Source organism: Loxodonta africana, chromosome 16 (assembly GCF_030014295.1).
Source record: "Loxodonta africana isolate mLoxAfr1 chromosome 16, mLoxAfr1.hap2, whole genome shotgun sequence".
Classification (NCBI taxonomy): Eukaryota; Metazoa; Chordata; class Mammalia; order Proboscidea; family Elephantidae; genus Loxodonta; species Loxodonta africana.
In genome coordinates, this window is record NC_087357.1 from 32,941,113 (window position 1) to 33,063,008 (window position 121,896).

A 121,896-nucleotide genomic window follows, 5' to 3' on the forward strand; every position below is an offset into this window, starting at 1 on the left:
ATCCGCAGAGAGTAACTCCAGTCACCTCAAGCACCTTAGCTCCCTGCCGTAGGTGTTTACAGACCCACTCAGCCATCTCACCCTCTTTGATGAAAGAAAGATCGAGGGATTGTCTGTCTTAGTTATCTAGCGCTGCTATAACAGAATTACTACAAATGGACGGCTTTAACAAATAGAAATTTATTTTCTCACAGTATAGGAGGCTAGAAGTTTGAATTCAGGGTACTAGCTCTAGGGCAAGACTCTCTGTTTCTCTTCACTCTTGGGGAAGGTCCTTGTATCTTCTCAGCTTCTGTTCCTAGGTTCCTTGGCAATCATGTGGCTTGTATCTTCCCACATGATCTTGCTTGCTTGCTTAATCTGCTCTTGTAAATCTCAAAAGAGATTGACTTAAAACACACCCCACACTAATACTGCCTCATTACCATAACGAAGAAAACCCATTCCCAAATAGGATTATAACTGCAGGTATACCAACCCAGTGCTTGAATCAATTCCAACTCATAGTGACCCTATAGGACAGAGTAGAATGGCTCCGTATGGTTTCTAAGACTATAAGTCCTTTTTTTTTTTTTAATTGTGCTTTAGGTGAAAGTTTACAGAGCAAATTAGTTTCTTGTTAAACAATATACAAAGTGCTTTGTGATATTGATTGCCAATCCAGCGATGTGTCAGCGCTCTCCCCTTCTCAACTTCGGCTTCCCCATTTCCATTTTTCCAGTTTTCCTGTCCATTCCTGCCTTCTCATCTTTGCTTTTGAGCAGACGTGCCCATTTAGTCTCATATACACAGTTGAACTATGTGTGTTATTGCTTGTTTTATGGGCCTGTCTTATCTTTGGCTGAAGGGTAAGCTTCAGGAGTGACTTCAGTACTGAGTTAAAAGGGTGTCCAGGGGCCATACTCTAGGGGTTTGTCCAATCTCTGTCAGATCAGTAAGTCTAGTCTTTTTTTGTGAGTTTGAATTTTGTTCTATAGTTTTCCTCTGCTCTGTCTGGGACCCTCTATTGTGATCACTGTCAGAGAGGTCAGTGGTGGTAGCCGGGCACCATCTAGTTGTTCTGGACTCCGTCTGGTGGAGGCTGTTGTAGTTGTGGTCCATTAGTCCTTTGGACTAATCTTTCCCTTGTGTCTTTTGTCTTCTTCATTCTCCTTTGTTCCAAATGGGGTGGGACCTATAAATGTATCTTAGATGGCCGCTTGCAAGCTTTTAAGACCCCAGACACTACTTGGCAAAATAGGATGTAGGGCATTTTCTTTATGGACTATGTTATGCCAGTTGAGCTACATGTACCCTGAGACCATGGTCTCCATCCCTCAGCCCAGTAACTTGATCCCTCAGAGAGTTTGAATGTGTCTATGAAGCTTCTATGACTTTGCCAAGGCTGTAAATCTTTACAGAAGCAGGCTGCCACATCTTTCTCCCTCAGAGCAGCTGGTGGGTTCAAATGGCTGACCTTTCAGTTAGTAGCTGAGTGCTTTAACCACTGCACCACCAGGGCTCCTAACCACACGTATAGGGGTTAGGATTTACAACACACATTTTTGGGAGATACAATTCAACAGTGTCCCTCTTTTTAAGGAGATAAAAAATGCCAACAAGTATACATAGATACATAAAATAAAACATATTTATTGAACACTCACTAAGTGCTGGGGACTGTTCTAAGAATTTTACATAACTTTGCTCATATAAATCTTTACAACAATCCTATGCAATATGTACATCATTGTCCCCATTCTAAAGATAAGAAGACTGAGGAACAGGGAGATTAAGAGACTCGACCAAGATCATATCTCTAGTAAATACTAGGTTGAGGATTCAAACCTAGGCAATGTGGCTACCACCTGCCGACTTTTGCAGAATTACCCTTAAGGATATATACACCTACTCATACTTAGGATAAGTCGTCTCACATACATAATTATGCATAGAAGTATATCATTACCTAGATGTTAATCATAACTAACATTTACACAGCAATTTATTCACAAATCACTTTCACACCTAAACACAATAGCCACTGAAGGAAGGATTGTTATACACTTAATAGGTAATAATTAAGGCTAACATTAAGGAGCCCTGGTGGCACAAAAGTTAGGTTAAGTGCTTGGCTGAAAACTGAAAGATTGGTAGTTTGAACCTACCCAGCTGTTCCACAGGAGAAAGACCTGGCAATCTGCTGCCATAAAGATTACAGCCTAGAAAATCCTATGGGGCAGTTCTATTCTGTCACATGGGGTCACTGTGAGTGAAAATTGACTCAACAACAAGGCTACTGTTTATTGACTCAAATGAGGGTCAGATATTTGGCTAGGTGTGCTTCATCTTTTTTCTCCTTTATTCCTTTCTTTAAATAAAAGCATATTTGCTTAGTAGCAAAATTAAAATAGTACTCAATGGTATAAAGTGAAATATAAAAGTCTTCCCCCCTCCTCCCGTGACTCCCAATTCCAGAGGTAACCATTTGTTATGGATTGAATTGTGTCCCTCAAAAACATGTGTCAACTTGGCTAGGCCATGATTTCCAGTGTTGTGTGGTTGTCCTCCATTTTGTGATCGGATGTAATTTTCCTTTGTGTTGTAATCCTAACCTCCATGATAATGAGGCAGGATTAGAGACAGCTATGTTAATGAGGCAGGGCATAATCTACAGGATTAGGTTGTATCTTGAGTAAACCTCTTTTGACATATAAAAGAAAGAAGCGAGCAGAGAGGAGAGGGACCTCATTACCAACAAGAAAGAATAGCCAGGAGTGGAGTGCACCCTTATGGACCCAGGGTCCCTGTGCTGAGAAGCCCCTAGAGCAGGGGGAAGACTGATGACAAGGACTTTCCCTAGACCTGACAGAGAGAGAAAGCTTTCCCCTAGAGCTGGTGCCCTGAATTCAGACCTCTAGCTTCCTAAACTGTGAGACAATAAATTTCTGTTTGTTAAAGTCATCCACTCGTGGTATTTCTAACAGTGCTAGATAACTAAGACAGCATTGTTAATGGTTTCTTTGTATATAACCTTATGTAAATTGCCTATGCACACAAAAACAAATCATATTAGCAATTATATGTAGCTTCTAACCCTTGAGACAAACTCTTGTGAAGAAACTCCTGTTCTCTTCATTTTACAGGTGAGCCAACCGAAAAACCAAACCCACTGCCATCGAATGAATTCTGACTCATAACAACCCTATAGGACAGAGTAGCACTGCCCCATAAGGTTTCCAAGGAGCACCTGGTAGATTCAAACTGCTGACCTTTTGTTTAGCAGCCATAGCTCTTAACCACTATGCTACCAGGGTTTCTTTACAGGTGAAGAAACTCCTAAAATGGGGTCACTGTCCAAGGTTAGTCAGGTATTACGTGGGAAGTTAAGATTCCAGCCCAAGTCTTCTTGATCTGACCTAGAGTCCCTGCTGTGTCCTCTACTCCCCCTGCCTAGCGGGGCTATCACTTCCTTGATCCCATGCCCACACCCAGCGAAAGTGAGAGCCTCCATCAGCACCAGCACCAGGGCTCTGCCATTCCATGTCTCTGAGAGCAGGGTGAGGAGCTGTGCTGGAAGTAGACACCACTTTGGAAATTCATTCCAGGGAAGGACTTGCTGAGCTGAGCTGAGCTGAGCTCCACTGAGGGGAAAGTCCAGCAAGTAGCCTGGGAGCTTGGCTAAGGCTACTGCAGGGTCCACATGGGCTCCCAGGATGCCCCTCCCAAATCACATCAGGTTTCGCTGAGGACTTAAGGATGATAGAGACCTGTGGGCAGGCAGGCCTGAGTCCTTGCAAGACCTTTAGATAACTCCAGCTCCATCCCCACCCCTTCCTGGACCCATCCTGGGTCAACTTTCAGAAGAGTCCTCCTAACCCATCCTCAAACCCTCTTTCACACAGAACCTGTGGACAAGGCTCAGTCCCAGATGGGCCAGGGCCTTAGAAGGTGGAATTGCTGGGTCTCAGCCATAACCCAGCTGCTGTGGCCTTCCAGACTTTCCTGACTGGCTGGGGCAGTGGTGCTGGGGCACTCTGGCCCAATTGGCCTGGCTGTCCCTCCTTAGTCCTGCCTGCTTCAGGCCTGTGGCCCAGTCCTCATACCTCCTGTCTTCATGTGGAATCTGGAGAGTAGGCCAGGAGCAGGGCCATGCTGGGACCTAGCCTCCCCTAGTCCTTAGGTGACACTTTTTGAAACAGGATCCTCAGCGAGATGCCCCCTTTCTGTGTGGCCCAGAGGGAGCTTCCATCAGGGTCAGTACTCAGTGGAGGGTGAGAAAGCTAAGGTGAGGCTTGGGAGGGCAAGAGGAGAGATGGAGGTTGAACCTCATCTTGCCACAATTTCCGGGCCAAGCTGATTCCGTAGGACCAAGAAGTCGGGTCTCCCTGAGAGCTCAACCCTCTCCCTCTTTTGGACACACAGAGCCTCCCTCAGGTCCCCATCTGCTCCAGGATCATGTCTACACACTTCATTTCTGTCTGCTGACTGCAGTAGCACTGCACTGGAAGTTGGAGGATATGGGGACTGCTCACAGCTTGGCTTCTAACTGACTGAAGGTTCTTGGACAATTCACTTTCCCTCAGTTTGCCCATCTGCAAAATGTGAGAGTTGAACTTCATTTGGAGTGATGGGAAGCTGGAAATGAGCTGGGTACATGGGATTGGCATGGGGTACGTGGGGGGGTGGGTGGGTGGTGTTGGCAGTGGGTGTCCTGCTTGTTGAACTGAGCAGGATATCTCTCCAAGGGCTAGACGCTGGAAAAGTAGGGACCCCAAAAAGGATATTATTTGTCAAGAGGGAAGGCTGCATGTGTGTCTATTTGTTATGAGCATATTTATGAGTGTGTATGTGATGTGTACTTGTACATGTACATTCATGGAGACATGAATACATGAGAGAGAGAGAGTGTGTTTGTGTATACAGCAGCAGCTAATTGATCCCTCCCTCCCAGTTGGAGTGGGGGAAGGGGCCCGAGAAGGCAGTCACTCATTAGGAGGCAGCTAATGGGGCCAAATGGGCCCTGTCAGCAAAGGCTGAGCTCAGATGAGCTTCCTCCCGAAGGGAAAGGGGAGAGATGTGGACTAGGAAAAGGAGGGGAGAAGAGAAAAAGGAAAGGAGGAGGAGGGGAAAAGAATGAGGCTTTCCCAGGAGAAACTCTAAAGATTACAATGTCCTGACTTTGTCCACATTAACAAATACTTCCACCTGCAAGGAGAAAAGGCGTCATGACCAGGGCAACTGGTGTGTGAGAAAGCTGGTAGAAGAGAGAAGGAAAGCACAGGTGTGTTGCTGCCCACAGACACAGGTAGACTAGCTTGCACTTGCATGCCCAGGCAGTGGGAGATATGAGCACACTCACTTGTGTGTACGTGTACCCTTAACATGCGTCTGTGAATGTGGGGAAGGGCATGTGCTCACCCAGAGGCACATCCCTCACACACGTGAATGTGAGCACACAGAAGTGTAGGCACAACAGAGTGTATCTATGAATTCATGCAAGAAATGCCAGCTCTGTGTTAGGTGCCGGGGAGACAAAAAATGAAGAAAACAGTCCCTGCTCCCAAGGGCTGACATCCTAGTTGGAGGAGAGGAGCTAAGAAAACAAAATGGGCCATTCAGTGTGGTATTACAGGTGCTGTACTGGATGCCTCCTTGTACACCAGACGGACACATATATGCCTCTCAGGGCCCATCCTCTGGGGATCACCTGCTGTTCTCTTTGCCTGGAGCCATTTTCATATTAAGACTGGGAAATGGAGAGCCAAGGCCAGCATCCTATACTCACCTTTGCTCTGCTGAGCCCTGGGTGGGGGCCCTCTCACAACATCCCTACTCTTACCTACCTTCTCCACACCAGACTCCTGCTATTGCTTACAAGTTCCGTCCATTCTAAAATGCAAACACTAACCATATGCCTTGATATTAGCAAATCAGATTCATAGTCCAGATACTTGATGGTAGTGGTGGGGGTCTCCAAACTTTGCTTTACAAAAGGATTGTTTCTATCTCGTACTACTCACAAAGTAGACCCCAGAGGAAATGAAAAGCTGATTATAAAACTGCTAGAAGAAAATACAAGTTAATATTAAATTATTTCAGATTAGAGAAGACCATTTAAAGTAAGACACAAAAAACAAAACAAAGAAAAATATTGGCAAATATGCTACATCTAAATTTAAAACTGCCACTTGTCTGTCAGTTTGTCATATTATGGTGGCTTGCATGTTGCTATGATGCTGGATACTATCCCACTGGTAGTTCGAATACCAGCAGGGTCACCTATGGTGGATAGATTTCAGCAGAGGTTCCGGGCTAAGACAGACTAGGAAGAAGGACCCGGCAGTCTACTTCTGAAAAAAATTGGCCAGTGAAAACCTTATGAATAGCAGCAGAATATTGTCTGATATAGTGCTGGAAGACGAGCCCCTAAGATTAGAAGGCATTCAAAACATGACTGGGGAAGAGCTGCCTCCTCAAAGTAGAGTTGACCTTAATGACATGGATGGAGGAAAGCTTTCCAGACCTTCATTTGCTGATGCAGTTGCAACAGTACTTCAACAGGGAACTGCCAGAAATTCAAGACAGATTCAGAAATGGATGTGGAATGAAGGATGTCGTTGCTGATATCTGACGGGTCTTGGCTGAAAGCACAGAAATACCAAAAAGATGTTTAACTGTGTTTTATTGACTATGCAAAGGCATTCAACTGTGTGGATCATAACTAATTATGGATAACATTGAGAAAAATGGGAATTCCAGAACACTTAATTGTGCTTATAAGGAACCTGTACATAGACCAAGAGCCAGTCGTTCAAACAGAACAAGGGGATACTGCCTGGTTTAAAATCAGAAAAGGTATGTATCAGGGTTGTATCCTTTCACTATACTTCTTCAATCTGTATGCTGAGCAAATAATCTGAGAAGCTGGACTATATGAAGAAGAATGTGGCATCAGGATTGGAGGAAGACTGATTAACAACCCGTGGCAATATGCAGATGACACAACCTTGCTTGCTGAAAGCAAAGGAGCCTTATAGCACTTACAGATGAAGATCAAAGACTACACCCTTCAGTATGGATAACACCTCAACATAAAGAAAACAAAAATTCTCACAACTGGACCCATAAACAACATCATGATAAACAGAGTAAATATTGAAGTTGTCAAGGATTTCATTTTACTTGGATCCACAATCAATACTCATGAAAGCAGTGGTCAAGAAATCAAATGACTCACTGGTCCCATGCCGTCTGGGGCAAGGGAGAATGAAGAGAACAAAGACGCAAGGGAAAGATTAGTCCAAAGGACTAATGGACCACAATGACCACAGCCTCCACCAAGCTGAGTCCAGTACAACTAGATGGTGCCCGGCTACCACCACCATCTGCTCTGACAGGGATCACAATAGAGGGTCCCGAACAGAGATGGAGAAAAATGGAGAACAAAATTCTAACTCACAAAAAAAAGACTAGACTTACTGGTCTGGCAGAGACTGGAGAAACCCTGAAAGTATGGCCCCCGGACAGAAGTCACTCCTGAGGTTCACCCTGTCAAAGATTAGACAGGCCCATAAAACAAAATGAGACTAAATAAGCACACCAGCCCAGGGGCAAGTACTAGAAGGCAAGTACAGGAAAGCTGGTAACAGGGAACCCAAGGTTGAGAAGGGGAGAGGGTTGACACGTCATGGGGTTGGCAACCAATGTCACAAAACAATATGGATATTTATCATTTAAAGAGAAACTAATTTGCTCCGTAAACCTTCATCTAAAGCACGATTAAAAAAAAAAAGAACTACAATGAGATATCACTTGACACCCGCTAGGATGGCTAGTATCAGAAAAATGGAAAACAAGTATTGACAACGGTGTGGAGGAATTATCACTAAATTGTACAATTGTAAATGATTGAGATGACAAATGTTTTGTTACATGTATTTTACCACAATTAAAAAAAAAATCAAATCAGGTGTTGCATTGGGCAAATCTGCTACAAAAGACCTCTTTTAAGTGTTAAAAAGCAAAGACTTCACTTTGAGGACTAGGGTGTGCCTGACCTAAGCCACGGTATTTTCAATGGCCTCATATGCATGGGAAAGCTGGAGAATGAATAAAGAAGGCTGTAGAAGTATTGATACCTTTGAAATGTGGTGTTGGCAAAGAATATTGAATATACCATGGATTGTCAGAAGAACGAACAAATCTGTCTTAAAAGTACATCCAGAATGCTCCCTAGAAGCAAGTTTCATCTCACATAGTTTGTACATGTTATCAGGAGGGATCAATTCCTGGAGGACATTACGCTTGATAAAGTAGAGGGTCATTGAAAAAGAGGAAAACCCCCAACAAGATGGATTGACGTAGTGGCTGCAACAATGGGTTCAAACACAGCAACGATTATGAGGATGATGCAGGACTGGGCAGTGTTTCGTTTTGTTGTTCACAATAAGTTGGAACCAACTGGGCGGCACCTAACAACAACAAATTTAAAACTGCTGTACAGAGAAAAGATCATAAATAACATTGAAAGACAAGAGCTAAAGTATAACAAACATTAATATCCAGAATAAAAAATTCCAACACACCAATAAGAAAAAGATTTGTAAAAACCCCATAGAAAAATGGTCGAAGTATATGAATAGGCATTTTGTAGAAAAAGAAATACAAAATTTCCAATAAACTTAGGAAAATATGCTCAACATTAGAGAAATGCCATCATAACTAGAGAAATGCCAATCAAAGCAAACTTAAGATTTGTTTCTGCTTGATTTCTTAGATTAGCAAAAATTCAACAGACTGATAGTATCCAATGTTGGAGGGAGTACATATAAGTGGTTCATCTCATCCACTCTTGGTGACACCATAGATTGACTCAGTCTTTTTGGAGGGTGCTTTGGCAGTTTCTATTATAATTTACTATGCTCATCGATACCCATTATTCTAGCAAAATATTTGTGTCTGCCCACAGAACCACATAGCAGGCAGTTCACTGAGCATTGTTTACAATAATGAAAAATTAGAGACAACCTAATAGTCCACTGGCAGGGAAATAGTAAATAAACAATGGCATCCACATGGTATGGAATATTTAATATGTAATTAGTTTATCTGTATGTATTGACAGGAAAAACCACCAAAACGTATTTTTTCAGGCCATATTTTTCATTAGAAAAGTGAACTTCAGAAGAATATGAATACTTGTATAAAAGAAAAAACAAAAAATACTATGTGCTTGTTTATGTACAATATATATGTGCGTGGAAGTGCATAGGAAACCATCTGGAAGAATATCCAATAAACTGACCACAGTAGTGAACTCTGGGAAGAATTCTGGGATTGGAGTGGGTAATTCATCTCTATTTCTTACAATAAGAATGCATTCATGTCTATGTGCTGGGTTGAATAGTTTCTCCCCAAAATTCACATCTACCTGGAACTTGTCAGTGTGACTTTATTTGGAAATACAGTCTGATATGACTGATGTCCTTACAAGAAGAGGGAAATTTGGACACAGAGACACAGGCACACGAAGGGGAAGGCCACGTGAAGACAGAAGAAGAGAGATTGGAATGATGCATCTACAAGTCAAGGAATGCCAAGGATTGACAGCAAACACCAGAAGCTAGAAGAGGCAAGGAAGGATCCGTCCCTAGAGGCTTCAGGGGAAGCATGGCCCTGATGACACCTTGATTTCAAGCTTTTAACTTCCAGAACTGTGGGAGAATAAAATTCTGCTGTTTTAAGCCACCCAATTTTTTTTTTTTTTTTAATTTGTGGTACTTTCTTATGGTGGCCCTAGTAAACTAACACGGTTTACTTCTGACATTTAAAATAAATCTTAATAAAGGTGTGTTGAAGAAGTTAATGAAGGGATAAGTAATGAGACTTGATATACACAATCACAGGCACCAAGATTATATCCATTGAGGAAAAGAGAGGCCCTTCTTTGGCAGCAATTGTGGTTTGGAAAATGTCACAAGGATTTGCCTTCCAGTAGACCACCCCTGGAATGTTAAAATTACAGGGCTGTCTAGACTGTCTGGGCTAGAGTCCCTCATTTTACAGATGTAAGGAAAGATGGCCAGGGTCTAAGCCACAGCTGCAGAAGGAACACAAAAGGTTAATGGAAGGCTGAGAGTGGTGAGTTGACTGTGTTTTTGCTTGACTGCAATTTGTCATCTTGGGAATAAGCCCAGGCCTAGGGGTTCCTGGCTACTCCTGGCTATACCTAAAAAAATAAAAATAAATTTTTTTCCCCTACATCCCTTGAATTCAATTCCATTAATTCAATTGGCAAACTTTGATTAGTTGTGCTAACAGTCACTTACATGGGGCAGCCCTTTGCTGATGTTAAAATCCTGCCTTGCACATTTCCTCATTTGTTCCTCATAACAATTCTGAGAGGTAGCTTCTGCTTCTATCCCCATGTCACAGATGAGGAAACTGAGGCTCAGAAGTTAAAGACTTGGCCAGCTTTGCTTAGATAACAAGTGGTAGAGAAAGACTCAACCTCAATCTTTTTGAACCCTGATCCCCAACTCTTTCTACTGCCACGAAACCCCTTCTGGGGTTACTTTCTGCCCCCTGCCTCAGTTTCTCTGGGCATGAGCCTTATCCTTGGCTTGACATTTGCTCTGGGAAGAATCCAGTCCTGATCCTAATCCCAGGCAGAGGGCTTAAATGAGGCTTTGGGATAGTGATGAAACTCATGAGAGGCAGTATAGTACAGTGGTTAAGGGCATATACTCCAAAGTCAGATACACCAGGGTTCCAGTCCCAGTTCCTAGTCTAGTGACCTTGGGCAATCTATTATCATTTTTGCCTGTTTCTTTATCTGAAAATGGGAATAATAAGATAACCTATTTCCTGGGGATGTGTCGGACATAGCCTGAGATAATACGGGTAAAGTCCTTAGCTTGGTGCCCAGCACATAACTAGCTTTCACTAGATGCTGAAGATGATGATGGCAAATACTTAGAACAGCCCTCTCACCCTGGTGAGCATGACTTGAATCTCAGTTTTAATGCACTCTTGTACCATAGTAGGAGCTATATGAAAGAAAGATGTAACAGAGCAGCCTAGGAACTGCAGAGGAACATCTGGGTGTAGGAAACGCTGAGCCAGCATCCAGCTGCAAATAGAGAGAAATGAGGTCCCCAAACAGCTGAGTGTCCTCCAAGTGGATGGTCTGAGGTAGTCAGAGCTCAATGGGGGTAGGTGGGTGTTATGGTAAAGGGCAGGATGGGGCCGGTGGGCCAAGCAGAAATGTCAGGAGGAATGACCTGGGGGAGGCCCCTGGAAGCACTTAAGGTCCACCATGACAGTCATCCAGGAGGGGATTGAGAGCAAGGGTGCTTCTTGGACCCAGATTTCCCTTCATTTGGGCTTCTGAGTCTGGGAGGGAGAGAGAGAGAGAAAAAATGGAGTGCCAAGGTGCTCATAAGCCCAAATACCCAAAGCAGTTTCCAAGCCTTGGCAATTGCTTATAGGGAGCCTCTAGGGTTACCTCAAGAAGAGGGGCTTTCTATCATCAGTTCTAGAACATATTCCAGCTTGCTTCCTATTGCTCTCCCCCATCCTAGTCCCACAGGAACTAAGGCCAAACAATGGCCAGATCACAGGTTAGTAGGTGTGGAAGGGAGCTTTACAACCTAGTGAGGTGTGGGTACTCTTCCTCTCCAGTTGTCAAAGTCAGTGGCCAACTCAGGTGTCACTCTTAAGCTTCCCTCACCCTCACCCCATATCCAATTGATCACTAAGTTCTCCCACGGCTACTAACCTCTCTCTCTGCTCTCCACCTTCTTAGCCTAGGCCACCATCTTCTGCCTGCACCCTGGCAACAACCTCCTGGCTGGTGTCTACTCCTCCAATCCATCCCTCACATGGTTATAAGAATAAATCTTTTAAGAATACATATCTGAACAAGCCACCCCCTGTTTAAAATCCTTAGCATCTCCTCATTGGCCTTGGAATCAAGTTCAAGCTCTTTGTCACGGTTTACAATGTCTCTGCTTTCCTTTCTGGTCTCATCTCTTGTCATGCACCATCTCTTAATTTATGCTCCAGTGGGACAGAACTTCTAGTTCCTCAGCCTCTTGCCCCAGGCCTACTGAATCAGGATCTGCATTTTAACAAGATTCCCAGGTGATTCCAGGCTAGTGTCTCCAAAATTCCCTGATGAGAAAAATCATCTGGGGTGATTATTAAAAATGTAGATTCCTGAGCCCCATCTCAGAGCCACAGAATCAGAATTTCCAGAGAAGGGAGCCTGGGAAGCTGTATATTTAACAAGCATCCCAGGTAATTATCATCATCAAGGAATTTGGGAAACATTATAGTGGTTCTCTATCTCAGTTGCACATTGGAATCACCTAGGGGAGCATTAAAATTATTTTAATGCCTGGGTCCCAGCCCCAGAGATTCTGGCCTGGGCATAAGGATTGAAAACAAACCTTCCCCAGGTGACTCCTGGCTATGTGCAGCTTCACTGCACGAAGTCCAACCAGTGAACAGCTGCACTAAGCAGATGGTTTCCAAATGCAGGTCCATAGACTAGAGGCACCAGAATCACCTGAGAAGCCTTTTTTCCTCTTCCACAAACTGTCAGGTCCCAAGCCCTAAGATTCTGATTTAATAGGTCTAGAGTGGGACCTGGAAATCATATGTTAAAAAAGGTTCACTACTGTTTCTTCGAAGGAGCCCTGGTGGTGCAATAGTTAAGTGCTCAACTGCTAACAGAAACGTTGGCAGTTCGAACCCACAAGCCGTTCCGTGGGAGAAAGATGTAGCAGTCTGCTTCCATAAAGATTACAGCCTTACCTCGGAATATATCCTAGAGATATAAGAGCCTTCACACAAATAGATATATGCACACCCATGTTCATTGCAGCACTGTTTACAATAGCAAAAAGATGGAAACAACCAAGGTGCCCATCAACAGATGAATCGATAAATTATGGTGTATTCACACAACGGAATACTACAAAACAATAAAGAACAACGATGAATCCGTGAAACATCTCATAACCATGGATGAATCTGGAAGGCATTATGCTGACTGAAATTAGTCAGTTGCAAAATGACAAATATTGTATGAGACCACTATTATAAGAACCCAAGAAAAGGTTTAAACACAAACGAAAACATTCTTTGGTGGTTACTAACTAGATAGTAGACAAGAATTATTTTAGGTGAAGGGAAGGACAACACACAATACAGGGGAAGTCAGCACAACTGGACTAATCCAAAGGCTAAGAAGTTTCCTGAATACAACCAAATGCTTCGAGGGACAGTGTAGCAGGGGCGGGGGTCTGGGAACCATGGTTTCAGGGGACATCTAGGTCAATTGGCATAATAAAGTGCATTAAGAAAATGGTCTGTATCCCTCTTTAATGAGTGACACCTGGGGTCTTAAAATCTAGCAAGTGGCCATCTAAGATGTATCAATTGGTCTCAACCTACCTGCAGCAAAGGAGCATGAAGAACACCAAAGACACAAGCAAAATATGAGCCCAGGGGAAAGAAAGAGCCACATAAACCAGAGACTCCATTGACCTGAGACCAGAAGAAGTAGATGGTGCCTGGCTACTACCCATGACTGCCCTGATGGGGAACACAACAGAGAATCCCTGATGGAGCAGAAGAGTGGGATGCAGACCTCAAATTCTAGTAAAAAGACTGGGCTTAATGGTCTTACTGAGACTAGAGAGACTCCAGAGGTCATGGCCCCTGGACTCTCTGTTAGCCCAAAACTAAAACCATTCTTGAAGCCAACTCTTCGGACAAAGATTAGACTGGACTATAAGACATAAAATGATACTGGTGAGGAGTGGGCTTCTTAGCTCAAGTGGACACATAATACTATGTGGGCAGCTCCTGTCTGGAGGCAAGAGAAGAAGGCAGAGTGAGACAGGAGCTGGTTGAATGGACACAGAAAATACAGGGTGGAAAGAAGGAGTGTGTTGTCAGATTGTAGGGAGAGCAACTGGGGTCACATAACAATGTGTGTATAAGTTTTTGTGTGAGAAACTGACTTGAATTGTAAACTTTCACTTAAATGACAATTAAAAAAAAAAAACAGACTAGAGCCTTGGACATCTGGACTCTTAAAAGCTTGTGAGTGGTCCCAATCCACTTGGAGCAAAGGAGAATGAAGAACACCAAAGACACAAGGAAAATACTAGCCCAAGGGACAAAAGGCCCACATAAACCAGAAACTCCACCAGCCTGAGACCAGAAGAACTAGATGGTACTCAGCTACCACCAATGACCACCCTGACAGGGAACACAACAGACAGTCTCTGATGGAGCAGGAGAAAAGTGTGGAGCAGAACTCAAATTCATGTAGAACGGCCAGACTTAATGGTCTGACTAAGACTGGAGGAACTCCCGAAGCCACGGCCCCCAAACGCTCTGTTAACCCAGAACTAAAACCATTCCCAAAGCCTACTCTTCAGGCAAAGCTCAGAGTAGACTATAAAAAATAAAGTAATACTCGTTAAGCAGATACACGAGACCAAATGGGCGTCTCCTGTCCTGAGGAAGGATGAGAAGGCGTGAAGAGACAGGAGCTGGTTGGATGGCCAAAGGAAATCTGAGGTAGAAAGGGGGAGTGTGCTACCACGTTATGGGAATTGCAACTAGTGTCACGTAACAGTATGGGTATAAATTTTTGTATGAGAAATTTAAAAAAAAAAAAAGATTAGAACCTTGGAAACCCTATTGGGCAGTTCTACTCTGCCCTGTAGGGCCTCTAAGAGTTGGAATTGACTCCACAGCAACAGGTTTCCTTTTGGTTTGGTATTGTTTCTTCAGGAGCCGTGGCAGCACAATGGTTAAGCACTTGGCAGCTAACCAAAAGGCCAGTGGTTTGAACCCACCCGCCACTCTGTGGGAGAAAAGACCTGGCAATCTACTCTCACAAAGATTATACCCTAGGAAACCCTATGGGGCAGTTCTGCTCTGTCCTATGGGGTTGCTATGAGTCAGAATTGACTCGACGGCATACAACAACCACTGTTTCTTCTGCTTAGACAGATGGGCTCCCACTGGAGGCCACAGCTCTGCTCAGTGGAGGCTTGTAGTGGGAGTGCCACAAGGCATAGAGAGGTAGATAAAGAGATAGCTGCTGTGAGTCAACTCGACTCATGGTGACTTTATGTGTAAGAGAATGAAACATTGACTGGTTCTGTGGTCATCCTCATGATTGCCAGCATGTTCAAGTCCATCACTGTGGCTATTGTGCCAATCCATCTCACTTAGAGTCTCTTGCCCTCACTGGGCCTCTACTTCACCAAACATGATGTCCTCCCCCAGCGAATGATCCCTCTTGATGATATGTCAAAAACAAGCAAGTCAGACAATATTCTGTTCTGATCCATGGGGTTTTCTTTAGCTAATTTAATTAGATTGCCAGGCCTTTCTTCCTAGTCAGTCTTAGTCTGGAAGCTCCACTTAAACCTGTTCTCCATAGGTGACCCTGCGTGTATTTGAAATACTGGTGGCATAGCTTCCAGCATTATAGCAACAAGCAAGCCACCACCATACAACAAACAGACAGATGAGTGGTGGACTACAGGGCATAAAAAAAAACAACCCCAGAATTTTGGTCTGGAAAAGTTTTGAGAAGGTCAGAAGTGGAACCTGGAGAGAGAGCCTCCTGCCTGTGGCCTTTACCTCCACAGAAGCAGGAGCAGCAATGTCCTGAGTGTGGGGGGCTGGAATGAAATGGAGGAGGGAATTGGAGCCAAACAGTGGGGTGAGGATGGGCTGGTACTGGTAGGGTGGGGTGGCCTTGGGTCAAACATGGGATCTGAAGGACAGATGTGGCAGCCTCACCCACTTCCGCTCTGCATCCCCAACCAGTAATGAGCCTGGAACCCAGGGTTTTCCCAGCTTAGAACCTGTTTGGGGTGGGAACATGTTGTGGGAGTGGCGGAGGAAGGCAGAGGTTGGAGAGAGGTCATGGATCTTCCCAAGAACTTACACTGGACAGAGTACAAAGTGTCTCTACTGCATACCTGAGCTTGTCTTCAAGATGGCCCGTGAGAGGTTTTTCTCCATGTTCAGGCATGAGACTCAGAGAAGTTACTTGTCCAAAGTCACGTAGCCGTCAACAGCAGAGCAGGTTGAACTCTGGGTCTTCTGGGATTTTTCCTCTAAGATACACAGACAGCAACTGCCTTCCCCACTCGTTTGTGCTGTCACACCCAAGTACCATCATCTGTACTCATAGGCACCACACCCCCTGTGTTGACACTAGTGCACTTGCTTAGTCACTCTCACTTTCACAGAAGTGTGCTCAAAGGCTCCCACTGACACTCAGCCTTACATCTCCCAGGTGAACACCTGTACACAGTCACAGGCACACACACAGACACACACACACGCAGACTCCAGCGTACATTCTTACACAGGCCTGGACACACTCATGCACACTCACCTGGTGGTTCGCCCTTCTTCTCAGAAGCCAGAGCCTAGCTTGGCGGCTTGGCCCCTGTCTTAGCATATCTAGCACTGCTACAGCAGAAATACCACAAGTGGATGGCTTTAACAAAGAGAAATTTATTTCTTCACAGTAAAGTAGGCTAAAAGTCCAAATTCAGGGTGTCAGTTCCAGAAGAAGGTTTCTCTCTCTATCAACCTTCTTATCAGTCTTCCCCCAGACTAGGAGCTTCTCCTCGCAGGGACCCCGGGTCCAAAGTACACATTCTGCTCCCGGCACTGCTTTCTTGATGGTAGGAGGTCCCCCAATCTCTGCTTACTTCCCTTTTCTTTTATTTCTTATAAAAGGTGGTGCAGGCCACACCCCAGGGAAACTCCCTTTACATTGGATCAGGGATGTGATCTGAGAAGGATGTTACATCCCTCCCCTCCAATCCTCTTTAACCACAGGCAGAGATTATGATTTATAACACATAGGAAAATCACAAAATGGAAGACAATCACACAATACTGGGTAACATGGCCTAACCAAGTTGACAGATATTTTGGGAGGAAACAGTTCAGTCCACGACAGCCTGTAAGGAAGACACCCGAGACAGGTCACCAATCATTTTTCCTCCATAAAGGATCTTAAGGGGCGTGATGATTTTATTATTAAAATGAGGTCCCCTCCCATCCCCCCACCTTGCTCTCTGTTGGAGGAAAACTGCCCTAGCCCTCCCCCTCCTCACTGTGAGTCTGTGTATTTAGAGGGGGTGAGTCTGCGTCTCTGAGGAGGAGCTGGGAGAAGACGTCTGGCTCCCGCAGCCCACCTTCTACCCTCCACCTGCCACACTGTGGCTCCAGCCCCGTGGCACAGGCTGCCTATGTTTGGGCAATAGCCAGGGTTGAATGAACAAGAGAGGGCAGAGCAGAGATCAGAATAGAAACCCCACCTTCCTCTAGACCCTCCTCAAGAAAGCCAGGGAATCAGTGCCCCACCCCCCAACCCCGCAGCAGAGCTGAGCTCTGGGAAGTTTGCACCTAGATGTGTGGAGCTGAAGCTGAGTCTCCTTGTCCAGGTCCAGTCAGTACTGAGTCAGCTCCCTCAGGTTTCCAGTGGGATTCTTGGGCTCTTGAGCCCTGAGTGGCCAAAAGGTCTCCCCACCCCTAAGCATGAGCACTGAAGACAGGGAGGCCCCCACAGAAGCCATGACCCTGAACTTCCAAGGGACTGGTGCAACAAACATAGATCAAACCCCACTCTCTACAGGCCATCCAGAGACTGGGGCCAAAGCCTTGGGCTCACAAGTCAGACCAATTTGGTTGGAATCCAGTTCTACCACTTCCAAGCTGTGTGGCTTTGGACAATTAACTGACCCTCTCTGAGTCTTAGCATCCTCATCTATAAGGTAGGGAAACTATACCTGACTCCCTTTCAGAACAGATATGAAGATCAATTTGCAAACGCTCCTGGCACAAAACATGGAAAATGTTCAATGAATGGGGACTATTTGGTGTCATCCTCCCTATTATCATTAGTATTAAAGGCATCCCCAGGTGTGGCACATTGCAGAGATCAGCCCATGGGTGGATGGGCACAGGTGGCCTTTCCAGAGCAGAGCAGAAGTGCGAAGGTGGGGATAAAAACAAGCACTGGGGTGAGAAACCAGAGAGTGGAGCAGGCACTGCTAGAGGGGGTGCTGTGCATGGCATTTGCTGGGTTCCCCTGTTCAGAAGGCAGTTCCTGCCACAGAGGGCAGACAGGAGGGGCCCTTCCCTATGGTCTTGGATGCCTGGTACCCCATCCCTCTGAAGCTCTAGACAGAAACTAGGGCCTGCCAACCAGCAGACTCCCTGCCATGGTCCCCTTCCCCCATCTGTCACCAGCAACCCTAGTAGCCACCATGTCTTGTTTGCCATTGCTTCTCGAGAAACTTCCTTGCAATCTCCAGGCACCCAGGGAGGCTGGGAGGGTGGGGATTCTTCTCCTTCGTGTACAGCCAGACAGGAAAGCATTTTCTGCTAATTGACCTAGAGACAGGAAACTGAGGTACAGAATAGGCAAAGACCACAATCCAAGTCACAAGGATAGTCTAAGAGAGCCGGGGCTAGAATCCTTTTCCTTTATTTCCTTCCCCAAATACTGACCCAGGTCTAAGAGGGGCTTAAAATGTCTCCATGGGTTGAGGAGTCAAGATCTGCATCCTGTGGGGGTGAGATCAGACTTAGCCAGAGCTGGGGAGGGGAGCCTTCTCCAAGGCACCACCCAGGTCCCTGTTAGATGAGAACAGTAGAGAAGCTGGGGGTGGGGAGCGGGGACTGAGACTAAGACACCAGCCCCTCTGAGGAAGCCAATTACCCATGAGCTCCCTGTTCCCCAGGGCCCCATCACTAGGAGCAGCTCTCATCACCTCCAACCCAAGCAGATCCCCCTTTATCAGCCCCCCGGCACCAGGCTGTCTGAGCCTCCCTCCACCTCTGACGCCCAGGACGTTTGTTTTGGTATCTGTGGTGGCTGTGGTCAGAGCATAATTGGGGTTGAAACACCCACTTGGACCCTCTGAAGGATAAACAAGCTAGGCTGAGGCAGCCCTGGAACTGATGTGAAGACAGACATGAAGACAGTGGGTCCGGGGAAGCCAGGCAAGCTGGGTGTGGAAGGGTTGGCTGGAGGGCTGTCAGTGAAGGGTGGGCCATTAGGTGCAAGGACGGTGAGGGAGCCAAAGGTTTGCCCATGTTGAGGGCAGCTGCTGCCAAGAAGTCAGTCCTCTGAGGCTTCCTCATTCCCCATCCTGGTCTGTGGCTGCCCTCAGGAAGCTGCAGATCCAATGAGGACTTCATATTGGTTCTAAGGAAGTCTCTTGAGCAGTGGTTCTCAGACTTTAGGATGCTTGGAAAAGATTCAGATCCCTGGACCCATCTCCAGTCCCCAGCTTAGTAGGTCTGCCACAGGCCCAGGAGTCACATTGACGGAGAAAACTCAACCCTTCCTTCAGGGAACCTGAGAGCTGGAGGTAGGGCCTTGCCTGGGCTGGAAGTTCCCATCAGAACACAAAGACCCTGTTGGGGGACAGGAGGGACTCTCTAAGACCCCGGATAATATCTGCAGAGAGCTCGGATAAGGGCTCATACAGCAAGGCCACCTAAACAAGAACTGCCAAGAAGACACAATGTTCCAGATATTTCCCTGGACTCCAATTGAGGCAGCTGGGCCTATGTGAGACCTAGATATCCTTTCAGAGCCTGGTCCTGCCAGCTTCACCCCTGGGGCTGAGGGTATCTGAAGGGCCAGAGCCCACCCTAGGAGGAGGCTTTCTGGCAGCAATGCAATGCTATGCCATGCCCAGCACACCTCAGTCTGTAGTGCCCTGCCCAGCCTCAGTAGAGGGTATAAGGCTGTCCCCTCAGTGTGTATGTGGAAGGCAGAGGGGCTCAGAGAAGTATCAGATTGGGGATCTCTGGAAGGCCCAGTGTTGCATCCATAGATCTCCTAAATATTAGGACCCACTGTGTCTCTGAATAGCTCACTGCTCTGTGTAGGGGTGGGAGGAAAGAGTGGGGCTGTGGGGGCCAGGGGTTCTGGAGTGGACTGGGTCCAAGCAACTCACAGTCCTGCATGTTTGCAGTGAGAAATGAGGGCTCCTTGTCCCCAGGGCTGGCCTTTGCTGGACCCCACTGACCACATGGCACCAGTAGCTCCTGTCTTGGCTGCCTCCAAGGGTCTTCTGCCAGGAGAGAGGAATGGGGAAGGGATGGATTTGAGCCTGGGAAGCAGAGTCTGGACAGGCTGGCTGCAGTTCAGGGGAGCTCGGCCAGGGCCAGTGAAGTTGGGGCTGGCTGCATCCTCCCCCTTCCAGCCTAGCTGACCATATATGCATCCTGAGCTCCCAATTCTGAGATGATCCCATTTAAGGATGGCTCCCTGTGGGGTCTGATGTGTGAGATGAGTCCTGTCTTCTGGTTTACCAAGGCTATGGGGCACCCCCCTCAGCTGGACCTTCTCATCTCCACCCACTCCCCATCACCCTCCCCTGGCCAGCCCGGCCTTTCCAGCCTCATTTCCTCACCCAAGTGCGCTTTCTGCCTCCCAGAGCTGCCGTCTTGGGCTTTAAGTCTGCCACCTGGTGGATATTGCTGTAACTACTGCCACCACCTTCGGAGGCCGTGGCCCTGTCGGAGGTGTGGCCAGAGGGAGCAGCAGAACCCAGGGTAGGAAGCGGTGCAGGGGAGGCAGTTTCCAAACCCCGCGAACACGCCCACATCCTGCTTCCTGGGATGGGAAACTCCCAAGGGCCGGGCTTGATTGGCGGGAGAGGCTCTCAGGTGGTGAGCAGAAACCTTCAGGTAAAGGCTCCCTCTGCTCTAGCCCCCAAAGTTCTAGGAAGCCCAGGGACCACCCTACACCCCCTCATTCTGCCCCATCTTTCCGGTCTAGAGCTGGAGCAGTCCCCGAGACCACAGCCCTGTGTCTTGGAGCTGAAGACCTGGATGTGCTCCTGGATGGGGCAGGTACTGTTGAACGTGAAGCCCTCTCCCCTACCGCCGCCTACATACCCTTGCACGTGGCTCCATGCCTCGGTCAGATCCGCTAGATCGGTGCGCACTCACAGAAGTCTGAGGCTCTACCTTGGAGATGGGAGGATGGAAGCCTCATTACAGGATTCTTCCTCGCTGCCCCGGCAATAGTGAATAATTTATGTACAAGGCGGAGAAGACAATAAATCAGCGGCAGTGATTAACATGAGCTATTCTACGTGTGAGAAAGATCTACGGCAGGAGGCTGCCAGGTTGCTGGTGATTAATGCTGCTGTTTGCACTGGCTTCTGGGCCTTTATATTCAATTATGGGCCTGGAGTATGTGGGGGGTCCTGGGGATGGCATGGGGGAGAGAACAGTTGATGCCTAGCACCGAGGTTGAGGTGACAACAACAGGTGGCAGCCTGGCCCTGTGGGCACATTTACTGAGAGATTAAGTTGGTGGTTGGAGTAGTGGCTATTTCTGCAATGGGAGTCACTTTGTCCCTAGGGTCACCGCTAAATACTAGCCGAGGGGCTGCCCTGGGAAGGGGGTGCAGATGGAAGGAGGTGTCCTTGGAAAAGCTGACTCCTCTAGATTCAAATGTTGGGTTTCTGAATCACCCCCCGCCCCCACCCTGTGTTGCTCTCACCGCCACCCTAGGAATGGAATAATGTCATCAGCCAGCTCAGGGGTGAGGATTGTGGCTAATGCTGGGAAAAGTTCCCTGTCAGCAACAGGGACACAGAGCCAGGTCCTGTCTCCATACCCTGTGAAGGACTGGTGGCAGGGGCAGGCTAGGGAAGAAGGGTCTCCTTCCTCCCAACTGACCCAGGAAAGCTTGGAGGCCCCCTCCCTGGATTCCCACACTTGGGCCTCTCTCCCTCAGCTGGTTCCAGCTGGCCCCCATCAGTGCAAAGGGGTTCCAAAGACCAGTGGCGGCTTTGGGGTTAAGTGATTTCCCCCTGCCTAGCCCCTCCCACTCAGCCCTGTCTCCTGTCAGCTCCTTCCTCCTCCTTCTCTTTAGTGACCTCTGTGCAGTGTGGCCAGGAGTTGTTGTGAAGGCACAGAGTGGGTGTGGGGTTCTTCTGGGAGCCGGCCTGACAGGGACCCTCAGGGCCGGGCTGTGCTGGGTGCAACAACTGCCCACCCTCACCGAGCCTGCCTAGGAGCTGCTCTGTCTCACCACAGGCCAATGCTGCAGAACTCTACTCCTGGGGCGGGAAGAGTGCTGACAGAAGAGAGGGGACATCATCGCCCTGGTGGGGGTGGGATGGGACAGAAGAGGCTGGCAGGGGTAGGCTAGAGTTTTACCTGGAGAGAGAAATTCTGAGGTTCCTGCCCCCAGCCCTCGCACTCCCATGGCTTTGTGGGAAGCAGTTCTAATCATAAGGGTGTGTGTCTATGGATGTGAGTCTGAAATTCTGAGTGTTGGTTTCCACGAGTCTTCGGGTAAGTGTCTGGGCCCACAGCTGTGGTTGTGCTTCTGTCTGTGCATCTGAGCAATATTGGGTCTCTGGATGGGTGCCTGTGAGGGTAAGCATGAGCACACACACTTGAAGCCCACCTCGGGCCCTACTCTCAGCTCTGTCTAAGCCAGCCTTCCCCCAGAACAGCTTCGCTTAGCCCCTAATCCCCTGTTGGCCAGGCTCATCCCCTGGACTCCTTGGAACCCCATTAATGAGCCCTGGCAGCCCCAGGACAAGCCCCAAATTAACCTCACTGCTGACCCTGACATGGACACCTGTAATTAGGCCAGGAGTGGCTGAGGCCAAGAAGCCCCTGGGGCTCAGTGGGGTGAGGGCCGGGACAGGGAGCCTAATGCCCAGGAATGCTGTAAAAGCTGCGCCTGGCTCCAGGGCCGCCACCCTGCTCACTTCTAATACTCACAAAGCCTCCAGACAGGGCTCCAGGGGGATTACCCAGTGCAGGGCCCCCAAGGTGGGCAGTGCTGCTAGGCAGGCCCACCCTGCCAGCTCTGGGCTGGGGCATCCTTAGGGGAGAGGAACGCTGTCCCCTGGCCTAAGACTCCAGTAGCCAGGCCACAAGGTCCCCAGTAGCCCAGGCCTGCATCCACGATGGCAGCTGCCCAGGGAAAAGCCAAGTCCAGGCTGGCTGGTACATCCCCTCCCTGCAGAGGGCCCAGCCCCTCCCCCGGCCCAACTTGTTCTGTTTGCTCTGTGCAGCATGTCCCCGGTAGCCCCATCCGCATTAACCCCTGACCCCAGACTGTAACTCTTCCTCTTCTGTGACAACTATGTTTACCCAGTGGCTTTCTCAGGCATAGATGGGAGGGCTTGCTCCTTTTCCCTCCTGCCCAGCACTCTCCCAAGGGAAGCTGCCCTCCTGTGTGATCTCCCTGGAACTACCCCATGCCAGGAACTTCTAGAAGAAAGGTTGCCCATGAGTGTGCCTGAGGGCAGTTGATGGACTGCAACTAAGGGCCTGGAGACAGCACCTACATCTGTTTGGGAGTGGGCGTAGATTGGTACGACCATCTTTACATGCAATCTGGTAAAAATCTATCAAAAATTGTTGAATGAATATATCATTATCATTTAACCAGCAATTCTACTTTTAGGAATTTATCTATATATGTCTTGCCTTTGTGCTCAAAGAACTATATCAAGGATATTTATTGCAGCATTATAAGAGCTAAAGACTAGAAACAATCCATGTGTCCACCTAGGAGACTAGCTAAATAATTAAGACATAGCCATACAGTGGGACACTATGCAGCCAATACAAAGAACAATCTACATGCTCTGATCCAGAATGATCTTCAAGATATAATAACAGGTGAAAAAGTGAGGTGCAGAACACAGCATAGAATATGCCATCATTTGTGAGGAAAATATGCAAACAAGTACTCTTATATCTTTGAAAAATCTTTGAAAAAATCTTTCAGAAAGTCATAGAAGAGCCGCAGGTCAAGAGTGGGAGGGAGACAATTTTTTTTGATGTTATACTCCTTTGTACTTTTTGGGTTTTTTTTTTTTTTTTGCTTTGTACATATTTTACCTTCAAAAACAAACAAATCTGTTGTACATACAAAAATAAATCAAAGGCATACACCATTCGACCCAACTATTCAATTTCCAGGAATCTGGCTTGCAGAAACACACAAGCATACACAGATAATACAAGGATGGTCTATTGTTTAGATGCTAAAATACTGGAAACAAATAAATGCTCATCAATAGGCATTGTTTAAATAAATTATGGTACATCCACACAATAGAATTCTGAGCAGTCCTACAAAGAATTAAGTAGGTCTAATACACTGATCAGTGTATTAAAAATACTTAATTCTTTGTAAGTAGGTCTAATACACTCTGTCCTATAGGGTTGCTATGAGTCGGAATTGACTCGACAGCAGTGGGTTTTTTGGTAATACACTGATATGAATGACTGCAAAGACAAAGATAAGAGAAGAAAATACACTGCAAAACAATGCAAAAGCATGACTCTATTTATGTAAAAAAGGAGCCCTGAGGAGCGGTGGTTAAGTGCTAGGCTGCTAACCAAAAGGTTGGTGGTTTGAACCCACCAGTCGCTCTGTGAAAGAAAGATGTGGCAGTCTTTCTGTAAAGATTACAGCCTTGGAAATCCTATGGGGCCGTTCTACGCTGTCCTATAGGGTTGCTACGAGTTGGAGTCAACTCCACAGCAATGGGTATTTATGCAAAAAAAGGACGGAAGGAAGGAAATTATGTGTTTTTCTATATACGTGTATATTACAGAAATGTATCTAAAAAGCTCTAGAAAAATAAACATCAAGCTGATGACAGAGGGAAAATGAGATGGGGAGGCTAACCCTGTACGCCTCTGTACAGACGACAAGAGTTCATCATGCATTCCCTGTATGATTTCAAAAGAAGAGCACCACAGTCACTTCTCTAGGCTCCTCCCAGCACAGCAGCTTCTGAAACCCTCAGGACCACGCTGTTATTACCCTCATGTTACAGAAAGGGAAACCAAGGCAGACAGAGGTTATGCAACTTTTTCATGGTCACACAGCAAACACTAGCCAGAGTCAGGCCCCAAAGCTTATAGTTTGTCCATTCCATCTCTCCTTGGAGGAGACATTTCTTCTGTGTTCTGAGCCTCTTCCAGGGTGTGGACACCTGGGCTAGCATTAGTCTTTTTCCCCTGGATTCCTTCTCTACCTGTCTACCTCACCCCCTGCATTCCCCAGAAAACCTACAGGGGAGCCCAGCCAGGGTGGGCTCTAGAAGCTGGTGCAGCTCCCAGCCTTGGCATGGCTGCCAGCTTCCCCATCACCTGCTCCTGTTCTGGCTCCTTCCTACCAGCAAGAGCCCAGTACCCGTTCCCCGCCAACACCACAAGAGCACCCCCTTAATTACACTTAATGGCAAAGACCATAAGAGCTTTATTAACTTTATTACGGACCCAATTAGCAGCTAATGCCCCATGACTACTGTCCCCCCCAATAATCCCATTAAATATAATGAAGAAGCCTTCCCCCCTCCCCTGCTGGGTAGGGCCAAGGGGACAGGGAAATCCATCTTCATGGGCCTGATTCTGCCCCCTCAGGCCCGTTGGACACCAACTCAGACCCCAGAGCTTCCTAGGGACAAGGGCTGGGTGTGCAGAAGACAAAGATTAATCAGCAAATATTTGGTGCCAGCCATTGAACCTACATCCACACACATCCACACACACACACGCACGCGCACACACACACACACACATATTCACATATACACACAGCCTGGCTGATATCCAAGTAGCTCCTTTCTTGAAACAGGGACATGGAAACACACACATCCCACAAACCCAACCCCGTCCAGCACACAGACATCCTCCTCCCAGCCTTGTCCAAGAGATCATCAGAGCTGGGGATGCCCAGGTTGAGAGCAGGGCCTCTGTCTGGGCTTGTCTCAGAATGAGGTATTGAGGAGCTTGGAGATGGACTGAGAGCAGGGAAGGAGAGACTCGCCCCTGAGCCCCACACCCTCACCACACCCCAGGCTGTTTACCTGCTTTGGCTGATGTTTTAAAATCTTTATTGAACACCCTCAATGTGCCAAACTCAGTGCTGGGCCCTCTCTGCCATCTCACCTGAACCCACGGCAACCCAAGGAAGTAGGTGTTCTTTCTCCTACTTTACAGATGAAAAAACTGAGGTTCAGAGAGACGACCAGTTTTTGAAACAGGTGTTCTATCTGACTTGCCTTAAAAGATGCCTCTTCCTTCCCAGGAACCCCACCTTTCCCCATTCCTAAGGCAGAAGAAATAGATCATGGAAATAATTATCTCCATTACCTACAGGTGGAGAACTAGACATGGAGAAAGTTTGAGGGACAGTCACGGTGATCATGATAAGACAGTCCTTGGGGGACTAGAAACCATGAATATTACCGTTCCTACTGCCACAAGAGGCCTCTGAATTATAAATCCCCAGACCCCCAGATCCAGGATCCCATATGAATGAGAAGGTGGTTGGTGGGAGGGTGGTTGGGAGTGCACAAAGAGTCACCATAACTCCCCCAGCCACCTGTGTGATCAAAACATTAAGAGTTGGAGATTCTGGCCCCTGAGGGTCTGAGCTAAGGGTCTCCATTACTTTCTTCCCAAGCCCAAGAACTGCCTCAGGGTGGGGTGAAGTGGCCCACACAATATCTCCAGGGACTCAGGCCCCTCCACCCGGCCTTGGTCGAGGATAAGGAGTAAACTGGAAGACTGACAGGGTGGAATTAGTAGCTGCCCTGAGCAAGGGGGTGGGGACTCCGGAAGGGAGACCCTTGAACTTTTGCTTGGAAACAGGCTCCCTGTTCCTGCTCCCCTTCCCCCCTACCCTGGCTGGGCCAGCCTGGAAGCAGCCACTTGAAATGAGTCCCAGGGAGCCTGGGAGAGGGGCTGGCCCAACTCCAGCCTTCAACCCCTGATGCCCCAGCCAGGCCCACTTCCCCACCCCCTTCTGGCCCAGCCCTGTGAGGTCAGGAGGTGAGAGGGAGGGCTTTGTCTCCAGGCCCAACCAAGTCAGAACCCCCCCGCCGCCACACACACACACCCACACCCAACATGGCATCCCTCCAACTGCTCCGTCCCTGGTGAGGGTGGGTGGTTTGGACAAGTCAGCTCCTCTTTCCCAAGAGGCCATGGGCCTGGGGAGGGGGCAAATCTTACTCCCTAGGTTACTCCAGGGTGCCTCCCTGGGGGGGGCCTCCACTCTGCCCTTTGCCCTGGATGAGTGTACTCCGACCCCCAGCTCTGCCACCCTCCCTACCCAGGGAGACCTGGTGCGTGGGCAACCTGAGCTGGAGATACTCAGAATCAGCATGGAGCACTAGGGAACTTTGGTGGCGGATGGAGTCAGGGCGGAGGCCTTGGGGGAAAGTGAGCCAATGCCGATGCTTTACTGTTTCTGGGCTGTGTGAGCCCGAGCAAGTCTCCCAACCCCTCTCAACCTCAGTTTTTCATCTGTAAGATGGGGCTGAAAATAGAACAAGCATCTGTTGTGTTGTTTCCTATAGGGAAGAGGTTGTCCCTAGATTGTTACCAAAAACAATAGTAACAGGAAACATTAACAGCCCCCTCAATTAACCTTGTGCCTTGTTCTTGCTGAGAAAGAAAGAAAGGACTTATGTCTCTTTGCCTCAGTCCTTCCAAGGCCTCTACTTTCCACAGCCCACCCTGGCTTGATCATTTCAGAGAGCTGAATAGGTCCCAATTTACTCCTAGTAGACCCTAAATATGCCCTCCATCACATCTTCTCCCTCTCTCTCTCTCTCTCTCACTCACACACACACACACACACACACACACATACACACAATATTCCTTCTCTCCCTTCCTTTCCCTGGAGCTAGGAGGGAGAAAGAGATACCAGAATTTGAAGGATGTGAAAATTAGCTGGAGCTGGGAGAGGCGTCAGCTTCAAGGCAGCGCCCCCACCCAACACCTCTCTGCCCAAGGGATGGTGTTTCCACAAGTCTCTGCAGGGAGACCCCCACCCCACCCCTAGGTGTGGAGTGAGGCTGTCAGGCGGGGAGGAGAGTGAGAAGGAAGGGAGGTGGCTTGCCAGGAAGCAGCTGTCCCAGCTCAGAGGCCTGTTCCAGAGGTGGGGCCCCTGCCCAACTCCCTCAGTGCTCAGATTTGTGCCTGGGCTAGGAGGCCAAAGGAGGGGCTCAGCTTCCCTGCCAGAGCTGAAGGGGTCAGGGACTGATCCAGCTGGCTGGGGGCAACTCTTTCCTGGGAGGCAAGAGAGACATTGACTTTTATCCCAAAGTTCTTTCCCAGACTCACCGCTGGCCTCTCTGAAGATCTTGTGGAGTCCCTGCCTCAATTTCCCCACCTCTCAAAGAGGGCAAAGAGCTGTCAATTGCTCTGCCTTGTGACAGTGGTCGAATTGAGCCAAGGGTGTGAGGCCTGGGAGGCAAAGCCCGGGCTGAGAAGCCAGTTTCCTCCTCCTGTCTCTATCGTTGTTAACAGCCACAATTATTATTATTTGGAGAGATGGGCCAAAGGTGGTCAGGGATGTGGTTGGGGTGAATGAAATGAAAAAGTCCACAGTACGTGCCGTCTCGCCAGGTTAATACTCCTGCCTGTCGGCCTGACAGCTGCAAGATTGATTACCCAGGCCTCCCGCTCTTTATAACTCGATCAGTTGAATTAATCTCTGGCTGTCGGCCCATCTGATGCCTGAATCACAAATTTAATTTGGAGGTGTAGAGCTCCTCCCCCAGCCCGTCTCCTCCTCCTTTCTGCCATGCTCCCCAGTTCTCGCAGTCTTCCTCCCTCCTCTTCCTCCTGCCCCCTCCCTTTCTTCCCACCTTCTGGCTCCACAGTTTCCTAGTCCTCCTGCCCCTGCTTCCTCCCTCTGCAGCCTTTCAGGCCCCTCCAGGGGGCAGTGGGTGGAGCAGGCAGAGGGAAAGAGGCAGTGGATGGCCCTAAGTCAGCAGCCCCTCTGCCCAGGCCAGGGAAGCGGTCATGTTCACCCACCCACTGGGCAAGGCGCCCACCCCACCATGCTCCACCCCAAACGGAGGAAGAGGCTTAAAAAAAAAAAAAAATTAGCTGACACTAAGTAAGACATATTAATGTACTAAAGACTTAATGAAGTTGGGGGGGAGGGGTGGAAAGTGCTTGCTTTATTAGTTTATGGCCGATTAATGGGGACGCCATTACCGCGATGGAGATGGATTGCTGCTGTCAGCAGCTGGGCCTAGGGCCGGCCGCTGCTCCGTTCCTCGGGTGGTGGGTGCCCTGAAAGGAGTCAGAGAGAACTTCATTAGAAGCATCTACAGTATCCCACCGGGGAGCGCCTGAGGCCAAGCTGGAGAGGTGGGAGCAGAGACTCAATTTTTGGCTTTGGGAGAGGAATTCCAAGGCATCAGGGGGTAGACACTCAACTTTCCTGGTAAGGGGAGAAATCCCCACCCAAAGGCAGCAGGACAGGGAGGTGGCCTGGCTCAGGGCCTGCCCACAGTCACCTGCAGGAAAGGAAGGGAGGAAGATAATAAACCAGTTGCCATGTAGTTGAAACTCATGGCAACTCCATGTGTACCAGAGAACTGTGCTCCAGAGGGTTTTCAGTGGCTGATTTTTCAGAAGTAGATCACCAGGCCTTTCTTCCGAGGTGCGACTGGGTGGACTCTAACTTCCAACCTTTCAGTTAGTGGCTGAGGGCATTAACCATTTGCACACCCAGGGCCTCCGAGGAAGATAACAGCAATTCTGCCCCTTACACTAGACTCTGCAGCACTGGTGCCAGGGCCTTCCCTACACACTCTGCGGAGTGGAGGTGTAACCACACAACCTCAGCTACCTCGGAGCTGCTGCCCTCGACAGCAAGGGGAAGCAATGATGCAGAGAACAGACTGGAGTGGATTTAGGGGAGACCAAGGGGGGATGGTGGGGCAAACATAACCTAGTCTCTAGACTTTCACAGACCTGGGGGCAGGGGGTCCCATCATTGGGTAAAATGACCAGGACCCTTCCCAATTCCCTCAGCTTCCCACCTCCATGACCCTGGCCCCACTTTGTTTTCCATGAAGAAGGAGAGGTAAGAGCTGGATGTCACACAGCACTAGTCCAAGGGCCACTTTCTCTTGAAAGCCCCCAAATGCCCTCAGACCTCACAGTCTTCTGTGAGCTCACATCTCTCAGAACATGACATTTTGATATGACCATTTTGATGCAGGGACATTAAACTTCCAGAATTTTAAAAATTATCGAGTGATGTTCAAAATAGACACCCCCAGCCCCTCCCCACCACGCTTCCCTGAGCTCCTCCGGGCCCTAACCCTCATCTTTTTTCAGGGATGGAAAGAGATTCCAGGACAGGCTCAGAATCAGAATCTGTTGACCAAACCACATGGTACTAAAAAGAAATGCTTACATTTTGACATGTTAGCCAAAACAACAGTGACAAAATGACTGAGTCAAAATGCCCCATTTGGTGCCTTTGCCCTTCTCCTCACCGTGTGATTGTATGTGGGTGCGTGTGCATAGCCCTGTGGGTTACCAAACGTCTGGCTGCCTGCCTGTGTGGCCAAGTGACCAGTGTGTCCATGTACTCTGTGAGGGCCTGTGTCAGTGAGTGCATCACAATGTGGCCACTCCCTGCTGGTCACCAAGGGGCCACTCCGTGAATGCACAGGCCAAAAACCAGCCATCAGTTCAGAGGTCACCTCCCAGGCATACTCCCAAAGGTAGGAGTTACCTGCTAAGCCTAACTGGGAAATAAATACCCTGTTTCTGAGAGTAATTTAATTATTGGCTCCTGCAGACTAGTGGGTAATTAAATTCTGTAGCTCCCAAAGTAATTAATTGCTATGCAAATAGTAATGCCCTCTGCTTTGGAGAGGAGGATCCTGGTCTGGATTTGCCCTGCAATTAGAAGCTAATAATAACCTTGTCAGCTCCCAGCTTCTGCCAGGTAATTACATGCTGAAGCCTCACTGGTCACTAAGGGCCATTCCTATCACCTGCTGCTATGGTTCTGGTATGGGTGGCCCCAACAGCTAGGGGAGGGGGTCTTGAGAGCGCTGGTTAATCTTGAGATCCTCCCCCTCCTGTGCCATGTCCACAAGCCTCAGGAGCCCCACAGAGACACCCGTACTTCTGGCCAAGGTAACTAAGGATGGGACCTCCTTACCCACCCTTTGCGGAAGGAAGAAGTGCTCCAGCTTCTCAGTGTGTAGAATTACAGCCTACATTGAGAGCTTCCTATGTATCAGGAACCTTCCCAAACAGTATCTAAAAGCTAATCCCCATCACATTTCCCCATGTAATGGTTTTTTGTTGTGTCAACCAGGTTAGGCTAAACTGTAAGAATGGAAGGGAGGGGAGTAACAATTTAGTAGCATACACACACCTTCTCCCAATTATCCAGCCACACACTAATCTAGGTCCTGCTGTAAAGGGATTTGAAGATGTAATTGAAGTCCCTAATCAGTTGACTTTAAGATAGGAAGATTATCCTAAGTGGGCCTGATCTAATCAGGCCAGCCCTTGAAAGGGCTTGAGCTCTTCCTGATGAAGGAGACTCCAAACAGCAGCTAGTTCTACAATGGCTCTCCCTTTGCTCAATATTCTTTTTTGTTGATTACCTGTGGACAGTAGCTTCTGCTAGTGCCCAGGGTGTTCCAGCTTGTTCCTGATCTTTCCTTCCTGACTGCCTCTGCCCGCCCTACAGATTTTGGACTTGCTTGGCCAACCTCCACAGTAGCATAATGAAAATCAGTTTGTGTGTGTGTTCTGTCCTTCTTAGGTCCACCCTTTTAGTAAGGAGCCACCATCAAGCATCAGAAATGCAGAGTGCCAAACCCCACAAACACATAAGGCAATTTCTTGTAGTAAATCTCTGTCCTGGATTCTCAATCTGACTGATGAAGAAACTGAAATCATATACAAAACAGTCACAGACCATAGATTTCATAGCTAGTAAGTGGGGAAAAAAAGTTTGAACTCAGGCCATTGAACTATGTTATCACTGGCTATTCAGTGGCAGAACCCAGGTCCCAAGTCCCAAGTAGGTTATAACTGTGCCCAAGTGTGAAGGTATTTGTGGATCCCCCCACACCTCATAACTCAAGTCTCACTGTGGTTCAGCTGATTTTTCATTTCTTATCTGGATCTTGACCCCTTTGCTACGTTCCTAACCCTCTGTCCTGGGTTCTTGACACTCTCTATGATTCCTTCATAAGGATGTGGACCAGAGAGTGACAGAGTCTAGGTGACTTTGTAGGCACTGATCATTCCCTTTGAAGACTATTCAGACCCCACCACTTTGAATTCTCTTCCTCTAGGTCTGAAAGTCTTTCAACTGAATCCCTTTGGGATATTGTCCTGGTGTAGTCTCAGAGTCCCTCAGATCCCTGAGGAAGCTGAATACTGAACAGAGTGTGGGTAGAGGGGAAGGACTGATGGAGACTGAACTGAAGGGCACTGAGCTAAGAATGGATCCCAGGAGTCTGGAAAAGAAGGAGTATAGGGAACAGGAGGGCCCATAATGGTGAAAATCCTCCCCTGCCCCACACATGGATATCTTCTACTTATCCTCCAGGTCTCACCTTCAGTGTACTTCCTCTAGGAGGCTCTCCCTCAGCCCCAAGGGTAGGCCCCGTGCTCCGTGTTCCCTCTCTCCCTGACTTCTGTTCTGGGCCAGGTGAGCAAAAGGGCAGAGAATCCAGGCAGAAGAGACAGACTTTGCAGGTGACGACCTTCTCTCTACCCTCAAGACCCTGTCTAGGATTGAAGTGTAGGAACAGATGGTAATGGGAAGCAATATGGGCTTGAAGGCCAAAGTCTAGCTCTGGGAGGAAAAGAAAAAAATGTCAGGAAGAGATGGCATCAGGAAAGCCACAGGCAATAAACAAACAAGTTCCCCAAACATCAGGTGGAGATGTGGGCAGATACTACAGGAAAATATTCAAGATTCTCAGTACCAGGAGGTAAAAGTCACTTGATACTGGTGAGGGTCTTGTGTATTTGGGAAGAGTCACTCTTAGAAAGATCCCTTATCCTCTCCTCCTGGCTTCCTCTGGCCCAGCCTCCCATGGCAGAAGGAAAGTAATGACACCCTCTAGTCTGGAGTCTGCACCCTGCCTTCTACTCCCAACTTCTGCTTCTGATTTGCTGCAGGAACTGGTACCTGTGCCTTCATCAGGAGGCGACTTCTTTCTTGCCTCTTGATAGAAATTCTAGGATGAGGATGTCTGATCACTTACAAGTCAGTACTCTGCAGAGAGCTCACAGTACAGTCTAGAGCATTGATATCATGTCTTCCCCATCAGACTGGAGGTTCCTAAAAGTAGGGACCAGATATCCCACTTCTAAATAGGAATTCCCCAGGGCGGTTGATATTCTCTTCTATCTTTCCATCAGTCCCTGGTCCCTGAAAACAGTGATTATTTATACTGACTGGGAAAAAAGGGGAGCCTATGAAGTGGCCTGGTAGGACCAGGGGTGTCAGGGTATGGCAAGGGGTTGCCAGGCACCCTCTGCACAATCTGGCCTTCTGTCTCAGCTTGTGCAGTTCCTGCTCTGCTGACAGCTCTTTAGAATCCATTCAGAGTTTTTGCCCTGCTGTAATCTCTGGGTGATGAATATTTCCCCTAATGAACTGACAGGAATTAGATTAAGCTGGAATGCCTGTGTGCTTAGATTCTAGGTGATTAAACCTCCATCTGTGCAAGATCTGCCTGTGAACAGCTCATTACATGTAATTTTTTTAAAGAGGGGAAAACATGGTGTTGGTATTTGAGTTCTGCAGAGAAGGAGGATGGAAAATGGCAGCAAAATGTCTGTCCAGACTTTTGGCAAGACCTGGCTGCTTTCAATCTGTCCAGGCCAGCACTTCCCAACTTTTGGATACCCGCACCTTTCAGCCAATCTATTCCACGAGGCTGGTCTCAGGCCAAGGGCCCCCCAGGGATCAAGTATCTGCAGCCTCACCCAGGAGCCCTGCACAGATTACCTCTGAGCCCACACCTGTCTGCCCCCTGTAAGGAGCATTGACTAGACAGGGAGTTGCTTTGGGGAAAGGCCAGAGAAGGAAATGGAGTAAGAGTGGAGAAATCAAACCTGTGTATTCCATTCTCACCAGATGAGTTTCAAGTCTTTTGTTCTTACTTTGAAATCATCCAGTCACCTTCAAAGGAAATGGCAGGGAGTTTGGGTACCCATGCAGGGCAGGGGACTCCTATTCCTGGGGCCTCTGTCGGTCAGTACCAAGGACAGCACCACCGCCATTTCAAGGATTGCCAAACTTCAGGCTCCTCCACCTCTCCCTCTTTATCCCTCCCAAACATGCTTCCCATTCTTCAGCATTCTTTTTCCTCCTTCTCCTCCTCTTCCTCTTCTTTCTCCCTCTCTGCTTCCTCCTTTCCCTCTTCTCACTCCTCCTTCTTTATCCCAGGGACAGAGCCTGTTTTTTGGTTTTTCATCGCCAGGAACTTTGCCCCAGGAATTTTTTAAGAAAAGTTATTTAAGCTCCTCAAGAAGTCTGTTCTACCTGTTGTTGTTGTTAGGTGCTGTCACATTGGTTCCGACTCATAGTGACCCTATGTAAAACAGGACGAAACACTGCCCAGCCCTGCGCCATCCTTACAGTCATTGGTATGCTCACTGTTGCAGCCACTGTGTCAATCCACCTCATTGAGGGTCTTGCTCTTTTTCACTAACCCTGTACTCTGCCAAGCATGATGTCCTTCTCTAGGGACTGATCCCTCCTGACAACATGTCCAGAGTATGTAAGACGCAGTCTCGCCATCCTTGCTTCTAAGGAGCATTCTGGTTGTACTTCTTCCAAGACAGATTTGTTCATTCTTTTGGCAGTCCGTGGTATATTCAATATTCTTCGCCAACACCACAACTCAAAGGCGTCAATTCTTCTTCAGTCTTCCTTATTCATTGTCTAGCTTTCACATGCATATGATGCAATTGAAAATACCATGGCTTGGGTCAGGTGCACCTTAGTCTTCAAAGTAACATCTTTGCTCTTCAACACTTTGAAGAGGTCCTTTGTAGCAGATTTACCCAATGCAATGCATCTTTTGATTTCTTGACGGCTTCTTCCATGGCTGTTGATTGTGGATCCAAGTAAAATGAAATCCTTGACAACTTCAATCTTTTCTCTGTTTATCATGATGTTGCTCATTGGTCTGGTTGTGAGGATTTTTGTTTTCTTTATGTTGAGGTGTAATCCATTCTGAAGGCTGTGGTCTTTGATCTTCATTAGTAAGTGCTTTAAGTCCTCTTCACTTTCAGCAAGCAAGGTTGTGTCATCTGCATAACACAGGTTGTTAATGAGTCTTCCTCCAATCCTGATGCCCCGTTCTTCTTCATATAGTCCAGCTTCTCGGATTATTTGTTCAGCATACAGATTAAATAGGCATGGTGAAAGAATACAACCCTGACGCACACCTTTCCTGACTTTAAACGAATCAGTATCCCCTTGTTCTGTCTGAACAACTGCCTCTCGATCTATGTAAAGGTTCCTCATGAGTACAATTAAGTGTTCTGGAATTCCATTCTTTGCAATGTTATCCATAGTTTGTTATGGCCCACACAGTCGAATGCCTTTGCATAGTCAATAAAACACAGGTAAACATCCTTCTGGTATTCTCTGCTTTCAGCCAGGATCCATCTGACATCAGCACTGATATCCCTGGTTCCACTTCCTCTCCTGAAACCGCCCTGATTTTCTGGCAGTTCCCTGTCGATATACTCCTGCAGCTGTTTTTGAATGGCTGTTCTACCTAAAAAAAAAGTTCTACCTAGTTTCTGTTAAAAGTCTTATGCCCATACTGACTTTTATCCATAGTATACAAGAACACACATACACACACACACATCCTGTAATCTAGTGTCTAGCAGGAAGGAAGGTCTGTGTTATAGTTTTGAAAGACTGGCCAACTTTGCCCCTCTCTAGTGGGGTGAGGGACCTGGCTCACCTGATTTAAGTATTCCCAGCATCCCTATGGCTCTAACTTAACAGCCCTCCCTTCACTTCTCTTCTCCTCCCACCGTTTTCTTCTCCCTCCTTCTCCTCCACTTCTCTCTTCTGTGTCTCTATGAAAAGTGGCAGCAGCTGCTGGATAAGGCATACCCTTCAGTGAGCATCGGCAATTGTAGTGACTGAGTGTCCCAGCCTTCTTTCCCAGTTAATCTAACTTGGGAAGAGTAGAGGTGTGCTCTGGCTCTGCAGTCCATGAAAGGCAGAGAATAAATAACAAGCCAGAGGCGTAAACAGATGTGCAGATATATGCAGCTGGCACTTCCCTGCCAAATTACCATGGACTGAACACTGGCAGGGGGCCAGGATGCCTCCTTCTCCATTTGGAGTTTGGCTGCCAGGACCCATCCAAGCTCACCATCCATTTGGCAACAGCTGAGCAAGGGGAGGGAATGCCAAGCAAGAGAGTGAAGAGGCTGCAGGTGCCCTTTGGTCTGGTGAAGAGCTCCAGAGGTTTACCCTGAAGACTCAGGTGGGGCAGTGAACACGGTGGGTGTGGGGGAGGAATTTCTGACAATGCCTGCACTGAAGGTTCTCCAGAGTATTCCCCCCAGGGTACGGCAGGAAGTGGCTTGAGGGCCAGCTCTAAAGACACTAAATGGCCCTCTCTCCCAAAGACTGGGCATTCCTGTGATCTTTGATCATTATCTGGCCCTGCTCAGAGTTGGTCTGAAGTTCAGGGAAAGGCAGCAGCTGGATGGGAGCCAACCAGAAACCACCCAGCACACACACATACACACAAATCTTTCTGAAGACTGCAGTCTTGGGACAAGAGATGGGGACTGGGGGAGGGCTGGTTGGAATTGTGGTGAGAAGGGAGAGAAAGCATGAGATGGGGGGAGTATTGCCCAAAAGGGCCTCTCTTTATGCCTCTCTTCCCAGATCTAAATTCAGAGACACAAAGCCACCTTCTGGGCTTCATTCAGATCATAAGGAGTCCTTTCTATTCATAGGTTATTAATTTGTCTTTCTCATGCCATGCCATCTCATGCAGGTTTGGGTGGCACAGATCATTTTACCCAGTTCCTGATTCTGTTGCCTTCTCCAGATAAGATAATCACAGATTCCTGACCTATGGGGATGGGAGATCATCTGCTCTGATGAACCACAACAGTATGACGGATCTTGAATGGACTCAGTTCTGTAGGCAATGGGGAGCGAGAATTATATGATCAAAGTAGTGGCCTAAAAAGACAAGACTGGCAGTGGGAGTGGAAAAGCGGGTTGAAGGAAGGAGAGATGCAAAGTGGGGAGGGTAGTTAGAGTCGGTTGTTCCAATTCAAGCATGATGATGGGATCCTGAGCCATGCAATGGAAAGATACAGAGGGAAGAAGGAAGGAAGAATTGGTAGGACTTGGTGATAGATTGTACTGTAATTTACTGTACAGTCCAGAACAGTTTTAAGCATAAAGGAGTGTTCTTAATAATTTCACCAGGGCAACACACATAAATTGGACAATACAGGGCAAATCTGGACACATAGACATCTTGATCAAAGATGACCCGTGTATCTTTGTGCTTGAGTGACAACATGTATAGGGATGATGTTGACCAAAGCAAGGAGGTTGGGAGGCAAAGTGGCAGGATGGGAGAGGAAGTGGTAATGAGTTTGGTATTGCATTTGTTGAGTTTGAAGGGCTTGGAGATTTTCATCTGGCAGTAGAAAACATGGGTCTCATGCTTGGGAGAGAGGTCAGGGCTAGATATCCAGAGCATATCTTTTGACCCAGTAATCCCACTTCTTGAAATCTGAATCACAGAAATACTTATTTTTGTGCAAAATGACATATTCACGGAGGCTCACTGTGGCATTGTTTGTGAGAGGAAAAACTTGAAACCAACCTAAAGGTCCATCAATAAGAAATGGGTTAGATCTATTATTGAGTGCCATGTGAGGGATATAAAAAACCCTGGTGGTATAATGGTTAAGCGCTCGGCTGCTAACCGAAAGGTTGGCGGTTCAAACCTACCCACTGGCCCCATGGGAGAAACACCTGGAGATCTACGTCCATAAATATTACAGCCAAGAAAACCCTATGGGACAGTTCTACTCTGTCACATGGGTCACTATGAATTGGAATTCAGTCGATAGCACCCAACAACAACATGTGAGGGTTATCCATATATATTGAGATATATCCTCATGTACTAACCTGGAAAATATCTCTGATATTCTTTGAGTAAGAAAGGCAAATTGCAAAATAATAGTATGGCATGATAAATCTATCTAATAATTTTAATTTTTTAAAAAATGTATTCGTGAGTTAGTGTGTGGGAGGGGGTGTGAATATGTAAAAGGCGAATAAGGATATACACTAAATTGTTAACAGCAGCTACTTATGGATAAGAGAATAGGACAAGAGGGAAGGAGGAAAGGGGGCTTTCATTTTTCACTCTATGTACTCCTGAATTTTTTGAAACTGTTTGAAATTTTTATAAGCATACATCTATGTACTACATTTTAAAAATAAAGAACATAGAAAGAATTTTCAAAAGGCTCAGATTAAGTAGTTATGTTATTGAGGTGATGGTTGAAGCTCTGGGACCGGGTGAAAGACAAGATTGGGGCTGAAACTTCAGGCCTATTCATATAGAAAGGAAGGTAGGAGAAAGGAGGCAGGGACAGAGAAGCCCCAGTGTGTATCCAAAGAGGATTAGGGGACAGAGGAACCCTCTATGCCTGTCCAGGTTTACCTCCTTGGCAGCAGATGTTTCTTGCCTGACTCAGTTCCACCTGCCTCAACCACCTGACATCAGAAGTTAGGGGAATAGAATCTCCATACCACAAATGAGGCTACCTGAACCATTCTCTCCAAATCCCAGCCCTCCTCTTCAGGAGGAAATAAGCCTATACCAAGGGTCCCTATCTGTCCTAGGTGACCCATGTTCTAGACACCATGCTGTTAGAGAAAGCCCACCTCTATTTTAAATGCCATAATTGCCAGGAAGACCAGCTCAATCCTAGGCACCATGTTGCTCTGGGTGACTTATGGCCACCCTAGGTGGCCTCACTCCAGGCAGTCCTGCTTCTCTCCTCTCCCCAGATGAATAAAATATAAATATAGCCAGGGATTAATTCTTACTTCTGGAACAGGGCTCTGTGTGTGGGTGGGTGGGTGTGGGTAGAATCAGGGGACACAGGCAGCTGTGACTCACAGGGGCTCCTCCCCTGGGGAGATGTAACCTGACAGACCTGGGTGTGGAAGCTTTGAGGTGATTTTCTGACAAGGCTGTCAGCACATTTCACTCCTCACTCTCAGCAGCGAGTCCCCTGAAGGTGAGCTGAGGCTTCTCGTTCTTTCTCTCTCCACGCCTTTCTGTGTCTCTTCCCTTTCCTAGTGCCCCTTCTCCTCATTTGTCAAACCTTTTCCAGTGATCACTTCCTGTCTTGGCGTTCCACTTTCCAGCTCTGCTAGGCTTTCTGTTTTGTTTTCCGTTCTTTCTTTAAGAAAAATACATAGAGTCAGCTTTTCTGTTGGGGTACCCTGGCCCCCAGCTCCTTTCCAATCAGAGCAAATTTTATGGATGATTGGGAGTCTGGGATGTACAGTACACAGGGCCGGGAGGCTGTGTGCGTATGTGTGTGTACGAGAGAGAGATTGAGAACGCGAGCACACGAGCATCTTTTGGCCTGCATAAAGAAAAGTTGTGTGTATGCTCAAGGTTGGGAGAGGTTCAGAGTATGGGGGGACACAGCTGAGTCTAAATTTAAGGTTCCTCAGGCCTTAGAAGGAGTTAGATTATAGGACATCAGTATTGGCAATGTCCATAGAATTTGTTTCATCAACCCCTCCTCTCCATGTATAAATGAGCCAGTTGAAGTCCAGAGAGGTTAATGACTTGTCTCTGTCACACAGCTTGTTAGTGGCACAGCCAGAATGAGAACCCAGAGATCCTGACTCATGAGCAGTGCCGTGCCTACAACTCCGTTAGGGACCTTAGAGAAAAGGACCTATTTCTCAGATGCTGTAAGGGTGACAGATTTGACTAACAACTTCTCAAAAGGATGGAAACGGCCACAATCTCCCAACCTGCAAGCTGCCCAATGGTCAGGCAGGGAGGCCTCTGTCTCTCTGCCCCCCTCCACCAGCTGCACCAGTCACAGCAACACCTCTCCTTCCATGGTGGCTGCGGCTCTCCAGCCAAGGGCCCAACTCCAGTACCAACTCCAGCTCCATTCTGGGCACCTGGAATACTCTATGCCCCTCCAAGTTTTCCTCCTTGGTTGCAGATGTTTCTTGCCTAACTCAGTTCCACCTGCCTCAACCAAGAACCTAGCTGAAGTCAAATGCGTCTCCTCCTTCTTCTCGAAACTCTGATTACTTTTTAAAAGTGCCCTCTGTCTTCCACTCCTAATGGGAAGCCCCCTTTGACCCACAGTTCCTTGGCACTTGGATCACTTGCCTTCTCCAGGAATAACCCAAGGCCTCTCCCCCCACTTGAATGTAAGAAAAATTAATCCTTAACACAAGCCATAAACTTGAAACACCAGGATGGTGCCCCCCAGTTCCCCTTAGTATACCCAACACACTCTCTCCCTTCTTGCCCCTGGGCAAAGCTAATATATGACCCCGACCCCACCACTGCCCCCTCCAAACCCACCCCAGCCTCCAAGAGGAGCCAGAGGTCCCTCCATACAGTAGCGGCTGAAATTGTGATACATTTGCCAAGGCACTAGGATTTCCCACATCCTCCAGTCACCTCCGTCTCCTGCAGTCCTTGAGGAGGAGAAAGGTGAGGAAAAGAGCCTGGCAGGGCAATACAAAAGTCAGGGTCTTTCTCCTAGCTCCCTCCTGGCCTCTCTCCTGCTCCTCTCCGGCTTTCTCCCTCCGCGCCTCTCCCTTCTCTATCTCTTCCCTCCTTCCCTCTTTCTTCGCGCAGATCCTGCTGCAGCCAGCCGAGGCATTTGGGGGATGAGGCGGGAGAGGTTAATTATTGCTTCCCTGCCCCCCACGCCCCCCCACAAGATGTATCTGACTGTCAGAAGGGGTGACAGATGAAGACAAAGTACAGGTACGGCTCCGAGAACTGGCCCTGGATGTACCAGCCAGGGGTGGGGGTGGAGTGGGGTGCTCTACCGAAGTTTTAACCCCTCGGACGCCGGTTCACACAGCGGGGCGGGTGGGGAGGAGTTGGAGAAGCCGGAGTTAGAACCTAGGTCCCTGCGAGGGGTGGAGGAGTCCAGGAAAACTGTGGGATCTCCTCCTTCTGCCCCAGGGATCTGGGTTGGGTGCTGGTAGGCGGCAGGAAGCGACTCTGTCCCAGACGCTTCAAACCACATGCCACTACCAATCATTCAGGACTATTATAAGGACACCGAAAGGGGCTCGTGGAGTAGCGGGGGTGGGGGGTGGGTGATAGGTAGATTTGGGGGCCTAGGAACCCCAGTAGGAGCCCTGGTGGCACAATGATTAAGCAACTTGGCTGTCAACCTAAAGGTTGGTGGTTGGAACCCACCCAAGGGCTCCATGGGAAAAGACCTGGTGGTCTGCTCCCATAAAGATTACAGCCTAGAAAACCCTATGGGGCAGTTCTGTTCTGTCACTTGGGATCGCTATGAGTTGGAACCAACTCAATGGTACCTAACAACAATAACAGGAACCCCAATGAGAGGGAGAGTTCCACCACTCCTCCGCCTTCTCCATGACTACGCCCCCTTCACCCAAGTCTGTCCCAAAGTCTCCTGGTCAGAGTACACTTGTTTGAGAATGAGAGTCTGTGCCATTGTGTGTCTGTTCAGTGTGTGTGCACGTGTATACTTATGATGGTGGGCCTCAATCGGCTTCAGAGTGCGTGCACATATGTTAGTGCATGTGTGTGTGTACATCTGTGCCCATGGATGCCCAGAAGTGGGTGTCTGGGGTGCCTGTGAGGGCACTGATACTGTGAACACAATGTGTTGTGAGTGTATATGAGAGAGAGAAATGTTGTCTCTAAGTGCGGCTGTAGTGACAGAGCATGTCTTCAGGAGAATGTGGGTGTGTGCTTGCAAGCACTGAGGTGTCTATATTTGGGAAGTGTAGGCAAGGGGCATCACTTTGTGCCAGTGTTAGGGTATGTGTGTTGACACTGACGCTGGTGTGACTGTGAGCAGGATCGTGTGTGCGTGTGTGCTGGCAGAGGTTGCAGCTCTTCCTCTCTGTCTCTGTCTCTTTCTTGACTCTCCTTTCTCCATAAGCAAACTAGGCAAAATAATTACTTTTCCATTTAAAAGCCCCATGTTCAAGCCAGAATAAAAGCAAAGTGATTTAATAAAATTGTCTTTAAAAGGGAAAAGACGAAAATAAACATCAACTCTGCTCCCTTCCCTGGTGCTAGGGGAGGCCCCAAGCCCTTCAAAGTTAATTAAAACAGGAACTAAAATCTCAGAATTACTTATCAACCCTTTTCCCATCTCCGCCTTAAAGGTAAGGCAGCCCCCAGAAACTCTGCCACAGGGCTGACCCTTGAGGGCTCTTCCCTGTTCTAAGTCTCAGCTTCTCCCTGGGCCCAGCCCCCATCCCTGGCACCTTGGCCTTCCTGCACTCACACCCAGGGGAGGGAGTTCTGCCCCTTCCCTCCTCCCAAAGAGTCGTTAGAGGACCTGTCTGGCCATTTGAAGTCCTGGACATGGGTCCCATCAGAAGCTTCCGGCCCTTACCTCTCCCCAGTAGCCCTCAGCGTCCTGCTGCCCTTCCCCATGGATCCCCTGAGCCCCCAGCTGCACTGAGCTTTATCTGTCTTCACTGACCCCCTGGCCTGGTCCTCAGCTCCAGCTCAGCACAGTTCCCGGCTGCTTCCGCTTGGTCTGTATCTGTTCCCCATCAGAGGCCCCATTGGAGCTCCAGCCCTTCAGCAGCCCAGATAAAAGAGATGGATGGAGGTGAGTTTGGGGGATGCCCCTCCCTGTAAGCCCAGAGCTAGAGCTCTGGTTCTGACAGGGATTCCCTGAGGAGGGTGGGGAGCGGGGGCGTTGAAGTGGTGATGACTGCCAAGCTCACTGGAAACCCAGTCCCTGCCCAGCCCCACCTTGCCTCAGCGCTTCTCCTCCTCCTAAGTCATCCTCCAGGCAGGCGCCAAGATTGCCATGACCCCATCCTCCGCCACAGGAACTTCAGCAGGGTGCTCTGCACTAGGCCCCGCACCCCATCCCCATGCAGATCACCAGCGCAGAACCAGTAAAACTGACCATTTGTTGAACAGCTGTTGCATTCCAGACTTACAAGCTCTCTAATCCTCATCACAACCCCTGTGGAGTAGGTTTTACCACTATTTGCAGAGAAGGGCACAGAATAAGGGAGGTGAAGACATTTACCCAAGGTATGCATTTAGAAAGTGGTAGAACGGAGATCCAAACTTGTGCCACAAAACCTTATGCTCTCCCTATGCCTATCCTTGATCTCAGAGCCCCCATTTTTGCTCCCAAAGACCCATTATTATCCTTCAGAGACCACTACCAACAGAGACCCCCAGCACTGCCCCCCAATTGTAACCCCTCCAATGCCAGTTTACACAGTGGGGAAGGGGGAGAGGATATTGAGGAAGTTAGAGTTAGAAGCTGTGTCCCGGGAGAGCCAGCTGAACCCAGGAGAACTGTGGGGCCTTCTCCAGCCCTGCTCCAGGGATCTGTAGTGGGAGGCAGGCAGGAGCAATTGTCCCTAGAGTCCCCAGCTCTCACCCAGAGAGATGTCATCACTTCTCTCTAGGCTCCCATTATTTCTCATAGAGACCCTCTCCCCACTTTAGTACCCTTAAGTCCGTCCTGACTTCCAAGATACACCTCACCAAGGGGACAGGTAAGACTTGACTGTAGGTAACATTTGTCACCAAAACCAGAATTTCGTAACTATCACCCTGTTCAAAGAGACTTCAGACACCCAGATAGCAGAGGAATTGTCAAAAATAAATCCAGGCCAGGAACCAGTCCTGTCTTCCACCCACCATCTCCCTGACCAACGAGGTACACAGCCCAGGGATCTAAGACAAATCTGGAAAGAAAAGGACTGAAGGAGGGGAGGAGAGACAATGAAGGGACAGAAATGGCAGAGGCTCTGGTTTGGGAGTAAAGTGGTCCAGTAGAGGAGGGGACAAGCATGAGGTTACTGAGGACCAAGGATTAAGATGACACCTGGAGACTCCTGGCCTTGACTGGGTGTGAATAACATCTAGCAAATGGAGAAAAGAATCATTATTCAGAAGCACCTTTTACAATTCAACCCTAGGAGTGTGTGTGTGTGTTGTGAGGTGGATCTTTGAACTACCTGGGCTGAGCCCAGACTGGAAGCTGGTACTGGCAACTGGGTGGGCAATGACCCATGTGGCTGGGACAAGACTTCATGGGACAGTGGTGATGTGAGCCCTGCCCCACCGCACCTGCCGGTGAGTCCCCCAAGCCCAGCTGAGCCCTGGAACCCAAGCTCTCCTCCTCTGCCCAGTATATCTAGGACCTAGCTTGAGCAGAGACAGGCCTAGAGAACATTAGGGATCCCAGTGTGGGAAGGGAGGGGTGGTAGAAAGGGAGAGATGACTCCATCTGAGCTGGCTTCTAGGTTTCACCCCAAGACTGGTGCATCCCAGTCGTTTGAGCTACCTCTCCCTTCCAAACTTCATCCCGGATCCCAAACTCATTACTCCCCTCAGGCCTCATCTCCAACCCACTACCCCATCCCTGCCCTAAGAGTTCTTAAATCACTCCCCATTATCTGCCTGTAACTCCCAGAGCTTCCATTACCACCTTTCAGACCTCATCCCTTGCAGCACCTCACTAAGTGCTTCCCAGCACTGCCCTCAGATAACCTATTCCTACCCCTAGTCTCCCAAACCCCATTCCCACCCATTCCCAGCCCATCATCCTTCCTCCTGAGGCCCTCCACATTGAGAGGAGAGGTGAGACTTGATCTGTTAAAATTTCATTGTCATTGTGGACTGACTTACATAGCTATTCCCTGTTTTAAAAGGATCTAGTCATTCAGAGGGTTGAGGAAACACTCAATATATCCTAGTAGGTAATCAGCCTATGTCTCCAGCCTCTTTCCTTCTGTTCTCAGCTGCCTCCGCACTCAGAATAGGGTCCTAGGTGACAGAACCTGTGCTTTTGAGTAAAAATCCCTGGAATCTCCAAGCCCACCAGAGAATTAAGCCTGCCTACCCCTCGCACATATACGCATAGACAGTTACATATATATGTGCACAGGATCCTGTAGACATAATCATAAAAAAAAAGCTGTCATCAAGTCCGTTTTGACTCACAGCAATCCCATGTGTTAAAGAGTAGAACTGCTCTGTAGAGTTTTCTTGGTTATAATCTTTATGGAAGCAGATTTCCCGGCCTTTCTTCCCCGGCACCACTGGGTGTTTTCAAACCACCAACCTTTAGGCTAGTAGTCAAGCGCAAACTGTTTGAGCCACCCAGGGACCCAGACACAAACAACTGCTATGTACAAGGCCCACAATGACCCTACGGGACAGAGTAGAACTGCCCTATAGGGTTTCCGAGGAGTTGCTGGTGGATTAGAACTGCCAGCATTTTGATTAGCAGCCATAGCTCTTTAACCACTGTGCCACCAGGGCTTCATTATAGATATTACATATAGATATCACATAGTATGACATAATAACATCATATATATGCTATTGTTGTAGTTAGGTGCCTCAAGTTGATTCCAACTCACAGCGACCCCACATGACAGAGTAGAACTGTCCTATGGAGTTTTCTTGGCTATAATTTTTATGGAAACAGATCAGCAGGTCTTTATCCCTCAGAGCCACTGGGTGGATTTGAACCGCCAATCTTTAGCTGGCAGCAGCCCAGGGCTTAACCATTTACACCACCAGGGCTCCTTATCAGGTATACACCCGTTGCTGCCCGGTTGATTCCGATTCATAGCCACCGTACAGAACACAGGAGAACCGCCTCAGGGCTTCCAAGGAGCAGCTGGTGGATCAAAACTGCGGACCTTTTGGTTAGCCCTGGAGCTCTTAGCCACTGGACCACCAGAGGTCCATCACATACATTTCACTTGTACACATATGCTAAATGAATACAAATTAATGCATCTTTTTATTTAGATTTTTCCAGAGTCAAGTTAACTGTCTCATGTTAACATATCTTAAGTCCCCTGGCCTAGGTCTTAAGACCACAACCAGAAATATCCACCAGATGGCACTCTTTCGCCACCTCCCATGCACCCAAGTGCTGCCAGAGGTGTCGCCAGAGATGTCGCCTCTTTTGGACTCTGCACAGAACCTGCGGAGCCGGGTGCACCCCAAGCTGCCTCTAGGTGATAGCAGTCGGCATGTTCTCTGCCCCCAAAGTTTGCATGCTCAGCCCTCTCTGAGGTTGGGTTCGTCTTCGCTGCCCTGGAGGCTTCGGCCCCCCAGGCTTCGTGCCTCCCACCCAAAGGGCGGCCTACCACTCGGGACTCGAGTTCTACTCAGCCCTCCGATCGACCCTCGTTCACCAACGAGCCCGGTGTTAGGCTTAGGCCCGGCTGCCTCCGTTTAGGCCTCGCTGGCCTAAAAAGAGAAGGCCTCCAGCACCGTTCTTCGGAGCCTTAGTGGTAACAAGCAGCCAGACGCACCTGCCCCATCCCTCACAACGGCCCCAGGAAGGAGTCAGGGTCATTTGCACACGCGTGGCAACCTCGCACCTGTACACGCACCCTTCCATCTGAAGCCCAGGCGGGGTCAGTCACAAGCAGGGAGGAGAATGGCCAGGACCTGGGACCTATGAGCCTCCGCTTGGCAGAGGGCTGGGTCTCAGTTAACCCTTCCATCCCAGGTCGAATCTTTAATCCGGATCGTCAGTTCAGAGCCCGAAGGAAGCGTATTCACTGCATCTTAAGGAAACGACTTAAAATTCCGGAGGTGGACGAAGTAGGGTGGGTAGAGCCTCTCCCACACCCAGACCTGGACCACTCTGGGCCGGCTCCCCCGGAATCTCATATCCTGAGCGTGAACAACCTAGGACTACAGACGCGGGGAAGTCTTGAAACCCGGGTGGAGGCGAAGCCCGCAGCTCTGGCAGCAGCTCGGGTGCCCCCTCCCCTTCTTCCCCCGGGAACGGAGGGAAATTATTTATTAAAACGCCGCCCGCGCTCTCATTTATTTGCGGTGAATAATCCTCGGCATCTCAGCACGTTTATTAAACCTTTCCCGTCCCCGCGCCCGCATTACTTTAATAATAAATCGCGTGTCACTTTCCAGCGACGTTATTAAAGCCGGTCAGCTGTGCAGAGGCGGGGGAGAGCGGCAGCAGGGGTTCCTCCCATTCCTGGCTGTGGGGCCGCGAAGGGGGAAACTGAGGCCTCAAAGAAGCGAGACGCCTGCACCGGAACATCCTACAAAGTGTGGAAATGCAGTCAAGGAGTCAGTCGGATTCCCTGGGCCCGAGTGCCTTTCTCTGGACTGGGGCGGCGGGGTGGGGGGGCGGGCTTGCGCGTGGAGCCCTGGCTCTGCAGGTGGGCGTGGGCTCACCGCTGGGCCCGCCAGGGGGCGCCCGCGAGCCCAGCTGGGTAGGCTCCCGGCGCAAAGAACCAGCCAGAAGCCGAGTCTCAGCGGACACCAGGACCCAGATCCAAGTTTCCCCTTTCACCGCGGAGGAGACCTTCTGGTCGCTACGACAAACAGCACGCACAGCCTCCTCCCCCGCGCCGCCCGGTCATACCCCTACTCCTGCTTCCGTGGTTGTTTTGAAATTCTGTCAAGTATCCCAACCCGCGCGCTGTCGTGTGCGGCTCCTGGGGCGGCCGAACTGGTGCCAGGGCTCTGCAGTGAGAACTGTCCTCTAGCAAGGCGACAGCAGCTGGCGGAGCCGTGCGGGTCTCCGGGAGGGGCGGCCAAACCCCAGCATAGGGGCGCCGAACCATGCCGCTCCCAAGAGGCCCAGCTCCCTGCGGAGGGCCCCAAAGGACAAGCTCAGACGCCGAGCCACTGCTATCCCTCTTGTGGTGGCGCCAGGCTCCAGGCGGAGCCCAGGCGCGTAGGAGGCAGTCGTCGTCCGCACACCAGGGTCTTGGCCTCCCTGACTTACTCTTTCATGCACTCCAATCGTTCAATAAACATTTTCCCAACACTGCGCCTTGTCAGTATCCCTGGGCTAGGTAAGGAGAGTGCGGGGAGAGATTTGGGGAACCATATATTGCGGTTCTGTGAGACACCCCCCTCCCCGGCCAGATAGGACAGGTCCCATTTCGTGTAGATGAGGCAACAGGCTTTGTCTGGGTTTAGCTGGGGAATGGGTGAATTCCCTGATGGAAGCTGGGGAAGGGTGCAGCCCATAAACTTGGTCAAACTTCTCCCCTCCTCCGTCCAGTTTTTTTCCTTATATTCTGGCTCTCCAGTCGGCCTGGGGAGGGACCAGCTGAGAGGAAGAGAGGGGCAGGACTTCCATTTCTAGACCAGCCTCAGTGGAGAGCAGACTGGGAGGATACCCCCCTCCAGCCAGATGGCTCCAGCTTTCCTCCCTAGAGGGCAAGGTAGACTGAGCTCAAGCCTTCTCTGTACATCTGGTAGGCACGTACTTAGATGCCAAGATCTGCAGCTTCTGGAAGCCAGGCTTCTTGTGTAGGAGGCCTCCCAGGGAAATATGGGATTCATGTGCACATCTGGGTGAACTGTTTGGGCATCTTGGTGTCTCAGTTTATTCACAAATCTTTATTGGGTCCCTACTGTACGCCTAGTCCTGTGCTAGGCATTGTCAAATACAGAGTGGTATAAGACATAACGCTGGCCTCATGGAGTTTCCAGAAGGATAGGAAAAACCATATATGATCAAATATTTAGCATGTCCCACTGCGCTCTCCTGTGCAGCAGACACTGAACACAAAGAGGACTGCAGTTAGTAAGTGTAACTCGGACTTATGAGAGAGGGAAGACTTCCAGAAGGTGAGTTTTGAGCAAGCTTTGGCTAGGCCAAAGCTGGAGACAAGGAAAATAGTAGCAGGAACAAAGGTCTGCGGGGGAGAGCAGCTGGGCTGCACTGGAGGGAGGGCTACCAGAATAAAGTGGAAGATCCTGGTGTCTTCGCCTCTTTGTGTCTGCTCCAGCCTCCAACCTGCACCTACCCCCCCCACTCCCCCCCCCTCCCCCACGCCTGGGACCAGAAGGCAGCTGGTGCCTTCCACCTGGCTGGCCCATGCTGGAGACTGTCCTGAGCAGGGCATCTCCTGCATGGGCCCCTCCTTCATGGGCCCCTCTGAGTCCCACCTCTTTTGGTCTCTGCCTCTCTCCCTCCCTTTCTCCAACTTTTGTCTCCCTCCCCGCACTACCACCACCATGATCTCCCTTACTAAGGGGATTAAAGACATCCTGGAAAAGGCCTTGCTCCCCGTGCACTTCCCAGGTCTTTTCAAGAGCAGAGATGAATACTATCCCCACTCACCCACCCCCATGCCCCAGGGCTCTAGACCTAGTAGTAGTCCTCGCCCTCTTCACTCTCAGCCTCCTCCTCAGGAAGAAGGTTCAGGGACTGCAGCTGGGGGATTCCTGTGGAGTTCAGCTGGTCTGCAAACACACAGGACAAAGGAGAGGGGGTAGGAGAGAGGGGCTGTTGGTGCCTGCATTTCCCAGTGGGAAAGCCATGCTTGTATGTGCACACAAACACACACACACAGACTCAGTTTCTTACACAATATTCAAGAGCCCTAATCCGCCACTATCTGCCCAGCCCCCAGAGTTCAGGGTTTCCCCTTACCTGGTGTGAGCACTGTCAGGCTAGCCAAGGCCTCCACCTGGCCCAGTGCATTTCGGGCAAGGCAGCGGTAGGTGCCTTCATCACTAGGACGCACTGCCTGGATCTGCAGCCAGCCCGTCACCTCAAACCTCTGGGGTCCCCCCCTAAACTGGAGCCAGAGGAGGAGTCATCAGGGTCCTTCAATGGAGGTTCTGGGCTGCCCGAGGTAAGTCTCTGCTCCCTGCCCCTACCTGCACAGAGATGTGGGGGTCATCCCCTGGCAGCTGGATGTCCAAGCCGTCCTTCCTCCACTCAACGGAGGCCATAGGGTAGGCAAACACTTCACAGCCAAAGATTACGTCCTGCCCCGTCACATTCCAAATGTCATGTGGGTGTGACACAATCTGGGGTTCTGAGGGTGGAAGTGGGAGGCCTGAGAACAGGATGGCACGTCCAACCCAGCAAAGACCACATATACAAACCACTGTAGACACGTTTATGGGGAAATATATGTTGACGTACATGTACATCCATAAACAAGACATGATGTACACAGACAGGCACACGCAAATGCAGATGCAGGTACACACAAGGTCATGAAAACAGGGAGATGTGCATGCATGCATGCGCGCGCGCGCGCGCGCACACACACACACACACACACAGCCACACGGCGACAATGCACAACCAAGGGCACAGACCCACATCTCAGCATGGCAGCCGCAACACTGTCCCTGATTGTTCCCCTGTCCTCATTCCACCCTTCAGGACCCCATCCTGCCTTGCTGGTAATCAACACCTCCCTGGCCTCCCCTCCCCCTTTTCTAACCAAGCCCGGATCCCAAAGCCCTGAAGAGCAGCCCCTCCCCCACTCCACACCCTGAGGGTTCCACTTAGCAAAGGCAGAACCTGAAACCCGGTCTGGGCAGCAGGCAGGAAGCCTGGAGGGGAAGAGAGGAGGGGAAAACCTTGGGATCCCCGCGGGGTGTTTGCTTTCCCGGCAGTCCCAGCCAAGCCAGAATCCGAGCAGCACGGGCTCAGGAAGTGAAAGTTACTAAAGCTTCCAAAGAAAACTTGAGGCCCGAATGGCCCTCAGCCCCTTGGAGGGAGGGGAGGCCCTAAAAGAGCAACCCCCCTTCACTAGCCCCTAATCCTAGGAGAACGCGGGAGACGGGACACTGGGGTTGCTCTGCGAATCTGCCCAAATGAAAACCTGATTACATCTCACAGGAGCCCAATTCTCGGAGCCTGGGCTCCAGAGGGTCTGGGAACAGTTGGGGCGGGAGTGAGGGGAGGGGCGGTGGTTTTCTTCCCTCTCTAAATTTTGAGGGCAACCACTGGCTCTGCGCATGCTCCCTCAGAGGGCCGGTCCCTGGGAGGCGGGCCTGGAGCTTTCAGGCTGCTCAGAGCTCTCAGCTAGCTGTCAAAGCTCAGGGCCCGCACCTTCAGGTAGCGGCCTCTACCGACCAGCAGCAGGAGCAGGCTCTGACACTGGGCTCTAGGCCCCCCGCGCTTCATCTCTTCCGCTCGGCTGGCCAGAAGAGACCAATGCCGCTGGGAGCCGGGGAGTACTGCCTCCAGGAAGCCCAAGTGCTGGGTGTTGGGGCCCGGGACCGTGCGTACCCGACTCGCAGGGCCCCGGGTGCGCCACAGTGAGGTTGGCATCGGGCCTCCCGCGGGCCGCCTCCTGCAAGCGGCAGATCTGCTCGTAGGTGCGGCCGTCCGAGCCGCAGAGGGGACGCTGCGAGCGGCAGGCACACAGCGGCTCCGGCACCTCGCCGCGGCTAAGGTCGCCACCTGCGTCCAAACGGCACTCGAGCTGCTCGCCGCAACGCCCGTAGAAGTGGGCGCCGGGGTCCAGGTCGCAGAGTTGGCCCTCGAGGTTGGCGCATTCCCAGCAGCAGCCGCACGCGTCGCGTACCGAGCCCGCCAGGCAGCCCCGTGGCGCGGCGCACTCTTCTGGCCGGCAGGGCTCACAGCCCTCACCCTCCGCCAGCAGCCGCAGCCAACCGCGCCGCAGATAATCCGGGCCTCGGGAGGGTCGCGCACTGGTCAGGGGTGGCGTCCGCACCAGGAGCAGTAGCAGGGGCAGTGCCAAGGCAGCTGCGGGCGACCGCGGCATGGTTAGCTGGAAGCCCTGCAAGCACTTGGGGCATCAGCGCGTTCCTGGCACCCTGCTAGGAAGGAAAGCCGGGTCAGGAGTCAGAGCCATGCCTGCACCAAAGGGCCAACCTAACCGCTTCTTGTACCAAAGCTTGACCCTGGCATCTAGGCTCCTGCCCTGCTACCTTGGAATTGAAGTAGACTCTCAACACAGAGACTTAGTGATCTTCTCGGCAACATCCAGTTATGCCGTGTAGCAATTGAATGGGCTGTTTCTGGGGGGTTGGGCGCTGATGAGAGGAAAGGGTAATAAAGCTCAGGAGCGCGCGCACGCACGCACCACCACACACACCACCACCACACACCATCTAACTCTGGTACTCCCTGCCTCGATGGTGGATGGGAATGGGCGGCTCCAAAAGTAGAGTTGTTAATGGGTAGGGAAGGCGGGAGTAGGGGGATGATGCCCCTTTCCTGGGGCCCAGGGCGCTCACCAAGTGTTCGGGACTAAGCCCTTCGGTGCAGCTGCGACTCCTGTCCGAAAAAGGAGGCAGTGTAAAGAAAGCAGAGGCTTGCAGTGGCCTGGGATCGCCAGCCACCTCGGCTCCGGCCTGAGGATCTCTGAGAGAGCCCACGGACTTGTACTCAGAGAGCAGCTCCTCCGCCCCCTCTCCCCGCTCGTTGACGTCGCACACTACCCCCCCCCCCCAACCTTGTTCTGCCAATTTTATGCAGCCACACCGGACCCTCCCGGGCCACTTCCCCCTAGCCTGGCCCAAAGTCACAATGAGAACAGAGGAGCTGTAACCGTAACCGGACACCGAAACTGGAAGAGAGGGAGGGCTGCGAGGACTAGAGAACGGGATGGAGGGCCCGGGCGGGGGGGAGGGGGGAGTAAGTGGCTGGGAAGCTAAGAGTTGACTGAGCGGCCAGGCCCTGTCCCATATGATTTTACAGTTCCCGGGGTCTGCTAGAGCAGTTCCATAATAGGGAGGTGGTAGGAGCTCCGGTGCCAAGTCTTTCCACTTCGAAGTCTGGGCGCTCCTGGAAAGCAGAACCAATCAACGGCCTCTCCCTCCTGCCCAGGACCGGGTTCCCGGGGGTGATTGCTGGCTTGCTCCTGCATCCCTCTCTCCCGGCCTTCACTCCCGCACCCAGGCGCCGACCGGAGACTCAGGGTTTACGTCAGCCTCTCCACGTCTGGCCTCCTCCACCCTCCCCACATCCGGCAGGTGCTTCAACCCGAAGATGAGCCGGGTGATTAGAGGTCGGATCCGACTAGCGGCCGCAGGGGAAGGCAGGCTGGGGGCCTTCCCCGCGGGCGTCTCTCGGGGCCGTGATTGCAGGCTATGGCTTCTAGGCTGGTAGGGCCGGGGGCACTCTGTTCCCTCTGCCGCCACCAGAGCCACCGTGGCACTTTGGGTTCGGGGCTGGGAAGAGAGCGTGCTGGAGGCTCGCGCATCATACCCGGGGTCTGCCAGGCCCCGCCCTGGCCTACCCCAAGGGGCCTACAGAAGCCGCGCTGCAGGCGAGTTTGTGCCGGGCGGAACCCCGGGTTTGCGGTTGGTGAGGGGTTATTTCGTCGGGCTCCACCCAGAAGGCCCCGCCCCCAGCCGAGTGGCTTGGGCAGGAACCGCCCACCAACACGGAACTTCGGGGCGGGGCCTGGGCCGCCCCGTGGGATCCGCCCCGCATGCGTACTAGAGCTCCGGAGAGTCCAGCTCCCGGATGCTACCTGCAACTCTCGCTTGGCGGAGCGCACCCGAACTCGACCAAGCCCTGTCCCTTAAGGGTTCCTCAGCCACACAGACCGCGCCCCCAGCCAGAGAGGTTCGGAACCCGGTGGGTGAGGCCGGGTACACTGTCCCCTCGGCCTTTAAAAGTCAATGGAAGGGCGGCAAGCGAACCTCACGCGAGGTCTCCTACTGTCGCGAGAGTCGGAATCTGAACTCTAGGAAGTTAGAAAAAGCCCGCGGGTTTTAAGCCGTAAGAAGAATGGGCGGAGCCACGTACAGTTTGTAAACTCTCTGCATTCGGGTCGATTGCGACTCATGGAGCAGAATTTAGCATAGGGTTTCCAAGCAGTGGCTGGTGGATTCCAACTGCCTACCGTTTGGTTAACAGCGGAGCTTCGAACAACTGCGTTATAAGCAACAACAACAAAAAAATCCCCACCAAACTCGTTGCCATTGAGTCATTTGGACTCATAGTAATTCCTTGTCTTTGAGGGCAGTTGAAATGTGGACCTGGAGCAGAAGTGAACTGTAAGAAGCCCTGAGAACGGGATAACCAGTTGCTGTCCAGTTGATTCCAACTCATGACGATCCCCTTGTATGTCAGAGTAGAACTCCATAGGGTTTTCAATGACTACGACCTTTTCTGAAATACATTGCCAGGCCTTTCTTCTGAGGTGTTTCTGGGTGGGTTTGAACCACCAACCTGTCAGAACTCTTAACTGTTTGCGCCACCCAGGTGCTTGATAAGGGGGGGTGGTGGTGGTGGTGTTAGGTACTGTCCAGTCAATTCATAACAACCCCCATGTGACAGAGTAGAATTGCCCCATAGGATTTCCTAAGCTATAATGTTTATGGGAGCAGATCACCAGGTCTTTCTCCCGTGGAGCCTCTGTGTAGGTTTGAACAGCAAATCTTTTGGTTAGCAGTTAAGTGCTTAAACATTGCACCACCAGGGCTCCTTGAGAAGGGGTAATCCAAAAAACCCAAATAAACCTGTTGCCATCAAATTGATTCTGACTTATAGTGACCCTGTGCCACCAGGGCTCGGGGACTTGAAATTGTGGAGCTAGCTAATGGAGCCACCAAAGGGGAGGCCCCTGGCTTGACAGAAACTATTGGGGGCAGAGATCATTGCCTGTGAGTCAGAGCGGCAGCCATTTAAAATGTCTAAATGAATTGCTATGGGCTTCTAAGGCCTGTGGAAACCTTGGTGACTTAGTGGTTAAGAGCGACCGCTGCTAACCAAAAGGTCAGTAGTTCAAGTCCACCAGGGGCTCCTTGGAAACTCTATGGGGCAATTTTACTCTGTCCTGTAGGGTTGCTATTCAATCTGTATGCTGAGAAAATAATCTGAGAAGCTGGACTGTATGAAGAAGAAAGGGGCATCAGGATTGGAGGAAGACTCATTAACACCCTGCATTATGCAGATGACACAACCTTGCTTGCTGAAAGTGAAGAGGACTTGAAGCACTTACTAATGAAGATCAAAAACCACAGTCTTCCGTATGGATTGCACCTCAACATAAAGAAAACAAAAATCCTCACAACTGGACCAGTGAGCAACATCATGATAAACGGAGAAATGACTGAAGTTGTGAAGGATTTCATTTTACTTGGATCCACAATCAACAGCCATGGAAGAAGCAGTCAAGAAATCAAAAGATGCTTTGCATTGGGTATATCTGCTGCAAAGAACCTCTTTAAAGTGTTGAAGAGCAAAGATGTCACCTTGAAGACTAAGGTGCACCTGACCCAAGCCATGGCATTTTCAATCACATCATATGCATGTGAAAGCTGGACAATGAATAAGGAAGACCGAAGAAGAGTTGACGCCTTTGAATTGTGGTGTTGGCGAAGAATATTGAATATACCACGGACTGCCAAAAGAATGAACAAATCTGTCTTGGAAGAAGTACAACCAGAATGCTCCTTAGAAGCAAGGATGGTGAGACTGTGTCTTACATACTTTGGACATGTTGTCAGGAGGGATCAGTCTCTGGAGAAGGACATCATGCTTGGCCGAGTACAGGGTCAGCGGAAAAGAGCAAGACCCTCAATGAGGTGGATTGACACAGTGGCTGCAACAGTGAGCTCAAGCATAACAATGATTGTAAGGGTGGCTCAGGACCTGGCAGTGTTTCGTTCTGTTGTGCATGGGGTTGCTATGAGTCAGAATCCACTCGACGGCAGCCGGTTTGGTTTTTGGCTTTGTAAGGCCTGTAAAGAAAAAAAAAAGTGTTGCTGTTCATAGCGACCCTATAGGTCTGTAGTGAATATTTAAACAACCTCCACAGACCTGAAACTTTTTACTTATCCCAGTCAATTGTAGCCTGTTGTTTACTTTCAGCCTTTGCTAGACTGTAAGCTCAGGTGCCTAACTCACCACTGTATGCTGTGAGCCTCGCCCCGTGCCTGGCACACGGACTCTAAGTAAATATTTGTAGATAAATGTGAAAGACTTTTCCTGAGTGTCAAGGTCAAGTTTAACCCCTATTCTGAGCCTTTGATTGAGAAGTCTGGATAGACAGGGAGCGAGCGCCCTCTGGCGGGCTTGCGGTTTGTGATAACCTGACCTCGCTTACAAAAAACCCCTGACTCCTAGCAACCCCGGGGGCAGACTATCCAATAGGTAAGGTGAGCAGCGTGCTTACCTTGCTTACCAGGTCATCGGTAGTGAACGATTTCACATGAGTTTCACCATATCTTTGATGTGAAATTGATCACTACAGATTAGTAAATAAGCATAAATAATCCTGTGCTTTTTTAAGTTGGAATTGACTGGACTGCAGTGGGTTTGGTTTTTGGGTCTTTTTGTACCTTGCTTACTGGGTCTTTTTTTTTTTTACTGGGTCATCTGCCCCTGTCAGGGATTGCAAATTTGAAGAGAGGCTTTGATTCTGTAGGAAGGTGCTGTAGGGTTGGGAGAGAGACAAATAGCAGCCACACCTAGAAGCAGAATGTGGTGGTAAAAAAAAAAAAAAAAATTTTTAATGAATTGTTCACTACAGATGATCTGGTAGCAAGCTAGGTGCCATACTTACTTTGCCTGTTGGATAATCAGCCCCTGTAAGGACCCTATAGGACAGAGCAGAACGATCCCGTAGGGTTTCCAAGGCTGTAATCTTTACAGAAGCAAACTGCCACATCTTTCTCTATGAAGTGGCTGGTGGGTTTAAACTGATGACTTTTCGGTTAGCAGCCAAGTGCTTAAACACTGCATCAACAGGGCCCCTTTCCATCATGTACATGAATCAAAAAACCCAAACCTGTTGCTGACAAGTTGATCCCAACCATAGCGACCCTGTGACAGGGAGAGATGCCCCATAGAGTTTCCAGGGACTAGCTGGTGGATTTGAACTGCTGGCCTTTTGGTTAACAGCCAAGCTGTTAACCAGTGCACCACCAGGGCTCCACCATACACCCTGCACGTAAAACCAAAAACCCAAACTCGTTGCCATCAAGTCGATTCTGACTCATAGCAACCCTATAGGATGGAGTAGAACTGCCTCATACAGTTTCCAAGGAGTGCCTGGTAGATTTGAACTGCTGACCTTTTGGTTAGCAGCCGTAGCTATTAACCACTATGCCACATAGCAGGCACTATATTAACTATACCAAGGGATCTGTTTTTATTAAGTAGAGATTTTTGTTCCACGAAAATGCCACTTATTGTAAAAATACTGTCAAAGAGGGAGTTATTTGCATAAGACAATTTAAAAGTCTACGTAAGTCCTCAGATCCTCATCATCTGACATTTTTTAATCCATTAAGTCTCAAAGTACATTCAGTAACACCTATGGGTATCATCATTAATAAAGTAATAGCAAAAGACTTTGCATATTCATACTTTCAAAATACTTGATCAGAGAATTATGAATTCATGCAAAACTGTTGTTGAGTGCCATCGAGTGGATTCTAACTCATAGCGACCTGTTAGATCAAAGGAAAAGGATTCTCTGGTCTAGATAATGTGAGTACCACAAGGAGAGAGAAGGGCAGGTGGCAGCATTCTTTGCACCTATGTGAGGGAAAATAATTTCAGACGAAGGGAGCAAAGTTACAATTTGTTGAAGAAAACAGATGGTCCTGCCTCTTTTTTGTTTCCTTTCCTATATATGCTTACACTGAAGAAGGAATGAGGTGTAGAATGTAGTTTGCTTTCCACTGTGTGCAGGTTATCATATTGTAACAATGGCATTGTGGCGGCATCTGACCTCTAACTTCACAAGGGGGAAAGAGAATCAAGATCAACAGCCCAAGGCTGATTGCTAGGAGGCACAGGTCAGACAGACCTCCTCTCCAAACTTTTTACAATTCTGACACCAGTGTTTAAATTGCCTGTCCCTATCAAACCAGTACTCTGAGGAGACAAAACATGGTCTTTGGTCTTGAAGAATCTTCTGTTCTGTTTAGAACTTTGAGCATCTGCATCCACAAGCAAAGTCCATTCCCGAGCAAGCCTTCAAGTTGCAGCAGTCTGTACCAGCTCACAGTGTCAAACATCTTTCTGTTCATTTGGTTGGGTTCTGGTCAGCTCATCCCTAGCCATCCAAGCTAGGTCACAATGGGTTCCAGCTGTAGGCTTGGGAGTTCACACAAAACTCCCTGCACTTCTGACCAGCTAACCCTTCCTCTCTCCTTTTCTCTCTCTCATCCCTAACCCCTGTGGGCTAAGTCAAGGGGTACCAATGGAACATGTCCAAACTCAGCCAGTCTCTTCAATGCTGAACCTCCCCCACTTCCACTAATGAGTAGACCCGACCCAGGTGGTCACCACAGACCAGTGTGCCAAGCTGTCTGCTCACCAGCTCCCTTTAACTTCCAGTCCTGAAAGGGGGTTCTTCTGATGGGCAATGAGTTTTCTTGCCTCCATGTGTCCAGCGATGGCAAACTGTTTGAAATTCAAAAAGCAAAACAGCCTTTTTTTTTTTTTCTGCAGGTCCTTCATCCAAATGCAAAGCTCCTATTCTCTTAGCAGCTCTAGGTGGCTCTGCATGTCTTTTCAAATGCACAGCTCCTAACTCAGAAAGTTTTGGGTGGAGCTCAGGTTATACACAGGGTTACTGCATTGAAATGAACAGCCTGTGTTTCTTTGGGGCAAATCCTAGTTCCACTTTTAGAATATCCAATCAAACATCAGTTGAAGGCGGAGTTACACACTCTTTTATCTATAATACTGAATATTCATTTCTATCATACATTCATGTCTTCTTTACAACACTAGGGGAGCCCTGGTGGTGCAGTGGTTAAGAGCTCAGCTGCTAACCAAAAGGTTGGCAGTTCGAATTCATCAGTTGCTCCTTAGAAACCCTATGGGGCGGTTCTACACTGTCCTACAGGGTTGCTATGAGTTGGAATCAACTCAATGGCAACAGGTTTGGGTTGCAACACTAGGTAGGAGAAACATTCAGTATCCATTGTATATTCAAATAAACAGATAACCCTTTTTAAAACATTCCAGTTTCATTTTCTCCACCCCTTGACTATCTTGCCTTTCATATGCATATGGTCTCAGGCCCCTGGCTAGGTGGAACAAGTAGATCCTGGCACCCGCTCAATCATCTAGTTTCATTAGCCTGGTTTTTCCCAGAGGCCACTGTAGATGTGGCTTTTCTCTCCTCAGCTACAGCATGACATCTCTTACTTTTCTTTCAGCCTTTATAGGTAACAACCAAAGTAACCATCTAAGAATCAAAAGTTCACTTCCAACGCCCCTTCATTCTTTCTTATACGAAGTTCCATGCTTCCATGCTTCCATGAGTTTGGAGCCATTGCAACAAATCCCACTTCTGACACCAACTGTAAAAATGACATGGTAGAGGTGTCTGACCTTCTTTAACTTCACAAGGGGGAAGGAGAATCAAGACCAACAGCCCAAGGCTGATGGCTATGAGGCAGAGGTCAGACATACTTCTTCTCCAACCTTTTTACCGATTTTGATATCAACCGTCCCTCCCACAGTGCTTTGTTTCTCTGCTGCGTTCAATAATTCACTGCAATGGCCACACAGAACTCACAGACCACACTCACAGTTATGGGGTTTATTAGGGAAGTAACAGGTTACCATTCAGGTTCAGGAAAGCTCAGGATACAGTTCTTCAATCAGGATAGCCTCTTTTCAGCTGTGCCTGCAAGCATGCCTCTCTCTGGCCTCTCAGCTCCTCAGCCTGGCCTCTGCCCTGCTTGGCCAAGTGTTACAGCTCTGCCAATAAGTGTCAGAGGCACCCCACTCCACCAGTAAGCCTCAGTCCAAAGACACTCAGCTCTAGTTCCATGGGCCAAGAAACCCACTGTGCCCTCTCCTGTCAGTCTCCTGCTGGTCTTCTGGTTCTGCTGCCACTGTTTCCCTGTTGCTACTTCTCTCTGTCTGTGGTGTTACAGCTCTTCTGTTCTGTCTTCCATGTTACACCTCCTCTCTGTCAGTCTCTCTCTTTAAACATAGTGGGATGACAAAACTCACCAGTCCCCTCATAAGGGTTCCATACACCTCATTTGCATAGTCCTACCCAGTTGTTTGGGGAGAGTTACAAAGACTGTGGCTAGAAAGGCCATGTTAATTCACTGCACCACACATTCACTTTCAGCCACTCACACATGAAGTAACAGTGAAATGTAATGACATATAATGAGATGGATCCTATACAAATGAACAACATAACATGAAACAAGACAATAAAGGGTCATTGTGTAAGCTGGTAATAAATTACTTAGGAGGACTCGTGCATTCTAACCTGTCATTTCATGAACCCTGTTTTGACACAGCTGGTAAAAATAGTGGGGTTGCAACTTTGAGGAAGAAGCAGAAGTGAAACAAATGATCCAGAATGACCCATTAGAGATGACTGCTGAGGAATTGTGCTTCTTCCTGTGACTATTAGAATCAGTTAAGTCAAAAAAAGACTCAACATAGATAATTAAGATGGAATGCTTTGTAGCTACCTACTATGACAGATAGGCGGACTCAGTCAAAGTGAAAAATATGTACAGGAAAATAAAATGAAAAAAAAAGTATATGGATACTGATCCCAACCATGTATTTATCACACAAATCATCAATAAGCACCTTAAGAGAATTTGGAATGAGGCAAATAGTTCCCTGAAATACAATTCTTTATTTTGTAAAATTATTTTCATAATAATAAAGCAGAGGCTACTTTTATAGGTAAGTTAGAATGTAGAGATAAACGTAGAAATTGGGACAGGAGTGGGAAGATAACCATTGTAATTCAGCTACAAGTAATGTTATGAAATGAAAGTTGGAATAGCCAGGAGACTAGCTCTCTGGAATACTAGACATTAAGGCAAGTTGAAAGAGCTTTAAGACATGCAGAAAGAAATTAAGCCCCAAATGACATCAGTTTACTTTTCTTCTTATATCCCAGGAAGCAACTCTGTCCTCACCACCCCTTAGTCTCGCCTCCACCTTTGAGATGGAAATTGTAGCTCCATCTGCCTGATGATTTGGTCAAAATTTTTTATTGATAGACTTAGTAAGGATGTATAAATCATTTAGACTCTTTCTACATTTCTTGTTCTCCTTTTGTATTTAATTTTTTTTTAATTTTTAAGTACTGGCAATTCCCTGGGTTACAAACACCCAATTTAGGGACAACTCTTACTTCACCTTCAATGTTATGTAAATTTGCCCTCACTTTGAAATGACTGAACCAACCCGAACCCCTACCCCCTACGAAAAAAGAAAACCGTGTGACAGTCCAGTGGATTCCAACTCATAGAGTAGAACTGTGCCATAGGGTTTCCAAGGAGTGGCTGGCAAATTTGAACTGTGGACCATTTGGTTGGCAGCTGAGCTCTTAACCACTGCGCCACTGGGCTCCACCCCCCCTACTCGCAACGAATTATCATAATCACCTTCACTTGCTGCAGGTGCAGCTTTTAAACCATTGAAAGACTTCAAGCCTTTTCTTGCAGTAACCCGAAAACCCACTGCCATTGAGTAATGTGACCCTAAAGTACAGAGCAGAACTGCCCCATAGGGTTCCCAAGGCTGTGATCTCTACGTAAGCAGATTGCCGTATCTTCCTCCCAAAGAGCGAAGAGGGGTTGGTGGATTTGAACTGCCAACCGGTCACTTTAACCACTGCACCACGAGGGCTGCTTCATGCACTAACCAAACCAAAAAACCAAACTCACTGCTGTCAAGTCAATTCTGACTCATAATGACCCCTTAGGGTTGCCGAGGCTGTAAATCTTTAGGAAGCACACTGCCACATCTTTCTTCTAGGAGCCACTGGTGGTTTTGAACTGCTGACCTTTCAGTTAGCAGTCAACCTTTAACCACTGCACCACCAAGGTTTCTTCTTGCACTGATACCAAAAACTCACTGCTGTTGAGTTGATTGCGACTCATAGGGACAGAGTAGAACTGCCCCATCAAGTTTCCAAGGACCGCCTGGTGGGTTCAAACTGTTGACCTTTTGGTTAGCAGCCGTAGCTCTTAACCACTAAGCCACCAGGCTTTCCTCTTGCACTGAAGTAAGGCTAAATAAGAACTGTATGCACCTGTTCCGACTCACCTACAAATTCTTAAAGACACACTCAGGAATGGATCTCGTTTGTAACCTGGGCACTACCTGTATAACAGATAAGCATGAAAGTACATGGAATATAGAGCTTAATTAATTATTACGAAATGAACACCCATAGAACATTGATAAGGCCCCTAGATGCCCCCATCGTGACCCCTTCCAATCATTATCCCTCCTCTTCCCCCCCCCAAATAACCACTTCTAACTCTATAATTTTACTTGGTTTTGACTTTTATATAATTGGGATATACCTAGGAGTAAAATTGCTACTTCATGTGATATGCATCTATTCACCATTAGTATATACTACCAAAGTGACTATCAATTTACATAGTCACAAGCAGTTTATGAGAGTTCTCATTATGCCATATCCTTGCCTACACTTGATATTGTCAGTCTTTCTAATTTTACCAATGAAGTAAAAGTTTCAGAGCCTAAGATTTTAAGATGGCTTATAAGATTCCCCCACCTGATTTTTTTTAACTTTTAATTTTTAAATAATTTTAGATTCACATAAAAAGATTCACATAGAAGTTACAAAAACAGCACAGAAAATTCCTATGTACCCTTCACCCAGCTCGCCCAAATAACATCTTATCTAACCAAAATCAAAAACTCCATTACTATTGAGTCGATTCCAACTCATAGCAACCCTATAAGGCAGAAGTAAATCTGCCCCATAGGCTTCCCAAGGCTGTGATCTTTACGAAAGCAGACTGCTACATCCTTCTCCCTCAGAGCAGCTGGCAGGTTCAAACTGCCAACTTTTTGGTTTGCAGCCGAACACTTAACCACCCCTCCACCAGGGCTCCTTCAACATCTTATATAACTATAGTGTAATTATCAAAACCAGGAAATTGATATTGCTACAGTACTAGTAACTAAACTACGAGCCTTGTTCAAATTTCACCAGTTTTTATATGCACTCGTGTGTATGTGTGTGTGTATTTAAATGAAATTTTATCACATGTATAGGTTTGTGTAATGATGAGGTGAGTAAATGGGCCTTCTGGGGTATGAGAGGCTAAAGCTCATGCCGAGGGAAGAGCTAGTAGAATCTATAATACTAGGCAAAGTGTCATTTAACATATAAGTTGCTTTTTAAAATTTTTATTATCAAAAGATGTGCGCCCTGGTAGTACAGTAGTTAAGCACTTGGCTTCTAACCAAAATGTCAGCAGTTCGAACCCACCAGCCACTCTGCAGGAGAAACGACTTGGCGATCTACTGCTATAAAGACTACGCCTAGGAAACTCTATGGGGCAGTTCTGCTCTGGGTCGTTATGAGTTGGAATTGACTTCACAGCAAACAACATTATCAAAAGTCAGTGATGGGGAAAAAAAGCTAGTTGTTGTAGCTAAATACACATTTTCATACTTTACATCAACCTGCTGGGGAAACTGTGGGCATGGGTAGAGCCCCAGCGTCCCAGGTTGAAGTCCACTTTTCATTATGGCCACTCAGAAGGAATGATTTGGTGGTGACAAAGGCTGCTCTCCAGAGTGGCAGGCTTTTCAGTCCTACCTTACATCCACTTTTTATTCGAAAACAATATTCTGCAGATGAGGCCAATGAGATAACTTTCTGCCAACACCTCTACAGTGATTCCTTATTCCTTCCACCATTATTTTATATAATGTCCAGATGATCCCCACATTTACTTCTCTGGCCCAGATCTCTCTTCTGAATGTCACATCAGTATATCTAAACTGATTAATCCATTTCTTCCAAACAGCCAGGAAAGAAGGCCATAAGCAGCTCCAGCCTGCATCATACCTATGACTCCAGAAAAAGCACCAATATGTCAAATTTTGGGAAAATCTTTGATTGACCCTGCCTGGGTTATGTGCTAAATAGGAATTAATTACCGTGGCTAGTGGCCAGCCTGGATCCTGAGTCCCCTACTATAGCAGATGCAGTTGATGCCCCCACCCATTTGCCCTTGGCTCACCCCAAAGGTTACCTGCAGACAGTTCCTGTACCATCCCATGGGTCCCTCTGTCTGAAGTTCTCCAACCCCTAGAGTGAGCCCAGCTGGCACTCAGGGCATGCTAGAAATGCCATGGAGCTAATAGCTCAGGAGCAAGCCTCATTTAATGAGAGATGGAAGTAGGTGGATAAGTACCCCTGCTTCCTTTCTTTTCAGTAGAATAATTCTGAGATGTATTCTATACAGTCTTGCAGAGGGTCTCCAGCGGAACCGAGCCCCAGTTGCCCTCAGTGATAACTCACTCATTGATGTATGCTTTATTGGCTTTCCTCCCTCTCCTCTCTCATTTCCATTCTCCCTTACTGTGTTTTCTGGAATAATCTCCCAAATAAACTACTTGTATCCAAATCCTTGTCTCAGGATCTGCTTTGGGGGAACCAAAACTTAGACAACTCCTATAAAAGGAGGAGGCCATCTTCCCTGAGAATCTCATCAAGACCTCATGGACCAGGAAGAGATCTTGGACTCCAAAACCATATTTGTTTGTGACAATGTCCTTGCTCACCTTCCATTTTCAACTTTTGCTCTTAAGACATAACAAGAGTCTAGACTGGCTTATATGGGGAGTTGGGTGACAATGGGTGACAGGTTAACATTCAATGCTCCCCTAAGTGGACCAGTTTCCTGAAACCAAAAAAGAACTTGGTAAATGTAGGCTCAGAACTCCAAGGAGGAAATCGAAATGCTTCCTCCAGGGCTGATGGGAAATAAAAAGGACAGTAGGCCAGGAGCTACTTCACTTTCAGGCAACCAAACCACATGGAGACGCCTGGGCCCCAGTAGAACATCAGAATATAATGAGTATAATATCAAGCAGGGAACAGCTGCCATCTCTGTTCAGTGTGGGCAACTGGGTACTAACAGAAGCGCTGGACTAGAAAGAACAAATGAGACCCAACGTGCACCTTCCAGTGTGTTCAAAAGTCCATAAGCCTTACATGTCGATGTGCTCAGCCTCACAAAACCCTAGATGCCTTCATACCTTTTCTACTATTTCATTCAAGGATGTGGTAGAGGAAGAGAAGTAACAAAAGGTGGCTGTCAGGAGAACTATGGCAAGCAAGCCTCCTGCTGGTTCTGCCCCTGATGGGGGGGAGGGTGTGCCCAAGTGGGAGAATTTGTTGGATAAAATGACACTGAAGTGGATCTCAAGAAGTGTGTTGAAATATAAAATATGCCGCTTTAAAATAGGGGTTGAGAGCTCCTGGATCCTGGTATTAGCTTGTTGACTTGCTGTCACTCTGCCCTCTACAACACTTAAAAAGATTTTGGATTTCTCACAAGAGAGAAGGCTACAGTCACCCGGGTGACTTGTATTTCTGGAGCTGCCAAGTTCTAACACTGGCCCAGCAGCCGGGCACTGTCTGCAAAGGGGGCAGCACCTGTGGTGGGTGGCAGCTAAAGACACCCCACAGTCCAGGAAGGGCCTCCTAGAAGATGTTCTTGTTTTGAATGAGAATCCAGCCTCCAGTTTCAGCTTTGCCAGCAGGCATGACCCATCTGAATCTCACTTTTCTCCTGAGAAACGAGGGTGGAATTCAGTCTACAGACATGTTGTATTTGGCACAGTGTTTTAAAATGTTTATTTAATTGCCGGTATTCAAACACGGAAACATTTTATATAAAAATCCAGGGTTTTTTTTCTTTTGGCCAAAATTGTCACAGAGGCCTTGAGAGGGCCCACAACTGTTCCTAGTGTGGAGACAGGGAGGTGGGAGGTGACAGAAGTCAGAGCTAATATCTGAGCTGCTGGTTCTGGCAGATTTTGGGAGAAAAAATTAGAATCTGGCTGTACTGGGTTGGGCAGTATTCCCCAAAATTCACGTCCTTCCCAGAACCTCAGAATGTGAGGTCCTTCCCAGAACCTCAGCGTAAGAACCTTATTTGGAAATAGGGTCATTGCTGATGTAATTAAGTGGAGGTCATACTGGAGTAGGGGTAGGCCCTAATCCAGTATGATTGGTGCCCTTATAAGAAGAGAAGGACACAGAGGGAAAACTGCCATGTGAAGACAGAGGCAGGGATTGAGTTACACTGCCATAAGCCGGGGAATGCCTGGTACCATCAGAGGCCGCGAGAGGCAAGGAAGGATTCTCCCCTAGAGGCTTCGAAGGGAGCAAGCCCTACCAACACCTTGATTTCAGACTTGTAGCCTCCAGAACTGCGAGAGAATGGATTTCTCTTCTTTTAAGCCACCTAGTTGGTGGTAATTCATTAAGTCACCCTAGGAAACTGATACACTGGCCTTCCCAGCAACAATTGAAGATGAACTCTGGCTGCTATTTAGATAGGGCTGGCCCTTTGCAGCTCATTGCAGTCCTGACCTGGCCTACTTCCACTGACTGACTCCAAATATTCCTGCCTGCCCATGTAGCCCTCGAGCTTGTGATCCTTGAATTACATGGTTCCTTCAGCTCTAACATGTAATAACTGTAACAGCAATAAAAACCAAAACCCTGAGTTTGATTCATGGCAACTCCATGTGTGTCAGAGTAGAACTGTGCTCCATAGGGTTTTCAGTGGCTGGTTTTTCAGGAGTAGATTGAAAGGCCTTTCTCTTGAGGAGCCTCTGAACAGATTCGAACTTCCAACATTTTGGTTAGCAGCCAAGAGTGTATTAACTGTTTGTACCACCCAGGGACTCCACAACAATAATGGTTATAATGTGCCAGGCACTGTGGCAAGCAATTTACATATATTAACTTGTTTTTTTCAGACTTACAACAACCTTGTGAGGTAGTATTTCCAAAAACAAACAAACAAACAAAAAAACAGACCCATTGCCATTAAGTCATTCCAACTCATAGGGACTCTATAGGACAGAGTAGAACTCCCCCATAAAATTTCCAAGGAGCAGCTGATGGATTTGAATTGCCAACATTTTGGTTAGCAGCTGTCTTAGTCATTTAGTGCTGCCGTAACAGAAATACCACAAGTGAGTGGTTTTAACAAAGAGAAATTTATTTTCTCACAGTCTGGTAGGTTACAAGCCCAAACTCAGCTCACAGGTTACAAGTCCAAACTCAGCTCACAGTCTAGTAGGTTACAAGTCCAAATTCAGGGTACCGGCTCCAGGGAACGGCTTTCTCTCTCTGTCACCTCTGGAGGAAGGCCCTTGTCCTCAATCTTCCCCTGGTCAAGGAGCTTCTCAGGTGCAGGGACCCCGGGTCCAAAGGACGTGCTCTGCTCCTGGTGCAGCTTTCTTGGTGGTATGAGGTCCCCAACTCTCTGCTTGCTTCCCTTTCCTTTTATCTCTTGAGAGATAAAAGGTGCTGCAGGCCACACCCCAAGGAAACTCCCTTTACATTGGATCTGAGTAAGGGTGGTGTTACAATCCCACCCTAATCCTCTCAACATAAAATTACAACCATACAATATTGGGAATCATGGCCTAACCAAGCTGATACACACATTTTTGGGGGGACATAATTCAATCCATGACAGCAGCTATGCCACCAGGGCTCTGAGGTAGTATTACTAACCTTGTTTTTAAGGTGAGACAACTGAGGTTCAGACCTGTTAGGTAAATTTGCAGCAGGGCTAAGATTTGAAACAGAGCTGCCTAGCTTCAAGGCATGGTTCTACCCTGACATGACCACTGTATCTGTCAGGCTAACTGCAGTGCAGCGGGAGCCAGAATCGTACCTGGTATTTTATAAATTTAAATAAGCCACATTTAAGAGCCAAGCTGTAGAAATGCAGGTGAGTTTGTGCCCAGATGGCAAAAGATCAGGAGGTGGGGAGATGATGAGAAGCATGGTGGGTCACAGTATCTGGGCACCTGAGGCCAAAGTGCCTCAAGAAGACAAGACAGATGAGCTGGGAGGAGGGGGCAGGTCAGGATGTTCAGAGGCCTGGGGAGAAACCCCAGCTCCTCCTAGTGTGGAGACAGGGAGGTGGGAAAAGTCAAAGCAAACATCTGAGCTGCTGGTGCTGCCAGGAACCTTCCTGGCTGTGAGTGGTTGGGCCCAGAGTTGGGGTGAGTGGAAATCGGGTGGCTCTCTGAGCTGGGGAGCAGTGTGAGTCTCTAAGTCATTAGGCCCAGGGTTTCCCGCCCCACCCCTTCTTACTCTTGCCCCCGCCCCGCCCCTTGCCTGAGTGTCCTGTGGTGACCAGCCAGGTTCCTTTGCAGGGGGCAGCCCAGCTGCTTCACAGGGAAAACTATGGTCAGAGCACTCCTTAGATGCAGAAACGGAGCAACTTCCCTAAGGCCTGGGGCCCAGCTCAGCGCAGCAGGCCGAGGTGGGAGGGGAAAGGAAGGCCTTGTCCAGGGGCCCTTCATCTCGGCTGGGAGCTCGGCTGCAACGGCCCTAGCCCAGCAGATAGATGGGACGTGGCTCTGCGGCCCAGTTAGATGGGTGGCCCAGAGCCCGGAAATGAGAGCCTTCGCCCGGATCCCTCATCTAAGGCCTGGAGCGCCCCCCGGCGGGGGCCGAGAGCGCCTCAGGCAGGGTGCCCTGCTGGGCGCGGCCGGCAGAGGGAGCTCCCGCCTCGCTGGGGAGCGCGTTGAGCCCCCATCCCACCTGCGCGAGGGCACCCGCCGGAGTGGAGGAGGGCGGGAGTCCGAGGCGGGTCGGATTCCCAGCCAGCTCCCTCCTCACAGGAGGCGGCCCATTATCCGGCGTCGTTAAAGAGCAATTAGATGGAAATTAAGCCGAGAACAAGTATTGATTATCTCATTAAGGCCGGGGGAGCCCGCTCTGTCGGGGAGATTTTACCACCGCTCACCCCATTATCTGCAAGGTGAAAGCCTGCGGTCATCCAAACCCAGTGATGTATTGATCTCTCACCCAGCCCCAAACCCAGACCCGCCCCTTCCCGCCTAAAGTAAGTGGGGTCTAGAGAGGTGACACCAGGGGTGTGATGAGGCGGAGAAAGAGCTCGGGGCCCTACTCTTCCGGTCTTAGCAAGTCCTCTTTATTCCCTCTATTTTCTAGTCCTAAATCATCATTTTCTTCCTGATGCTACTGCAGGGGGAGAGGAGACAGAGTGATTGGAGACAGTTTTTACACCCAAGGAAGAGAAACTAGAGTTGAGATTCAATGGGAAGAATTTGCCCTGTTGACAAAGAGCATAGGGAGTCTCTGGGCCCCAAGCCCCTGAGTGGGAGGAAGGAGAAAAGGAAGAGATACCTGAGGCCACCCCCGCTGGTCTCCAAGGCTTAGAAACCTCAGAATCCAGAAGGGGCTTCCACAGGATCCCAGAGGATGTGTCCCTAGACAGAAGTCAGTGTGTTGGAAAGGAAAGTGTTTTTAGCCCTGGTTTACTTCTAGTGGAAGCCCTGGTGGGGTAGTGGTTACATGCTACAGCTGCTAACCAAAAGGTCAGCAATTCAAATCCACCAGGAGCTCCTTGGGAATTCCATGGGGCAGTTCCACTCTGTTCTACAGGGTCACTGTGAGTCGGAATCCACTCCACAGCAACAGGTATGGGTTTTTTTTTTTTTTTTTTTTTGGTTGCTTCTAGTGGACTGTGTGATCTCAGGCAGGCCACTTTGCCTCTCCAGGCCTCAAAACAATGGGCTGGAAGAACCCTCAGGCTCCTTAGCCCCCAGACACCATTATCTGTTCCAATAAGTGCCTAGCTCCAGCAGCCAGGTGTTGAGCAGCTGTGTGCCCAGCCCCTACCTGCCCTCCATGAGTTTATGGCCCCAAGGGGAAGAAGACAGGAACAGATAATCGCGAAGATAAGTTACAATCATGCTAAGAGTTATGAAGAAATAATACAGGTTCTATGGGACTATTTGGGGGGGGGCTTGCACAGGAAACAGGAAACATGTTCAAGTAAAAACACAGGGAGCAAGGCTGTTACCCCACTGGTTCACTCAAAACACAATCTGCACACGCTCTGAGAGCCCTGGTGAGCAAACCCCCGTCCCCTCCTTCTGGAGCCCAGAGCCCAGCGGGGGAGACACATCGATGATATAATAATACAGTACGGTACATATACCAGAAATATGGCAGGGAGCAATGAGAGGGAGTAAGAAGAGGAATTGACTTGGAGGAGAGGGGCCAGGGAAGCCTCTCTGGGACAGTTAAGGTCAGTTCTTCATTTAAGGTTGGAGGTCCTTAAACAGAGCACAGGGGAGGGCTGGAGAAGTCCCCTGGAGGGGCGGGGAGGGGTGGAGGGTGCGCCTTCCTCTACCATCTCCAAGACCCTGCCTTGCCCTGGAGCACGCCCAGGTCCGAGACGGAGCAGGGACTAGGGCTCTGGCCTCTGCCCTCTCGGACTCCATTTCTGGGCTCACTTGAACGCCTCAGGTGCTCCCAGAGGGCCGGGAAAGGAGGGAGAGCCGATGCAGGCGTCAGGCCCGGCCAGCACCAGGTTGGCCCCCTCGGAACGAGAGGCGCCGCCGCGGTATCTGGGCTCCTCTCCCTGCCCCGGAGCGGGGCAACTATTAATCTTGGTTGACGGTTTCTAATGTCCTAATTGTGTGGTGGGGAGAGAGGCGCAGTCCGCCCTAAAGGTAGAAGCGGCTAATGGGCCTCTTCATCACCGCCAGGAGCCTGTCCCTGGCGGAGCGCCGAGGGGCGCTGCAGCAGGTGAGACGCGGCGCTGGCAGCGGCCCTTAATGAAGCTGCCCGGGCAGAGGCGTAAGGGGAGGTGAGCTCGGGGGAGGGCGGCAGCTCCTGGGGTGCGAGGACCTTTCGCCCACCCGGTGCAGCTTACAGCCCAGCTCCAGACTCACCTGGTCGCCTTTTACCTTAAGGAAGCACCTGGGGGCGCAGCAAGAGGGGGATGCTGAGTTAGACCTGCGTTGACATGGACCTTTTCAAAGGTGACAGAAGTTGGGCAGGACATGCAGTGGGAGATGGGGTGTTCTGAGAGCCAGGGCTGCCCTGCAGTAATAGGGCCTGGCACAAGGTGGCTGCTCTGGGGATGTTTGTGGGCCTACATAGGCCTGTGCCCAGCGTGCGCAGAGATAGACGTCAGCAATCAGTGTAAATTCCCAGGCCAGAGCTCCCTGTCTTTTCCATAGCAGAATCCCTCCCCTCTCTGTGACTCGGTTTCCCTTCTGGGGAGAGTTCCTGAGCTCCCCAACCCTTCAACTTCCACGCCTCCCCTCCTCCAGTATATGGAGTGGGACCTGTCACTAACACCGCCCCTCCAAATGCAGTCACCCCCTTCCTATCCCAGTCCAAACTGCTCGGGGGTGGGGGGGCAGGCCCACCCAGCCCAGCCGGCGCCGCTCCGCCGCCCTCCCCTGGGACACGCTGCGTCCTGGAGCCCAGCTTATCTGCCGGCTTCGTTGTCTCTCGCTGGCTGTCAGCCTCCCTCCCACCCCTTCCCCCTCCAGCAACATCAGAAATATATTGTATTCTCACCTAATCCTGTTCAATTACAGCATAATAAAACACATAATAGAAACCTAATTCATTTTTCTCCCGCGCCCCCCAACTCCCAACATCTTCTTTCTCGGGATTAAAAATTTGTCTTCATGTTTGTGGCATCGCAGTCCCGGCGCCTCCGCATCTTTAATGTATGAGCCGGGGAGCTAGGGACCTGCGAGTTCTGCCGCCTACGCGCCGGGACGGCGCCTGCCAGTCACCTGAGGATGCCGGCGGGGAAGGAGGGAGGGGCGTGGACCTGCGTGGGGCTCCAGCGGCACCCACCCTCTCTCTTCCCCTAGATGGGGGTCTCAACCGCCCCCAGATTCCCGGTGTTCATAGGACAGCACGTCGGTTGTGTCCAACAGATCCAATACGGCCTCCACAGGACGCAGTGTGAGGAGGGCCTCGGTACACCCGCCTGCCTGGGAGGCCCGGGGGCAGTTGCAGAGCAGAGACAGGTGAGGAGGGGCCTCTGCCCTTAGCCACCATTCTTCCCCAGCGTCTGACCTTCTAAGGCGGCCCAGCCCCGGCCGCTCTACCTTCCAAGCTGCAACCACCATCCCTAGACCCTAGGGGCGCTCTAACACACTCTAATTGGTGCCATTGTGAACAATCCCGGATCACTGAAATAAAGTTCAGGCTTCCCAGAAGGAATTATTTATTGTATTAAGAATTCAATAAGCGAAAATTTCCTACAAAGGCATAGTACGTGGTGAGTTTACAGAGGGCAGATGTGAAGTCCAACTACAACCCCAGCCACATTCCTTCATTCATTCATATAGGACAGAGATTCCCAAACTTTCTCTATTCATGGAACCCTTAGTTTTTCTTTCATTTTTTTCCCCCAGAACCCTAGGCCAAAAGAAATACCTAACCATTCCTTTTAAGTGCTTAAGTCCAAACAACTTAATAGGTATTTGCGTCCTAACAATTTTGTAACTGTTAAAAAAACTAACATGCATAAATTGGGGAAATTGTTTTTATTTCATTCTTAAATAACCATGGTTATTAATGGGGTGTGTATGCCTGTTAGGCTTTGCATAACATCTCAAACTATGGAAATTTGACCCTGACCCCTGGCTGCCTTCTAGGGATAAGACAACTGATTTAAAGCTGTGCCAGTTTTTGAAATTTGAATGGACAGATTGGTTCTGACAGCTACTGCAGCCATTCTCTGTCGCTTTCAACAAAATAACTTCAATTAAAACCCAAAGCAGGAGTGCTTCCTCTGGGATATAAAAATTGCCAACTCATTGAGGACTAGTGTGGTTAATTTACAGATGAACATACCAAACTCTCGCTCTTAAAGTAGGTACTTTACTGGAGGAGCTTCTTGCTGCTTGTTAGAGGCAGGGGGGTTTATTTTCCTGCTTGGATGGGTGGTGGGGGTGGAGGGTTGTGTACCTTACAAACTGCCTAGGGGCCCTCTACGTTTTCATGGTATTTATTCAGTGGCAAAACCTCTCCGGCCTGAGATTGGATCAGGAAGCTGGAGGAGGCAGTGGCCTGGGGCTGCCAATGACCCTCTGGCTGGAGCTGGAGCCAGAGTGAAGGGGCCCCCAGTGAGGAAAGAGATGTGTGTATTCCTCTCGTCAAGAGGGTAGGGAGCAGCCCAGGCAGCTCCCTTTTGGGGAATGATATGGCTGGGCCAAGATTCCTCCACAGTTTCTAGCAAAAGGTTGCCCCGCCTCATGGGACTTAGAGATCGCGGCAATGTACGGGCAGATTGACGCAGAGGGCGCGGGAAAAGGTGGTAATCCCTGCAGGGCTGTGTCCCTGCAGGTGGGAAGGTAGCTACTTTGTTCATCTCTACCCATCTCTCCCCAGCGCCGGGCAAAGGCCACACTTCTTAGCAGAGTTATGTTTCCTGAACGGCTGGATGTAAGGGTGGGGAGAGGGACAGGTGGCGGACGGGCAGGGGGCCCGGCCAACAGCCCCGAAGTTCCCTTGAAAAAAAAAAAACAGGGGGACTTGGGACGCCCCAGGATTGGTCTCGCGTGAATCATGGAAAACCTCGCAAATATTTGGGCAGGAAGTCACAGGGCGGGCGCCGTGGAGATCTGATGTTTAAAAACTGGAAAGCATGGAAGGGGATTTGGCGGATTTAGCGGTTCAGTACTGAGGGCAGCCGGGAAGTGACTATGGGACGCGGTTCCAGACTCAGGGAAGATAAGCAGGACTCCCAGCTTGCCTCTAAAGCCGTTGCCCGAGAAACGGGAAGGAGGCGGAGCCGAGCCTAGCTTTGACTGACAGCTGTCACGTCAGGGGCGGGACTCGGTGTTGGACTGGCTCGATTCTCTAAGGGGCGTAGCTTATTTGTGATTGACAGCGCCGTGGGAGCGTGGCTTATCTGTGACTGACAGACTTGACTGGGAGGAGATGGGGCTTGCCTTTCACTGAGAGCACGCAGGATTGGCTAGAGTCTAGCTGGCTGACCCCACAGGGCCCTAGCTGAAGCCGGCCCGCACTACCTGCCCTTAGAATCCTGCCCTTACTAGTCCCAATGACCCAGGAAAGGAGCAGAATATGCCCCTCCTTACGACCAGTCTCCACCATTCGTCTGTAAATGTGTTGCACTATCGTGGCTTGTGTTTTTTTTTTTTTTTTTTATGGTAGCTTGTGCGTTGCTGTGATGCTGGAAACTATGCTGCTGCTGTTTCAAATATCAGCAGGGTCATCCATGGTGGACAGATTTCAGCAGAGCTTCCGGACTAAGAGGACTAGGAAGAAGGACCTGGCATCAACTTAAAAAAAAAAAAAAAGGACCAGTGAATACCTTAAGAATACCTTAAGAATAGCAATGGAATATTGCCTGATATTGGGCTGGAAGATGAGCCCTTCAGGTTGGAAAACCCACCAAACCCACTGCCGTGGAGTCGATTCCAACTCATAGCGACACTGTAGGACAGAGTAGAACTGCCCCATAGAGTTTCCAAGGAGCGCCTGGCGGATTTGAACTGCCAACCTCTTGGTCAGCAGCAATAGCACTTAACCACTACGCCACTTTCAGGTTGGAAGGCACTCAAAATACTACTGGGGAAGAGCTGCCTCCTCAAAGTAGAGTTGATCTTCATGACATGGATGGAGTCAAGCTTTCAGGACCTTCATTTGCTGAGGTGGCACGACTCAAATGAGAAGAAACAGCTGCAAAATCCATTAATAATCGGAATGTGGAATTATGAAGTATGAATCTAGGAAAATTGGAAGTCATCAGAAATGAAATGGAAGGCATAAAGATTGATACCCTAAGCGTTAGTGAGCTGAAATGGACTGGTACTAACCATTTAGAACTGGACAGTCATATGGCCTACTTTCCCAGAAATGACAAATTGAAGAGGAATGGCATCACATTCATCGTCAAAAAGAACATTTCAAGATATATCCTGAAATACATTATCAATGATACAAGGAAGATCAGTTAATACGACTATTATTCAGATTTACACACCAACCACTAAGGCCAAAGATGAAGGAACTGAAGGTTTTTACCAACTTCTGCAGTCTGAAATTTATCAAACATGCAATCAAGATGCATTGATAATTACTGGTGATTGGAATGCGAAAGTTGGAAACAAAGAAGAAGGATCTGTAGTTGGAAAAGTTTTTCAACAACATAAATGGCAATTATACATGTGGACCTCGCCAGATGGAATACACAGAAATCAAATCAAATCCATCTGTGGAAAGAGATGGTGAAGCTCAATATCATCAGTCAGAACAAGGCGAGTGGCTCCCTCCTGAACAGACCATCAGTTGCTCATATGCAAGTTCAACTTAAAGCTGAAGAAAATTAAAACAAGTCCACAAGAGCTGAGGTAAAACCTCGAGTAATCCCACCTGTATTTAGTGACCATCTCAAGAATAAATTTGATGAATTAAACACTAATGACCGAAGACCAGACGAGTTGTGAGATGACATCAAGGACATCATACATGAAGAAAGCAAAAGGTCATTAAAAAGCCAGGAAAGAAAGAAAAGACCAAAATGAATGTCAGAAGAGACTCTGAAACTTGCTCTTTAACAAAGAGTAGCTAAAGCAAATGGAAGAAATGAGGATGAAAAGAGCTGAACAGAAGATTTCAAAGGGTGGCTCAAGAAGACAAAATATTACAATGAAATGTGCAAAGACCTGGAGTTAGAAAACCAAAAGGGAAAAACATGCTCTGGCATTTCTAAAGCTGGAAGAACTGAAGAAAAAATTCAAGCCAGAATTGCAACTTTGATAGATTCTATGGCAAAATATTGAATGACACAGGAATCATCAACAGAAGATGAAAGAAATACACAGAGTTACTGTACCAAAAAGAATTGGTTCACATGCAGCCATTTCAGGAGGTAGCATATGATCGAGACCAATGGAAGAAGTCCAAGATACACTGAAGGCATTGGTGAAAAACAAGCCTCCTGGAATTGACAGAATACCAATTGAGATGTTTCTACAAAGAAATGCAATACTGGAAGTGCTCACTCTATATGCCAAGGAATGTGGAAGACAGGAATGTGGCCAACAGAATGGAAGAGATCCATATTCATGCCCATTCCAAAGAAAACTGATTCAATGGAATGCAGAAATTATTGAATAATATTATTAATATCACACGCAAGTAGTATTTTGCTGAAGATAATTCAAAAGTAGTTGCAGGGGCACATCAACAAAGAACTGCCAGAAGTGTCAAGCTGGATTCAGAAGAGGATGTGGAATGAGGGGTATCACTGCTGATGTCAGATGGATCTTGACTGAAAGCAAAGAGATACCAGAAAGACATTTACCTGTGTTTTATTGACATTTGACTGTGTGGATCATAACAAATTATAGATAACATTGTAAAGAATGGGAATCCCAGAACACTTAATTGTGCTCACGCAGAACCTCTACAGAGACCAAGAGGCAGTCATTTGAACAGTACAAGGAGCTACTGCATGGTTTAAAACCAGGAGAGGTGTGCATCAGGGTTATATCCCTTCACCATACTTAGACTGTTTTGTTCTCTTGTATATAGGGTTGCTATGTATGGGCGTTGACTCAGTGGCACCTAACAACAACAACATTCAATTTGTGTGTTGAGCAAATAATCCAGGAAGCTGGACTATATGAAGAAGAACGTGTCATCAGGATTGGAGGAAGACTCATTAACAACCTGCGATAGGCAGATGGCACAGCCTTGATTGCTGACAGTGAAGAGGACTTAAAGCACTTACTGGTGACAATCAAAGACTATGGTCTTCAGTATGGATTACACCTCAACTTTAGAAAAAAAAAACCCACAACTGAACTAGTAAGCAACATCATGATAAACAGAAAATATTCACATTGTCAAGGATTTCATTTTTACTTGGATCCACAATTGGTGCCCATGGAAGCAGCAGCCAAGAAATCAAACAATGTATTGCTTTGGGCATATCTGCTGCAAAAGACCTCTTTAAAGTGTTAAAAAGATGTCACTTGGACTTAAGGTGCACCTGACCCAAGCCATGGTATTTTTAATTGCCTGGACATTGAATAAGGAAAACTGAAGAACTGATGCATTTGATTTACGGCATTGGCAAGGAATATTGAATATACGATGGACTTCCAGAAGAACAGACAAATCTGCCTTGGAAGAAGTACAGCCAGAATGCTCTTTAGAAGTGAGGAAGGTGAGATTTCATCTCACTTTGGGCATGTTATCAGGAGGGACCAGTCCCTGAAGACGGAGATCATGCTTGGTAAAATAGAGGGTCACTAAAAAAGAGGAAGATCCTCAACGAGATGGTTGACAGTGACTGCAACAATGGGCTCAAGCATAGCAACAATTGTGAGGGTGGTGCAGGACAGGGCAGTGTTTCATTCTGTTTTTCATAGGGTCACTATGAGTTGGAACCAACTCGACAGCACCTCACAACAATATGACCAGGCTGAGCCAGGGCTCCAGACCCAAACTTTTATTAGAGCATGGGCAGGGAGAGAGGGAGGGCTGTAGTCTTTCCGGTCTTAATAATGGCCAGGGTGGGGGAAGGACTCTGGAGCAGATGAGGCCAGGCATGGGGAGGAAGCCTGGGGGAGGAAGGCCAAGAACACCAGGGAAGGAGTCTGAACACTGGGAGGGAGAAGGGAGGCCTCCCCAAGAACGGGGCAGATTACTTGGGAGTGAGAAAAGTGCTGCCCCACCCAAATGCTGACTTCTGAGAAAAGTTCGAAGCATATGGAAGCAGTTTGGAAGACATACCAAGCTATGATTTGCCCCTGTAGAGCCGGTGAAGTGCCCTGTATAGCTAACTTTTTTGCTGTGTTTGAGAAACCAGTGTGGAATTAGGAAGTAAAAATGACAGCAAAACATTCCCTTATAAGTGGCTCACTGGAGTCCTGACCAATCTTCTCTCTTACATGGTTTAGTGTTATCTGCAAGGCACAGGTATTTCTGTTATTAAATGCTTTTAATGGCTTTGTTTTACAGAGGTTCCTGCACCTCCTTCCCCAAATGGGTTCTCTTACATAGATTTTTTTTTTAAATAATTTTTATTGCGCTTTAAGTGAAAGTTTACAAATCGAGTCTGTCTCTCACACAACAACCCATATACACCTTGCTACACACCTCCCAATTACTCTCCCCCTAATGAGACAGCCCGCTCTCTCCCTCCACTCTCTCTTTTCGTCAGCTTCTAACCCCCTCCACCCTCTCATCTCCCCTCCAGGCAGGTGATGCCAACATAGTTTCAAGTGTCCACCTGATTCAAGAAGCCCACTCCTCACCAGCATCCCTCTCCAACCCATTGTCCAGTCCAATCCATGTCTGAAGAGTTGGCTTCGGGAATGGTTCCTGTCCTGGGGCAACAGAAGGTCTAGGGGCCATGACCACTGGGGTCCTTCCAGTCTCAGCCAGACCATTAAGTCTGGTCTTATGAGAATTTGGGGTCTGCATCCCACTGCTCTCCTGCTCCCTCAGGGGTTCTCTGTTGTGTTCCCTGTCAGGGCAGTCATTGGTTGTAGCCAGGCACCATCTAGTTCTTCTGGTCTCAGGATGATGTAGTCTCTGGTTCACGTGGCCCTTTCTGTCTCTTGGGCTCATAATTGCCTTGTGTCCTCCGTGTTCTTCATTCCCCTTTGATCCAGGTGGGTTGAGACCAATTGCTGCATCTTAGATGGCTGCTTGCTAGCGTTTAAGACCCCAGACGCCACTCTTCAAAGTGGGATGTGCAATGTTTTCTTAATAGATTTTATTATGCCAATTGACTTAGATGTCCCCTGAAATCATGGTCCCCAGACCCTGCCCCTGCTATGCTGGCCTTGGAAGCATTCAGTTTATTCAGGAAACTGCTTTTGGTTTAGTCCAATTGTGCTGAACTCCCCTGTATTGTGTGCTGTCTTTCCCTTCACCTGAAGTAGTTCTTACCTACTATCTAATTAGTGAATGCCCCTTCCCACCCTCCCTCCCACCTACCTCTCGTAACCACAAAAGAATGTTTTCTTCTCAGTTTAAACTATTTCTCAAGTTCTTATAATAGTGGTCTTACACAATATTTGTCCTTTTGCAACTGACTAATTTTACTCAGCATAATGCCTTCCTCTTACATAGATTTTTGCAGTCAAAGTGCAAGGCCTTCTATCCTGAGACCAGAAGAACTAGATGGTGCCTGGCTACCACTGCCAACTGTTCTGATCAGGACCACAATAGATGGATCCTGATAGAAAGGGAGGGAACTCAAGTTCATAAAAAGTCCAGACTTATTGGACTGATTGAGACTGGAGGACTCCTCAAGACTCTTACCCTAAGACACTCTTTAAACCTTAAACCAAGACTATCCCCCCTGAGGTTACCTTTTAGTGAAATAACAGATTGGCATATAAAATAAAGAATAACACCTGTGATATTCTTTATAAGAATCATCTATATGAGACCAAACAGTCAATATTTAGAGTAAAGATGAGAAGGTAAGGGGGCAGGGAAACTAGATTACTGGAAATGGAAGAGCCAGAATGGAGATAATGACAATGTTGCTACACTGTGGAAAATGTAACCAGTGTACTGAACAATTTGTGTAGAAGTTTTTAAATGGGAACCTAATTTGCTGTGTAAACTTTCACTGAAAACACAGTAAAAAAAAAAAAAAAAAAAAAAAAATTTTTTTTTTAAGTGCAAGGCCTTTTTCAAGAGGATCACAAAAGACCAAAACTATAATGGCAGAAAGAGGCTTCAAGAGTCAACAGAAGGTACAGACTATTGAATGGGAAACTAACTTGCTCTGTAAATTTTTCACCTAAAGCATTAAAAAAAAAAAAAAAAAGTCAACCGAGGGCCCCATAGGCTGGGTAGCAGGTGCTAGTCCAGACTGGCAGGATGTGATGGAATGGGGACTATACTGAATGACCTATATGCTGTCCCATATTTAATCAAGAATAGGATTCTTTTTTTTATATTCTTTCAGCTATAAAATCCTCAAGCTGGAAAACGCTTCAGTGGCTTTAGTAAAAGGTCTCTGTACACCTGTGGATCTATCAGTTTTGCTGGCCTGCAGACAACCTGGGCCCAGGGAGAAGATGTCCCAGAATGTCAAAGGAGCCAGGAAGAAGACCATAAGTCTGTCCAGCAGTTAGCAGGATGCCTGGTGAAGAGGAAGCACAGCACAGCAGCTCCAGAGTCACACAGACCTCAGCTTGAATCCTGGCCTCATTACCTCCTGGTTGTGTAGCTGTGGCCAACTTTCTTATTGTCTCGAAGCCTGTGTCTTTGCTGAGAATGGATACGTGTCTGGCCTCACAGACATATTTGGCTTCATTGAGCACGATACCAGTGAGCTTCGCGCCACACAGTGGAGCTCAATTAACAATAGCTGGTGTCACCCGCTTCCTATATGTCATGGATTGAATTGTGTCCCCCCAAAATAATGTGTATCAATTTGGCTAGGCCATGATTCCCAGTATTTTGTGGTTGTCCACCATTTTGTCATCTGATATGATTTTCCTATGTGTTGTAAATCCTGCCTCTTTGATGTTAATGAGTGGGGATGGGCAGCAGTTGTGTTGATGACGCAGGACTCAATCTATGGGATTGGATTGTGTCTTGAGCCAATTTCTTTTGGGATATAAAAGAGAGAGGCGAGCAGAGAGACAGGGGAACCTCATATCACCAAGAAAGGAATGCTGGGAGCAGAGCACATCCTTTGGACTCGGGCACGGAGAAGCCCGAGTCCAGGGAAAGACCAATAAGAAGGACCTTCTTCCAGAGCAGACAGAGAGAAAGCCTTCCCCTGGAGCTGACGCCCTGAACTTGGACTTCTAGCCTACTTTACTGTGAGGAAATAACCTTCTCTTTGTTAAAGTCATCCACTTGTGGTATTTCTGTTATAGCAGCGCTAGATGACTAAGACACTAAAGAATGAAACTTCTACCTCCCCAAACAATAGTGAGTGACTCTCGGGCCAAGATAACAGGTTCGTTTCGGGCTACTCTGGGACCATTCAGCCCTAAAGACTTCTCCTCCCTACCTAATGTGAGATCTGTGGGGTGAAAAATGAGAGATGAGAGGTATTTCCCTGAGTGGGGTATGGAATGGATTCTATTATAGATTAATTGTTTTGAATTAATTCCTTTGAATCTACTCAAACCAAGACTAAGGGTAAAGGAGGCAGCTATGAACTGTCTAGTAGTAGCTTTCAATAGCCATACACAAGCATGAGATTTGGGCTGCATCCCCTCCCCGCCCCACACCAAAAAAAACGGGTTACATAAGCAGGGAGGGAGTGGAAGGCCCTGAAGAATAAATGACAAGTGGTTCCTGCCAAGCTTGCACCCATGGTGAATCAATGGGGCACAGAGAGATGTGGAGAGTGTGCTAGTCCCCTAAAAAGCTTCTGTTTGATGAAGCTGGGGCAGTACTTAACCCTCTCACCGCCCGTCTCTCCCAGAGGCCTCCCTGAGGACCAGAAGCTACCAAACCAAAAACTAAACCCATTGCCATCGAGTCGATTCTGACCCTATATGACAGAGTAGAACTGCCTCATAGGGTTTCCAAGGAGCACCTGGTGGATTCGAACTGCTGACCTTTTGATTAGCAGCCGTAGCTCTTAACCAGTATGCCACCAGGGTCTCCAGAGGCTACCAGCCCATGCCATGCCTGAAAGAAACCACGAAGCTCAGAGCCTGAGATGGTTTGTAGGTGTGTGATCAGCCCCTCTAGCGAAGTGGAGAATAAAGCCAGGACTCCATTTGTTGAGGGAATAGAAAGTAGAGGCATTTATATCGCCCTTGGCTTTTTTTTTTTTTTTGGCTTTAGTAGGAGCCCTGGTGGCACAGTGGTTGAAAGCTCGGTTGCTAATCAAAAGGTCAGCACATCAAATCCACCAGCAGCTCCTTGGAAACCCTAGGGGGCAGTTCTACTCTGTAGTCTGTTGACTCCACAGCAACGGGTTTGGTTTTTCTTTTCTCTTTTTGGCTTTAGTAAGGAGCCCTGGTGGCATAGTGGTTAAAGCGCTCAGCTGCTAACCAAAAGGTAGGCGGTTTGAGGTTGTGACAGCCTGCTTCGCTAAAGATTTCCAGCCTTGGAAACTCTATGGGTCAGTTCTACTCTGTACTATAGGGCTGCTATGAGGCTATCAACTCACCACTTCATAGCAGTGGATTTGGCAGTGGGTTGGCTTTAGTGCACAGCAGGTGCTGATGGGAGAAATGCTTTTCTAATCTCAGAGCGCCCTCTGCTGGGAGCTGAGGCTCCCTACAGGAGTTGAGGGGAGAAACTGAGACCTGGATTTTGTGGGGAGAGACTAGGGGGCCACTGGCAAGAGTGCTGCTCTTCCTGGGCACTCAGGACGTGGAATGAAATGAAGATCAAGAACTAGACAGGTGTGTGGTTTATTCAGTAACAATGGCATCATAACTTATCACTGGTGGAGGTTGCTTGTGGGTTCACCTGCCCCACTTACCTCTTCCACCCAGAGGTCATGGGGATTGGAGCCAGAATCCTTTCTTCTCTGCACTCTGTGAGTTTACCACCACTAATTCCATCATCAAGCCCACCTTCCATTTGGACCAGTCATTAATGCCTGGGCCCTCCCTCTTTTGGGGGGTGGGAATGGGGGTAGGAGAAGGGCCAAGCCTTAAAAAAGAGAAGGAACTAAGGTGAGAGTTTTGCCAAATGTCTAATGCCAAAGGTCAACGGAACTCAAAATGTCCTGTGTTAAGTAAGAGTGTACGCTCAGTCTAGTTGGCCTTGAGGGCGTCCTAGTTACATCCACTCAGACACCTGTGGAGTTCAAGCACCTCTCTGACTGACAGCTGTGTCCCTCTGTAAGAGGGTATGTTGAGAGCTCATAACTGTGGTAAGAGTTACGATGCCACTGTTACCCAAATGCCTTCATGGCTTTTGGGTTGGGGTGTGGGATTGTAGGATTTAGATTTGAAATCACGATGTCAGAGCAGAGCAAGGACTTCTATGATTGTGGAGTGGGGGAGATGCTGAGGGCAGTAGGGGATACCAGCACACCTTTGTTCTGGTTGAGGAGAGAAAATAGATTGATTCCAGGATGTGGGGATGGCACTGGGGGATGCATATGCCCCCTGCCTCCCTTATCCTAACATGTCTTCCTCAGCCGGCCCAGTTCCTGAGTCTGCATTGGAAGCCAGGAATCAGAAATCTAAAGGACTCAGCTCATTTTGGCCTGCTAGTGTCCCTCAGTCTCTGCCTGAGATCCTGGGGATCGGTAAGGGACTTGGCTAGAAGAACAGTTTATGAAAGGCAGTGCTGTAACCTGGCTAACTGGCAGGTGGGGAAAAGCAGATATCAGAACATCCCTGGACAACACACACACACAAACATACGTATATCTGTGCATAGACACACAGGCACAGGAGGGAGGGGTTATCTGACCCTGCTCTTAGGAACCAGAGAGGAGAGAAAGAGGCCTGTGGGGGCACCTCCCCTAGCCCCTAGCCTAATGTGTTGCTGGCCTCCTGTCCCCTTACAGTCCTTTGCCCAGCACCAGGCAGACAGGGACATAGTAGGGATGGCAAAGTTCCACTCAAGCAGCAGCCTAAGGAGGTGAGGGATAGGGATGGGGCTGGCCCTCCCTCAAAGCCCCTTGTTGTAGTAAACCACTTTGACGCTGGAATTTTGCTCATGGATCTGAGCTCGCAGGTCCGGCTCCAGCCTGCTGACATGGATGGAGCTGTAACAGAACAGCAAAGGCCACCTGAGTGGCCCCCAAGCCCAGGCCTCTCAGGCTGAAGGACTACCCTCCCTCCTCTCCCTGTGGCCAGCCTGAGGAATCCTCTCCTTCTCTGCCAGAAGGATTGGTTCACTGTCACCCCCACCCTCAGAATCAGCCATGTGCCCGCCAGGCCTCCTCTCAGAACATGTTGAAGGCCCCTATGAGCATACGGTCCAGACACGTGGAGACTTGACCAGAGCCCCCAGCCATACCCAGGGCAACACTTACCTCCTCTGGGGGAACAGGGCACAGCACAGGGGGGTGGCAAAAATGAGGCTGGGGGAGAAGATGGTTGGAAAGGCTTGTAAACTTTTGGCCTAAGGATGTTTCCTCCCTGCAGCTCACCCCACCTCTGGAGACAGCCCCTAGGGGCGGAGATTGAGTAAAAAGGAAAGGATCTTTTGGGAATATTGAGCCCAACCCTGAAGTTTTGCTCCGACTGAGGATAACAGTCTCTGGGACAGTGATCCAAAGCCCCCTGCAACCAGTAAGTGGCAGAATCAGGATTTAAATTGGAATGAAACTCCTGGATGGTACCAAAAGGTATATTTCCATGGTTTCTCTTATATATGGAGACTATAACCCCCTCAACTAGATCCTATGATCTTCAAGTATGGGGGTCACTCCTAACACACACAGCACACCCTACAGGTGTCCAGGGCACATACAAGCTGAATACATAAATGAATGAACAACAAATATCCACCCACGCCCACCATGGAAAAGGTGCTCTTCCACCTTAGCTATGTCTCTGCACACTTACCATAAGCCCACCAGTCCCACCTGCAGGGGTGCTCCCAGCCAGGGGCGGCGCTGTTGGGAGACAGAGAGACAGTAAAATGGCATGTGTTTCCTGCCTCTCCAATCCCCATCCCATTTCACCCACCAGGGATCTATTCCATCAGCCCTGCCTTTGAGCCCTCAGATACATGGCCCTTATCTTTCTCCCAGGCCCATGACAGGGCTGGGGCCTCCAAGAAGCCCACTCTGCTCCACCTGGGCCTGTTTGCTGACCACCATCTCTGCTGTCCCACCTGTTCCTGCCTTCCAGAATTGGTTCCCACGGCACTCCTCAGTTCTCTCTCTGTTCCTTCATTTCCTCCAGGAACTGGTTTCTTCAGGAAGTCTCCACTAATCCTCCACTCACTTCCTCCCATCCCATTAGCTCAAATGTGTCCCTTTCCAAACACATCTCCTGCTCTGCACACCCTTCTCAATATGCTCCAGCCACAGAGACTACCATTCTGTTTCTCAAACGTGCACGCCTGTTCCCACCTCGGGGCCTTTGCACTTGCTGTTCCTTCTACCTGAAACACTCTTCCCCATACTCTTTGCCCGTCTCCTTCTCATCCTTTGTGTCTTCCAAGACCCTTTCTCTGACCACCCTATCTAAATGCCCCTTCCCTATTAGTCTCTATTACATTGCCCCACTGGTTTCCTACAAAGCACGTATTATAGCTTGTAATGATATATTGATTGGTTTGTTTACTTGTTTATTGACTTCCACACTAGACTATGAGCTTCATGAGGACAGACAATGACTGTCTTGCTCAGTATTGTCTCCTCAGCCCTAGAACATGCTTAGTACATAGTTGATGTTCAATACATATTTGTGAATAAATGATTCATGAATGAGCTATGTATTCCTGTTGCTTGCTTCCCTGTCCTGTTAATGCATGTGTGTATATGTATGCACCTATATGTATGTGTGTATGTCTCACTATTACTGGGTGACAGCATGGGTATGATATCAAATGTGACTATGAGAGTCCAATACTGTGTATGTCAGAGGCTTCTAGAGTGACACCAATTTCCCTCAGGACAGAAATCATTTCCTTCCTCCCCTCTCCTTCTGCTTCCACTCCTTCAGTGTTCCCTTGCCCCAGAGTCCTACCCATGAAAGCTCAGTTCATTCTTACTGGCCTAACGAAGGTGGAGGGGACAGTGTAGGGGTGTGGAGAACAGGCAGTCTTAGGCTCAGATCAAGCTGGGGAGATGGTCTGGTCACCTCTTTTCCCAGCCACCACCATTTCCAGAATGGGAGAAGTGTGAGTAACCTACCTTCAGAAAGTCTTTCTTCTCCAGACTGTCCATGATCACGGGGGGAATGGCTGAAGGGAGGGCAGGCAGGGAAGGATTTAGTGGAGTAAAGGTAGGAAACCCTAAGGAAGAGGGAAGTCCCCTTCACAGCACTTCCCTTCCCACTCTCCCCAGAGTCTCACTGCCCCAGAGCCCCCAGAGCCCCCTGAGAACCACACACCACTCCCCTTCTATCAGGGCCTTCCACGCCCTACTCAGCCACCCCTGCCTCACCCATGGCAGGAATCGCCATGCAGATTCTTGATATCACCACCTGGAAGATTCCCTGTTTGGCTGCAGCCACCGAGTGGCCAAGCCTCTGACCCGCCTCCTCAGTCACTGGGATGCCCACTTGCAGCTCCCTGGGAAGGGAAAGGGTAGGGGGTCAGATCACAGGCCCCAAATCTCACCTGCAATGTCCTGATGGATAGCTACTCCCTGGGTCCCCGGGACATTCTAGTCTCAAAGGCTAGCGCTCCCACCCCCAGGATCCTATGATCAGACTGAGTAGTCAGAACGAGACAGGGGATAGCAGCCCATGTCCAGGGAGGGACAGGAGTATCCCCACTCTGGGCTGGTCTGCATAGGTTGGGCAGTTGATGTGCACACATGCTCACTGGGTGTGTACACACTGGGGGCTGGGGCCACTCACCTCTGCCTCATCAGGGGGATGTTGATGCAGTTGGCAGCTGCCACTGCTGCAAAGGGCACAAATCTGCCAACGAGGGGGGGCAGATGCTAGGGGAGGAAAAGCTTGAGTCAGGGGCCCTGAGGGCCACTGGGTGGTGAAGGACTCTGGGAAAGATATGAAGAGCCTGTAGATCAGGGGTGGTGGAGTGATGGGGAAGGAGGTGGAAAAGGAGGAAGAGAAGGAAGGGGACAATGAGGGGTGGGCTTTTACCTTGGTGAGGGATTTGAGTCCCAGAGCTGTGGCCACAGCCCCCGTGGTGGCACTTACATAAGCTGTTCCCAGCTGCCTGTGGGTGGAAGAGCCAGGTCACAAGGGGAGTATGAAGAGTCCAGAAGGTGGTTCGTTCCTTCAGGGACACGCCAAATCCTCAATACATGAGGTGTGGGAGGGTGGCCTCATTGCAGAAAAAGGCCTTCTCCCCATCTCTAGTGTAGGCTTGTCTGGAAGCCCCATTCCCTCCCCTTGAAGAGGGGTAGACCCCCAAATCATACACAAGAAGACCTTATGCCCTCTGTTAGACAGGGAAAGTAGGGGGAGAGGGGAGGAAGGCTGCGAGGAGGGAGCTGAGCCACTGGTTCAAGGGGTACAGGGAACAGGAATGAAAAGGACAGAATAATAGTGGGCTGGGAACAGAGGGTCCAGCAGGGCACTGCAGCTCTTCCTGGAGGACTAGCTCTCACCTGACTGTGATGGGAGCGTCACCACTGCGGTTGGAGTAGTTGACGATGGCATTGAAGGACTGATTCACCCACTGCCAGAACACCACAGTTGGGGTCTTCCTGACGGAACAAAGATACTTACTTCTGGCCCCTCTACAGTGTCCCCCATCCTTGGACCCCTATAATCAACTCCAAGGGCTAATTCTAGAGCCTGTCCTGATAACCCCTGCATACACCCTTCCCAACCGCCACTTACACAAACACACCCACTCTCTCTGAGGTGAAAGAACCCACTGGGCCAACAAGTTCTAAGGACTAGATTCTACGGAACTGGCTCTCACCAACCACTATCTTCTGCCCAAACTGGCCCAGAGAGGAAAGCACCTGGTCTAGTTCAGATGGAGTGCTCGGAAAGGAGACATATGGGACAGGACCTGCCTGTAAAAGGTGAGCATGCAGCCAGTGATGATCATGTTCATGGGCACCTGGGCTGACATGCGGCCAATCAGGACCACCTTCTCCCCCGTGTCTGGGTGGAAGGCAGAGTCATACACATACTTGGCTCTCCACAGCTGGTCTTCAGTGAGCCCAGGGGCCACCACACCGGCCCTACAGAGGTTGTCAGGAAACAGACAGGATATTTTGGAACACAGATTTCTCCAGGGCCCACCTGTCCAGTTTAGGGAGTCTGAGCAGAGAACTAGGAATTTTGCCCCCCTGCCCCAGTCTCAGAATAAAGGAGCTCCCTGTCTCTTGGGGTGGGTCAAAGCTCCCCAGAAGTGAGGGCTCCTAATTCTATTTCCCCTCCAGCCACCCAAAGAGGGGTTTCTGCCAAAATGCTGGGTCATGGTGAAGGGTGGTTTCCTATGGATCAGCAAGGGCCAAGGCCATTGCAAGAATTTTCACTTCCTCCTGGAAACAAGGGGGGTGATCTCCTACCTCCCTGGGATTCAACCTTGAGCCCCTCCATCTGCATAGGGTGGCCCAGCAGTGGACCAGGTCCCTGTAGAGGGTTTGTGAAGCAGACAGCAGACCCCACCCACAAATATCAATGTCATCCCTTTAACCCAAACTCCCTAAAACCCTCTGGGTTACAGCTCTGTGCCACAGTTGTCTGTGATGCCAGCAGATAGGGCCGGGGAGTGGAGGTCGTGCAGTGGGACGGTGTCAGTCTCAAGCTGGGGGAAGCAGGTGCAAGAGGTACTGTAATAATGGCAGGGAATGAGACCTTGGGATGCAGGGTCAAACAGGGGGTCACCTGTAGTTCTGTACAATGTTCCGGGAAGCTTCCAGCTGTGCCCCAGAGAGCAGCAGATTTCGGGGGTCGGTGACAGTGAAGAAGTGCCGGGCTCTTCCCAGGAAAGTGCTTTGATCCCAGCGAGGTTCCTGGATGTTGATATCTAAGGGCAACTCACCCATTTTCTGCAGGGCAGGGACAAGGATCAGAGGGCTCCAAGGAGGGGATCCAAGGGCTCCATCTAGGGGAGCCTTTGGAGGCCCTGCCCTGGTCCCTGAACCTAAGGCTAATCCATCCAAGAACTCAAGGTCACTCCAGATAGGTAAGCAAGGATAGCGGGAGGAGCTGTTTCCTTAGCAGTGCCCTGGCCCAGGAGTCACTGGAGACACCTGCAGTCACTGGACCGGGAGGAAGGGAAGAACAGAACCTGGAAAACAGATTTCTTTGTCCTCTGGCCTGGTGTGCATTTTCATGAGTGTGACTGATGCCTGAGAAGCAACTAACCTCGAAACATCTGTCTACTCACATGTGCTCTGGATGCCCAAACATGCATATTATATGCAGTATACACCCATGTTCATGGACAGCTTTAGGCCCCAGCTGCCCTGAGACCTAGATACAAAGCCATCCCACACCCTACCCTTTTACTGGTGGAGAACGAGGACTCATTGGCCACCCACGGGTTGATCTGTCCCAGATCTGAAACGGGGGACTCTGATGCCAGCTGTGTGCGTGTGCAGGCATGCACATGTTCTCGCCCCAGACCCATCTTTCCCAACCCACACAGAATGGCCCAAGGCTCCCCCTGTTCCGTGGCAGGCCAGGGTTGGCACACCCACCACCTCTCCCAGACGCACCCCATCTAGAAAGAAGGAGGACTCAGTAGATGCCCTCTCCACACTGTGAGCAGAGGAAAGCCTGGAGCAGCCATCTGGCTGTGTGGGGCAAAATCCTACAGAACGACTGACTAATCCTCTCCAGCCACATTTCCTCTCCCTCAGGCAGGCACACCCTGGGCTCTCTCTCACACTCACATACCCACACACAAAGACACCCATGCACGCCCTACACAGACAAGTAAAGCGGGCAAGCTCTGTTCACACTGGCCCACAAAGACGGTTGCTTACACACGCACACACAGACACAAAATGCATATCCACCGGTTAGGGACACGTGAGCACGTGACCGCGCTAAGCCCCACCCTATCATTCCTCCCCACTGCCCATCTCTCCTCCTGCCCCCCACCCCCGCGCTCTCCAGAGCCGAAACTACTGAACCCACAGAACTGAGCATCCATTAAGGCAGGCCTCACGCTCGGACCTCCAGCCTTCAACCCTGGACTCCCCGGACTCCAGGTCCCGGGCCAGGAGCCCCGCCCGGAATTGCGAGCACTCACCGTTTTCTGGGCTCCGGGTCTCTGCAGCTCTCAGACCCGCCTTCCTCTCCGCTGGTTGCCCCGGCCCTCTCAGCCTCCACGCGGGACGTCACGCGTGACGTTAACCAGCAGGGAGGGGCGCGGACTCCTCGGGCGCGTCCATCCGCTGGGTGCCGGGATTGGCAGAGCCTAGGGGCCGTGGGTGTCATTTGGGACGACGCCCCTAGCCCGGGTTGCGGGGCCTCTGGAACCCGGCCCTACTCTGCCTTCCAGAGCCAATCCGAGAGTGGGATCAGTCCTGACGGGCCCCCAGCCAGAAAGAGGAGGGGAGGAGCCGCCTGCGCTGCGCTCTGCTTGCAGCTCCCTGGAGGTCCTCCAGAGGCACCCGGCCCCTGCAGCAAGGGGTCTAGGGGCCCTGAGAGAAAGCTCGCAGGGCGCAGGCGGGCGGAGTGGAGGGGTGGTCCGCTGATGGTGCGTCCGGAGAAACTGGGGTTACCACCTGGTTTGTTTATTCGAAGGCTGTCTTGGCAGTGGCCACGGCCGGCCTGGTCCCCTAGCCTCCTACCCGAGCACTCACGAACTGCTGTTGCAGACCCTTGGCATTTCCACCCCATTCACAGTCCTGCTCCTGTCGTGCCGGTGCCCTTTCTATGTCTCCAGCCCTTTCCTCTTCCACAGTTCCCTCTCTGCTCCTCCTTTATAACCCCTAGCTTCACTGTGTCCCCAGGCTAAGAACCACAGAGCTTAGTCCCAGACCCTACCCTGGGGCATGGAGGGACAGAGGTTCAGGGAACCTCTGCCTGCGTTCAAGCAAGTGAATCCGGATTCTCCCTCCTCCTGGTGTCCTGGGACCAGCTGCCCCACCCTGGGATCTTTTCAGAGCTGAGTGGCCAGAGAGACTCCTTCTGGTGTCAGGGGAAGAGTATGCCAGTGAAGGAGACACTCAGCCATCCACCCACCTACACACACACACATACACACACACTCACAGCTCTCCCAGCCACCATACAGAGCGCAGCTGCTGCACACTCAGGCTCCAGTCTCCCTCCAGCCGGCTGCAGGTTCAAGCCCCTCTCTGCCCGGGTGGTATTCCGTTACTGAAGCTTCAGGGGTGACTGCAGAGGGGCGACAATACCAGGAACCCGGGTAGGCGGCTTGACCTGGAGAAGACCTGGTTCTGCCCTGAATCTTTAAGAGGGAGGGGAAGAGCCGAACCCAAGCTGTACGCTGGCGGAGTGCGGCGGGGCGGGGAGTCAGCGGCCCAGCTGGGGTGACAAGCGACAGTTCTGGGCGCCCCAGGGAGGTGCGGAGAGAGTGACTGGCGCCCTCACAAACCAATGGAAGCCCGCGGCTGCCCAGGCCAGCCCTCTTCCTGCAGCCTCTGCGGTGAGGGGGCGGGGTCCTCACCCAGCTGCTGCAGTCGCTTGCGCCCCTGGGCGGGCAGGGCCCCGAGGCGGCCGGACACGCAAGCAGGTGAGGGGGGCCAAGCCCGAGAGGTGGGGGGCCGGGAGGACCAAGCCAGGGATGGAGCGCTGCTTTCTGGGTCCCCAAAGCTGCTCTGGGGCCTTGGCCCCGGGTTTTGCTCCGGGCGTTGTGTTGTGCCCTCGCCAGCAGCTTCTCCTCCCTAGCCTGGGAGAGGCCCGTGCAGCATCTTGGAATAGGGATCAGCAGTCTGGGGCCCCGGGGATCTCTGGGGGCCAAGGGATCTCTAGGGCTCTTGGCAGCGGCTGTCCCAGGTCCTGAAGGCCTGCCCTCGGGGCCGAGACCTGGGATCTGGTCACCTAACCCTACACAGGAGTGGGAGTGTAGGGGATGGCCCTCAACTCCCACGTCTCTCACACTGCTTGAAGCCCCGGGCCCGCCATAATCGCATCTCCACTCTCTCGGCCTCTACAAGGAATGGGGAGGGGAGTAGATGACTCAGTTGCGAGTCGAATCAGGGGTGAACAAGATCCTCCCACCTGCCCTGTTGGCTAAATGGCTCCAAAAGTCGCGATGGTGCCCGGACCAGACAGTTCTCTGACCAGGGGTGGGCGAGATGAGGGTCTAAGACATAGGAGGGCAGGATGCTCACACCGGGGAGAGGAGTGCAAGTTCTGGGGGCAGCGGGGCAGCGCTCACATCCCCTTCCCAGTTCCTGTTCTGCCCAGGCTTGGAGCACACACTACTGAGAGGCAGGCAGTGAGGGCCTCCGCGTCACTGAGACCCCAGCCCGGCACAGAAGACTCATGGCCCGCCCAGTACTTGGGGCCCTCCTCTCAAGGGCCAGCAGGTTCCTTCTGGACGTGTAGGGCCCCGCCGCTGTCCCGCCGCCATGGCGCACGGTTTCGCAGCGGGATTCGATCCACTGGGCCTAGGAGAACTTAGCTCCCGCTCGCTGAGGTCCCTGTCCTCCCGGGGCCACTTGGGCAGCGACTCGGGCTCCGCAACGCGATACCTGCTGAGGAAGCAGCAGCGGCTGCTACATGGGCCCTCCCGCGGAATCCGAGCCTCATCGCCCATGGGCCGCGTCATCCTCATCAACTCTCCCATTGAAGGTGGGGGTGGGGCCTAGCTGCTGGGGTGGAACGGGGCAGGCGGGGCGGGGAGGTGGGGGGACAGCTGGACCTAAGCGGGAGGGGCAGAGCCAATATGGGTGGGAGAACCCGAGAGATGGGAGTCTTAGGGACGTGGAGGGCCCTGTGAAACCCACTCACTCCTCACCTGCCCTTGCCTCTCCTCCAGGCCAATCCCTGCAGGCTCCAAGATTGTAGAGTGCCAGAGGTAGGAGGGGCATGGAGGCAGGGAAAGTCTTGAGTGTGCCTGTGTGTGTCTGCACATTATGCCAGCTGCCAAATGAGCAGGACATAGTACTGAATTGGCCGCTCTCTCCCACTGACTCTGCCTTTCGGAACCAGTTTTGGTATGCACTGGGCTGGGTGCAGTGGGATGGGGAAAGGTGAGCTCTGTGCTACCGTGTGAGAAGTCAGGGCCCAGCTGGGCAGACAATTTTAAAAGCTTCAGGTGCAGAATGAGGGTATAGCAGCAAATGTTCAGAAGAGGGGGAGACCAGGGGGCTGAGGGCCAGGGAGAGAGCCCTAGAGCAGGAACCTGAAATAAGAAGACCTAAGCTTATGTGATTGCTTAATGCCACTTCACTGCACTCCAATTCTATTATCAGCACTGGTTAAACCCTGCAGGGGACCTAGACAGAAATAAGGCTCATTCCTCATCTTCCAGAAAGGCACAGTTTAGCAGGGCTTAGAAACAGACCAATTAGAACTGCTGAGGGTGGGGCAGAGGTATCATGAACAAAGACTGGAAGTGAGAAACCCTGGAGCACAGTGGGGCGGTCACTTAGGAGACATAGCTGGGCTGCAGTGGCAGATGTGAGGCGACAAAGAGCCAGTGAGCAAGGCTGGACCTTGAATGCCAGGAGAGGAGAGAGGGGTCCCCTGGGCCGAGGCTTTCTGTGGGCAGAACCAGATAAACATTTCCAGTTTTCCTCCTCTCTCTTGGGGCTCCCCTGACTGGATCCCAGACTGGACTTTTCAGACCCTATCGAGGCCTCAGGGGCAGGAGTGGGCTATGCTGTTCGGGGAACATGCTCAGCCCAGTCGCCCACCACACTGTCTCACCCTCAGGTGAGCAACAAGGCACTGCTGAGGGTCACCACTGTCCTTCTGGTCAGGGATCAGAAGTCCCCAGAGGACTGGGAGACATGGAGGGAGAAGGCACTGCAGCACTGGCTTTGTTAGTTCCATTTTATTAAAAGAACCCTCAGTCCCTCATCAGTCCCCCCCATACCATGTCCAGTTATGATGCAAGGGCTATTTATACTATCCCTTTAAAGATCCTTCCCTAGAAGTTCCATAATGGCTTCCTCCCTTTCCCTTTCCCTCTCCCTCACCCTAGTGCCTCCTGTAGGATGGACCACATCCTCCCAGGGAATAGCACCTCCTAGCAATTGAAAGACTAAAGCACTGCTTCAACTATCTGGCTTCAGCTTTCCTGGGCTGGAAGCCTTTGAGCTCAGAATGCTTCCCTCTGCCTGAGAACAGACATCTTCCAACTCACTGCAGCCATGTTACTGGTTAGGACCACTCCAGGGGAATAAAGTCACTGATAAGAGAGAAACAGTGGGGAGGGGAACACTACTAACCATATCATCCCATGAGGTCCCACCAGCTCCTCAAACTCAACCAGTCCTAGAGAAGATGCATTATCTTTAATCCAAGGTAGCTCTTTCTCCTCATCTCCTAGTTCGTTCATTCATTCATTCATCCATTTATCCTTTCATAAAAAAAAATGCTTAGCAATTATCAACCACTGTGTAACATAATGGGGATATGTTGGTGGAAGAGAGTTACAAAGTCCTTACCATGATTGAGTTTACAGTCTAGTGAAAGGAGACAGATGGTAAATAACCCACAAATAAGCAAGTAATGAGAAAGGATGGTAAGAACCCTGAAGGAAATAACTTGGGTGATATGATAGAGCAGTGGTTCTCAAACTTTAAAGTGTGTGAGAATTTCCAGGAGAGCTTGGTAAAAGACAGATTGCTGACCCTCACTCCCAGAGCTTTTTACACAAGTTTTCACATTTTTAACAAGTTCTGAGATGATGCTGATGCTGTCGTTCTATTATAATAATAATACTAGAGACCAACAGCGTCAGCATCAGAGACTACCTGGGAGGAAGTGGAATGGACTTCTTTAAGTAGGGTAGTCCAAAAATGTTTCTCAGAGAAAGTGGTACTTGAGCCAGGAGAGGAATGAGGGAAAGGAGCAGGCCTTATTATACCAGCCTGGGAAGGGCACTCCAGGCAGAGGGGACACTGACAGAGCCTGGCCTGTATAAGGAACCGAAAGGAGGTTGATGTGGCCAAAGCTCAGTGGGGGAGGTGAGAATGGCCAGAGGTGAAGGCAAAGAGATGGGCAGAGGAAAACCCACGGAGGGCCTTATAGGGCATGGGGAGGAGTTTGGATTTTGTTCTAGGAGCAGGTGGAACTGTTCAAAGTTCTTAACCAGGTGAAAGGCATGTTCTAATTTAAAAGCGGACTCTAGCTACTGTGTAGAGAATAGATCAAGGGGGAATGGTTAGGATGTTGCTGCATAGTGCCCAGAAGGAGAGGCCTGTGGCCTGGCATAAGGCAGTGGAGGCTAAGGAAGTGCCATCCTCAGAAGCTCCAAGCTCTTGGGCTCCAAGCTTCGGATTTGACATCCCCTGGCCCAGAGCTCTAGGGAGGCCCCAGGGAGGGATGGAGGAGAAAGAGGGCTAGAGGATTGAGGAGGGAAGAAAAGTTTCTTGGCTAGGGTTGAAAAGTTCCTGAGGCCTGTGCAGATCTAACCAGTTGGGAAGGCCCAAGTTCTTCCAAGTGTTATCTTGTACCATCCCTGCCCACAGGCTGCCCTTGGGGATTTCTTCCTGAGCTGCCCTGGTCATGCCTTGTAACCTGATTTCTCTTAGATCAAATAGAAGTGTATGTGTGTGTCCGTGTGATTTTTTTCTTCTCAAACACCTCTGGAGTAAGCCTTGCCCATAGAAGAAATCTCGACTTCTCACCTGGGACCCCACCTGCCTCTCCCATCTTCTCACTTCTTTCTAAGCAGAAGGCCTCCTCAAGGACCCACCTCTGTCTTTGCTTTCTCCATCCCTTCATCAGCGCCCCTTTCCAAATCCTCTACCTTTCCAAATTCCCCCCATCTTCATCCTCTTTGAGTAACCCAGTGTGCAGAGCCAAGCCCACACAGTGGAATTAGCTGGAGGCAGATTTCATCTCAGTGTAAAGGGAAGCTTATCTGGGTTACACAGACAAAAACACCTAGGTCTTCTGCAAGATAGCTCTTCAGATATTTGAAGAAAGAGCTAATATACTCATTTCTACTGCAGGCGGAAAAGCCCAGACTGTCAACCGTGCCCCATAGATGGGATCTCAACCCTTCTTTTCTGTTCATCTGACCCTTAAAGTGGCAGGAGTTTTAGGAATTTGACCTACCCCAAGCATGTAGGCATGTTAAATTCAGTAAACATTGGACCCCCACTCCCTTGCCCATTATGACAGAAGGAAAACTGTGTCTTCTAGTATGGAGTCCTGTCCTTCTGTTTTCTCTTGTTCCCACCCCTTCCTTGGCCCATAGTCTCAAAAACATCTAGAGAGGACTCAGAAATTGGTCATCCCCTCCCATTTAGAGCCCTAGGCACCTGTGTAGCTGCAACTGGCAACCGAGGATTTACAAGCCCTCAGCTGGGGAGCCCTCTGTGCTCAGCATGAGCATGGGGGTCATATCTATGGCCCCATCCCCACAGCCAACAGTGATGAGAGCGACATCATCCACGCAGTCCAGGTGGAGAAGAGCCCAGCAGGGAGGCTGGGCTTCAGCGTGCGCGGAGGCTCTGAGCATGGCCTGGGCATCTTCGTCAGCAAAGTGGAGGCAGGGAGCAGTGCAGGTCAGTGGGGCCCCCAGGGGCTAGAGCCTAGCCTAGGGGATGTGCCCCCACCTTGGCAGGATGGAAGGTTCTATTGTCAGTGATGGGGGGACAGAGTCTTCAGTTCTGGAAGGCCTGATCCAATGGGGAGACAGAACCCACCCTCAGGGTAGAGTGGGGTAAGAGACAAGCCCCTAGTCTAATGGGGGAAGGGACTCCTGCCCTGGGGATCCCCAATCTGATGGAGGAAGCTCAATCTTACCATGGGAATCCCGAGTCTGTTGGGGAAGGCTGAGATCCACCTAGGGGGATCCTTCTCCCAGTGACCCACGCCAGCTACCCTCCACCCCTGGTGCAGAGAGGGCTGGCCTGTGTGTGGGAGACAAGATCACAGAGGTGAACGGGCTGAGCCTGGAGAGCACCACGATGAGCAGTGCTGTGAAGGTGCTGACGGGCAGCAGCCACCTGCGCATGATGGTGCGGCGCATGGGCTGTGTGCCCGGCATTAAGTTCTCCAAGGAGAAGACCACATGGTGAGCAGTGCCCATTCCTGGCCCTGGCTTTCCTCCATTCCCACTCCGTCACCACCACCACCCAAAGCCCATTGGTAGGAGAGGCTGAGGGCCTAGCTAGTGTGGCTTCTTCTCCTCCTGGGTGCTGGAAATACCAAGACACTAAGGCCTGACCTTGAAATTGAGGAAAGGCCCCAGCCCTCCTCCCTACAATCTGCTCTCCCAGATGCCAGTGGCCCTGCCTTCTACATTGTTGCTGCTTTGAAACCTGGGATAATATAGCACCTGCCCGACAGGGAGGTTGGGAGGCTTAGTGATGGGACTGGCACATTGCAGCTGCTCAATAAAAAGAGATGCTGTGGTGGTTTACCGGATTTGACGAAATGTATGCCCCACCGAAGGTTCCAGGCCTAGGGAGCCCCCCAAAGGCAAGCACCCCTTTCCTGTCCCCTTTCCCATGTGGGTTAGGGCTGCTGGGAGGAGAGAAGGAGGGTAGAGGTGGATGGGGGGCCTGGGCTGAGGGCCCATTGCTGTTGGCCCAGGGTGGATGTGGTGAATCGGCGGCTTGTAGTGGAGAAGTGCAGCTCGACGCCGTCTGACAGCAGCTCAGAGGATGGTGTGCGGCGCATCGTTCACCTATACACAACCTCCGATGACTTCTGTCTGGGCTTCAACATCCGTGGGGGCAAGGAGTTTGGCCTGGGCATCTATGTGTCCAAGTGAGGGCTGGGCAGGGAGCGAAATGGGGTAGGGCTGAGGTAGGGCTGAAAATGAGGCCTGGAGTGGGACCTGTGGGTGGGTCAGCAAGTGAGGCCTGGCCAATGACATGTCCAAATGAAGATCTAGATCAAGGGCGAGGCCTGGGGAAGGGGCAGGCATCACCAGAAGGAGGGTCAAAGAGGGGGGTGGGGTCACCAGGAGGAAAGTCAAGGAGTTTGGCTGGGGCATCCCTGTGTCTAAGAGAGATGAGAGTCTAGAATGGGCTAAGGAAGGGCAGGTGAGGTGGCCTATCAAATTGATACCCATTTGCCCCCAGAGTGGACCATGGTGGGCTAGCCGAGGAGAATGGTATCAAGGTGGGGGACCAGGTCTTGGCGGCCAATGGTGTAAGGTTCGACGACATCAGCCACAGCCAGGCCGTGGAGGTGTTGAAGGGCCAAACGCACATCATGTTGACCATCAAGGTGGGCAGGGCTATGGGAGTCAGGGAGAGGTCAGATTGGGGAGGACTTCCCAGACCGCCCTAGTACTTAATTGTGTCAATTGCTCTGCACTTTATAAGACATTTTCACAGCCATGTGGGAGGTAGGGCAGGCATTGTTCTCATTCTTATTTTGCAGAAGAAACTGAGGCTCAGAGAGGCAAATCAACTCAGGAACCATAGTCAGTTACTCAGCTTACCAGTGGTAGGGCCTGGATCCCGTCCTGCTGCCCAGACTCCTAGGGTAGTGCTCCTTCCTATGAGTGGTGGAGGCCTAGGATTGAAAGGATAAGGGTGGGGTGACAGCTGTGGCTTTGGGTAGGACCTGGGTAGTGGACATCATCAGGGCTCCAAAGGAGGGCTGAGCTGGGGCTAGAGATTATGTTTCAGGGGAGGCAGCTAGATTCATTATTCATGCAGGACTCACACTTGTCTAAGGATCAGGTCCTTCTGCTCTGGCTCCTGGAGGAGGTGATGCCTCACATTCCTGCTGTGCCCAATCTGAGCCCATGCTCCACTTTTCTCCTTTCCCCAGGCCTTCACCCATCTTGCCATTCAATGCCTCTTCTGCTATTCTCCCTGCCCCAACAACCACCTCTATTTCCCACCACTCCCGCATCCCATTTCTCCACTTCACTCCTCTTAAAAGTATCCCAAACACCCCTCCTCATTCCCTCCATGCCACTCATTCATTCATTCAACAATGTTTTTGAGTACCTACTATGTGCCAGCCACTATGCCAGGCACTGGGGCTACAACAGTGAAGAGGACAGACAGGGTCTCCGCTACTGAGGGAGACAGACAAATAAATAAACAAGATATTTGCAGACTGTGACAAATGCTATAAGGTAATTAACAGAGATGGGATAGAGTAACTTAGAAAAGGCTCTTTTAGCGGGGGTCGGGGAATGTTGGGGTCAGGGCAGGTCTCTCTGAGGAGGTGGCAACTGAAGGGAAAGAAGGAGCTAGCCATACAATGGACTGAAGGAAGAGATTCCAGGCAGAAGGGACAGCCCATGCAAAGGCCCTGAGGTGCGAAGGAACTTGGCATGTTCAAAAATAAAGTGGCAAGTGTGGCTAAAACATGATGAACTTGGGGGAGAGAATGGGGTTGAAAAGTTTACTCTTGTCCCATCACACGCTCATTCTTACCCTCTCGCTTTCCTGCCCCACCCCATACTCCTCTGGCCACATGCCCTGTCCAGGAGACCGGCCGGTACCCTGCCTACAAGGAGATGATTTCTGAATACTGTTGGCTGCACCGACGTAAGTGGCTCAGGCCCCAAGGTTGGAGGGAAAGGGCTGGCCTGAGGGTGGGGTGAGATCTCTGAAGAAGCTAAAGGCACTAAAGTCACTCAGCAAATCAGTGGCAGGTTGCTGAGCAGCCCATCCCCCCGACTCTTTGGTTCCACGTTTGCATCCACCACCCCCCAACCCCCAAGCCCAGGGGTGGTTGCGAGCAAGCCCTGCAGCAACCAGGCCAGACCCCGAGACGCTCCTGACTTTCCATTCCCTACAGTGAGCAATGGGGTCCTGCAGCAGCTGTCCCCAGCCTCCGAGAGCAGCTCTAGCGTCTCCTCCTATGCCTCCAGCGTCCCCTACAGCTCGGCTGAGGGTTCAGGCTCTCTGCCCTCCGACCACATGGATGTCTGCCTGGGACCTGAAGAGCCCAGCAGCCGTGGGCCAGGCTGGGGTCGGGCAGACACAGCCATGCAGACGGAGCCCGACATGGGGGCGCACGTGGAGACCTGGTGCAGTGTACGGCCCACGGTCATTCTCAGGGACACGGCCATCCGCTCTGACAGTCCCCCATCTGCCCACCGCCTTGACTCTGCAGTTTCTGAGTCCCCCAAGACTGCTCTGCTGCTGGCCCTCAGCCGACCCCGGCCCCCTATCACACGCTCCCAGAGCCACCTGACCTTGTGGGGTACGTGGGGGACAGATGGTTGCTGTTCTCTCCACAGCCCCTTGTCCAAAACCTGCCTCAGACCCTGTCCTGGGCCCCAGATCCCTTCTCCAGTCCCTGGCCCAGCCCCCACCCTCACCGCAAACCCAGCCCCAGAATATACTCAGCCCCTACTCTAGGCTCCCTTTTTAAACTAATCTTGGGCCCAAAACCCACCTTTAGCCCCAGCGCCAGCTCTGGTCAGCCTGGGTCCCAAACCAGCCCTAACCCCAGCCCATCCATCCTAGGCTGCACCCCTGACCTGTACACACACACACATACACACTCCCAGTTGCTCCAACTGGCCCTCAATGGAAATTTCTCACAGGTTTTGCTGTAGGGTAGTGGGAGGGTGTGCCAGGTTGGAGGAGGATGGAGGAGAAATCCCCCCCTGCCCCCTGCATGGCTGCAGATCCTGTCTGCCTCTCCTACTCCCCCTTTTCTCTGCCTCTTCCCACACCCCTGCCCCCCATGCTTCGCTTCTGCCCACTCCTCCAGCCCCCCCGGGTGCTCCCTCGTGTCTGCAGAGGAGAAGAAACAGCGGAAGAAGGAGAAGTCGGGGCCCCCTGGGGAGAAGGGTGCCCTGCAGCGCTCCAAGACACTGATGAACCTCTTCTTCAAGGGAGGGTGGCAGGGGTGGACAGCAGGTGATCGGCACAGAGAGGCCTGGACACTGGACCGCGGGAGCTGGGCCAAGCCCCGCCCTCACCTGGACATGGAAAAAGGTGAGTGCCGGATTGATCAGATAGGGAGAACAGTGGTAACGTCCACCAGGTTTGGCACCCAGCAGCTCTGGGTTTAAATCGCAGCTAGCTATGAGATACCACTCAACACCTGGGACCCTCCGTTTCCTCCTAGCTAAAGTGAGTATGATAATACCTATTTCTTTAAGAATAGTGAGGAATAAGTGAATGAGTGAGTGTACATTGCTTAGCACACAGAAGATCTGGCACACAGAAGAGGCTCAGAAAATGTAGTGGTCATTGTTATACTGCCTCACTCCCATTTTATAGACGGAGACACTGATAGCCACAGCATTGCAAGGAAGTGGAAGAGCTTGGGTCAGACCCCTGGGCTTTTGAGTGGGGAGCACTTCTTTCCTGGGGCATTTGGCTTTACCTCCTCTGGCCAGAGCCCCACAGGTCCTACTCAGTTCTAGAACCATCCTTGAACAAGGCCATTTCTAGATCAGGAAGGCCCAGGCGGAAGGGCCCAGCCCAAGTTGTACTCATGTCAGGGGCTTCTTAAAGCCCATCACAAGAGGCCCTGTCATCTTTCTGGTGAGGTTCAGAAACTAGATACAAGTGGATGAATGAAGCCTCTTAGGGTTGCATGTGACAGAAACTCAACTCCAACTAGCTTAACAATGTACTCCATGGCTTAGCTACTGATTTAAGCTAGATCTAAAGGTTTGAACAATATCATTAGACATCTGTCCCCTCACCGTTTGGTTTCACTTTCCCATGGGTTGGCTTCATTATCATGCAGATTCTGCCCATGTGGAAGTAAGACCACCACTAGCGCTTAGCAACCCCAGAGGAAAGAGAGCTTTTCCTTCAGTTGTTCCAACTTAAGCCCCATGATGGGCTGTCATTGGCCCAGCTGGTATCACATGCCCAGCTGCACAAACAGCTGTGATGTGGGAGAGAGAGACCAGGCTACCACCCGCCAGCCTGGGTCATGCGCCCAACCTGGAGTACCTGGGCTGCGAAACGGGGTGGGGTGGGTCCCCAGGTGAAAATCAGGGTACGGTTTCCAGAAGGGGGTGTGGGTGTTGGACAGATAAAACAACCAGGGGACAAGGAGCTGGGTCCTGCACCTCCCTGGGAGGGTGAATATTCTGGGGTCTCAAGATGACAGTTCCATGGGAGAGACAATGCCTTCAAATTAGGTCAGGCTAACCCTCCTGTCCCAATGCATCTCTTTTCCCACATCTTCCAGGGCCCTGCCCTCTCTAGGTTCTCCTCCCACTTCTCTGGCCACTCTTCTCTCTCCTTCAAAGGCTCCTTTTTCTCCCCCTGTCTCCTGAAGGTAGGTGCTCCCCCATGCTCTTTCCTTGGAGTTCTTCCCCATATATTTGCTTTCAAAGGAATCTCCGTAAGCAGAGCACAGATTGTATCCTCTCCTGATCCCAATCCTTCACTGTCTCCCCACTGCATATGAATGAAGTTCCTAGCCTGAGCACGGCCTTCAAAACCCACAAGGCCTGGCCTCCTCCTCCCTGTCCAAGTAGCCCTGAGTCTTTCCAACCCCCGTTCTCAGACCGGGTCCAGGGCCTGTGGCTGAGCTTCTTTCTTTTTCCTAGCAGGGGGAGTGGGACCTGTGCAGAAGTTTGTCACCTGGAGACTGAGACGAGGTAAGTCATACGTTCTTTTACCAAGGTCTGCCTCACAATAGAGCTACAGACGGGGGTGCATGCTGCGGGTAACTATGGGGCTTTGGACTAAACTCAGTTGGTGACAAACACAGGAATCCAGCAAATAGGAAGGTGCATATTGGCAGGCAGCTAGAAGAAGCTAAAATTTACTGGTAAACTTAGGGTTGTAACAGAAAGATAGGGTTGTAGACAGATATTGGGGTGCATTGTTGGGGACTGAGAGGCTTAGGTAGGAACTCCCAAAGAAAGATTTTGAGGAGACGAGGGAGCCTCTGCTAGGAGTCCAGTGGGGGACAGACTGGCATAAGGGTCCATGGTCAAGGGCGGAGGCACTGTGCTGAGCTTTTTAAGGAAGAGACTGGTGTGGGGATCTGTTTGGGGGGCAGGAGGCCTGGGCTTGAAACTTTATTGGTGGGGGACCATGGCGGGAAGCATGTGTGCCAGGCTGGCATCTGGGGCATCTGAGCCCTTCAACTGGTCTGTTCTGGGGTCTAACTCCCCACCAAGGGAAGTCCCTGCCCCTCCCCATGGCTCCTATTTCCTTCACCACACCCCTTTGCTCCTGCTCATAGACCGGGAGAAGGGCCGGGCACTGCTCTCAGCCAGGTCTGGGAGCCCCTCCAGCCAGCTGCCCAATGTGGATGAGCGGGTGCAGGCCTGGGGGAGCCGACAACTCCTTATTGAGGACCTGGCCCGGCGGCTGCTGACAGACGATGAGGTGTTGGCGGTCACTCGTCACTGCTCCCGGGTGAGCTCCCGTCCAGCCCCAGCCCATGATCACTCAGTAACCCAGGTCCTCATGAATTCAAGACACTCAGTCACCTAGTCTCCCATTTATTCAAACCACTGCCCACCGACTAATATCTGGGCCCAATGCTGAGAGGCCAATGGTCAGTAAAAGCAGGTGCCCCCATCTCGCCTCCTCAGAGCTTAGCCAGAAAGAGGAGATAGATAATGATTAGAACCTAAACACGTGGGATCGCCCGCCATGAGTCGGAATCAACTCCATGGAAACTAACAACAAACACCTATACATCCAATCATGTCAGATGCTATGAAGGAGATGAACATGAGAAAATAACCCAGGAGGCACAAATTAGATGGCGTGGCCTGGAAGGCCTCTCTGAGGAGGCAATACTTAAGCTAAGGAGAGAAAGAGCCAGGAAGTGACCATCGGGGGCAGTGAGTCCCTGTCGTCCCCTGCCTCTGCTCTCCTCTAAGCCCCAGCCTTTCCCTCCTGCCTCCTTCTGGTCCTGGATCAGCCAGCTGGCCCTGCTGCATGCTAAGCCCCCGCTCCTGCTAGCCAAACGACTAGTAATCCTTTTTCCCCATACACACTTCAAGGCTTCCCCAGCACACACACTGTTGTTTTCCTCTCCCTTCTACTTCAGACAGAACCAGAGGGCCCTAAGGTGGGATGGAAATTAGATTGGAGGGAGAGCTTGCAGCCTGAACGTCGGGAAGGCTGCAGGAGCCCCGGCTCCACCTCTCCAGGAAGATTGGAGCGTCCGCCCCTCTCCCTCTGGGTTTCCTGTCATGGGTTTCCTGGGAGGAACATTCGTCGGTACACACATGAGTCTGTCGTGCAAGGGCAAGCAAGGAGTTTCAGGAAATCATTTGTGGATTCCCCCACCAGCTCACCTTGGCCAGGGTGGGGCTGTGTTGTATGTTTGTGAGATGTGTGCATTTGCATGTCCGTAGAACTGGGTGTCGAGGTACCTGGGTTTGTGTTGACATGACTGTATGATTGTGTCTGTACGTGAGCATGCACTTGTCTGGCTAATGCATGTGTGTGTCCAAGCACACTGGGGATGGTGTCATACTCAACTCCGAGCACTAAATGGGGCTCTGCATATCATCCTCCCGTGAGTCTGCAGCTTTGAGCTCTGGCCACTGGGTGGGGCTCTGTGTGTGTCTCTTTGGTCGGCATCTTCTTCCTCAGCCCTCCACTCCTCCTACCCTGTCCAAGCTAGGACCTCCTCTCACTGCACCCTCAAATCACTGCAAGAGGTTTATATACCATCCAAACCTGACCCAAGCCACACCCACAGCATGAGATCACACCCTCAGGGACGTAGTAAATCTCCCTTGGTGACTTGGATGCCCTCAGGGACATAGTAAATCTCCCTTGGTGACTTGGATGCGTAGTCCTGAACTCCAAGCCTGCTCCCCTTTCTCCCCTTCTGAGCCATCTCTCCATAGCCTCCAGGTCAATCCTTATAAACCACTTCTCTGATCACTTTACACGCCTAACCACCCCTACCCCCAACAGAAACCCCTTATCTTTGGCAGAATGGAGTACCAACTCCTTACCCTCACATCCAAGTCCCTCCTGATCTGACCGCTCCCCCCAACCTGAGCTGCCACATCATCTTCCCATGGCACTGTGTAGTTATACAGGTTATGAACTGCACAACTCTAGGGAGTGCTACTCACAGGTGGTAGTCACAACCTGAGCAGTCCTACACGTGGAGGCCCTCCCTGTACCCCACAGCTAAGCTGAAACTCTATCCACTCACTGTGCTGTATCACCCTCGAAGCACTTTCTTCCCATCTTTCATATTGTTCCCTCCGCCTGTCCTGCAAAAGTCAGTGTTAATGCCATGGCCTCCATGAAGCCCACTCTGACCTCCACCCTCCTCTGAGACACTCCCCACCCCATTGCCAGTGATTTGTAATTCACTGGGGCACGTGGCACATCCTACCCCTTGCTCCCAGTAGACTGAGTCCCTGAGGGTCTGGGACAGGGTCTTCATCATGCCGCCACTGCCCAGGACAGGGCCTGGCACTCGCGTGCGGAATGCAGGTTTGTGGACTTGAAGTGTGTGCACTTGCGGAGCTGGTTTTGTGCAGTGAGGCATATCTCTTTCCACACAAAAGGGAGGGTAGGGTCCTGTGTGTATGCCTGAGTGCCTCTTACTTTGTGTTTGGTTTAGGGCCACACACAGAGTTCTTTATTTTATGTATTTCTAGATATTTGTGAATGACTCACTCTGACCACCAGGCGATGCTGTATGTCTGTGTCCAGACCCACAGTGGATGCTGTGTATGTGTGTGTGTGTCTCTGAACCAGTATGTGTCTCTCTCACCACCAGGGGGTGGTGTGCTGGCCAAGTATGGTGGCTCCCAGAGTTCAACTCGTCTGCGTTGGTGGTGGGGAGTGGCTGGTGGCATCCGGGCAGTGGCAGGCAGAGGGGGCTCCACCCCCCAGGGTACTAACTGGAGAGGCTTCCTGTGGAGCCACCCCTCCCCCTAGGTCCCCATCTCAGCCCTGAACAAAGCCTAATTTGTAGGTCTGTGTGTAGACAAACACTGGGACAGCCAGGACCACAGTCTAGTGTTTGGCTCAGATTCCTTCCTTTGGCCTGGGAGGTGAGGATGGGGAGAAGAGTCTACTCCCTGTACACCCTTTTGGGTACCAGAGCCAGCAAGATCCACTCCCTCTTCACACTTCCTTATCTGTGTGGACTTGGGCAAAGTCTTTTTTCTGAGTCTCAGTTTCCTAATCTGTAAACCAGGAATCATTAATGTCATCTCCAAGGGTGGTCCTAGGGCTAAATGTAAAGCTGTATGTAAAGTGCTTAGAACAGTGCCTATCCCAAAGCTGTTATTGTTTTCACTATTACACATCTATTATTATTATTTCAGGCTCCCACCTAGTCATTAAGATAAGACAACACTGTGGACAGCCTAGGGGTGGGGAGAACCTTTCCAAAAGCTTGGAGGGGTGGGTGGGTCCCAGGGCCCCTACATGCCCTAGCATTTGCCCTCACCCAGCTCTGTAAGTCCCCACTGCTATCTGACCTATGGTCCATCTGTCTGCAGTATGTGCATGAAGGTGGTGTGGAGGACCTGGTGAGGCCCCTGCTGGCCATTCTAGACAGACCGGAGAAGCTGCTGCTGCTGAGAGACATCAGGTGAGGAGGGGGTTTGAGGGCAAGTAGGGGCTCCTGATACCCTCCCCAGGGCTGAAGCCTTCCCAGCACCTTCAGAGCTAAGCCTTTACCCACCTACCACCTCTTGGCCTCTTCCAGAAGTGTGGTGGCCCCCGCAGACCTGGGCCGCTTTGACAGCATGGTGATGCCCGTGGAGCTGGAGGCTTTTGAGGCCCTCAAGAGCAGGGCAGGTCAGCAGCTGGGCAGCAGGACTTCTGCATCCTGAGCCCTGCCCCCCAGGTGGGGGTGGGGCTTAGGTCTCCCAGTGGAAAGGGGGGCAGAGATTGCTGGAGACCCTTCAGCTGTGTCCAGCAGGGAGGCTGGCAAAGGCACCCTGCCTCTGATCTGTCCCCCTCTCCAACCAGTGAGGCCCCCTGCTTTGCGGCCAGCCCAGCAGGACACACCACCCAAGCGTCACCTCATCACCCCTGTGCCTGGTCAGTCGGAGTTCCAGGGCCTCGGGAGGGGGCACAACCCTAGGGGGATTGGAAAATGTCAATGGGCCTCCTATTTCTGCCCTTCACGGGGCAGTTGTGGCTTGGGAGGTACTTGGAGATTCCCTGAAAGTCCTCATCCACCAGAACCATTTGTATCCCATCCGCTCACCACCTGTACTATGATTTACTTAATCATTGTTTTTAAACCCACTCATTTTTTAAATTTAGTCTCGTTCTATGCAGTTATCTCTGAGAAACCACCAGTTTGGCATGCTATTTATATTTCTTCTCAGACACATTAAAATAAAACTGTAACTATACAATAAAAAAAAAAAAACTATACAATAGAAAGTATTAAAATACTATTTTTTTTATTATAATAGAACCTATTGTTTGCCCCAGTGGGAAGTGGTCCTCACTGCGGGAAGTGCTGCTGTAGGGTCTGAGCAAACCCAGGCCTGGTTCTCATAGGCCCTTCACATACAAAGGCAAGGGCTGGGGTCTGGAAGGGTGGTCTAGACTGGGAGCTCTGCTCTCGCTGAGAGATTAGAAGGGGTTAGCCTGACCTTGGCTCTCTTTCCCAGACAGCCGTGGAGGCTTCTACCTACTGCCTGTGAATGGCTTCTCCGAGAAGGAAGATGATGGGGAGCTGAGAGAACGGCTGGGGGGCCTCAAGGTCCCCCTGGGTGCCTCTGCCTCCCGCCATCCCCACAAAGGGTTCCCCCCTCTCCAAGATGTGCCAGTAGATGCCTTTGCCCCACGCCGAAGCACCTGTGCACCCCATCCCCAGCCACCTCCCATTGCTCCGCGGCCCCTGCAGCCTAACTGGCTGCTGACAGAGCCCCTGACTCATGAGGACCCTCAGCATATCCACAGCCAGGGCCCAACCCACAGCCGCAGTCGAAGCCGCAACCGGGGTAGAGGCAAGTCCCCTGGACGTAGGCGCTCCCTGTCCCCAGTGCCTGTCCCTACCCCTAGTACGACCAACAGGTGCTACCACAAGCCTCGAAAGTCCAGGCCCCCTTTGCCACAGCCTATGGATGGGCAGGCAGCCAAGGCAGGGGACAGTCAAGGGCCTTCCAAGAATGGAACTGGCAGGACCTCAGCCAAGGAGGCAGCCCCGAAGGCCCCCAGTGGGGAGCTGAGGACAGTCACCCTATCCAAGATGAAGCAGTCCTTGGGTGAGTCCAGGTGGGAGAGGGCCTGGCAAGGTGGTCTCTTGGGTTTGGGTGAGGTTGACAGGCTTGGTGTGGGGGTGTGGCTAGGGGGCCTAGGCCTAAGAAAATACCCTGGGGGTATTGCGGTACACCCAGGGGTCTAGATTTGAAGAGTTTGAGATCTGGAGGATTAGGATTTTGGAGTGAGTTGAAGCTGGAGTAGTAACAAAATTTGGGGGTTTGAGAGAAGTTGGATGCCTTGGATTTGGGGATGGGGTACTGGGTTTCTACTGGGACCTCTGGGTTTTGAGGTGTGGCTGCATGCTTACCAGTGTTTCTCCTCACTAGGCATCAGCATTTCAGGGGGCATCGAGTCCAAAGTGCAGCCCATGGTGAAGATAGAAAAGATTTTCCCCGGGGGAGCTGCCTTCCTCAGTGGGGCCCTTCAGGTGAGGGAAGAGCACCTAAGCTCACTCCCTAGGCCTAGAACAGGGCGTGGGCTGGGACAAATGCATCTTCCAACCAGACATGTTGAGACCAGGTGGTGGGAGGAGGCTTGGGGGCAGGGGTCAGGGGTGAAAGATGAGCAGGCCTAGGGAAAAATCTGTCCCCTCATGCCAGACTGAGCCTGAGGGCGGCCCATCCTGTTCTTCCCCAAGCCCCAAGGGACAAAGGACCATTGTCTGCACCCCACCCTGCCCCCAATGGCTCCAGGCACAAAAGTCCCATTGTCCATTGCCCCCACCCAGATGAGGGAGGAGTGTCCCAGTGGTGGAGGTGAGAGGAGGCTGTCTTAGGTTGGGTGGTGGGGTGAGGATGACCTAAGGAGGGAGGGCTGTGATTCTCCCACCCCCATACCAGGCTGGCTTTGAGCTTGTGGCAGTGGATGGAGAGAGCCTGGAGCAGGTGACCCACCAGCGAGCAGTAGACACCATCCGTCGGGCTTATCGAAACAAGGCTCAGGAGCCCATGGAGCTTGTGGTCAGGGTTCCCAGCTCCAACCCACTACCCTTACCCTCTGACTCGTCAGCCCTCACTGATCAGCACCTTCCTGCTGACCCGTCCCCTGCCCACTGATCCCCTGATGCTAGCCCATTCCCCTTCCACTGGCTCCCAGAACCTCCGGTCAACGCCCAGATCCCCCTCACTGATGCCCTTCTCACCAACACCCAGACCCCACCCACTGACCCAGACCACACCCCCTGTTGCCAGGCTCCTCCTGCTGACCTTCAGTCCATCCGGTCTTCAACTCCAGGCTTGATACTAAAACTCTTCTGACTTATCCCACGACCCATCCCCTGACCCCTAGACTCTGGCGGTCTCCTGGGCCTCTCCTCCTGACCTGCTCAGGACTCCTGCTCCCAGAGGTCCACAGATTGCTCTGATCGTCACACTTCCCTCCCTCTTCAGTTGTCACTAAGGTTCTGCCTTTTTCAGATAAACTTGGTGTTCAAGGACAAGGTGCTACTGGATAGACTGTCACCTGCGCTCACCTCCCCACCCCAGCCTCCCAAGACAGGAAGGGGGTCCCGAAACCCAAGGTCTGAAGCTTGGGATTGGAGCCACTTTCTTATGATGTCCCCATTTGGTTCCCCAAGCACTGAGGGACACGGACTCTCAGATAAGGCCATCCACCCCCCAGCCCCAAGCACCATTCAATGTTGAGGGATAGGATGGAAGCCTCTTCTAGTCCCTCAAGCCATGAGACCACTTCATGTTGTAGTCCACCAGCACCTCTGACTTTCTACTGGATTTGCCTCTCTTCCCATAAGACCTTTGAGGGGTAAGGGAAGAAAGAAGGTCAAATAAGTTCTACAATCTTTATCCAGCACATTCACTTTTTTTTAAAAACAAAAAAAAAATTTTTAATTTTTTTCTTTGGGTTTGTACAAGAAATTTACAGTGTGAAAAATATACAAGTGAAAACGAGGCCATAAACCAGGGTGTTGAAAGGGGCCACTTGGTCACAAACACAAATAAACAAGACATTTCTGAGTTCTTCCTTTGGTCTGACTACAGCCCCTCACCCCATGAGAGAGGCTGCAGAGCTGGAACTCGGGGACCGAACCCCAGTCCCAGCCCTGTCCCCCAACGTGGGCAGGGTGGAGGCAGGCACATCTGGAGCAGCTGGCGCGGTCTGGGTCTCTCTGGCTTGGGATAGGGAAGAATGCAGAGATGAGGGAGTCCCCTCCTCTTTCCAGCTCTCCTGGCTGGGGTTGACTCGTGAGTATCTGGGGGTGACTGGAGTTGACAGTGACATTGGTAGCAGTTAGGGAGTGAAACAGGTAGACTGAGAAGGAGCCTCTGGGTGACAATAAATGCAGGGACCTTCAAGGGGTCTGATCTTGCTCCTCCAAGCCACAGGGCTACCCCAACTTCCTGGCAGCACCCCAGAGGCCTGGATCCCCGGGGCAAGTCGCTCTGGGGCCCTCAGCGGACCTAGGGGCCTGAGTGAATAGGAGGTTGCTGCCACCCTTCAGCAGAGCTCCCTGCAGGGTTGGATGCCAAGGGCCCTAGATTTCAGTAGCGGTGATCTCCTCCAGGCAGATGCAGGGGGCCGGCTCGGCCAGCCCCAGGTCAGCGAGCTCCCGGGCCTCCAGCTCCAGGCTGAGCTGCTGCAGCTCCTGTTCCAGCTGCCGGTTGCGCCGGTACATCTGGATGTAGTTGTGCTGCAGCTGCTTCTGGTAGCGGATCACCTGCTCCTTCTCTGCCTGCCAGGCCTGTCGCTCCCCCTCGAAGTTGTCCCGCTGCTCCTCGCCCCGCCGCCGCTCCTGCTGCAGCTCTGCCCGCAGCCGCTCCACCTGGGCCCGCAGGCTGCCCCCTACCCCAGCTGCTGCCCGCTGTGCCTTGGCCTCATCACTCTCTGCCAGGAGGAAGGGGTCAGCAGTGGCAGGTGGCACGGGGGGGTCCCGGAGTCCGGCCACCTCAGCATCCAACTGCCCAGCTTTCTCCCGCAGACGCTCTGCTTCCTGGCGATGTCGCTGTAGCTCCTGGGAACAGGCTTCCAGCTCCAGCTCCCGTGCCCGGGCTGCTTCCTGGAGGCCCCGTGCCCGGCCCTCACTGACCCGCAGTGCAGCACGGGTCTCTCGCAGTGCGACCCGCAGGGCCACCAGCTCACTGCCCTTCTGTACCAGCTCTGCCTGAGACTCCTTCAGCTGCTGCTTCAGCAGAGAGATCTCGCCTGATTTCTGGCACACCTGGGTTGGGGGAGGAGGAGGTGGTCAGGAACGATGGTGAGAAGGGATCTCCCTGAGGATCAGGCCCTGAGCATCATGCTGGGAATTTGGGGACGAGGAGGTTCAATCATTATCCCATTTTACAGATGCAGACACTGAGGCAAGTGTAGTAACATGTCCAAGGTCATATAGCTAGTAAATGGCTGACCTAGAGAACAGATCCAGATCTTTGTCCTTCAACACTAATGTCTTTAAATCATGACACACTGTGCAAACACTGCACTGCCTAGCCCTGCCTGAGGACTGGGGTGGCAAGAGTTGCAGGAGTGGGAGCATGTGAGGGCAGTGACCACATTGCCGGTTGAGAGGCGGTACAGTGTACTGGTTAGGAGCGCAGAGATCAGAGCCAAACTGCCTGGGTTCAAATCTCAGCTTGGCCACTTGCTAGGTGTGATTTTGGACTCTAGCCTTTCTGGGCCTGTTTCTTCATCTATTAAAATGCAGTTATTAAGAGCACCCACCTCATAGGGTTGTTGTGAGGATTAAATGAAGCATCCCAGGTAACATGCTTAGAATAGCGCCCAGTATGAAGCAAGCATTACATTGTTATCGGTTAGGAGGTAGCTAGGACATGGATCTAGGTGCTAGACCAGACCCATGAGGAGACCTCCACCCAGAAAGTCCTCTTCACACAGAGGGAGGAAGGGGAGGCCTTCTGTGGTGGCAGGCTGAGGGGGTGTGTGACCTTTGTGCCCCTGCTCCCTATTCCTCCCAATCTGGCCCACCTCCCACTTGGTCTCCTCCAGCCGTGGCCCGAGCTCCCGCTGCTCCCGCTCGAAGGTGGCACAGCGCCGTTCCAGCTGCTCGCGCTCCTGCAGCAGCTGCGCAAAGTCATCCTGCAACTGCCGCTTCTCCTGCTGCAGCTGGAACACCTGCAGCTGTAGCAGCTGCTGGGCCCGCTGGGCCCGCTGTGCTGCCTGCTGTGCCTGGGCCGCAGAGTCCTCTCGCAGGGCCTCGCGCTCCCGCTGCCAGTGCCGCTGCCGATCCTCATACGCCTGTGGGTGAGAAGGCAGACCTGGGTCCTGGACGGCTCCCCAGACCTCGATTCTGTCTGCCCCAACACCCCACTCACTGACTGCTCTGATGGGCCCCTGGCCTGAGCTCAGGGAGGGTCAATCCTATTAATAAAAACTATGGCAATAATAACTACCTTTTATAATAATAATAGAAATAACAACAATACTATTAATTAGCAGACGCTTAATACAGCACTTCTTAGCTGCCAGGCATCATTCTAAGCACTTTATACCATTTGCCTTATTTAATCTTCATAACAATCCTATGAAGCCAGAAATACCCCATTTATAGATGAGGAAACTGAGGCTCAGTAAGGCTAAGTGGCTTGGTCAAGCCCAACAGATAGTGAATGGTGGTGCTGGATTTGAATCCATGCAACCTGACGCCTTACCACTTTACAGGTAAGGTCAGACAGCTGGGGTGGGGGTGGGGTCACAACAACAGCTGCCCAACAACCCCCCCCCCAGCACCCATGGAAATGCTCCTTGTATTCATTCCCAGCACCTCCGCTGCTCTGCCACGCCACCCCTCACGATCACCGCTGACCGCACCTGGCACACGGTTACCTCGCTCTCATCCAGACTGTCCCGCAGCTGCTGCAACTCTGCCTCGCGATCGCGATCACGGAGCTTTCCTTCCAGGACACAGTGCAGCAGGGCCTCATCAGAAGGCGGTGGAGGGGGCGGGGGTGGTGGGGAGCGCTCCCCACAGGAACTACTGTCAGGGGAGGCCCGGGGACCGCTGCCCAAGAGGCCCCCAGCCATGCGGCCCCCCAAGGAGCCCGTGCTCTTGCTGGAGGAGGACCGACCACTGTCTGAATGGGAGGGCCCAGCAGGGGCCCCTCGGGCTGGCCCAGACAGTGGCCCCCGCCCAGGGCCATGGGAGGGCAGGTGTCCACCTGGAGAGTTGGTGGCCGCCTCAGCACCCCCGGTGCTGTAGGTGGGCAGGCTGGACAATGAGTTTCGGCCAGAGTCGGACAGTGTTCCGGACGGGCAGCCGCTGGCCCAGCCACTCAGTGCCAGGGGCTTGTCGGCAGCCGAGGAAGAGGAAGAGGAGGAGGAGGAGGCAGGGCCCCCAAACAGCTGTGTCAGGCTCCCTTGGCTCCCAGACAGCCCAGAGGCCCGAGGACCCAGGAAGCTAGGTAGGGATGGTGCCCCTCGAGGTTTGGGCAGCACTGGCTTGAAGGCTGTTGGGCGGATCAGGATTTTCTCCATGTTCTGAAATGAGGTAGCCATGTAACACTGGGGATGAGCTGCCCAGTCTTTCCAAGCCCTTATCATAGTCCCTGTCCTCCCACCTGGGGTCCCAATCCCCACACATTAATAGCAATTGCAAACATCACCTGGTAGGGCAGTGGTTAAGAGCTCAACTGCTAACCAAAAGGTTGACAGTTCGAATCCATCAGCTGCTCCTTGGAAACACAATGGGGCAGTTCTACTCTGTCCTGTAGGGTCTCTACAACTCGACAGCAACGGGTTTGGTTTTTGGTTTACTATCAGCTGAGGGCCTACTGAGTGTCAGCTTTTTGTCAAGCAATTTTAAAAAGGTTCATCTCTAATCATTACAACAGCCATTCAAGCAAAATACCACTATCCCCATATTACAGATGAGGAAATGGAGGCTCAGCAAGGCTAAAGGCCTTGCCCAAAGTCAAACACATACTTGTAATAACAGTGATTTAAGCAGCTAACATTTATTGAGTACATGCTGTGTGCGAAGCGCTACACTGTGCACTTTACATACATTGTAAAGATTCTTAGAACAACCTTACTCAGGCTGACCTATTATTACCAGTTTACAGATACTGGAACAGAGGCTCAGAGAGGGTAAGCAACTTTCCTGAGGTTATACAGCTACAACGAGGCAGAGCTGGGGTTAGAACCCAAGTCTGGTGAATCTGTAGGCCACACTCTTTCCTCCAAACAGGCCTCCAAATTCCAGCTTCCCCAGGGGACTCCTGTCTCCACCCTGCCCCACAGGAAGGGCTGGTCCTCACCTTCTCCAGCTTTCCAGAGACAGGGATGAGCTTTGGCGGGGGGCCACGGAGGTGGGCATTGTGTGCCCGCTGCTCTCGCGCATCCTCAACATCACTGCTGGGGCTGGGGGGTGACTCTGTCCGGAAGTCCTCATTGATATAGGTGAAACTCGTGCCAGGGACAGCCTTCCTGGGGGGTACATCTGGGCATAGTGGCTCCTGTGCCCCATAGCCACCCCGTAGCAGACCATCTTGCTGGCGGAAGAAGGTGGGACCAGGGGGGCCGTGGTGGCGGGGAGGAGCTGGCCCCCCTGGGCAGGGACGGCCTGAGATGAGGCTGCTCACGCTGCCCATGGCTGGAGTTTGTGGGGCAGTGGCGGCCTCAGGGGTGGGCTCCAGTGGCACCGGCAGAGTCTGCACAATAGCCATGGTAGCAGAGGCTCAGGCCTGGCCAAGGGCCTCCGGGGCAACCTGTGAGCAGGGTCATGGTATCAGAGTCCCTCCCTACATTAACCTTGAGCCCCCTCCCTATACCAGGGTCTGAAGCCCTCTCCTGAGCCCTTGTCCCAGGCCAAACGGCGCAGCCAATAACAAGCCCTGATCCCCGACCAAAGCTCCCCTTTAATGCATTGGCATGAACCTCAATTCTCCCTGGGCCTCAGATCACTGCAAACTTTATCTGGACAGGGGTGAGGATTGAGTCCACTGAGCAGAGATGATGAGGAAGATGGGAAGCCTGGGTGGTTCCATGCAGGGCCCCTTAGCAGCAAAGGCCCAGGTCAAGGCCCAAGCCCAAACCCATACCCCCACATAGGGGCCAGGGCTCAAGGAAGAAGCCCTCCCTACAAGCTCCCAGCACAGGTCCCTAGTCCCCTGGGACAGGTAACCTCATTACAGGGCAGTCTGGGCAAAGACAACCTCAGGGACACCATAAGCAACTCAGATGGTAATTAGAGAACAAACAGCCAAGGCCAGGCAGTGCCCAGCCTCCCCCAGCTGGACCTCAGTTTCTCCTAGACAGAGAGGCAGCAAGGGTGGAGCCTGCCAAACAAGAAACCCAGAGTTCTTAGGGAGTCCACAGGTGCCCTCTGGGGTCTCTTGCCTCCCAGAGGTGGATGCAGGCTCACACTTGTTTCCATGACAACTCCTAGCCTCCCCATACCCAATCAGGCCTAAAGAAGCCTACAAAGTCCCTGCCCCACTGCCAACCTCTATGAAACCTTCCAGTGTTAGCGAGTTTCCCAAAGTAACCCCGAGAGTATGAAGATAGAAGGGCCTCCTCCAACAAATTCTTCAAGCCAAAGGCCCCAGCCTCACCTCTGGCAGCTGCTCCAGAATCTCACTTCCCTGGAGTCCAGAGAAAAGGGCTCCACCTCCCCAGGCCCTACTCCTTCCTGGGAGGGGACAGCAAGCCTCCACCCGGAACTCCCTCCTCAGTCCTGAGGCAGATGACCAGAGCTTAGGCATCTGCTGAAGTCATCATATAGAGCAGGGGCCAAGAAGTGGACAGGGTTGTGTGGGAGCAGGAATGTGTGCATCTACTGGTGTATATGTGACTATATGCATAACTTGTCCTCAAATTTGTCGCCGTGGAGTTGACTGCCTTATAGGGTTTCCAAGGCTGTAATATTTACAGTCTGCTTCTGGTAAGATTTACAGCTTTGGAAACCTACAGAGCAGTTCTACTCTGTCCTATAGGGTTGCTGTAAGTAGGAATCTACTCAATGGCAGTGGGTAATCTTTACAGAAGCAGACTGCCACATCTTTCTCTCAAGGAGTGGCTGGTGGATTTGAACCACCAACCTTTCAGTTGGCAGCCAAGCACTTAACCACCACGCCACCAGAGCTCCTTAACTATGTGCACGACCAAGAACAAAAACCAAACCCATTGCCATTGAGTTGATTCTAATTCATAGTGACCCCGAAGGACTGAGTAGAACTGCCCCATAGGGTTTCCAAGGAGCAGCTGGTGGATCTGAACTGCTGACCTTTTGATTAGCAGTTAAGCTCTTAACCATTGTGCAACCAGGGTTTCCGACTATATGCATAAAAAAAAAAAAAAATGCATAGGAGGAGGAAAATGAACACTGTGTGTATATATGAGTGAAAATCTGTCAGAAAACATCATGAATAAGTGTATGTGACAGTATATAACATCTGGATAGTCAGTATACTCATATGTATTAAAAAAAAACAAAAACAAAAACACTGCCGAGTTGATTCTGGCTCATAGCGACGCTATAGGACAGAGAACTGCTCCATAGTTTCCAAGGAGCGCCTGGTGGATTTGAACTGCCGACCTTTTGGTTAGCAGCCAAAGCTCTTAACCACTACGCCACCAGGATTTCCCTCGTATGTACAGACATGAATAATGTGTGAATTCATGTGTACATCTTACAAGAGTATATATGGGTAAATCTGAAACCAAACCAAACCCATTGCTGTAGAGTCAATTCCAACTCACAGCGACCTCATGTGACAGAAAACTGCCCCACAGTGTTTCCAAGGAGTGGCTAGTGGATTCAAACTGTCGACCTTTTGGTTAGCAGCTTAGCTCTTAACCACTATGCCACTATTAGAAAGTATGTAAAAGTTATGAATGCATAGGTATAAACCAAAAACCAAACCCAGTGCCATGGAGTCGATTCCGACTCCTAGCGGCCCTACAGGACAGAGTAGAACTGCCCCATATATATATATATATATATATGTATATACCACTGATTTTAATATGAGTGACTATATAAGAGAATTACATTTGAACAGATGTTATCAGTACATTCACATATACATGAATATGTATGAACTTACGTGTAAACTCATCTGTATATCCTACACATGTGGATGAATAAGATGTGTGTGAACAGAAAGGTGTGTACAAAGGACTGTGTGTGAATACGAGCCTGTGTGGGAGTGGGTGGGTGCCTGAGTGGCATGCAGGGCCAACTGGGTGAGTGGGAGCCTGTTTTCTTCCCTCTCTGGAATGCAGGGAGAGGTGAGACACACATTATCCCACTCCTTTCCCTAACCTGGTCCCCATCTTTCTTGCTTGTGCTCTTTAAGTTCATTCCTCTCTTCCACACCCAAGTCAAAAGACCCTGGAGGCCAGGAAGGTGACCGGACCAAGGGGAGAGGGGCTGGGAGCTGGGGATCAGTGTCGTTCGGGCTGAAATCATAGGCCCCTTTGGAAAGCCCGGGGTGAGAGCATCCCACAAGTCCAGGCCGAGTAAGGCAGAAAGAACACCCCCTCCTCTCCTTCAATTCCTCCCTCTCCTGCCGGACCACCCCAGGGCAAGAGGATATCAGTGGGAAGGGGCTTCTTAGGGGGCCAAGTGGGGCGAGCATTTCTCCACTTTAGTGAGCACAGAGAAAATGAAAACTGAGGGGAGGAGACGGCCTCAGAGAAAGAAAGACGGGTACCTCAAACACATGAGACAAAGACTCGGAGAGGCCCGGAGGGTCCGGCACACAAGGAGCCCGGCAGGCCCAGTGAGCCAGGGCCCTAAAACTGAGGTCAGAAACAAAGCTGGGCCCCGAGAGCCAGACGCCCGGGGAGCCAGAGCCAGGCGTCTGCAAAGCCAGGCCCAGCCAGCCTGGGCTCCCGCTCTTGGAGCCGAGAGAGAAGGAGGGGCAAGTGGAGGCTCCATTTTGAGAAATGCGTTTGTGGCTGTGGGAAAAGGGAACCCCTCGCCCTCCAACTGCTCCCTGGGAAATCTCTGTGGCACGGGAAGCCCCCGCTCAGTGGGCAAGGGACTGGCTGGGGCGGGGGGACAGGGCGCTCAGCCAGAGCCGGGGGGGGGGTTTGGCCAAGGTCCAGGCTCCCACAGACCTCAGTTTTGGGGGCTGCGGAGTTGGGGAAAGTCTCCCCCCACCCAAACTCCCGGGAGCAGTGAAGCGGGATCAAGTCTGGGATCACGAGTTCTCATTCCGCGACAGGAAGCCAGGAGCCTCCGACCCACCCTCAAGAGTCCAAAAGAGCGCCCCCCCTTCCATAAAGTCTGGGCAGCTGCGGATTGCCGGCCCCCCACTGGCCCTCCAGCGTGCAGAAGGTGGGGGCGCCCCACGTCGCCTCCCGGATGCGACCCCCCTCACCTCCGCTGCGCTGCTCCATGCTCAGCCCTGAGCCGCCCCCAGCGCTCCACAGGCGCGCAGCCCCGCTCCAGCCCGCGCGCCGGCCACTCGGAGCCGCCCGGCCGGCCCGGCCCCGCCTCCGCGGCGCCCCCCGGCCCGGGCCAGCCCCCGTCGGCCCGAGTGGGCGGGGCGGGGCGGCGCGGGGAGGGGTCCGAGGGCGGCCCCGCCCCCGGGCGCGGACACGCGCAAGAACCTTCACGTCACGCGTGTCCGGCGCACGCGGGACCTGCACGGCGGGAGCCAGGCTCTCTCCCACCGAGGACTAGTGTCCGTGGGCTCGGGGGCTCAGGACTCGGCGGCAGCGGGTCACCCTCTCCCCCTCAACCAGGGCCCCGGGCCCGGCGGCAGCTGGTCATTGTTTGAGCACAAAGGGCCCGGCGCGGCGGCGGCTGCCCCTCCCCCTCCGCTTCGCTAGTCGGAGCCTCTCCCCAAGACACACTCTCCAGCTTCAGAGTCCATACGGGGAGGCCTAGGGTCAGATGCCCCCTTCCCGGTCTGCCGGGGTCCTGCACCCCAGCACAAGTCTGGGGGCGAGGCTCGGCCGGTGCCTGCCCCACCCCCAGTGGGTCGCCGGCGGCACACTTGGATTTGCGGAGGCGGCTCCACCTGGCGTCCAGTTTGGAGAAGACACCCAGCCACACATTCCCTCCCTTCCCTTCATGGGAGTCCCTACCCCACTCCCCACTCCTCGCGAGCCTAGGTCTGTCCCTGGCACGGCTCCATTCTCCTCAAGCTTCCTTCGGAACTCTTTGCAAAGACGCTTGGACAGAGGCGGCCCCTGGCCCCCCAACAATCACTGGGGTGAACCGGTCCAAACCTACAGTCCAAACCTACACCAGCCTCACGGCAAACAACATTCTACTCCCTTTCCCAGGGTCACAAAAATCCTCAGCCTCTCGCAAACAAACACAGTCTTCTTAACACCTACATGGTCTTCCCCACATTCAGTCTCACACATCCACAATCTCACACGGTCTCATCCATCGCATGGTCCCACGTTCCTTCTTCTCATATCTTTGAGGCCAATTCACGCAGATGCACACTGTCACACGCCTTGTTTTGCAGTCTTTCACATCCAGTCAAAATCTTAAATAAATACACTTAGTCTCCTAACGATCTTTCAGACATTGACAGTCTTATTCACAGTTGCTCACAGACAACTTTTTACACATACACATTATGTTTTACAAACATATTCCTCCACACAGATTTTCCCTCAAGGGTCTCTATGACCTGGTCAGGTCAGCTGATGCTGGCACCCCTGGGCAAGGACGGCCTCCCTGTCCCCCAGGGCCAAGGCCTGCCAGAGCTCGGCTCCGCCCCAGGAAAGAGCATCCCCCCTTCCAGGCCACAGCCCTGGCCGGCTCTCGGCTCTATTTTTAGCTCTATGGAAAGGGTTGTTTTTCTTTTTCCCTGGAAAGGGAATCACAGCCCAGCTACCCTCAGGCTCATCCCAGACCTTTTGCCTCACAAGAACAGCCTGAGGCCCCCTCCCCAGAAGAGACCCCCTTGTCTGGCCTTTTCCTGATCCCAGCCTCCAGGGACACCAAGTGCCTCCACCCCTTCCCGGCAGTCTGCCCAGAAGCTCAAGCAGCAGCTGGGCTCAGCATGTGTGTAGGGGGGCGGCGTGGGGGCGGAGAGGGAGACAGAGGACCGCTGCCCACCACCCTCGGGGAGAGCTTGGACTCCTTTCTGCTAGAGGGGGTAGGCCCAGTCGGTATGAAGGGCTGTTTATACTCATGCGCTCTCTGGCGGGGGTGGGGGGGCTTCCACTCTTGCATGGGTGGGATTTCTGTTCCTCCATTCGGGGGAGGAACTCCCAGTCTTGTCAGAGGGGATGGGGTGGTAGGAAGGGGATCCACAGACACTCAAGCAGTTGCTCCCTGGGATGGGAGTACCGGGCGGTAGGGGGCAGCTGTCCATTGCTACCAAGGAGAGTACCCCCTCATACCTTCAGGGATGGGAACACTACGAATATGTTCAGGGGAGGAAGGGCGAGGAGCCCAGTTAATCCCACCCCCGCCCAACAGTCTCCAATTCGGTGCCACCCCGGCTCTAGGGGGCGTTGTGCTCCCATTTCTGGGGGAGGGCTTATCACCGCTCGAAGGTCGAGGCGTAGAATGGAATACTGCCCATTGTGGAACCGTGTAAGCTCGCCCGGGCCTGGGGAGGGGGTCCCTGCAAGTGGCAGGAGTCGGGGGAGTACAGCCACAAGGCTATGGCACAATCACGTGCTCGGCGCCTGTTTACGTCTCAGTCTTCACCTGGCTGCGGTGGGGAAGCTGGAACCTCCCGATGCGTCCCACCCGGTCCGCCCCCGTCGGCGCTCACCGGGCTGCCCCTCTCCCCCGCCCCTACCAAGTACGCGACAGGAGAGTGCCCTGCCCGGGGGGGGGGTCCTCGCGGGCCGGTGGCGCTGTCCCTGAGACTGCAAGGGTAACCCACTGGGCACCTCCTTTCCTGAATGCACGTGTGTTCGTGTCCCACGTGCGTGCGTGTCTCTGTAGCACGCGTGTGAGCCCCTCAGTGCAAGTTTCTGTCTCGCCTCCTTGTGCAGAGTTCCTTGCCTGTCCCCCATGGAGTGGGGACCCCCCTCTTCACCCCAGCCCTCAGCTTTCCGGGACGGGGAAAGTTCGCTCCGGAGCAGGAATGTGCTGGAGGCGGGAGTTCCTACACCTCCGCAGTCCCGCCACTCACCCAGCACCACCTGCACCGCGCTCCAGCTCCAGTCCGGTGCCTGCTCCAGCGGGGGAACCTCTGCGCGGCAGATCTGCCGGCTTCCAAGCCCGCTCAGGGCTCCGGGAGCCCGCCTGGCCCGGCCTGGTGAAGCGGGGCGGGGCGGCTGAGGCCGCGCCCCCGACCCAGGGAGGGGAGTGGTCTGCCCGGCACCCCCTCAAGAGCCAACCCAGTACCCAGCAGAAGCTGGACAGTGGCCCGAGGCTGCTCCTCTGGCCTCTGACTTCACCAGCTTCCTGAACTTGGCTTTCAACCTAGGGAAGGGGCGAGCAGCACGTGACCGAGAGCTAAGCTACTGGCCGCCTAACTAAGCTGGCTATAGGGCTTGACGGGGCCACCTTCCCTGCTCCATAGGGAGCCCAGTCTGGTCCACTCCCAGCCCACTTCCCAAACAGGGAAAATCCCTGGGGAACAGACAAAGAAGTCTCGGGTTTCACCAAAACAGCCCTCCCCCCACTTCATCTTGGGGCTGCCCAAGCAGAACCAGCGCCACCCTCTTGACTGGAGTAGGTGTCAGCCCAGGTGAGGAGGCCTGCCAGTTCTGGCTCCCATGGGGCATGGCCAAGCTTCCCTTAGACTCATAAAGTCCCACCCACAGGCACAAACAGGAAGTTGGCCTGTATTGCAGGGAGGCACCCAGGACTCCCTCCCCCCATGGCACCCAAAGCAGCCTGTGTCTGCAGGTATCTGGGCCATATTTGCAGCCTGAGTACTTGAGCTGTAGGAGACTCCAGTGAGTTTCCTATTTTCTCAAACCCATCCACAGTAGTCGGGAAGCTGCTGGAAGGCCAAAGCTGCCCCCTCACCCTGGAGACCCTTCCTCTCATCAAGTATGAGGCACAGTGTCAATCTGAGGACAGGACCTCACTTGACCAGGTTCTCTCTGAGCTCTCAGGGAGATTCTTACATCTAGCTGGAGGGAGGCAGAGCTGGTTCTATCCCAGGTAATGTCCACTTTGGCTGGGTACGTGGACAGCGGGCCTCCAGGGACCTTATATAGGACCCAGGGGGTCCCCACTGCTTTCTACACTCCAGGAGCTCCTGTATCTACTTGGGGCCATATCTTGATATGGGGAGTTTAAGGCAGGTGTGGAGTGGAAGATGTTTGGGTAGGGGGTGGGGCTAGCAGTATTTATCTTCCCCTCCCCCTCATCATTCTGGTTTCTGCTGCGTGGGGGTGTCTGCTAGGAGGGTGAGGCAAGACAAACAGGCAAGTATGTATCCATCCCTGTATCCCCAATTCCCACAAAAACCTCAGAGGTTCCCTCCTGGATTTCCTGAGAACACATCCGGCTTCTAAGAGACCAGAATGTCAAGCCCACGTCCTTATAGG

At 50.9% G+C, this 121,896-nt stretch overlaps 4 protein-coding genes across 7 annotated transcripts; 1 reads left to right on the forward strand and 3 right to left on the reverse strand.

Moving 5' to 3' along the window:
- Positions 1-45,464: 45,464 nt before the first annotated feature.
- KAZALD1 (Kazal type serine peptidase inhibitor domain 1) lies at positions 45,465-52,554 on the reverse strand. Of its 2 annotated transcripts, none has more exons than XM_064269439.1 (6): positions 52,162-52,554; positions 51,188-51,738; positions 49,816-49,976; positions 49,586-49,733; positions 49,301-49,395; positions 45,465-47,231 (listed from the first exon to the last, which is right to left on the reverse strand). In XM_064269439.1, exons 2-5 carry the CDS (start codon positions 51,684-51,686, stop codon positions 49,301-49,303), a joined length of 903 nt encoding a protein of 300 aa, XP_064125509.1. In that variant the 5' UTR covers positions 51,687-51,738; positions 52,162-52,554; the 3' UTR covers positions 45,465-47,231. The 2 variants fall into 2 exon arrangements, with proteins under 2 accessions (XP_064125509.1, XP_064125508.1); XM_064269438.1 differs by having other exon boundaries at positions 51,188-51,741.
- Positions 52,555-82,083: 29,529 nt separating this feature from the next.
- Positions 82,084-90,770, reverse strand: SFXN3 (sideroflexin 3). The gene is made up of 11 exons (XM_064269441.1): positions 89,517-90,770; positions 88,142-88,305; positions 87,318-87,492; positions 86,905-86,999; positions 86,435-86,510; positions 86,186-86,271; positions 85,768-85,895; positions 85,516-85,565; positions 84,218-84,267; positions 83,683-83,730; positions 82,084-83,412 (listed from the first exon to the last, which is right to left on the reverse strand). The coding sequence occupies exons 2-11, from the start codon at positions 88,300-88,302 to the stop codon at positions 83,316-83,318; spliced, it is 966 nt and encodes a 321-aa protein (XP_064125511.1). The 5' UTR covers positions 88,303-88,305; positions 89,517-90,770; the 3' UTR covers positions 82,084-83,315.
- A 121-nt stretch (positions 90,771-90,891) lies between these two features.
- Positions 90,892-109,535, forward strand: PDZD7 (PDZ domain containing 7). The gene is made up of 16 exons (XM_064269442.1): positions 90,892-90,968; positions 91,630-92,032; positions 95,785-95,925; positions 96,263-96,437; positions 96,959-97,135; positions 97,453-97,600; positions 98,823-98,883; positions 99,137-99,544; positions 100,090-100,287; positions 101,868-101,918; positions 102,512-102,687; positions 105,765-105,856; positions 105,974-106,065; positions 106,240-106,311; positions 106,896-107,492; positions 107,817-109,535. The coding sequence occupies exons 2-16, from the start codon at positions 91,810-91,812 to the stop codon at positions 108,062-108,064; spliced, it is 2,859 nt and encodes a 952-aa protein (XP_064125512.1). The 5' UTR covers positions 90,892-90,968; positions 91,630-91,809; the 3' UTR covers positions 108,065-109,535.
- Positions 109,536-109,763: 228 nt separating this feature from the next.
- On the reverse strand, positions 109,764-120,642 carry LZTS2 (leucine zipper tumor suppressor 2). Of its 3 annotated transcripts, none has more exons than XM_010589056.3 (5): positions 120,525-120,642; positions 113,718-114,167; positions 112,288-112,938; positions 111,430-111,699; positions 109,764-110,665 (listed from the first exon to the last, which is right to left on the reverse strand). In XM_010589056.3, the coding sequence occupies exons 2-5, from the start codon at positions 114,123-114,125 to the stop codon at positions 109,982-109,984; spliced, it is 2,013 nt and encodes a 670-aa protein (XP_010587358.1). In that variant the 5' UTR covers positions 114,126-114,167; positions 120,525-120,642; the 3' UTR covers positions 109,764-109,981. The 3 variants fall into 3 exon arrangements, with proteins under 3 accessions (XP_010587358.1, XP_010587360.1, XP_023402580.1); XM_010589058.3 differs by lacking the exon at positions 120,525-120,642 and adding an exon at positions 117,789-117,898; XM_023546812.2 differs by lacking the exon at positions 120,525-120,642 and having other exon boundaries at positions 113,718-116,388.
- Positions 120,643-121,896: the final 1,254 nt, after the last annotated feature.

What these genes read in the sequence shown, in the direction of transcription:
- KAZALD1 (XM_064269439.1), bottom strand. Translation starts at nt 51,686, where the DNA reads ATGCCGCGGTCGCCCGCAGCTGCCTTGGCACTGCCCCTGCTACTGCTC. An exon ending in CCCGGGGCCCTGCGAGTCGG is followed by an intron (nt 49,977 to 51,187) that starts GTACGCACGGTC and finishes TTCCACCCTCAG; the next exon opens with AACCCCAGATTGTGTCACAC. An exon ending in ACCCCCACATCTCTGTGCAG is followed by an intron (nt 49,734 to 49,815) that starts GTAGGGGCAGGG and finishes CTCTGGCTCCAG; the next exon opens with TTTAGGGGGGGACCCCAGAG.
- SFXN3 (XM_064269441.1), bottom strand. Translation starts at nt 88,302, where the DNA reads ATGGGTGAGTTGCCCTTAGATATCAACATCCAGGAACCTCGCTGGGAT. An exon ending in AACATTGTACAGAACTACAG is followed by an intron (nt 87,493 to 88,141) that starts GTGACCCCCTGT and finishes CAACCTCTGTAG; the next exon opens with GGCCGGTGTGGTGGCCCCTG. An exon ending in ATCCCCCTGATGAGGCAGAG is followed by an intron (nt 85,896 to 86,185) that starts GTGAGTGGCCCC and finishes TTCCCTTCCCAG; the next exon opens with GGAGCTGCAAGTGGGCATCC.
- PDZD7 (XM_064269442.1), top strand. Translation starts at nt 91,810, where the DNA reads ATGGCGCACGGTTTCGCAGCGGGATTCGATCCACTGGGCCTAGGAGAA. An exon ending in CATCAACTCTCCCATTGAAG is followed by an intron (nt 92,033 to 95,784) that starts GTGGGGGTGGGG and finishes CCATCCCCACAG; the next exon opens with CCAACAGTGATGAGAGCGAC. An exon ending in ATACTGTTGGCTGCACCGAC is followed by an intron (nt 98,884 to 99,136) that starts GTAAGTGGCTCA and finishes CATTCCCTACAG; the next exon opens with TGAGCAATGGGGTCCTGCAG.
- LZTS2 (XM_010589056.3), bottom strand. Translation starts at nt 114,125, where the DNA reads ATGGCTATTGTGCAGACTCTGCCGGTGCCACTGGAGCCCACCCCTGAG. An exon ending in TCTCTGGAAAGCTGGAGAAG is followed by an intron (nt 112,939 to 113,717) that starts GTGAGGACCAGC and finishes ACCTCATTTCAG; the next exon opens with AACATGGAGAAAATCCTGAT. An exon ending in ACAGTCTGGATGAGAGCGAG is followed by an intron (nt 111,700 to 112,287) that starts GTAACCGTGTGC and finishes TCTCACCCACAG; the next exon opens with GCGTATGAGGATCGGCAGCG.